At 39.2% G+C, this 144,179-nt stretch overlaps 1 protein-coding gene across 3 annotated transcripts; it reads left to right on the top strand.

Moving 5' to 3' along the window:
- Positions 1-43,952: 43,952 nt before the first annotated feature.
- TMEM260 (transmembrane protein 260) lies at positions 43,953-105,034 on the top strand. Of its 3 annotated transcripts, XM_054567513.1 has the most exons (16): positions 43,953-44,214; positions 49,526-49,557; positions 50,294-50,445; positions 66,926-67,103; positions 68,261-68,374; positions 76,719-76,898; positions 78,421-78,461; positions 81,242-81,325; positions 82,467-82,581; positions 84,118-84,287; positions 86,419-86,590; positions 90,240-90,388; positions 95,751-95,927; positions 97,278-97,331; positions 98,869-98,959; positions 102,853-105,034. In XM_054567513.1, the coding sequence occupies exons 1-16, from the start codon at positions 44,055-44,057 to the stop codon at positions 103,105-103,107; spliced, it is 2,124 nt and encodes a 707-aa protein (XP_054423488.1). In that variant the 5' UTR covers positions 43,953-44,054; the 3' UTR covers positions 103,108-105,034. The 3 variants fall into 3 exon arrangements, with proteins under 3 accessions (XP_054423488.1, XP_054423489.1, XP_054423490.1); XM_054567514.1 differs by lacking the exon at positions 81,242-81,325; XM_054567515.1 differs by lacking the exons at positions 43,953-44,214; positions 49,526-49,557; positions 50,294-50,445 and adding an exon at positions 66,645-66,711.
- The last annotated feature ends 39,145 nt before the right edge of the window (positions 105,035-144,179 follow it).

Here is a 144,179-nt window from a genome sequence, read left to right as displayed (position 1 = left end):
AGAGAAAAAGAAAAAAAAATACCAAAGTAACTTAATGCTCAAGGGAAATGGCACTGAATAGTAACATGGATATAAAAAAAAATGCTTTGCAGAAAGACATCTTGTGTCTAGGAGATGGTGTTGAATTATTTTCCTAATACTGAACTGGCATGTTCCTGACAGCCCTAGTATAGCTGTTGAATTGTGTATGTAGTTTCAGGAGAGAAAGAAATGGTGAGAGAAAGGAATTGTGATTTATGTTGTCAGTTTTTCACACGTCTGAAAGTGTGCTGTGAACCAGCTGAGGGTTTCAATTCACTTAGTACAAGAGAAATGGCAGCTGGGTTGCATTGATTAAAAAAAAAAAAAAAGTCTTATGAACTAATAGGATTAATGTTAGCACCAGCTAGCTATTGCTGAGAACCAGAAGGTCAGTTTGACGTTTGCCATGTTTATTATTAAACATCAGGATACCAGAATGGGTTCCTATTACGGAGACCTGCTAATAGGAGAAAGGGGAATTTGAAACTGACAGATCATTTACCCCTTTGGAATTTATTTAGGCTTTTCTTCATGTGTGTGCTTTATTTCCTTAGCTATCAAATTTTTTGTTGTTGTTGTTGTTTCCTAGAATTTTGTGCAAAGGGGAACCTATTAGATGTACCTCAGTGTATCAACAAACGTCTAAGTTCTAGGTCTCTGAGAAAATCTGTCTCAGCTTTCCCCTTTAAAAAGATTTGTGCAACTTCATCAGTAATGACCATAAGGGGCCATAAAAAGCAGATGTATCTATTAAAATTAGCTTTGACTGCATATAAATAGCATGACCAAAAAAACTCTCAAATAAACAAAAATCAAGCAAAGGCTTAAACATGATAGAAGTGTCCTTTTTCACCAAAAAAAAAAAAAGTCAAGGGAAGGCAACTGAGGACTAGGAAAGCAGACCCATGATCATCAAGGACGAGGCATCCTCTTGCTGGGCTCCTGGCCATGATTTGGGTGTTAACTCATGTGCCATAATGGCTACTCAAGTGACAAGCCATCGTGTCACATTCCAAGCAGAAGGAAGAATCAAAGAAGAGTATACCTCCTCCCATAGGGGAAAAAATGAACCTAGACAGGGTTCTTACTTACACCTATCAAAAAATTAACTGGATCACAGGCCTAACAGAAAATAGAGAACTATGAAAGACAACATAAAAGAAAAAAAAACTTACATAACTTTGGGTATGATGATGCCTTTTTAGACACAACACTGTCATCCATGAAAGAAATAATAAGCTAGACTTTATTAAAGCTTTGTGAAAGACAATGTCAAGAGAATGAGAAGATAAGCTACAAAGTGGGAGAAAATATTTGCAAAGGACAGCTCTAAGAATCCAAAGTATACAAAGAACTCTTAAAACTCAATAAGAAAACAATCTGATTTTAAAATGCGCCAAAGACATTAACAGACATGTCATCAAAGAAGATATACTGATGACAAATAAGCATATGAAAAGATGCTTAATGTATGTCACCAGGAAATGTATATCACAACAATGAGACACCACTACACATCTATTAGAATGGCCAAAGCCCAGAGCACTGACAACACCAAGTGCTACCAAGGATGTGGAGCAAGAAGAACTCTCGTTTATTGCGGTGGGAATGTAAAATGATAAAGCCACTTTGGAAGAGTTTTTATGAAACTAAACATACTCTTAGCATATGGTCCAGCAGTTTCTTTGCTAGAATTTTGTTTATAGAGTACTAAACGCCGCTCTCACCGCTGTCATCTCCCCCACCAGATGTGAGATGTTTTGTCTTTTTCCAGGAGGCAAGTTTAGAATCCTCTGGCAGGTTTTATCTTATTGTGTTTTCTAGGAGAGTCCAAAACCATCCCATACCCTTCTACCCCATCTCCAGAAAATTTCTAGACCAAAGATCAATTAATCCTTATTATTCAACACTAAAAAAGAAAGGAATGCAAATTAAGTATTTTAGAACTGAAGTCACAATAATAGATAATATTTAGAATTTAGGAGGGTTACCATTTCTTTCTGCCATTTGGGAGTGTATTTTTCCCCCCTTTCTCCCTCTCCTCCCCTTCCTTCCTTCCTTCTTTCCTTCCATCCATTCATCATCACAAAAGAGAGTCATAATTGCTGCATAATTGCTGGCAAATGCAAAAGCTCTAAGCCTCCGGATCTTTGGTTGCTGATGCAGAATACCCCTGCTTGGGGCAGCAGGAGACAGCTGTCTACTGCAGGCTGTGGCATCCAGACCGCCGACAATGCCTCTGTCCCCGTCCCAGCGCCAGCCACAGGTGCTGCAGGAAAGCTCCTCCTTCCTGCTTTCCCTGAGGTTTTTCTCTTTGTGTTGTGCTCCTGACAGCGTCCCCTGAGCTCACTTGCATTGATTCCTGAAATCATCAATACATAAGCTTTTTTCTGTTTTGCTTGCAAATATTAAGCATGGGTAACTTCTGAAAAGTTAAGTGGAAGCAGTGAGTTAACAGGCTATTGGATATATTTGCTCTTTACTCTTGGTTGAGGGAAAGAGCATTCTAAGCAATAATTTTAAATCTTTTTCAATAAGTACCTTGAAGCAAGAAAAAGGAGTTTTTACAAAAAGCAAACTTGGTGGAGTGCATTAGGCAATTATTGAAAATTATTTAGGCTTAAATGACTAAAATAATTTATTCTATAAAATCATATGAAGTACTGGAAAAGATTCTGCATGGTCAATTTGTTTTCTCATATAGCAGCTGAAGAGGTAAGCAAAATGTTGAGTTCTAAAAGGCTCAACTTAGTGAATTAATACAGATTTGGGGTGGCATTAAATATTTGAAGGTGATGAGTCATTGCCGCAAATGGTTTGGTAAATGGGATTACGTAATTTTTAGTGATTTGAAAACCTAATAAAACAAAAACATTGCATTTTGCACAAATGATGAGCTCCTGCCCTACCACTTCTGCCAAAAAAAAAAAAAAAAAAAAAAAAAGAACATTTTCCAGTATTTATAGAGACCACTAGAGCACGGTGGTTAAACCAGACCCTGGAGCCAGACTGCTTGAGTTTGAACTGCAAGGTACAGCAACTAAATATTCTGTGCCTTGGTGTCCTCATCTGGAGAACAGGGGAGATGGATGAGTTATTCATGTGAGTGCTTAGAGCAGGGCCCGGCACACAGGACGTGCTGCATGCCCGCTATTTCTATCTGTAACACATGCATTCTTGGCTCGTTGGGTAGCGCTGCCTTTGGGGCTGCAAGCTCTGGAGGAACTGCATCCGTCAGCACGCTGGATGGCTTGGGCTGCGCAGAGGAACACTCACACCCCATGATCCTCACCGTTCTTGGAGTGCGGGGGACATGATGCTAGTCATGCTGAGGGAGGGGGAGTGTCTTCTCATCTCACTGCCGCTGCTCAGGGTGCTCCTATCAGTGGGAAGGGGTCCAGTGGTCACCTGTTCCTGTCCTCAGGACTTCACTCAACAAAGATTTATCGAGCACCTGCCATGTGCCAGCCTCTGGTGAGGTGCTGGTGACACTGAGATGGACAGGCACCACTTGCCTGGAGGTCACATGAGACACAGTGAGAGGTAAATAGAGACATGGTACAAAAATGCCATGAAGTGCCACAGGATGCATCAGCTGGACTTTGGAGGGAATAAAGAAAGATTTTATCCAGAAGGGACATTCATTAAACATTGAAGTCCGATGGGATTCTCAAGGTAGACAATGGATGCGGATGAAGAAACCAAGCACCAAAGTGCCCAGTTTGGGGAATAGCAAGTCACACACTCTATGGATCCTACCCAAGTTTGGGGTCAGCCTTCTGGCAAGGCTGTGACGAACCCATATGGGCTCTTTCAAGTTAGAAGGGCAGAGTTTTCTTGGTGAGTGGAGCTCAGGCTGGACCAGCCCCTACTTCTCCTGGGCTGGCCGCCCTATGCTTTGGTCCTGCACTCTGGCTCCCTTAGCTCTTGGTTACATGCATTGTTGTTTTTCTACTCAAGGTCAGGGACGACATGTGACTCCTCCCTTTCTGTCCTCTGGGATAGCATCTCAAATTCTGATGAAGTCTGAGAACCTGAATCAAAGGGGGAGCATGTTTAAAAATGCAGCTCTCCAGGCACACCCAGCTCTGCCGAATCAAAGTACTGGGGTGAGTGCTAAGAATCTTCATTTTACATAAGATAGGGCTGGGGCAGAAATATAGGTTTTAAAACATGTTCCCCAGATGACTCTGATGTGTATTACAATAGAGAAACCTTTGCTCTAAAGAGCCTGGCATATTATAGATAATCTTTCACTTATTAAGCTGCTTTTTTTTTTTTTTTTTTTTTTTTTTTTTGAGTAAGTGGGGTATGTGGTATCAGACAGAGAAGGGGAATGGAAAGTCCCTGAAGTATGACAATGGGCAGCTACTTCCATCAAAAGGAGCACTGAGGTCTTGGCCTGGGGGAGGGGCTGATACAAAGATGGAGGCCCTTCTGAGTCTTTTGCACTCCGATGCAGCCTCTCGGTGGAATCTTTGACTCAGAGCCCTCTTCTGCCCCTGTTCCCATCTTTGCCTTGTCCTTGTTCTCCAAAAGGCAACTCTTTCCTAAGTGCTTCTCCTGGGCAACACATTTACCCTTGTGGCTCTAGTGAGTTCAGAACACGCAGTGCTACAAGCTCAGGGTTTGCTGTGGTTCGCCACACCCTGGTTTCTCATGCTTCTCCCCGCTCCTCTTTTTAAAAAGGGAAAAGTATTTCTTCAGACCTCTGTAGACCAGCAGAGGAAGCAGCCAAAATTTTCAACAGGTGATAACTGATGAATGTATCAAAAATTCCAGCCCTGGCTGATATGGCTCAGTGGATTGAGCTTTGCAAACCTAAAAGTCACCCGTTTGATTCCCAGCCAGGGCACATGCATGAGTTGTGGGCCAGGTCCCCAGTTAGGGGTGTGAGCGAGGCAACCAATTTATGTTTCTCTCCCTCTCTTGCTTTCTCTAAAAATAAATAAAATTAAAAAAATAGATCCATATGAATATAGTGCAAATTCAGGTAAGAGCTATATAATCACAGTCCTTCCAAAGCCATGGCTTTTGGCCTTGGCTGTACACTGGAATCACCTGGAGAACTTTTAAGAGTATTCTTGCCTGATTCCATGTCCAGAGATGCTGGGATACTGGTCTGGGGTTCAGTCTGGGCACTAGGGAGTTTTTAAAATCTCCTGCAGAAATCCTCATATGCTGCCAGGGTTGAATGGCTGATTTAGACTGACCTAGAGACACCATCTTCTGAGAAATTCTAATGGTAACCTTTAAGCATCCTGGTCAGTCAGTCCATGGAAGGGTAGTTGGGGGCAGGAGGGCATCAAACCATATCACCAGGGCCCAGAGCTGAATTAAAGGATGGCCCAGCCAAACAGGTGCTCAAAACCCTGCTATAGCATCTCTAGAACTGGAAGGAGAGGGAGAAAATTATACTTACTAGAACAGTTTTCAGGGAGAGAACTTTAACAGGTTGGAAAGAGTTCTTTGATAAATTACTTGAAGTTAAAAATGATCAAAGCCCCAAATGGCATGCTAGGAGGGGCACTCGACGGTTTCCAAACTGTCTTTGCAGAAGAATGAACACTGCTAACTACATGAGCTTTGTTTTGCTGGGTAGGAATTAGAGATTTGAGGCCAGAGCTGGATTGGTGACACTAGCAGACGGTGTTCCCCAACCTCCCCAGCCTTTTCTACATATCGAACATAAACATAAAGAATATCAGTATCAGTTTGAAAAGGATCCAAGTTAAGTCCTCCTGTCTCGGCCTGGACCTGCCCATCTGCTCCTCTGCCTCCATGTCAAACAGCTTCTGGCCCCGGTCCCGCCTCCTGCACAGAGCCGTCCAGCCCAGACTGCCGTTGGTAAGGAAGGGGGAATCTCCGAAGCATGCCTTTTCTCAGCATTTTTATTACAACTATTCCAAAACCTCTAGCCAAGTTAGATTAGAACTTTAAATTGTGTGGCTAGTAAATATTTTTGCTGACATGTTTCCTATTTTTAAAAATACTGATGCTGATACTTAATAAGCACTTTCAAAAATTTACTTTTTTTTAGTCAATTCTTAACCTTTCTTAAGAGATACATTAAGTGAAAGGATAGGTTACCTGAAAAGGGAACTTGAGCAGCATCTGTTGGGAAATTAATTGGATGACAAGGCAATAAACAGCTGGAATTCCTAGTGAAGAGCCCAAGTTCTCCTAACTGCCGGCTGAGGTAGGCCTGGAACCTGGATGTAAGCACACAGCAAGCACATTTTCAATGTCATAACCCAGTTTGATTAGGGTGCTGCCAGAGTTCTCTCTCCCCTCTAGAAGTTTATCATTGTAATGGAGAGAGAAGGCACATTTTCCCATTCAGCACTAAGCAGTTACATAGCAAACTGTATCTCAGTGTAGATTACAGAATATGTACCTATATTTTAACTCAGCTATCTCATTGGCAAAATGGGATTATTACTCAGAGCAGTGTTGCTAAGTGAAATAACTATACACCAATTCTGGATTTCTCAAAGAGCGATTGCCAAAGGTCCTCAAAATTCCACATTGCCCTCCGAAATGAGTGCCCCAGAACAACACCTGAGATCGTTTAAATGACCAAATGCAAGCCCCTCCCCCCTTGGTATCAAGCCACATTCATTTGTTTTCAGTTGAAAAAGCTGCTAATGGCTCTTACCATGCCTTTCCCAGTTGAAGCACAGGACCAAAACATTTGCAGCCCGAGGATTCCCTCCCACTGACTGTAGATCAAACACAAACAGAAACAGTGGGAGGCCGGGCCATCTCTAACTGAGAGAATCGATATCAATGAAACAGACAAAATCCCAAAATCTCAAAATAATGAAAACAAAGATATCCAAGTAATAAAATCTGCTAGAATCACAAAGACTACACAACTCGGAACTCAGCTGCTCGAAGAAAGTGTCCATTAACAAGGGATTAACACAAGGGAAGTATACAACCAGTCAATAGGAAATGAAAACATTTCACACAGCCTGGTTGCATTTGAGCCCACCGTAGGATTATGGATGCGGGTGTGTTGAGACACTGTGGTTCTGACTACAGAAAGAGTCTCCAGGACCCATCAGCCAGATGCCATCTTAAAGAAACACCCCAAACTGCTTTTTGTTGGATCGCAAATTTGGAGCCGACAAGCCAGAAGATGAAGCCAAGCACTGATTTTAACTGCTCTTTGTTAGTCTTGTTCATTGTAATTTCCAAATTAAAATTAGAAAGCCTTGGAATAAAAGTCTAGATCACTGTAGTATCTTTTAAAATATGCTTTTTAATCAAAATTCCCAAATGTCAGAGCTTTAAGGTGGGGAGAGGAGAGGCAAAAAATGAAACAAAAACAAAACAAAAAACTTCAAAACTGTGGAATAAAATTTTATTAGCTTATCATAAAACAAGTAAAATGCCATTTCCATGCCTTATGTGAAGACAATGTGGGCATATTTCATTATGAAATATACTTTGGATGAAATTGGAAGCAAATATAAAAATTAACATAGCTGACCAGTGGGCATAAATTAACACAATAATTACATTCTTAAAATGGCAGTGGTATTCCTAGTTAATAGCCAAGCAGCCCAAAGAGCTGAATTAAAAGCATGATATTTATATGATACAACTTTAGTAAAAATTTTTTTTGCTTATTTTATTTGAGGGTGAAGTTATAACTATCTATTTGATCGGCATATCTGTAACCAAGTGCAATGATTTTGGATAAAGGATTGGGTTGGCCAAAAAATTCATTTAGTTTTTTCTGTAAAATAAAAGACTTTTTTTTCATTTTCACCAATAATTGTATTAATTTGGATATTTTGAGTATGTCTGCTATCTCCCACTATTGGATTCTAGTGGATAGAGACCAGGGGTACCACTAAACATCTTCTAATGCATAATACAGCCCCACAGCAAAGAATTATTTGCCCAAAATGTCAGTAGTACCAAGAAACTTCACAAACCACTTTTGACACATTCGATCAGTCACAGCACCTTTTCCATACACTGCACAAATATTTTTATTTTTTATTTTTGCATTTCAGTCATGTTATCTTTCTAGAAATAATATAGCATAATATGCCGAAAATATTGCATATTTTCTTCCATCTTCTATTTTTAAATGTGGCACAAAAATTCACCAATTGTGATAAGTTTTTTAAAATGCACGCTGGTATGACAGCTATCACAATACAATCTAACAAAATTGTTTTGAATGAAGTAAAGACAACTAAGCACCACTAGCGCTACTGGACACACCATACAGAAAGAAAACCTAAGTAAACTTTTTGGCCAACCCAATAGCTCTAGTGTATTTGTTAATCATTAGCAACTCCCAAGAGGATAACTAATTTAAGAAGCTGCCTGGCCCCAAGAGCACACCAAGCTCTGGTGTGAACAAAATGCCTAGCCCTGGAAATGTGAGCTGCACCCCTGGTAACTTATTACAAAGAAAAGCAGCAGAAAAGAAGAGAAAAGGCAATGGTCAAACTTTGAATCCCTCATAGATGCTGAACCTAAATGGGTTCAGACCATTTTAATAGAAATTTTTACCAATGATCACCAGTAGCTCCTATTTCAAACATGACAGATCAAGACACAAACGTTTGATCTGCCAAGGGACAGAGCATTTAAAAATGGGACTGCCTCAGAAACTGACTAATTCATAGGGTTTCCCTATGAGGGCCTCATCACTATCCTAGAAGAAAGTCACATTTATGATGGCTTTCCCCATTCCTTCCAGAGTTCAGCAATCTCATCAGCTCTGAAAAAATATTCCTCATTTCAACTACTAGCATCCCATGTTTTCTAAAAAAAAAAAAAAACAAAACCGAAAAACCCCAACAAAACACTATTTCAGCAAAAAAAAAAAAAAAAAGAAAAGAAAGAAAGAAAGAAAAAAAGAAAAAGAAACTTAGTTCCAATAACTTGCTACTTAAGTGCAATGGCTTTGAGTTAGGTTTTTGGGACTAAAAACATATTAGCAAAGGCTTAGATAAAGGAAGAGACAAGAATACTTGTGGAATTGCTTTCTATATGTAGCTGTTGGGGAAATTTTTTCATGTAGTTGATCTCTAAACCTTCTAAAAACATTTAGCAAAGTAGCAAGGCTTAGCACCCTGCTTTTTTTTTTTTTTTTTTTTAAATTTCCCTAAGCAGAGACTATTTAAATGTTGTTCAACTGAAGAGCAGCCTATTGTGCTGCATTCACCATCATCCACGGGGAATTACTACAAAAGTGCTTACGTAGGGGATACCAATACTGCTCTGTTTGGAGGGATTTCAACTTGGTGCCCTAAGTTAACAAGCCTCAGTACCTACTATGTGCAAGCCACTGGGGAATATGATAAATAAGAGTGTTCTTAGGACGCTACAAAGCATGTAAGACATGAGAATTGATTTTGAAATGACATCACCCTAGAGTCCAATCCCATTGCAGCTACTTGCCTAAACATTTTCCCCTTATCTTTGCCAAAGGACTCCTGCTTTGGTTTTTTTGTTCAAATAAGAAATACTGTTTCCTGGTCTTCCCTGCAGATAGAGGCAGCCATGAGATATGTTCTGGCCAATGAGATCTTGGATATGATTCTGGGGAAACTTTTAATTAAGAAAGGTAGCCTTAGCTGGCAGGGGTTTTGCCTCTGCCTTCTCCTCTTCTGCTAGAGGTTTAGCAGCCATGCGGCAATGATGAATCCAAGAAAAAAACAACACAGTCTGAATGGCAGAATGAAAAAAGAAATAGCCTGGGTCTCTGGGATCTTTGAGACCATATAGTAACCCTAGACTGCCTCCCTAAGATGTCTTGTTGCACGAGCCAAATAAACTCCAGCTTGCTTAAGCCATCAGTTGTCAGCTATTCTATTATTTGTATCCAAAGTCACTTCTGAAGGATAAAGCAATGTCCCTGAGCTTCATTTTCCTCATCTGCAAAACAAGGATCTAAACTTCACCAACTCTGAAGATTTGCTCTAAAGCCTAGTTAATGTATGTATAATTCCTTGCCTGATACCTGACTCAGAGTAGTATTTGGAAGTTATTATTATTTATTAATAAGATTGAAATGAGTATTTCTTTGTTTTTGGGAAAACTTGAAGGAGCAGAGCCAAGCTTTTCCTGAGATGGGGACTATCAAATGGGCAAAGTGCTGAGGTCAGTTTGGGAAGAAATCAGCTAACTGAGCTCAGCTATATTAGGACCCTTACCCTAAGTAGGATGGTCAATAAATAGTCAATATCCAAAAACTGTGTCTGTCTGATCTTCAGAAGATTTTTCTGGCTTATTGCTAATGCATACTAGCTCTTTCTAATACTTGGACAGCAAGCTGTTGCTTTGTTTATAATGAAACCAAACCGTTGCCTACATTTCATTCCTGAGCAGCAAACTGCAAAATTAGCATATAGTAGGACATTTCAGTTAAAAAACAAAGAAATATTTTTGGACACCACTAGCTTTTGCCTCCAATGATAGCACTTCATTTTGTTCCCCCTGAGTATGTGAAATAGTCCTAATTCTGATTTATGTAGTCTGATATATCTGATCTCCTGGCTTCAATTTTGTGGACAAGATGATCAGTTGCTTTTTTTTTTTTTTTTTTAATTGTTAAGTACTTTTAGTTGAAGTTTGTTGATATTTTGGTCCAGCACAATAGTTGGGGCTTAAAAATATGTCCTGTGTGATGATTTAGAGCAACCCTGGCAACATCACAGCAGCAAAACTCTGGCAGTACTGTCCTTTCATTGCTTTGCCATAACTCAGCTCAGTAACATAACAGTGAAACTTTTTCTGAACTTTAGCTAAGCAAATTTGGAATGCTAGTCAATGAAGCCTAGTTGACTGTTTGACTATGGTCGAGGCCTATTTGAGGAGTGATAACTCGAATAGCCAAAATGAATCTCTTTGTCAGTTAAGTAAGAGTTTTCCATAGTATGAAGATCTCAGGAAACAATTCCCAGGTATTTTCAGTTTCTCTGTTTTCAAGAGGAAGGTCTACGCCAGTGCTGTCCAACAGAAGCATGATGTGAATGACAAATGTGAGCCAGATATACAACCAAGTGTTTTAGTAGCCACATTAAAAGAAAAAGGTAAAGATGCAGATAAGTATAATATACATAAAATTAATTTTAAGTAAAAAATATACCCAAGTATTATCATTACAACATGTAAAAATGATATTTTTACTTTTTTGTATTACATCCTTAAAATCAGGTATGTATTTTATACTTCAGGGCATCCCAGAATAGACTAGCCACAGTTCAGGTGTTCAATAGCCAAATGTGGCCAGTGGCTAATGTATTAGATATCTGTGTTGTAAGGCCTAAAATTTCATGTGCTGTATCAGCATCTTGGAGGTTCATGGGGTTCCTCAAGTCCTAACTCTTAGTTCCCCCATTCTTGCTAGATATGCCCCATCCACCCAGTGGGAAAGGCTCCCGACACAGATAAGTTCCTTAGCAGTCAGATCAGCTGCTCTCCAGCTGGTCCTCAACCCAATGGGTTTCGCCTCTCTGCAAGCCTGTGGAATTATTAAACATGCCCGGTCACATCTTCCTCTGGGAAACAGAGGTCATCTCACTCGTTACTACAAAGCCAGCCTCCCACAGCCCCTACTGCTTCTCCCTTTTTCCTGTTTCAACATGCAACGCCTTCCCAAGTACGCCGCCTCAGTAGCTCTGCATGGCAGAGAGTCTTCCTCCCCCAGGCTGTGAGTGTTCGGGACTAATAAACTCTGGTCTATCCCATCTGTTCTGGCCACTGTGTATATTCAGTTCTCCCCAGAAACCTAGGGCAGCACTCTCTCTCACACATCCAACAAGGTGAAGAGATGAGCAAAACAGCGTGAGTCTGTGTACTATGTGAATTTTATAGTCAATTTTTTAAGAAAATAGATGGAAGAATTTGGACTCATCTCTAAGCTTTCTGACATTTACACTGTCTGAAAAAGTTTAGTTGTGCCTTTATCTGTAGTATATTTTCTAATTTTGGTCATATACCCCATGGTGCTGATCTTTTAGCTCAGCTTTAGCTGGTTCTGTTATCTTCTGGTCTTCAGCATTCATGCTGAAGGTAACCAATAAAGCCATCATTATTAGACAATAACATGAACTCACTTCCAAGATAAAGGCCGATGACAGGGCAAACCACTCATTTAGTCTGGAAAGGATGACATATACACGACAAATATGCTGCTGCTGCTCTTCCTGCATCTGCAGCAAGCTCACTAAGCCAGCTGTTCACTTGGAATCCTCTCAGCATTGGAGATGAAATTCAATTTTCATCTCTGGTCTAAAAACTGAGCCTTCCTCATGATCCACAACCTACATACAGCAATCAGTGGGCTGCCTCCCCTTCCCCGACATTACCACTTCCAAAACATTCTGTGACTATGTATCCTTTCTTTTTCATGTGCATTGTGCAAGCTCTCATCCAGATCTTCAGTGTATCTAAGGGAGTCCCTCAGATTCATGTTCCTGTGGGTCTCCCTGTTTCCAGGCCACCTAGCTTCCTTCCATCCTCCACTCTGTTGCTCAGGTGGTCCAAAACTCACAGCTCATTTATGACTTTGTCTTAAACACCTCCAACTGGTCACCATTGCTACCGTGCAATATCCAGACCCCTCAGCCTGATAAACGAGGACCTTATCAATGAGACCCCAATCTGTCTTTTCAACCTTCAGCTAGTTTCTCATTTATTCCCATTCCAATCATTTCCCATAATACTACTCCACTTCAGCACTCGCTAAGGCCAGTGTCCAGAAAGTTATCAGTTTAAATAATGAGGAAGAAGGAGTGAATATTTATCGAATGTCTACTTCACATGTGTTTTGCTGGGTTCCTTATATAAATGCAATGTTAGCTATCATTTTTTAAAATTATGTTTTATATATTATGTTGTTGCAGTTGTCTCAATTTTCCCTCTTCACTCCCCTCCACTCAGCAGCCCCTACTCCCTCAGGGAATCCCCGTACTCTTGTTTGTGTCCATGGCTCATTATGTATAAGTTATGTTGGCTACTCCATTTCCTATACTGTGCTTTACATCCCCATGGCTATTCTGTAACTACCTATTTGTACTTGTTAATCCCTTCACCTCTTCACCCATTCTCCCACACCCCCCTCCCATCTGGCAATCATCAAAATGTTCTCTATATCCATAATTCTGTCTCTGTTCTTGTTTGCTTAGTTTTTTAGATTCAATTGTTAATAGATATGTATTTATTACCATTTAATTGTTCATAGTTTTGGCCTTTTTCTCCTTAAATAATTCCCTTTAACGTTTCATATAATAATGGTTTGGTGATTGGAAATCTACTTGAGAAAATAATGAAAGAAAACTTCCCTAATTTGGTGAAGTAAATAGACATGCAAGTCCAGAAAGCACAGAGAATCCCAAAGAAGATGGATGCAAAGAGGCCCCTCTCCAAGACACATCATAATTAAAATGCCAAAGGTTAAAAATAAGAGAATCTTAAAAGCAGCAGGAGAAAAGCAGGAGTTCCCATAAGACTGTCAATTCATTTCTCAAAAGCACTTGCAGGCTAGGAGACATTAGCAAGAAATATTCAAAGTCATGAAAACTAGGGACCTACAGCCAAGATTGGTCTACCCAGCAAAGCTACCATTTCTAATCGAAGCGCAGATAAAGAGCTTCCGAGACAAGAAAAAAAACTAAAGGACTTCATCTTCACACAATGTTAGCTATCATTTTTAAAAGAACCATTTGCTAGGCATTGTACTAATTGTCTCTTTTTTTTTTTTTTTTTTTCAGTTTATCTTCGTGACAATGTTATAAGCATTTAGGTAGTTATCTCCATTTTACAGAGGAGGAAATAGAAGCTCAGAGAGGCTAAGTAACTTGGCCTAGGTCACACAGCTAGTTATTCTGATTCCACCTAGAACTAGAGGCTGGAGCTGCCAGACTCCAGTACACATATATGCTCTTTTCCGTGCACAACAATGGCTCTCAACAGGCAAAGCTCTCCATGGGAAAGATTGCCATTTCCTGTTAATTTTCATATGCCCTGTTCTAGTCGAGATCCTTACTCATAGTAGGCGCTCAGTAAATAAATAAGAATAGAGAAAAGACTGGAGAAAAATAGGTACGGTGTGTTAATACGTTGCAAAGAAACAAGAGGGAAATAAGAAGAAACAAGTGGGTGTCCTTTATAATTCAGAGAGACACCATGTTGCACCATTTCTGGTTGGCTGCATTTAATGGTGCCTGATTTACATGGTCAGAAATAAAGTCAACTGCAGCGATCATCATTTTGTAAGCCTGGTTGGACTCTTCTTACCTGCTGATTTCCATTAAATGCCGTTTAGAAAAATAATTGTCTGGCTCTACTCTCGTGGCATTAAATATAAATCATCGGTTTGGCAGCTAAAATATAACATTCAAGGACTACAGAGAGACAAGCAATTTTTTTTTAAAAAAAAGATGCTTTAACTGAAGACAGGAGATACGAGGTTGTTTCTCATTGCAATCTGCAACACGTGCGCCACTCGCTCTGCTGGAGGCGCTGCACTGTCCATGTCACAGAGCCATCAGTCATGGATTACGGCTGCAAGGGGTGCCTGGTTTAATCTCATTTTTGAATGAATTAATATTATTAGTTTCAACAAATTAATGGTATTAAATGTGCAAGGTTAGTATGAATAATGTCCACATCCACCTATTACTAAATGTGCCTCATTCTTGTGTAAGAAAGCTTATTGAATCAATTCAGTGGAATCCTCTTTTCTACATTGTAAAACACCTTCTTAGCAGTCTTAAAAATATGGGTTGCTACACCTATGAACAGGTGTTTAATGATATAAATTTGAACTTCAGTCCATGCTGAAAATGGCTACAAAACTGAGTCCATCACCAGAGAAAGATATGACATTGTCGTGGTTTCTTATCTATCCTACAAATGTAATCATAAGTATGAGCATACTGCACCCAAGAAAGCCTATGTTCTACAAAAGCTTTGAACCTCTCCACCTGCCCTTCCCTCTAGCAATAAAAAAGTCAGTGCTAACATATACCTAGTTCCTTGGCATTAAAAATAAAGAAAAAAAGGGCCATCATATTCTGTGTATCTTTTAATTTGAAACCACTTTTTTTCCTAACCTAAATCTAAGTTAAATGTTGTTAAAGCCCTGTGTCAGCGAACTAAACTTCGTGTCTGTGGTTGAATTTGGGGGGGAGATGATGATCAAATGTGAATGAGTCCAAATGATTGTTTTTATAATGATATTTTTAGTTGTTAATTTAAGAGATCTATAATATTGAGTGCTGTGAACCTATGCATTTTAAAATGTGAATACTGTGGCACACACTGTGGCATATGGCCATATCGCCTTTATTCCCTAAAAAAAAAAAAAAAAAAAAAATCTACATTTGAAGAAAAATAAAAATGCTTTCTAAAAAACTGACACACAAACAAGATTTTGTTCAGGTAATAGGCAGAGATTTCTTGATTTCGAGAAAGGTAGATTCTTCCCCCCAGATTTATGGTGATCCTATTATCCTCTGGGGAGTAGCAGCCCAATTTTGGCCAATGAGATGTAAGAAGGAGGGTTAAACTTTTGAAAACCAGTGTCAGGCACAACTTCTAGTACTCAATAACTACTTACTGCATTAATGAGATCTATTCAATCTATGTGTTCTTAGTGGGCATTTAATGGGAAGATATTCTGTATACCTATACCTGTACTAACTCTTGCACACTTTTTTCCTAAAATGTACGTACACATACTCAGGTGACCATATCATTCCCCTCCTGGATTTCTATTATTTTCTCATATAAAATTTCTACTTCTTTCCACTTTATTAAAGCCTTTTGCCAACATGCAATAGAAGTGCTGCCCAATAGTCATATAATGCAAGCCACATACATAGTTTTAAATTTACTAGAAACTATTTAAAAAGTAAAAAGAAAAATATGAAATTAATGTCAATGTTATGTTTAATCCAGTATGTCCATAGATTCTTATAATTTTTCATTATATGCAGGAAATTGATGACTTCCTAATTTGAGAGTAAAGAATCTCCTGAGGAATATGTCCTATCCCTTGAATGATATTTTTAACATCCTATTCTCATATTTTCAAATGGGATCAGTAAAGAAAACGGATTTCAGAATGAATTTTTCTAAGAGGGAAAGCTGAGCAATGCATTAAGCTAAATTTTCTATGCATACATGGAAATGTCATGAATGGGGTAATACGCCATGTTTTCATCATTAGAGAGTAACTTGTGCCATAGTTTGCATTAGTCATTGCCCAGTGAAAACAGCATGATCTAGGCAGACAGAAATTCCAGCCCCAGGTTTGGTACCAGCTAGAACTGTAATCTTGAGCAAGTCCCTTCACCCCTAATTCTTAATATTTGAAAGGAGCTGTTAAGTCCAACTAATTTCCTTACCAGTTTACTGACGAAGACATGCACAGGGTCTCCCAAAAAGTCTTGGTTCTGGGGCTGCTCCCCTAGTGTGGACCACCCATGGCAACTGAAAGGAGGCCTCACTCTTGGAATTTTTCATAGGCTTCATGTGAAATATGGTTAAAGGTGAAAATTTCAAAGTGGTATCAAAAAAACTTTGAGAAAAGAGTGGGAGAGTGTGGTACCCTTTACCTTCTCCCAACTCTAGGCATAGGACTCAGGAGAAGGTGCCCGAAGTGTCAGACCCAGTAGATAGATGCAAAGGACTGCCCTTTAAAAGCTCTTTTCCTCAGAGTGTAATGGAAAGCTACTGCCTCCTGGGATATTCCCCTTAGAAGCAGGGCTTTCAGAAACTTCCCAGAATTCCTAGATCCTAGCAGAGCGATCACTACCTGTACGTTTTGATTCATATGGACCTTTAGTGGAGAGGCCAATTTAAGTTCCATCTGGACCTTTCCCTGAAATACAATTTAGTTCAGTTCTGTTCAGTTCAATGTAATTTGCCTCTGAGTGAACCTTCTCAGGAGAATCCCAACCCCAGGGCTTCCACTCTCCAGACCTATGACCTTGGGCAACTCACATCCCTTATGATCTATTCTAGCACTTCCCAGCAATGCTGTCTCAAATTTCTAGGCTGTAACCGCTCCATCTTCTGTGGCTAGAGAGCTAACCAATTAACTACTCTATAAAGCAATGATTCCACAGGTTAAGCAGAGACAACTGTTCATCTCCTTAGCGCGCGCACATGCGCGCATCCTAAGGCTTCTTTCAAACTGAGGTTTTGCAATTCTAAACACCTTTTGGGTTTCTCCCTGAAGACCCTGAGTGTTCCTTTCCTACCAGGATATTTCCTATCACACCTACCACCCCCACGTAGGCAGTAACCCCCGCAGTGTTTTCAGCCCTAACCAGTATTTAAGTGTTTAATTTTTTTCACGTTCTATTTGTTTTGCCCATGACACTAATTTATGGTTAGGTTATAATGATAGCTACTGCAATCATTTAAATTGCTGAGGATCTTATTTTGGGGAGGGAAAAACCCCTAAATTTTTGTTTATTTTTATCATTTTTTTTAAAAAAGAATTCTCCCAGAATTTTCTCTCCCCAACCTTCCTTCATTCTAGGTATTTTAGGAATAACTAGCAGTGAACATGTCTGTGTAAAATTGCCCTGAGCTATTCTTTAAGTTAATTATCACTTCTTTTGGTTCTGTGAATGGCTGTTCAATGACACTGTCAGCAAGTGGAATGAACCAAATTACTTTAATTATGGAGTAATTTGCACAGAGTGATGGTAATTAAATCTTGATCAGTTTAAGTGAGTGAATTAATTGCTCCAACTTGGAATGCACACCACAGCAAGAGGAGTTTTGTAGTTTAATTAACACCATCCGCTCAAGTCTTATTGTATCTAAAATGTAGACAATTAATGAGTTTGATATTATTCTCACCTTCACAAGAACTAGGACAGAAAACATGCTGAGAAAGGTAGTATACTAGGGGATGATCGAAAACTTAATATTCTTGTCATTTGTGTGGATATATTTGTTGCAATCTCTACTTCGCCTTCTGGAGAAATGTGCAAATAAAATATTTCCATGTAATTAGCTTCTGGCCCCATTTCATTTTCAAATTCCCTGATCTGTACAACAGTATACATTTCTAAATGTGTTCATGTTTTTAATTTCTACAGCCTTAATTTTATTGTGAATCTTTCCATCTTTTTTTTTTTTTGTTTAGTTTGGAGGAATCCTGCCCTGGTGAGGGGGTGCTTGGGGTCTTCATAAAATCTGATCATTTATCAATCATTGTTTATTAGATAGATGTCCATGCTTGTTCTATTATCCATTCTGCAGTACTGGAGAGTAAATTGTTTTTAAAGTCCTTTCCTGCCAAGAAATAGATCAGTGATGTTCTGCCTTGTTAGAATCTCCTAACAAACTTTTTAACAATTCCCAATGGCCAGGCCCCACTCCAAAATCTGGAGAGGGTGGGACCCAGGCATATGTTTTTAAAGCTCCATAAGTGATTCTAATGTGCATCACAGGTTGTAAACCACTGACTTAGGGAGTCTATACATCCATCCCATTAACTCTGAGAAAGACGGTATTATCTCAAGTTTTCAAGTAGAGACAGTCTAGCTGGTTCAAGTGGGCAGCAGAGTCTGAGGATTGAGATCTTCACCTTTTCCACAGACCCTCTGCTTGTTCTGTCCCTTAAGGGCCAATTCTTCATAAGTGTTTCACAACCATGCTCTAGAATACAGCAAGTTGGTAAGTCCCAGTTTACAAGCCAGAGAAGCAAAAAGGCAAAGGAAATGAACATGGTTTCTTTAGTAATCTTGGACATTGTCTTAATAAGCTCCAAATAAGAAAAAGATAGATTGTTCTAAGCTCCAGGATGTGTAAATATGTGTGCATTTGGTTTCAGGGTCATTAAAGAGTCGATGTGTAGTGATGAAAATAGAATTAGTCAGGAGTATGACATTTGCTCATTCATCTCTGATGTGGGTGATAAGTTTCTCAAGCCTACTGGTATCGTAACGCATTTGCAAAGCCAGAATTTTAACATGGTCTTCTGATTTCAGTGTTTGCAGATGTTGAGCATCTATACCACAAGCTGTAGCACAGTTAGCTCAAGACAGTGGGAACTTGATCTAAGAAAATATGTAGCTTCTTGGACATGTCCACATGAGTTGACATACGAATTGTTTGGAAAAAGCCAAGGGAATGCATATGGAGGGGAGAAATATGTTAAAGCCAATGGATCAAAATTATTAACCTACTTCTAGCCCCCCTCCCCCCCAAAAAAGGTAAATTTAGCAAGGAAATGAACAGGAGAATGTTCGTGGAGCAGCAGAGTAAAACGGAATTGGGAGGGGCTCATTATAGGACTGGGGCTTTTGCTGGGTCTTTCTAAGGAGGGTTTAAGAAAGTGCAGGCCCTTTCTGGATTGGGTGCCATCAAGCAGGGATGACTCGGTACTTGGGTATTAAATAATTTCATCTAGCAGAAGGAAGATTAAATCAGGGCTAGCACTGTCAATAGTAAAGTCTTCCATGCTGGCAGGGAAATAGGCATATTTAGTCATTTTAAAAAAAATTTAGAGTATGCTCATGTGTTTGTTCCAGACCTGGTTGTAGAGAGAAGGTGTCTGACATCATCGTTCTGTGAACACAGTTTTTGTTCAGCGCAAGCACCACAGGCCAGCTGCCTGGGAGGCTCTTTTACTTTCTCAGGGGATCGGGCCCTCGATGACCATTTTAAGAAGCTAAGGCTTATATGTTAGAGAGTTTTAAAAGGTGGAATAACGTAATACAAAGTCTCTTTGAAAAGATGCCCCAAGTGTCTATGTGGAGAATGGTTTTGAATGTGGGAAGACTGGATACAGATGGTCCAATCAGAGCAGAGGAAAGAAAATGCCCTGGGCATGGGACAGGAAAGGGCTGCTGCATGGTACCCTGTGGGCAGAAAGGAGGCACTGGTGCCACATAGCAATTCGAGGAGAAGCCATACAGTTACCTGGACAAACCAAGGATGTCTCTCTATCTCCATTGTTTCATCAGGGAAAAAAATACTTTCAAACTTTAAAAGAGTTTCCATTTTCTTGAAAAACTAAAACCCGGTGTGTTACAAAGTTCCTTTTGGGCAAATAATTTCTTAGGCACCTGAAACTTGTTTCAGCTCTGGGAATGCCCCTACAGTGGCCTTTTCTCACTTAGGATGGAAAGAGTTTGCAATGCAGGCGTAAACAAAAGTAGGTTTATAACTGTGAGCACATGAAGTAGTTTATTCTTGTGTTACTATAGTCACAACCTGTATTTTTCCACATGAACTGTAAACCTACTTTTGCCCACCCCTGTAGGGTATTCATCCTGATATAATTCCAAGCAAATAGCCCAAGCAGAGGGACAGGTGATCCCAGGTTTTCCTGGGAAATGGACACCATCTGCTGGCCCCAGGCCTTGAGTCCTGCATCAGCTGCCAGGAGCCAGGGCAGCAGGTAAAAAAGGACAAGTGGGTGAAAGAGGGTCAGGTTACCTGGCTCAGACCTAGTTGCCAGCACTTTTATCCCATTGTGCCTCAGAGGAAAGATTAAATGGACCGTCCTAGCGAAATAAGAAATTAGTAGATAGAGTACAGACCTGGAAATTGGAAAGAAAGGGAGAAAATTTTGTTTGGTGCCAGGCAGAAGATTGTCAGTAACTGAGCACAAAGCAGAAGGGACCATCTTGTTTTTTAGAAAGAGTGTGAAGTATGCAGTTGTCCTGCCTTTTTAAATCCACAGAACTGTCATTTACTGATGCAATAAGAGATGCATAGAGAATATTCATGTGATAGAGGGAAAAGTGAAGCAAACGTTGAACTCAGTAACAATAAATCATAGTATTACAACTGTTAATGGCCATTAAGAAATTTTAGCCATTTCAGGGGAAGGGTATGAAGAAAGCTTCGCTTTTACCCTTTTGTTTGTTCTTTGGGAGATTGCCCCAAGTCACTTAATTTTAATCTATAACAGCACATTTTTATAAGTAGCTTTGAGCAGAGTGCTTCTTAACATTTACTTCTCCTCCATTTAATAAATGTTTTGAGAAACAGACATTGGTTTGAGAGCAACATTTCACAAATTCAGAGATCTAATTTACCCAGTACTTCTACAGGCCTGTTTTGCAGATTAATCTCTTCTAAAACCACTTTTTTAAGTCAAATGAAACCCTCAGAGAGTGAGGATTTTACTAGTTTGTGACCTTATGTTTTAGCGGAGAAAAAGTGGCTTTGCAACCCATAAAATGTGTTAATGTAGGGATAGAAATCTGTATACTTCCACTTCCACTAGTTCCAATCAACAGAATGGATTAGGCTCTAAATCTGACATTAGTATTAAAACAAATATTTTTAAACATCTGTATCCACTACTGGTACATTATGCATGGAGCTTTATTGCTTGGTATTAAGATATATCCTGATCCCAAATGCATTTAGTAGAAACCATGGCTGCGTGGACTTGGGTAGCGAATACGTTATCACATCACTTTTTCACTTAGTAGCCGAGGAAAGACTAGTGGCCATTTAATAACTGTCTTTTCTCGCAGATTAGTGATACAGCAGATTAAAAAGAGGGCACCTTGTGACTCTGCGTGCGCCCCCGCCTCTGAAGCCTGGCTGCAGTGCTGCAGGGCACCTGGCGGGGGCAGGCATGGCAAACCTCGGATTTCAGAGCTGAACTAGCGCAAAGAGCGCGTCCGGGTCTCCAAAACCCATAAACCAGTTCAATCAGCAACGATCGGGAAGTGGCATTATGCACAGCTAAATGCAGTTAATGTGAATTATTTTCCAAAGATACAATTTTACATCTTTCAAACTGTATTTTAACTTTCCTTCCAACAGCCTATATTTTCCCAGCACCTATTACTCAGTGGCACTTTTTTTTAACACGTTATTTTGGCTCCTGCCATTGGTTTTCATCCTGACAAAGCCCCCAGGGTATACAGGTGTGTGGTACATTGTTCTTCCTTTCAATTCACATGAAAGATCCTTAAAGGTTAAATGGTGGCATGTTAAAATAATACAAAGTCAACAAGCTAAGCCATAACATTGCTGAAGTGTCAAATAAGTGGAGCAGATCATGTAAGTACTCTCAGCGTGTGATAGGCAGGAAATCATAATTGGGGTGGAACAGTCGGTGGAAGCTTCAGGAGGAAATGAGTTCATGGAAGAGGGATGGGACAGTAGTGTGCTGGTGGAAACCACCTCTCCGGCTCGTGGAGCCTGATTTTGCAATTTTTATAAGTATTCTCACCCTTAGCTAATTTAAAGCTACCAACCTAACATCATTGAACGTGAAGTGGTAAACAGATGTTCATAATTGGTTCTTGTGAGCCAGCCACTCTAACACTGCTGAATGGAAGATTTACTCCTGGTGAAGATTCATTAAGTTCAACAAGTATTTAAAAAAAAAAAAAGAAAGAAAGAAAGGTGTGGTATGGGGTCCGCCTAAGCAGTAAAATAGCATTTTGCCTTCTTTTCCCTCTTCAATCCCAAATTCAAGCACAGTCATAATTATAAATCAAATACCTTTGAAACTACATAAAGGACCTTTCATACTTAAGGTGACAATGCTGGTGTAGCAACAGCAATACCTTCGAGGTGCTTTTCCCGAGGTGGCGATAGTCTCACCCTGATCTATTTATCCATTTTTTCTCTGGTCTGCTATGAGCAAGGTACACATTTCCAAAATGATGGAACCAGATTAGAAGTACAGGTTATGCCCCCAGAACAGATCAAAGTTATATATAAGCACAGAGGTAGACTGGATTTAAAACTCGGTAGGATGTAGCTGATTTATCTCTTGGCTATATGTTTGAAGTGTTTGGTGGGGGCCCCAAGTCTTGATCTTGTCACTTGAGAAATGTTATCGCTGGTAAATCTGACTTTAATTCACCAAGACTGCTAAAACAGATGCTTTGGAAACTAGTAAAACAGTAACAAATCTCCTGTGTAAGATCCGAGCTCTTAGGGGGACATTCAGCAGCAGCTGCTTTAGACATCTGTGGGTATCCAAACAAAATTAACATGAAAAATATTTCTAGTAATTTAGAAAGTGCAGATACATAGCTGAGGGGAAGAAAAGGCAATTTGTCCATTCATTCAACTATAAGATTAAAATAGACCCTATTTTCCTTGTTTCAAGCCTTACCTCCTTTCAGTTTCTTTTCCCCTTTGTTTTCTCTTCCCTATCCCTTTTTGCTACCTCCCCCTTCCCATGAACCTTGATTAACAGACAGCTCCCCCAAGCTTACAAAAACAGCTCTTGAAAAAACTGTTCTGACAGTTTCTGGAATGAATTTACTCCAATGATCTCCAGCAAAAGTAATGAAAACCTAGAGCCATCTCCAACTGTTTGTTGCAATGCAAATTTTGCAGCAGTTAGAGATAAAGAAAACTAAAACCTGAGCCAGACCACAAGGTCAACATCCCTCTCTACTCAACCTAGAAGCTCCCAATACTACCGCATCTTCTTGGAGAGTTTCCAGATCTTTAGGTCCAGATTTGCATCAGCTGAGTAAAGCCTTTCACCTCACATCTATTAGAAACATCTGAACTATTTCTTTCCTCCCTGACAACAAATATTTATTGAGCACCTCTTCTGGCCCAATCTCAGGGCTTTGTGTATAGCAGTGAACAGTACAAAGAAAAGACCTCCCTCCCCCAACAAAGGTCTAATTCCAACTATCCATGAAGCCATGGGAAGACTCATTTTGGATGGGACACAGGCTTATATGAGTCATAAAAGCAAAGATTAAATGTAGAGTTCTAGGATTCTGGACCCACTGCTCATTCCCCAATTATTTATGCCCATAATCCCCATTTCTGATGTTTCATTTTCATCCTAAATTAGAATAAACTGACCTTTCACTAAACACTATAATTTCCAGAACCTCCAAAGTATGACTCTTTGAATGATGTTAAATGGAAAATTAAAAATATAAATCTTAATTTGACAGAAGAGGTCAAACATTTGAGACAGACTTTGAGAGTAAATATAAAGCACCCAGCTGATAGCGTTATGTAAGAATTAGTAGGCAAGAAAGGGCTACTGCTAGGATAGTGTTTTCTTGTCTAGAATTGCCGGTGATAATAAAAGGCGGACTACGTTCAGTTGATTTTGTTTGCAGACCCTCTCCAGAGAATGCACTGCCATTTTGCCTACACCTCAGGCTGACCAATCTAATGAACCCAATTCCCTTGTACACCACTACTTCTTTCAAACATTTGCTTAGATTCATCTCATTGACAGTCTTTCTGACCAGCTCATATCAAGCTAACTCCCAGTATCTTGTTTCTTCCATAACTTCCTTTAGTTATTAAAGGTACTCTTCATTAATCCTATTTAAAAGGCAGGGGAGAGAAGAGAGATTCTTCAGGTGAATAGAGAGGAGAGAAACAGAGAGCTTCAGATAAACAGCCTGCAAAACACAGCCTCAGCCCTTAAAGAATACTGAAAATGCACTCTAGAGACCGCAGGAAGCCGCCTTTTATAGAGGAATTCCCCGCCCAGGTTCCCAATTGGCCCAATTCTATGCAAATTAGGATTTCTGATTTGTGAAGTTTTAATTGGTCAGGATCGTGCAGTTCTGATTGGTCAGTAGTGTGCGTTCTGATTTGTTATTATAGAGCAGTTCTGATTGGTTGGTATCAATGCAAATGAGGATATAATTTTATAGTTCTGATTGGACAGGGCAGGTCTCAGTCCACTGGTTGAAAAACAAAACCAAGCCTTTCCTGCAGTGGTTGATTCAGCTGGTGTAAACAAGTGCGCCATAGCACCTGATGCCAAGAGTTTAGTCTGAGGTTCTTCCCACTATACAGAGGACCATGAGAAGCCTCTCAGCAAATGACCACTCTACTCCTACCATTCATAAAATTTGGGCGCTCAGTTGACCATGGGGAGTCCATCTCAGAAGATACATTTCTTCTTGGAGTTCACATCAAATGAACCTTTCCTTTTGGAGTTCACATCCTGTATCTCCTCAAAAAGAATATAAATGAGGGCAGGACTGGGTCTGGCATCCATCAGCTCCCAAATGACAATCAGGTGCATGGCAATTGTTCATCAGCTGATACAGAACAGGGTGTGGATGGCTATGTGCCAACCAGTACCAGCAAAGGACCGTCTCCGCTCGTGCTCCAGGTCAGGCTGAAGCTGTACTGTCTGCAGAGACTCAGCTATGTCTGACAACCCAATGCAGCTGGCCCACCAAGAGGAGGAGGGAAGGGGAGAGACCAAGCCTGGGACCCTGACTTGGCAGCACCATTTCAGGAATTAGGGCAGAATGTTGCTGAAGTACAAGGTGGGGAGTTACACCTGGGGTAGAGGGAGAAAAGGAGGTAAAAGCTTAGTGAGTCTTAGGAGCCCAAGCACTAGGCCAATGGACTTTGCCATGTTATTTATTTACTAGTCACACCTTTGAGGTTGGATGACCTAACATACGATGTGACAGAACCAGGAAGGTAGCTGACTACATTTGTTCAGGCACACATTTGGGGCACCCCCCCAACCCCCGTCACCACTACTTCCCCAGGAAACTTCACTCTCCAAGAGCTAAATATCAGGCTGAGCTTTTCTGGCGGCTATTTTATTCATGTGACACCATTTGATTTTACTGTTGGTGAAACCGCAGAAACTGTGGGTGACAATAAAATAGACCATCAGTTAAGGACAAGGTAAATAACCATGAATCACAAAAAAACAAAGCAGTCCAAGTTCAAATATCTGGAGGGATGGCATTCGTGCAGAGCCAATGTCCCCTGAGGCAGATCAGTGCCTAGGAAGAAACTGATTAGCACTGAGAGCTGGCAGATTGCTATCCCAGCAGGGGTGAAAAAAGGGAAGATGCCTTGGGGGTGTGCAGAGGGTGTGGGAAGCCTCTCACCCCCTTCTGTCCTTCCCCACCACCCCTGGGGGAGACTGATTAGCTGGGGCCTATTACCAGGCCCCAAAGAAGTAATGCTACTTAGCTACACTTAGACTAGTGGTTCTCAACCAAGGCTGAACTGGGAAGCACCTGGGGGCTTTAAAAATGACCCCCTCACCTCCTCAGATTATCATTTAATTGATCTGGGGTGTGGCCTGGGAAAAGGGAATTAGGATGTTGAAAATCTCCCTCAGGTGATTCTAATCAGTGGCTGCCAAAATGGAAAACACCTGGGTTAGAGTAGGCCCAGGAGGAGAGTTGATTGTACCTAATATTTTGAACTTATTATTTCGTGAGCAGCTACTACCGCGAGGCACTGTGCTGAGTGCTTTATATGAATCCTTTCAAATCCTTGAAATCAATTTGCATGTAGGTGTGCTCCTTCCAAGTTGAGAAGTGAGTCAACTCCGGTAAGCCTTCAAGCTAAATTGCGCGGTCAGCGTCTACCCAGTCGGCCTGCCCCCAAACGCAGTCCTTCAGCGCTCTAGCCGGCCTCTCTGGGAGCACAGCACTATGATTTCACACACTGAACCGACAGGTAGAGAGGGATGAGATTATCTTCCCACTCTCCATGGCAGGCCGTAAAGGCTCTCTGACATCTTTTCTGCCAATATCGTGGAATTGTCTTCGAACCTAAGTCTTCTTCCTCACAGCTGTGCTGCCATTACCTCCAAAAAGGGTTTTCCCCTGTTGCTGTTAGTACTCTGTCTTTCTTTTTTTTATACAGAACCTGCATCTTAAGCGATCCCACGTGATACATTCATACAGTAAAGTTTGGAAGCAGTGGTCATGAACAGCATTATTGGCATTAATTCTGTCTCATTTTGTGGCTTTGGGATCATCTGTTTTATCCTCTTTTTCCTAGGAATTTCTTCCACACGCACAATTTCTCTCTCTTTCTCTCCCTCTCCCTCTCTCTCTCCCTCCCTCCTAGAGCATAGTTAGAATTCTCCCTTCCATTCTTAAGGCACAGGGAAGCAAGATGAGCAGAGAACCTGGATCTTGTTCATAACTAAGTCTTTTGTCAGTTTTCTCATATGGCCCCAGGTGCCCTGGCACAGCTGCTGATATTTAGTTACGTTCTGCACCAGCAATCCTAGCATTTGGGAAGTGAAATTCATTTTTATCTCTCTAGCTTATGAAAGCCTGGGGCAAAGGAGGTGAAGAAAGGGGAGCTTGGAGGAAATCGGTATTGGAAGTATCAGGTGTAGCAGTGAGGTCAGACCATTTTCGCTTCAGATTCTGGCATTTTATTTAGGCCTTGACAATCTATCCCTTTAAATGGAGATGGGAGGATTTCTTTAATAAGGCCACAAACAAAGGTTTGTAGTTTTAAAGGGTTTGGCATTTGACTCACAAGTCCTTATATTAAGTTACACCCGAAAAAAGGGTTATGTTCTGCTGTTTGGAATAATTACTCTTGAAAAATGTTCAGTGAATTCCTCTCGAGCATGATCTTCAGACGCGCATGATATTGTTTCATTTAATAAGGGAACTACAGCCTCATCTAAGCTTACATAAATGTGTGATTTTCATTTAGTCAAGTAATAAAGTGAAAATCACTTTTTACATCTCCTGTTTTACAAACCTGTTCTGCTCCTTATTTAGCATTAAAAACAAAGCCCAACCTTTGTTAATGGGCAGATTCTAAAACAAAATCTACTCAAACAGAGAATAAATTTGCAAATACTGGGGAACTCTTTGGCATTGAAGGATGTGGGTGACTTTGAAACAAACTGTTATTCTTGTAAAGTTGCAGAATTACGGTATATAATGTTTGCATTGGGGAAAATTAATTATGAGCCTAAGTCATGGGTCAGAAATATAATTAAACTGATTAGTGTCATAGGCTAAAAATAAAAAGGAAGGCCTGTGACAGCTTCCCACATCCTCCCCACTCCCCAGAAAGGCTCTTAAAGGAACATTTAAAACACAAGCCTTTGTTCCCTCAATCTATGGTGCTCAGGTCAGGTGGACCCTGCGGCGTGGCTGAAATATTTCAAACAGTCACGCACAAATGTGTCATTTGACCTGCTGTTCCTCCAAAGAGGTATGAAAAATGTGTTTCTTGCTGAGATAACTTGAAATCAAATAAACATAATCTCTTTAATTCTTTCTAAATAGTTCTATATTTTAAGTCTAAACACAATAGAATGCAAAGCTTCTGGCTTTTTTTCTTAAAGTTTTTTTTTTTTATTTTTTAATGTGTGTTGTTGAATTTTTTTTCTTCCAGTTTGTGCTAGTTTGATTTTAAGAGTATAATCTACATTTTGAACCAAGTGAATATGTTTCCTTCAGTTTAGACACACACAAAAGATGTCAGGTGTTGTTACTTGGTTAAACATATGTGTGCCTGTATATGAGTGTTATTTTTAACCAAAGACAGATTTTTTTAAATTTATATTAACCATCACTTGATAGAACAGAGAAATCTTCACCAAGGTTTGCAACCAATTGAACGATATTTCTTTATGAAAAAAAAAAAAGGTTCTGGTCTATTGTTTTTATTTATCTGTAATAATGGTATTCACTCAAGTTTGTAATAACACTGTCATGGCTGAAAGGAGTTTGTTTTAGGTATTACATCTATTATCTGCTTCTTCTCCCTTCTTTAAATGGAATTTCCAAGGGGAAAGTCTGAATGTAGCTTGGATTTAAGAAGTAAAGAAAAACCAAAAGCTTTCACAAAATCTCACTGGACTGGAATTTTAGATTGTTTTGAGACTTTTAATAATTCTCCTTTGTTTGCCCTTGGCATTGAACATTTGAATAATACAGAATTTGTCTTATTCTTGGAGAATTATAAGGCTTAGAGTCATCATATAATATTCTATTAATTTCTTTTGCTATTTTGAGGCAAGACTACCTAACCTTTTGCCCAAACAAGGAATAGTTATCTACTGCTGCGGGGCAGTGAGTCGATTTAGCAGTTTGGAAGTGTTTGCTTTGCCTCATCACCACTAGAGTGTGCTCTAGTGCCATAAGATTCAGAATTTCTTTATATGGTTAGCAAATTAGATGAAGGAAATACCTAGAAAAGCATCTTTCTGTCTAATTATGTGTCCCGTTAAGTGTCTTGGTAAGAGTGGGTTTGATTCACGGCTTTACCTTCAATATTAACACTTGATAATATTTTGGATGAGTTTCATTTTCGTAGCTGAATTAGCTCCACTTAGCTCTAATGGGGTGCTAAGCGATATTCCCACCCCTCCACTCATAAGCTATGTTTTCAGGCAATAACTCTTTTACTGTGTCTGTAAAATGAGTGACACTGTGGCCCTAATGCATGACTGTAGTGGGGTGACTTAGGAAGAAGGAACTTCTTGCATACCTATTGGCCTTGTCACACTCAAGTCCCTGACAGAAGGCCCCTCCCCCAGTCTTGGATGTCAGGGATAGTGATGGGGAAGCCGTGACCAGAGCACAGCCCCTGTGTCTGCCCTGGAGGCTGGTCATGCGGAGGACAGCACTGAGCTCCTCAGTGCGATTCTAGCACATGTTAGCAGCACCTCCTCCCCTCTCAGCCCTCTATTAAAACAGAGCACCGTCTTTCATCTTTACTGCTCTCCAGAAGAAAGCGGGTCACTGAGACTCTCTCCAGGCCCTGTGGCTCCTGAGTTCCCCGGGACCTCCAGTGATCCAGGGTCCATTTGCTCTTGGGCTTTTAAACAGCTACAGACAGAATGTAACTTCCTTCTCCGGGCATGAGTCATGGTTGCTCCAGCAAAGTCTGCAATGAAGTCCTTGAAGCTGGAACCACTTGTCTCCCTAGATCTCTAAAACTCTCTGTCTGCTTAGGGTTCAGAGACCATAACCTCTGGAGCTCACGATCTCTTTCTGACCAGAAGGTACCCTAAGACCACTTGCACAGAGCATGTAGCTGGCGGGAGGCACCATGGAGGCCCAGCTGAGGTCCAGCTCGGGGGGACACCCTGGAGCAGATGGGCCCTAGAGCGACCACAGCCCTGAGAGCCATCTCAGTGGCCCAGCGCACTAGGCTTCCTTTGCCCCTGCATGGACCTGAAGCACCCCCCGCCCCAGTAGGTGTATAGCCACCTGCGTGGGACTCGGTGCTCCTCTGTTCCTGTGAACCTCAGTTAGACCCGGAGTAGACAGCATTCTAGCCCCCATTGTCAGCTGGGCGGTGATGGCGAATGCTCTTCAGCTGAAGGTTTTCCTTGCACACTGGTCATGAAGAGGCGGCTTGGGAGATTTCAGGCCCCCCCCCCCCCCGCATACACACAATAAATCACCTAGCCCCTTCTGAAGCCACCTCATATAACAGCAGACTCTATTTTATTTTTTTAATTATATATTTTTTCCATTACCATTTATCTACCTTATACCCACCCCACCCTCCCCAACAGCAGACTCTAAATAAAAGCAGTGCATTTGCTAGGTAAGTATAGCTTTAAGCCAAGTGATGTAATAGGTGGCCCCTCCAGCTTCCAAGTAGAGCCCCACCCATATGGACATCTGAGAGCCATGGTTCATCTGCAGCTCCCCTTCCAGGAACTCAGGGGAGCCAGCCCCTGCTGGACTCTCTGCGCCCTGGGGTAAATGAGCACCATCTGTCCTACTCCTGGTTCTGAGATTCTATCAGGATGAGGCGCCCCCAGAATGTCAGGTCCTCAGAGGCTTCTGAGAACACCATAAAGATGTTTGTGATAGCAAAGCCCCCACACTGACCCTGGCTCTCCTCTTGCTCTCTTGAATTTCCTGCAGCCTCTGTGCTTGTGTGATTTCCAGATGCTCTTTGAGAAAAAAAAAAAAAAATGCAAACACCACTATCTGCTTCTCACTCGGGCAGAAGTGTGATCCTGTAGAAAGAGCACAGGTCCCAAGTTATTTAGCTTGTCAGTTGTATAATGGAGGTTTACTCTAATTTTCTGGGCCTCAGTTTCCTTTTTTGTTAAAGAGAGGTGATATGAGAACTAGGCTCCATGTGGCATCCTGCTACCCTAAAAGGGAAAATCAGTGCTATTCACTTGGGCAGAGAATTCATTAAGCTGGGTGCACTTACTGATCGGTCATCTGCAGATGCTTGACTCAGTCTCATTCATCAAAACTGCCTTCAAAAAGGAACTAATGTATTGTTCCATCCTGGGTTTATATTAGTTACCAAACAAGCTGTAATTTAAATTACAGCTTATTTACCAAACAAGCTGTAATTTAAAAGCAACAGAGGTTTGACAGAGTAGGAAAGGAAAAAAAAATCTGAGATTGACACAAAAATAAATGTTTACTTACTACAGTATTGAGTTTGCACCACTAAATATGTTATATAATATGTTAGCTTTTTCAAATCATTGCAGTTATTTAACTGGCACTTATTAAGTATATTATGGGAGAAGTTAGAGATATAAAAATTGTATATACAAGGCCCAGAATGTATCCAGCCATGTAATAAAAATAGAGACACTGAGTGAAGAACATACAAGATACAAGAAACATCATACATAGGGCAGTGACACCTCAGTCCTCTTCAAAGTAGGCACCTTGGGACCTCACACGGTTCTCCCAGTGTCTCTTCCACTGTTCAAAACACTCTGCAAAATCCTTTGTTGGAATCACCATCAGCTGCCCCATAATGTTCCCTTGAATCTCATCGATGGTCTGAAATCTCTTCCCTTTCAAAGGTGATTTTAGTTTTGGGAAAAGCCAGAAGTTGCAGGGTGCCAAATCTGGGCTGTAGAGGGGCTGAGTCACCTGGGTGATTTGATGTTTTGCCAAAAAACTCTGCCTGAGATGTGATGCATGAGTGGGCACATTGTTGTGATGAAGCTGCCAATCACCAGTTGCCCATAGCTGCGGGCTTCTGATTCATCCAAATAGTTTCTGTGGAGGAATGTTCAAGCTTAATGTGAAATTTGATGCAGATTCATTGCTTTACTCATTCAGTCATTTTGAAATTGACAGCCACACAGTACACAGGCTCACCCAATGGCATCTACCACCCCTATTGACTAGTACAGTGAAGTCTCATTGTTCATGCATGCATACTCCAGTTCACTTGCCTTCCAGGTAACATCAATGTCATGCAAACCATTCTTGTTATATTAACAATGGCTGGACTTTTTCTGGACAATCTATCTATCTATCATTCTCTCTCTCTCTCTCTATATATATATTTCCTACTTCTGAGCCACTCATATCCCACCTGGGAAATAGAATCTATACTTAGGCATTGTAAAGGGAGATTGTTACATAAAATTTATTGAGCATAACTATGGTTACTCAGTTTATAGTGATGAACAGTATTTGATAATCTCATGCCAGCAGATAAAGTTGGGAGTATTTCCCCCTGAAGCATTTTACCCATCCAACATAGTGACAGGAATATAGAATACTATGGAAAGAGCATTGGCCTAGAGCCCAGTTCCAGGGCTGCCATCAACCAGCTGTGTGACTCCAGTGAGACACTTAACCTCCCTGGTGTCTGCTTCCTTATCTGTAAAATGAAGGGCTTAAAGGGCTATAAATTTAGATCAGAGGGCCCCAGACCAAGCTAATCAGCAGGATCACCTGGGAAGCTTTGAACATGTGCGCAAATATTCAGGATCTACCTGGAATTACTAATTAGACTCTCCAAGGGTGGGCCTAGGAATCCACAATTTAAAAAGCTCTGCCAAATGTTTCTGATGATCAGCCAGGTTTAGGAAATACCACATTAGAAAATGGCCACACTTGGCCTTTCTCTAAGACACATCTTTTCTCACCCTACTTAAAGAAATCTCTCAAATCTACCCCCTGGTCTCTTGCATCACCTTTCTGCTCCTTGCTGAAGGATTTCACAACATGCTCCTTTGCATCTGTGGCCTTAGAAACACACCTCTGCTTCTCCTATGCCCTCATGTCCCCTCTCCACTGGGAGCCCTGCGCTGTTCTGACTGCTTCAGTTCCTGCCCCCACAGCTCACGAATCTGCCCAAGTGAAGCCACCTCTCAGGATGAACCCAGTTCTCCCACTCACCACCACCCACACATCCACACACTCGGGCTATGGGGCCAACACGAGGCCAAGACAAAGGCACTTCCAAAGCTAACTCAAGGACTCAGTGAAAAATCAAGGGGTGCAGACGAGATAGCTGCCCATCGATGTTAATGTGTGGGCCCGAGATGAAGTGCATAGGTCTGACTGCCTGCACTACCACTGCGTGGCTGTGTGACCTGGGCAAGATACCTTACTTCTCCAGAGCTCATTTTCCTCACCTGTAAAATGGGAATTAAAATGTTTTCTAGCTCATAGGTTGCTGAGGATGTGCAATAAGATCACATGTAACATTTTTTGAGTGTTTATTTGTGCAGCAGGCAGTGTTTTGAGTGAGGTACAGGAATTAACACCTTTCACTCTTGGAGGCAGGTCTCCAGCCCAGCCACCACTCTATAACTCGTGTAACTTCCTTGATGAAGTGCCTGGCATACAGTAGGAGTTCCTTAAATATCCATTTAAAGCAAATCTATGTGTTTATCCTGATTCTGACTCAGTTTTTATTTAGGGTCCAAAATCTGGGCTCTTACTTTATATTGGGACTCTTCCTTTATCTTATAGTCCAATTACAGCTGTATTCTGCATCATTCTCTAAGACTCCACCTTATGACCTTGTCTAATTGGCCAGTTCCCCCAGGACTCAGCCATTCCTGAGAGTTCCCTCTTGCAAGGCCTTCCTTCCATACCTGTGTCTTTAACACGGCATACTCTCTCTGTTCTTCTTCCATCACCATGAGAAGAATATGACTGTGCTAGCCTGGTGGAAGACAAGAGACAGGTGGAGAATTACATCCTCCCAATCAAGGCAGTCCTAGACCAGCTAGCAGCCAGCCCTTCTACAGACATGTGAGCAAGGTCAGCCAAGGTCAGGATAGTCACCATGACAATTTCCCCACATGCATGAGCCCTAATAAACCCTTACTGTTATATGCCATTGAGGTTTTGCAGTGTATTATTGCACAGCATTATTGAAGCAATAGATGACAGGTGCTTAAATATTAAGTGATATCATATGAACAGGATAACAAAAGCCAGAGTCTGGGATATCCTAGGGAATAAAGTATCCAGTTTCTTGTCTTGTCCTGTAGGATTCCCCACATTCTGAAGGGAGAAGTGTTATCAATTAAAGGAGACTTAGAAGACATATGAGCCAAAGGCAACATCTGGGTCTTATATGAACCTTAATTCAAACAAACCTGCTATAAAGAAAATTGTGAGACAACCAGAAAAGTTTATCACTACTAGAAGAACAGTTGAAGTTTTAAAGAAGTTATCTCTAATTTTCAGGTGTTATAATGGTAATATACTTATTTTTTTAAAAAGATACCATCTCTCTGAGATACATACTGAAATGTTTATGGATGAAATAGTATCTGGGATTTTCTTTAAAATAACCCAGTAAATCGAAAAGTAAGGGAGGGAAATTGATGAAACCAGATTAGCAATATATTATTAAGTGTTAAAGCTGAGTGATGAGTTCTAATGTTTTTTTATATTGTACTATTCTTTCTAGTTCTGTGTATGCTTGAAAATTTCCATATTAAAGAGGAAGGAAAGAAGGAAGGAAATGAACAAACTTCCAGGGACAAGTGATAAGTCATAAATAAGATCAGACTAGAGACTTGCCACACAGTGTTATGGTGAAAACCTCAAACTGGGCTATTAAGTTAGGACCTAATTTGAAGCTGTATGTTCTTCAGTGTTAAGGTGGAAGCAACCATGACATAGTCTCAGAATATAATGGGGAAAATATAATAGCAGAAAATAAGCATGCAAACAACCTCAAGATCAATAAAGGCCCAACAGCATGAAAAAAGAATCAATAGATCTAACAAATTGGAAAATCCACTGCTTGGGAAATAAATAAATAGAAATATTAAGAAGAAAATAGCAATTGTGAAGGAAAAATGAAGTTATGAGGGGGAAAAAAACCCCTTGTAATTATTAAGTAAGAATAGGACAGTGAAGAATGAGAAGCAATTAGACATCATGGAGGTGAAAAATTTAGTTGATTATATACATCATTAAAAATTCATTACCCTGGCTAACTCATAGCCTCTTTATAACTGAAGAGATGACTAGTAAATTACAAGAAAGAACTAAGGAAATACCTCAAAATGTACCTCTGAGAGATAAGAAGGAGAAAATATGTAATAGATGTAGAAACAAGGAAACACCCAAATGGAGTTTCAGAAGAAAAGGAAAGATAACATGATAGAGAAGGAATATTGGAAAAGATAATATTTTTCCAAAACTAAAACACCTAAATCTTCACATGTAAAAGAACAATGAGTGACTAGAAGAATGAAGTTAGAAAGATCTATGCCCAGATACATCACAAAAAATTTAAAAACAATGAAGACAAAACAAACAAAAACCCTCCAAAAGCTGCCGGAGAGAAAAAGCAAAATAGCTAAAGGAATGACAATCTGATTGATAACAGATTTCTCACCAATAGATGCCAGGAAAAAATAAATAGAGACATAAATGTGCTGAGGGGGAAAGTGATGAATCTAAAATTCTACCCAGCTAAATCATCATTCAGAAAAGGGGTGAAAGAAAAGTTCAGACATACAGTGATTCAGGAATTACTAAAGGCAGCAATATTTTTGCCAATATATTTCCTAGAGCAAGGAAAATAAAGGAAAGAATAAACAAATGGGACTACATCGAATTAAAAAGCTTCTGCATGGCTAAAGAAGCCATCATCAAAATGAAAAGGGAACCAACCGTATGTGAAAACGTATTGACCAATGATACCACGGACAAGCATTTGATCTCCAAAATATATAAAGAACTCACATGACTCCACACCAGGAAGACAAACAACGCAATTAAAAAACGAGCAAAGGACCTGAACAGACATTACTCCAAGGAGGACATACAGAGGGGTCCAGAGACGTATGAAAGGATGCTCAGCATCATCAGCCATCAGAGAGATGCAAATTAAAACCACAGTGAGATACCACTTCACACTGGTCAGAATGGCCATTATAGACAAATCAACAAACAACAGGTGTTGGTGAGGTTGTGGAGAAAAGGGAACCTAGTACACCGTTGGTGGGAATGCAGACTGGTGCAGCTGCTGTGGAAAACAGTATGGAATTTCCTCAAAAAACTAAAAATGGAACTGCCTTTTGATCCAGTGATTCCACTGCTTGGATTATACCCTAAGAATCCTGAATCACCAATTCAAAAGACCTATGCACCTCAGTATTTATAGCAGCACAATTTACAATAGCCACGTGCTGGGAACAGCCGAAGTGTCCATCAGTAAATGAGTGGATCAAAAAACTGTGGTAGGTTTACACAATGGAATACTATGCAGCAGAAAGAAAGAATTCCTACCTTTCACAATGGCAGGGATGGAAGTGGAAAGCATTATGCTAAGTGAAATAAGCCAGGGGGTGTAAGACAAATACCAAAAGATCTCACCTATAAGAGGAACCTCATGAACAAAACACAAGTGAGCCAAATAGAACCAGGGGCATGGAAACAAGGAGCAGACCAGAGGGGACGGGAGAGGGAGATAAGAGGGGAAAGAAGGGGAAGGGCCCTGTCAACGAACCTGTATAAAAGGCCCAGGGACAAGGACAACAGAGCGGGGATTGACTGTGGGAGCGGGGGAGGGGGGGGCAGGGGCAGGGCAGTGGAGAGCAACTAAGAAAAACTGGGACAACTGTAACAGAACAACAATAAAATAATAATAATAAAAAATAAACTATTAAGGGATCTATTTGATGGGGGGGAATGAGTCCAGAAAGAAATGGCAAAACGAAGGAAGTAATTGCTTTTTCAGGCAATTCTTAGAGGTACCAACATGTTCCACCCACCCAAGTATTGGCTGAAAAAACACCTGCATTTAAATAAAAAAATATTATAATGCATTTAATTCTGTTTTTCTTCATCAGTCTCCATTACCAGTACTCTGGTTAGGACCAAAGTCAGCTCTCACACAGACTACTACTGCAATTTCCTCCTAGTACTTTTCCTGCCTCTGCACATTCTTACTTGCCTACCTTCTCCACTCTGCAGCTAGAGTGACCTCTAAAGCGTAAATCATACACACCTTTGAATTAATACAATTTTATATGGATAAAATTATATTTGCAAGTTAAAATAGAAGGGCTACATAAGTGAATTTTATAAATGTACTCCAAACAGGAGACAACTTTTTTAGGATAAGCATTTACATTGCTCCTCTATGCTTCAGGCTCTTCCTATACATTGTAACCTCTAACTCAAAATTTTGTGCTTTTTTTTTTATTCTCAGTTGTTCCTTTCCAAATATTTTCCTATTCTTTATCAAAGGAATACAATGTACATGGGAAAATATATAACCATACAGAACAGCCCTGACTGGTGCGGCTCAGTGGGTTGCGTGTCATCCCGCAAACAGAAAGGTTCCTGATTTGATTCCTGGTCAGGATACATGCCTGGGTTTCCGGCCAGGCCCCTGGTTGGCGGTGTGTGAGAGGCAACCAATCAATGTTTCTCTCACACATTGATGTTTCTCTCCCTCTCTTTCTCCCTCCCTTTTCCTCTCTCTAAAAATAAATAAATAAAATCTTTTTAAAAACATAGTACGGAACAACTCACAAAGAAAGTATGCCTCCCATCCCGCTCCTCCCCTCACCCAGTCTCCCTTCTCAAAGGCAATTTTAATTTTTTCTAGTTTTAGTTCTTCTCATAATTATCACCCTAAATAACAGGCCTCTATAACGATCTCTTAATTTATCAATGTAAGACATTGAGTTCATTGCTGTGATCCTCACCTCCACTGCTGATTTTCTAGTTGTTATTTTAGCTTTTCTAATTCTTTACTTCTGTGCCTTTACATAATATTCCTTTTCATATGATATCTGTGAATTTTTCTTAAAAAATGAGCTTGTTAAAACTTTTTAGACTACTGACAGACTCTCCAGACTATGACACCTAGTTTGTTTTCCAAATGTCTAGAGCATAATTCACAAAATCTATGTTCAAAATTTAAATTGGAGGGGATTTAATAATCTATTGCATTGGATAGCCAGAAGTGATTTCGAAAGAAAATTTATTTTCACCCTGAAATTTATTTTCCTTGGGTATAAAACACCTCCATACAATCCCTTATGTTATGTGGAACTAAAAAGATGCAGGAAAATTTATCAATTATCTCATGCCAACTCAGGGGAATATTCTGGTTAGCATTCATTACAAAAATGTCCAATAGCTATTAAATAACCACTCTGTGATCTGCCTTCCCTCCTGTCTACTTTTTTTAGTGAAATACTTCTGTAAGATATTGTATAGATAGAAGAAGGCACAAAACATTTATACATAGTTTGAATACCCAAGTCAAGAACAGCAACACTAACAACACCCTAAAGCTCATGTTTCCCTCCCTGGTCCCAGCCCCCACTCAGGCCCAGAGGGAACTACCATTATCCCAATATCTGTGATGATTTTCTGGTTTTCTTTATAGCTTTTAACCCTATGGATATATCTTTAAACAATATAGTTCAGTTTCACTATCTTTCCACTTTAAATACTAGAGTCATTCTATATGTATCATATTATCATTTGCTTCCTGTTTGGTTTTTTTTTTAATCCTCACTCAAGGATACATTTTATTGACTTTAGAGAGAAAGGAAAGTATAGAAAGGGAGAAAAACTGATCGGTTGCCTCCTGTACATGCCGCAATCAGGGATCAAACACACAACCTAGGTATGTGCCCTGACAAGAAATCAAACCCGAAACATTTTGGTGAATGGGACAACACTCCAGTCAACTGAACCAACTGAGGCAGGGCTATCACCATTTTTGTGTATGAGAGTCACCTATATTGTTCCATGGTCTCTAGCTATAGTTTGTTCATTGTCTTTGTTGTATTTCATTGTGTAGATATACCAGGAATGATATATTCTCTATTCCATTGTTGATGAGTGTTTGTGGTTGTTTCTATTTTGACACTGTTGTGAACAATACTGCTATGAACATTTTGTATCCATCTTCTGGCTTCTCTAGGTACAAACTTGGAGGGGAATTGCTAGGTTACAGGCTCTGGGCATCTTCATCCTCACTAGAAAAATATGTTTCCAAAGTGGTTTTACCACTTTACACTCCTGCTAACATTTCCATTGTCCCACACAGTTGCCAAGATTACATGGAGACTTTCGTTTTTACTAACTTGGTAGATATGTAGTATCCTACTGTGGTTTTAATTTGCATTTCTCTGATTACTAATAAAGTTGAACACATTTTCATATGTTTACTGACAACTTAGGTCAAATTATATGAATATTTTCCAGATTTTTGATACATAGAGCTAAATTGCTCTCTAAAATGTTATGCGAAATTCCTTTATCACCAATACTCTGTAGACATTAAATATTTTTGAGCGTTAGAAAGATGAAAATGGCTTTTCTTTATGTCAAATTCCTTTGGTTACTGGTACCTTTGAGTGTTTAACATTGCTTTTATAAGGCACTTAACAGGGATGTTTGCATCTTCTTGCATTGTAGGTGGTTTATTGGGTAGTATTCCAGATATCTGATTTTTAATCTAAAATTTCAGAGTTATGAGTAAGATTAATGCACATATGACTTTATTTCAAGTGGGGCTTTCAGGGAGATAATGACTTCTAAACAACCGATATCTTTTAAGTCAAATTTCGGCAGATTAATGTCTCTGAAACTCATCCGAATGCTCAGAAAGAATAACAGAAGGGGCCCTGTCCGGCGTGGCTCGGTTGGTTGGACATGATCCTGCAAAGCGAAAGGTTGCCGGTTGGAGTCCTGGTAGGGGGACACGCGTGCGTTGTGAGTGTGGTCCAGTCAGGGCGCGTGTAAGAGGCAACCAATCAATATTTCTCTCCCTCTCTTCCCGTCTCCCTAAAATAAATTAATGAAATCTTTTTTTAAAAAAAAAAAAAAAGAACAACACAAAAGGGAGTGACTCCTGCTCAGTACAACTAAACACCCTGGACATTACAGATAAGACAAACATAAAGGAAAGGTGGAGAGAAGGAGGACCAGACAGAAGCCTTAAAACCTGAATAGCGATATGATGGTGAGTTCCCTGGGGATGCTGTTTTTTTGCCTCAGTAGGTGCTAAAGAAGCTGGCAACCCTTTCTGGTGGCATGCCCTGGGGACGTCAGACTTGCTTAACCAGCCCCCACAATGACACAAGAGGATTCCTCGTAATAAATATCTCCGACTAGTTCTGTCTCTGGTTAAATCCTGAGTGATATACATATTTTCCCATTTTATACTATGTATTACAGTAGCTATTTCTAACCCACTGTGGAATAAAGCAGAGCATACATAATAGGTAAATATTCCTTGTATATGTGTCACTTAAAATCTCCCCCTACTCTAACTCTCATAGTTTCTACCTTAGTCCTTTCTCTTCTTTCCTCCTTGGGTACATACCCTCCAGCCTCCTGTACATATTTATTTAACCACTATTTCTCCCCAGACACTGCCTTGAATTAAGAAAAAAAACAACAACAACAAATCCAACCTCACTTGATACTTTAATATCTGGAATTCCCATAGTATATCTCTTCTTCCCTCTACTGCCAAAATTTCTTTTAAATGTGTTCTATTTTTCTCTTCTTTCATTTCCTCACTTTTTTTTCACTTGAGGGTTTTTTAAAAATTGATTTTAGAGAGAAAAAGGAAGTAGAGGAGAGAGAGATTTGTTGATCCACCCATTCACACATTCATTGGTTGATCTTTGCATGTGCCCTGACCAGGGATTGAACCCGCAACCTTGGCCTATGGGGATGATGCTCTAAATAACTGAGCTACTAACCAAAGTAATTTCTTCATTTCTTAACCCACTATTACCTGGCTTCCATACCTACTACTCTACTGAAACTGATCTCTTGATCGTTCAAGGTTAAGATACCTCCAGATCCCCAAATGTAACTATAGCAGGGCCTGCTAGTTACCTCCCAATATCCATTCTCTCCTTCTTCATTTGTAACAGAACTCTGGAAATTCATCTAATTAAAAGGTACATTTCTTAGCTGTCTTTGCCCCTAGAGGTGGCCTACTCAAATGTGGCCAGTGAGATGTGGCAGAATTGTGGAATGACATTTCCAGAGTGCTTGTTAAAAGGGATAGGGCATGCTCTTCTCTTCCCACCTTTTTCTTCTTCAGATAAAGAGGGATTGTCTGGAGCATTAGCAGCCATCTTGGATTCAGGACACGTCCTTGAGGATTCAAGCTGACTGGGATGGTACAGAAAGACATAAGGATCTCAGTTTTGTCCTGAATGACATCAAGGGGTTGTCAAAACAGTGTTGGCCTGACTTCCTCCAGACAATTTTACATAAGAGAATAAACACTTGCATGTTTACACCACGGTAGCAGGGTCTCTGTTACTAGTAGCTAAATATGATCTCTAATGGAAATACCAGTGATCTACTATTGTTCTTACTCATTCATTACATAAATATGTAAGTAGTATTTTGTTCCAGGTACCACTTTAGGCACAGGTATACAGTGGAAATAAAGATAGACACAGTCTTCCAGGTTTGAAATGCTGTTTAGACATAGAAATGGAGAACTCACAAGGCAATTGTGTTTTTTAAAAAAAGTTGTAGCTTAAAGAAGAGGTTGTGGTATGTAGTTTTGAGATTTATCAGCCTGTAGTTACTATTCACAGTTTCAGTAAAGCAGTTGTGGGAAAGAAGGCAGAAAGAGAGATAATAATTCTACAATTCAGCCCTGGTACACTGGAGGTCTGGCAGAAGCAGAGGCAGGGTGGAGGGCTCAGGGGTAAAGGAAAGCCAAAGGAACATGTTGTCATTGAAGCAGGAGGAGGCAGGGTCCGGAGAGGAGCTGAGAGTCAGCATGCGTACTGAGAGGTAGAGTTAGCCACGGAGAACTGGCCATTATCCATCCTCAAAGGAAATTACCTGTGAAACTAATGAAGCCTAAATTTCACAGGCAATCACTAGTACAGGCTCCTTCTGATGCCTGTGCCCTAATTTGGTATCTGTATTTTATATTCTTTTGCTTATGTGACCCTCCAAATGGTATAAACTCAAGCCCCATAATACCTAGCTGGGTCATCCCTCTTCATCGTCCTTCACCTCTCCATGACAACCTGACCACATATATTTCATTGACATTATTTCTTCCTTAGCTTCCATGACACATCCCTCTCTTCCACTGTCCCCTTCTCCCACCATTCCCTAAACGCAGATATTGTCTAACATTTGGCCTCGACCTTGTTCTCTCTCCAGTAAAACTCAGTGAACTTATTCATATCATCCTTACATGAACAATTCCCAAATTCATACTTTCATCACTGATCTCTACCCCCCGAACATAGGCAAAGAATTATGCCTTTTTGAAAGTAATTGCCATGATAAGCATTTATCTTTTTATAAAGCTCATGAGCAAGAAGAAGATGAGATGGATAAAAAAGGAAAGAAATGTATGCTTGGCTCAGCCAGTATTATTCATTGGCTTATTTTTGTAGAAAAGAAACAGAACGCAGCCTGTCTTAGTAATCTACTGCTGAATAACAAATTACCCCAAAATTTAGTGGACTAAAACAACAGCAGTGATTATTTCCTAGTTTCCATAGGACAGCAATCTGTGGGATCCTCACAGGCTGCAATCAATGCCTGAAAGGAGTTATCATCACTCAAGGCTCATACGGGACGGGAACCATTCCCTATCTCCTTCAAATGGCATTGCAGATTTAGTTCCTCACAGGGCGGTGGACTGAGGGCTCTAGTCCGTTGCTGGCTGTGGGCTGGAGATGGCCCTCAGTTCCTTGCCATGTCACCTCTCCCTACAGCAGCTCACTGCATGGCTTCATCAGAGTGAGCAAGTGAGAAGTCAAGAGCAGTAGTGACCACAAGAGAACGTGAAAGCAAGACCAAAGCCAGTCTAAAGTGACAGCCGCTGCTGGTGCCTTCTTGTACTGATAGAAGGGTGTCAATAGGTCCAGCCCACATCCAGGGGGAGATACGCAAGGGACTGAATACCAGGAGTCAGGGGTCATTTGAAGGCACTTCGGGAACAGCCTATCACGCAGCTCCTGCCTGCCAGGAACACACAATACAGGTGAGAAAGCATCGTGTAAGTACCTGAGAAAGACTAAGGTGTGCTGGCGCAAGGACTGCCAAGCAGTGCAGACATGCGTTACTTTACAGCTGAGACACTGTGTTCCTGTCAGTTTGCTTAGAACAAGTTTTAGATGGTCACCGACCTTCAGTGTATTTTGAGATGCATGTCACAGGGGCTGCCCTCCTCCCCACCCACTCCAGAATAATTGCTATAATAATATAAAATGTGAGCTTAAAAATCTGAGTGGGCTATGTGGCCGTGCAATAGTCCCCGTTCTTTTTGGCATTGCTGCTAGTTGGAAAGTATAGTGTCTGTTTCACTTTCCACTTTGTGATCAAAATAACCCTTCATTAAAGTAGGAGACAACACTATAAGGATATGAATTATATCTATTAATGCAAAAACAAATTTCTTAGCTCATCTGCCAACATTTCCTCATGCCATATGAAAAAAAAAATGACCATTCGGCTTACTTTAATCTCTCTACAAATTACTCAGCGATTTAATAATTAGCACAAGGGCTTATAATTACTTACAGTAAACACACGCGATCGAAGTAGATATCGACTTATTTGCGCATACTGTATGCACACTTCCCCTGCTTTGACACAGCTCGGGCTCTGGCCTCCTAATCTTGGTCCTGTGCGTAGTTCCACCCCGCACCACGTGGGGCAGAAGCAGCCTTTCCTCACTCGTGGTTTTAGCCCCGCTTCTGTCTCTGTCAGACCCTCTACCAAGTCACTGAGAAAGGGGGGAATGGCCATGAGACGGCAGCGCGGTGCCCAGGGTTGCTTTCTTAAGAGAAAGTTACCCCTATTATTAGCTTTCTTAAAACAAAGTATAATTATGTAAACCTTAGCACCTGAGAAAACTCCCAGGGCCTGGCTCCGGCGAGGCCAGGCATTTTCTGCTCCTCCTGCGCCGGTGGAGAAAGGTGCGGTCCGGCCTGTGGCGGACCGACCCGGAAGTCGCACCGCCGCAGGGACTGCGTTCTCCTCACACTTAGCCCGGGGAGCTGCGTGCCGCCTGGAGTCCTAGGCTCACCGGGTCCTCCCTCCTGAGTTCCCCTTCCTGAGCCGCACTGGTCGATGGGGCTCCACAGCGACGGCAGGGGCCCGGCCCCGGGGCGGGCAGCCCGAGTGGGGCCGCGGAGCTCCGGGGGCCTGTGCGGCGCTGTCGCCGTGTTCGCCGCTGTGGCCGCCGTGTACACCCTTACGCTGCCCCCCTCGGTGCCGGGGGGAGACTCGGGTAAAGTACTCTCAGGGTCGGCCCTCCTGTGCCTTTCCCCGGGTTCACACTCTTCGCGCCAGGTCTGATCCGCTTGCGCCCTCCATCCACTCGCCGGTGCCCAGGGTTCTGCGTTCCAGAACCAACTCTGATTTCTTTAGTTCTCAGGCTTTTGAGACGGGGCTTGTTAGTTTCGTCTGATGGGATTTACCGACCTCTCCCCTTCCCCAGATCATTTTTCTGGACCTGCATTTTGCTTTCCAGTCCCTTTTAGTCCACATGTATTTTACTGCGTGCTTGTTGTGTTCCAGACAGAAGGAGCTAACAGTACTAGTGGACAAGGATCATGGAGAGTATGCGTATGCTAGTGCTGGTGGAGAGATACACAAACTACTGAATAAACAGCTGCCTATTAAGTGGTGATTAAGGTGATTAAGGTTGACAGAGGGAAATGTGATTAAGAAGGGGGTAGCTAGTGCCTTTATTCCTTTATTTATTTTTTGTTTTGGTGCATTTATTGGGGTGACTGGTTAAAATCACATCTGTTTCAGGTGTACAATTCCATAATACATCATCTATAACACATCCCAAGTCAAGTCTCCTTCCATCCCCATTTAAACCCCCTTTCCCCTCTTCTACGACCCCGCAACCCCCTTTCCCTCTGATAATCACCATACTGCTGTCCCGTCTATGAGGTTTTGTTGTTTAATCCCCTCACCTATTTCACCCAGCCCGGCAGTCCCCCTCCCCTCTGACAGCTGTCAGTCTGTTCTCTGTTGATGAGTCTGTTTCTGTGTTGTTAGCTTATTTTGTTTATTAGATTCCCCATATGAGTGAAATCATATGGTATTTACCTTTCTCTGTCTGGCTTATTTCACTTAGCATAATGCTCTCCGCATCCATCCATACTGTTGCAAAGGGTAAAATTTTATTATTTTTATAGCCGAGTAGTAGTCCATTGTGTAAATGTACCACAGCTTTTTTATCTAGTGGCTCCTTCTGAATGGCTAGTCAGGAAAGGCCTCTGGAGAGGTGATGTTTTCATGAATATTGAGAAGGAACCATCCTTGCAGAATATTTTGGGGAGAATACTTAAAATAGTGGAAGTCAGGTTGAGGTTTAAAGTAAGCTACTTCTATTAAAAAAAAAATCATGACTCACAGGCCATTTAAATCACATGCATTGTTTTGTATTGGGTATGAGAAACAAGGTCCAGGTTATTTTTTTGCTGTCAACTTGAGTGACCATCCAATAATGCCTAATAATGGCCAGTAATTTTGTCAGAGCCCTAACTTCAGATAGTAAACCCATATATTGAAAAAGCTGAGGGCACCACTTACCTTTGCTGCATAACAAGCTACTCCCAAGTTCAGTGGCCTAAGACAATGAATGTTTATTATCTCGTATTTTCCGTAGATCAGGAATCCTGGTGCTCTTTAGTTGGGTGCTATTTCTCAGGACAAGGCTGCTGGCAGGGTTTGGGTCGGGGCTGCAGTCCTCTCCAGGCTCAGCCTGGGGAGGATTCGCTTCTAAGCTCCATCCAGGTCTTTCCCAGGTGCGTCTGGGTGAGCTAACGTCTGGAGGGAGAGACGGCCCCTTGTCATTTGGTAACGGAACCTTGGAAGTGATATACCACTGCCCTGTTTTAGTCATGGAAGTTAGTAACTCCAGTCCACGCCCATCCAGTGAGAATACCAGGCGGTATCATTAGGAGTCATCCTCAAGGCTGCCTACCACGTTTCAGGGCCCTTTAAGTTCCATTTTCATGTCATTACCTTTATTCTTTCAGGTCCTATTGAACACATAGGAGGATTGTTTCACTAGTATAGTGGGGACGGAGTTACCATGTTTCCAAGGTTTTATAGTTTGAGAGTATTGACATTGGAGAGTATTAGTCAGGGGTTGGGTAGTTCTGTTCCTTTCCAAAAAGAAAACCCCTGACACTTACCCCGGTTGGTTGAGCCTGAAGTACGGAGGTGGGCTGAATGATAATTAACGCTGAGCACTCGCTAGGTGCCAGGCACAGTTGTAAGTGCTTTACAGGGATTGTTATTTTAACCCTTACAGCTGTTACCCTGTAACGTAGGTACTGTCAATATCTTTTTGTAGAGGACAAAACTAAAGCCTAAGCTGTGTCCAGAATCACCTATCTAGAAAGTCAGGGCAGTCAAGAAAAGAACCCAAAATGATTGACTTTAAAACACACTCTTAATCTCTACTGTCTGTGAAAGAATTTCACAAAATTGTTAAGTCCATCATCTCATATATAGTGATATTTAAAGTCTGTTTAAAATCTATGATTGTTTCCTTGTCTTTATTAATACTGTTTTAATTTCCTCCAAAAGAATAAAATTGTTTACTTGAGTTATTAGACTTTTGAGGTGCTGTGATTTCTTTAGTTTGGCTCTAAATAGTGGTTGCTGCTAATATTTTTATTCATTTTTAGGAACAATAAATAAACATCCAACTATTCCCAGTAAAATATGTATGACTATATCTTTGATACTTTTGTGTTCGTTGAATTGACTGTTTTTCAGTGTTTGTGTTTATGAAATATATTTTCTATCAATAAACAGAACCCATCTCAAAACCAATATAAAGCATGTATTCTTTTAACTGATAAGTCTTAAACTGCACTCCATAAATCCATCACATTGTGTGGTCTTGCCAATGTTTTGCACTCCTTGATAAGTTGATTTATGGGCAGCAATGCTCATAGTCCTTTGGAGGAGAGGGTGGGAATCTAGCCTTCACTTCAATTTGTTATTCTTGGGGAAAACAAATTCACATTAGGATACTGGCTTTAACAGACTTGGTATATGACAATATAGTTACTATAAAAAGTATAATATAAAGGAACCTTTTTTTTTAATGTTAAGCATCTGCTAACAACTCTGAGCTTGCCATCCATTTGTGTCCCAGACAAAAAAAGGTGTGGTTCTCAAACTCAAATGTACTTCAAAATTGCCTGGGAAACTTTGGCCCTGATGCCAGAGGGTCTTAGTGTAGGTGGGTTTGGGCTGTAGTCAAGAAATCTTTGTTTTTATAAAGCGCCCAGATAATTCTGATTGCAGATGGTATAGGACTTAAATTTCAGGAAATCGTAGTGTAAAAGGTTGGGAGAAGGCAAGGACCCAGGAGGATCTTTGTTGTTTTTAGATTTTTACTATTCATTTACCCTCTTTTTTGTATTATATTCAATTTTAAGGGTAATATTTCCATTTAACTCTACCAAAGATGCAGTTATAGGCTATGAATAGTAGTAATATCTTCTATGTACAGATTTTAGTTTAATTGATAAGAGTTGATGGAAGTTTGTCACATTCCAGATTTATCCTTATACTAACAACTGCAGCACTTGCTAATGATAAAAAGAAGTTAGAGAAAAATGGGCTATATTTGTTAATGTTAAATGTAATTCTGGATTCATTTTAAATGGAGGAGAATGACTAGTGACCTTGAAATTTTGAACTTCACTCTACTTCATCACACCTATAGAAATTTAAGAACAAGAAACTGATTAAAACAGTTTTGGACTAAAGCCATAAGAACGATCTCATTCTAGAGTAAAACTGTATACTTGACAGTAGTTACAAAGGGAATAGTCATTCTAGACATTTTTAGACAAACAGTTTCTTTAAAAAGTATGTAAGATACAAAAAGTACTTCTGGTTTCTAAGGTCTTCTTGACTATCTCCAGAAAACCTAAAAGATGTCCTTAAGTAATTGACTTAAGCAAGCAGAATCCCTTTGGGTGCCTTTATGGGGGTTCCATGATGCAAGCAGCCATTCACCTAAGAGGGGTGTCTGAGTAGCAAGGATGACAATGTGATATGTCTTTCTGTCAACCTCTATGTTTGGAGCTTGGATTAGTCTGTGGCCAGAGCAGGGTGAGGTGGTGATGCCTTGACAGGTTCCTGAAATGGGTAGGATAGTATTCTCAAATAACTTAGTGGGAAAGACAGCAATGGAAGCAGCTAGCCAGAATGTGAGCCAATCTAAGTGCTAAATAGAGAGGTTCAAGCAGGTTCTATGAAGGAAGAAGTGATCGATTCTAGCGGGTGAATTGGCTGGGGTGGGGGTATATGTAAAGGAAATGCGTCATCGGGAAGGTGGCAATTGAACTAGGCCTTGAAGGATTTAGGAGGGAATGCTGGGTGAGAAAATGAGTGATAAGAGGCACAAAACAGGACCATTCCAGAGGAACAGTGAATAATCAGGTTTGACCAAGGTGAGCATGGGTTTCATGGCTATAAGCCTTGTGAAGGGAGCTTGAAGCCATAGTGGGCTTGCATGTCATGCTGAGGAATCTGAACTTCATTGAGTAAGCAGAGAGCAGCCATTGAGAAGTTTCAGATGAGAGACATGATCTAGGCTTTTTAGGGGGTTAGAGTAGTGAGTATTGGGGGGCATTAATAAGTGATTTCAGTATGAAGATGAATTGAAATAGAGGATTTGTCGATACTATTGCTGTAGTACAGGCCAGAAAAGGTAAAGGTCTACATTGTGGCTAGGGTAGTCAGTAAGAATTAAGAGTATTGCTATGCATTTAGGAATAGCAAATGGACATAATACATTTCCTAATAGATAATGTTCATAAATCATCAACAATATTGATTTCTTAAATTGTACGTACTACAGTGTATAGGGATGAGTCAAAAATAGTCCCTGTGCTCTGCATACTTATTAACAAAACAGGCATTGAATTAACACATTATAATTTTAGGAATATAAAGGACTATGTAAATAGTATAATAACTTAATGGTTTGAAAAAATATATCATGGTAGTTGGAGCTTACCAAAGTAACCAGGAGCAAATACACACTTGGAAATTGCTTAAAGGTATCCAACATAATTAATGTAGAGAAGGTGTTAAAAGGTCAGTAGTAGGGCAGCATGGCACACTTTTGGGAGTGTCCAAACCTCAGATGTCTGCACATTCTACATTTCGTAAGGTTACATCTTTCTAGACAGTTTTGTACTACCTTGTTGAGAGAGAACAGCATATTACACTAATGCTCTGTAAGAGTTTTTAAAAATATATTTGCAAGTGTATACAACTTTCAGGAGGAGAAATGAGCATTTTTGTAAAAATAATATTCACCTATATTTTTGCTGACCAGTTATTAAAAGCTACCAAAGATAGTTTGTTCAAGAAGACCTAAGGTAGAAAATATTCTTAGACTATTCATGCTGTTAAATCTCTGCAGATTTACCGTTTTATCCAGTCAAATTAATGCAAAACCCCAATGCAAGCATTCGGATTTTGAAAACTTTGGAGGAGTGTCATTTTCTAATAGTAATTATTGGTTTTACATTATTTTTTCACAGGGGAACTGATCACAGCCGCACATGAGCTTGGAGTAAGTATTAGTTTTATTGTTTAATCAATGCTCTCATTAACAGTTTTAGGAATTAAGAAAGTTTAATTAAGCATGGAATAAAGTAGATTAATTTATTTTTAAACCCCAGTTTTTAGTAACTTATAAGTACAGTACGTGACAATTTACTTTAAGTTTTAAATCCAATTAAACTAAATTATAAAGCAAAGCCTTTCCTATATATACAGTAGCTGGCTTATTATCACCCCAAATTTTGTATAAGCTGTGGAGAATAAAATAAATCGGGTTAACAGTTTTAATAAGTTTATTATTTAATAAACTTTATTATGGTGCATGATCCCTTTAGGCAAGACCTTAGGACTGTCAGCATGGTGGTAATCCGATAGCAGTGTGGCCTTTCAACTTGCTAACCAGTACGGTATTTCAGAACCTGCTTTTTTTCAACAGCCTTTTAAATGACCCTAATGTACTGTGAACCCAGAGAACAAACTGCTTAAGAATTGACAATGAAATATGTCACCCTTTCTCTAGGTGACACACCATGTGATAGACGCTGCTGCCAAATCCACTAAAGAAAATATTTATTTGTATTGGCACAAAAGGATTACAATAGAAAAACCACTATCCAAACAGTTAGTCATTGGCTCTTAATCTTTACACTTGCCTGAGGAAAGGACTACTTTTCAATTAAAGCCCAGTGTGACCTTTCCTTTACTAATAGATGAAAATCTTCTAACTGTTGTGGATTTTTCCATAGGTTGCCCATCCTCCTGGCTATCCTTTGTTCACACTGGTGGCTAAATTGGCAATTATACTGTTCCCTTTTGGTTCCATTGCCTACCGAGTCAATCTTCTGTGTGGCTTATTTGGAGCAGTAGCTGCATCGTTACTTTTTTTCACCGTTTTCAGGTAAAGTAGTTGATTAGTTAAAATCCATTTTAACTAATTGGAGATGTAGTTTTCTTACAACCTAAATACATACATTAAAAATGATTTTTCTTGTTTGGTTTTCCAATATCACTCAGGTGACTGCACTTTCTTAATTTACAGTAATTTCATATGCACTTGACCCCTTAAATGATTACACAATTCGTTCCGCTTCATACAGTGGAGAGAAGGTGTCACCAGTTCATTATCACAATTCTCTGGTTAGGCAGAACTAATAAGGTTTGTCATTTTATGAAGATGCAGATGGGCCAGTTTAATTCAACAATACGAAGTTCATCTTTGGGTAAATGGTAAATATCCTTTAATTACACACAGTATTGTTGATGGGCAGCTGCCTATCAGGTTCAGAGCTAATAGTTAGTTGTACTGTATTTAAATATGCACATGTGGTATACTTTTTGAAATGAGGCCGTCAACTAAGGAAATCAATTTGAGATGTGGTTTTAGTAAGGTTTCACTTTCTTCCCTTATAGCTGTAGGGAAAATAGGCAAATTAGACCCCTCTTATTTCATTGATAGAAGTCTTTCTTAGCTTTGAAGACTACCCTGCTTTTAAAAAAATGGGTCAGTTTAGGATATTGATAAACTCATTTGTCTTTGCTTTTTCTGTTTCCTTTATTCTTAACTCAGTCTAACATGCCTAAAAGGATTAGAGTGAAAAATACAAAATATATTTCCTACAAATGGAAAACCAAAAATTAAAAACACTTCTTTCAAAAACGATTGCAGGTTTGATTATAAAACAAATAATTGTATGTAAATACAGTATAATTTGAATAGACATGATATCAAATGCCATTTTAGAGACCAGTGTTTTATTTGTATTAGTCATAATATTGCCCATAGGCTAAATTCTTTTCTAAATTCTCTTGTGATTATTTACAATAAGGTAAAAAACATAATTATGATTCTATACTTTTAAATCTATTTGTGGAGAGCTTTTAGATTCAGGTGTTAAAATTGTTGGTTGATGATTAAATTATTATCTATATTATTTAATTTGTTTCTATTTTAGTCTTATAGGTTTTCAGTGATAGCCAAATTTTTAAGCATGAAATGTTAAAATTACATCTGCTTGGACTGATTTGTGTTATGAATATTTTCTTTTTCTAAATGATTAGAATAATCTTTATACGAATTGTTTGAGTCTTTTGTAATTAAGAATCTGTCATTATATTTGTTGATAGGAAAACTTTTATTTTTAAATATTTAGGTTGAAATTTAGAATTATCTGTTCTGTACTGGATGTGTGAGTTACTAATTTTTGCAAGACATTTAATACAAAGACATTTAAAGAAAATACTTGTATTTAGATAGTTCATCTATATTTTAGAAGATCATTCCTGTAACACACATATTTAAATGCTGTGTGGATATAAATGTCATCTATGCAAATAAAGGGATTTGTTTCCTAGTACTTTTCCATGTTTTTCAGAATATTAATTGCTGATGCCATTCCACATGAAAACCACTGTAAAAAATCATATGTAAAAATCTTTATTTTTTTATAGAATCCGAATACCTTTGGACAATAGTTTCCCTTTGAATTTTCCATATTTTAAAATAGGTTTTATTAATTATTATTCTTGATTATCATGGGTCTTAGAGTAGCACACTAGTCTACAATCCTTTTAATACACAGTCTTAATGATAAATTTATAAACTTGCTGATACATGTTCTAAATCAAAAACTCTTAATGAGTAAACTGGATATTTGAGTTGTTTTAGTAATATAATACTTTGGAAAAGTTGCTTTATTTCAGAAAAGGAATCTAAAAATAGTATCTCCGACATACATTTTAATATGAAAATACTTCATTATTTTGAATACAAATAATTGACAAGGTACACGTCCTTTGGGAACAACCTAGTTCAAGTGGCAAATCTGTTTTGTCAAACAATAGACACCCTTCAGGAAAGAGCAAGCCATCTCTATGGTAATAGGACTAACAGTAGCCTATTGATTGAGTGGAAGAAGACATTATACAATGTCAGCTGGCTTGTTACAATTTCATTTGTTGTATGACCTGAACTTAACCTTTAAAACCTTTCTTCTGTGAATATAAACCCAGCAGCAGGACACAGTTTTTGTGCAGCCATTACGGTGACGGCTTTTTTCCAGGCCCAGCATACCGGAAATGTGTGCCTTTCCAGGTTGGCTCCCGTGTCCGAATTTGTTTAGGAGACATTTTACTACTTTATTCCTTTACACAGCAAATCATCATTCAGTTTTGTTGTTGAATATTGAAGGGTTTTGATCCAGGACACCGTTTTATTCTTTCTTTCCCCCATCACTTAAGAAAACATTACTGTACATGTGGGATTAATGCTGACTGGTGTGCAGTAAATTAATTCTTTTAACAGGTTTAGGGTTTTTTTCAGGTAATTGTTCACATAGCATTCACTATATTTAGCTCTTGGGGTGGACATAAAGGCCTTCTGTACCTTTTAAACAAAGATTGTATTTCAAAAGCAAATTTCTGTTTAAATGTGTTGATGTAAAAAGCTCCATTTTTTTTCAGTAAACATGACTTAGATCGAAAGAATGATTTATTTGTTCTTTCCAATTACCATGTAATTTTTGCTTCTCTTACATCTTTCTCTTGCTTTTAAAAGCAGTCAGATGTCATTAACACTGCATTTTTTGGTCGTTCTTTTCTAATGGTTGTCAAGAACTCATTTATATTTGCTTTGCCCTAATGTGGAAAGCATATGAGTAAAACAGCACATTGAAAGCTATCTGTATCACTGTAGCTTATTGAATTAAAAACAGTAAGATTGTGGCAGTTGTTTCTGTATTTATGCATTGTCCCCTTCAGGGGTATTTTTAAGCATGCATTATATTAAGGGAGTTTAATCAAATACATTTAATTTATGTGAAATAGTACTCATTTTATTAATGTGTACATCTGTGCATTTAAGCCTATGTAATACAGTTAGTACTTTACAGGAGCTGAGATTTTCTCTTTGAAGGCCATTAAAGTAAATGATTTTTGAATTTGATAGTATGATATTTAAAATGATAGATTTGAAATTCATAAATCCCATTAATACAAGCTAAAAAAAGTTATAATGGAAATAACTAATATGAATACCACTTAGCATTGCCTTGCACTTGAATTTCAAACTTATTTTCTAAGAAACATCAAAGTAGGTCTTATATACTGAGTAAGGAAAGAATACTGAAATCACTATCACTACTAAACATCAATGTGCTTACATTTAATATGTTCTAGTATCATTATAAGAGAATGGTAATTCTCTTGATATTTGATAGCATTGTATAAAATTTCTTTACCTCAGGGAAGATTTAAATTGTTTTGATCTCTGATGAGGGCATACTTTATCATTTTTTTTGGTTGTTACAAGGCAGAGAATATAATCTCAACAGGCTTGAGGGTCAGCATGTTTTTTTCAAGCTCTCAGAGGCCAAATGGAACTATAGAAGGATTCATTCAGCAGTATTTGTTGAGTACCCACGTGAGTTGGAGGTAAACTTGTTTTAGTTTTTATAATCAAAATTTAGTGCTTATTTTAAAAACAAAGTCACTAACCATTAAATAAGCCATTTTTCAAATTTTTTCTTAAAGGGACTGTTTCAGGAAATTTGTGTTAAAAAAACTAACACCACTAACATTCAGTAAAAAATCAGATCTCTTAATGTCAAGTATATATATGAATATTAATATTAATTGAAAATATATTGAAACTATGCCTGTTTTCTCCAAAGAACCTGCAACTAACTTCAGTAATATTTAAATGTCGTCTGGAGGATTATTTTGTGCCAGTAGTTTATTTATGAAGTATTTAATTTTTTATAAGTTATATATTTCTAAACATTATGCTTCTGCTAAAAGTTAATTTGATTAAACTTTTGGAAAGGGAACACTTGATTCTGAGCACTATATCTGCTAGTCTTTTAACTTCAGCTAAGATTCCATTCAATAAAGAACAGAAAAATGCCATACCTTAGAGAATGTAGGATCTCCTGTTTAAGGAACATTTGGATTTTTCAACTCAAAGAGTACTTTAGATTATTACCATAGAGAAAAATATGGCTCTGCCTAATTTCAGAAGGAATAAATAGTTGCCAAGTTTTTGCAGTTGAAGAAGAATGGAAAGTACTGAAGCCTTAATTTCCATTCAGAGAATATCTATCTTAATATGTGGTTAATTGACCCTATATTTCTCTCATACTTGTATTAAAATTGCATTGACTCAGACTGGTTAAGCATATTAAAGAGTTTGGTTCATTTGCATTTTCTTATAAGTAGAGGGGCATATTAGGCTCAAATAGCAGCACTTAATTTTGAAGGGAAAAAAGCAGGGCAAAACTCTTTTTTTTTTTTTTTTTTAAGACTGTAGACTCTTTTCTGACAGCTAGTCAGAGTTAGAATTAGTTCAAGGAAATGTTAATAATGCACTGCCTGGCCTAATCCCTTTGATATCACCAGGTATCCTCCTGTTCATGGGTTAATTGCTTTAAAAGCCAAGGCAATATTCTGAGCGGTGGGCCGCTTCACCTTTTCACAGCTGTTACCATTGAGTGACAACTAAATCCCATGTGTAAGATGAGGAAGAGCTCAATCTCCAATTGGGAGAAAATTTATGTAAACCACAATCCCTTCAGAATGTGCGGAAGTCATAGACTTTCTTGATTTACTCTGCTTTTCCCAGAAAGCTCTATTGTTCACTTTCCTAAGTCCCATCAACCCTTTGTAGCAGAATATCACAGCGGCAGCAGATAGCTTGAAATATATAAATGCTATCATAGCTCTGATTAATAGCAGTGCTTATGAGTCAAGTCTGATAACAGTGCAGCTCTCCACTCAATTTCAGATACTGCTAATGGAATCTGTCTTCTCCAATTGTAATATGAGAAGGCCTAATTTGCCATGGAGCTTGGAGCTGTCACCAGTAGGGGATTGTGGGGTCAGATGGGAGCTGCCAGGTTTTTGCCCTGCAGCTTGTATCTCTCACTTTGAATAGAGCAGCCCCCTGCCTGCCAGTTAGCTGATAGGCCGCCGTGGGGTTTATGCCACTCTATACAATGGGAAAGGGCTACATAGGCTGACTTTATAATTGTGCAGCCAGCTCATATTTCCACAGCTACTGTGCTGCATAATTTCTAATAAGTGGTTTTAACAAATGTCAGATTATGAAAAGTTTCCTCAATTACAAAAACTTATAAAACATTTAAATTGCTAAATCTGTTTCCTGCCGAGCTTTTGCCACTGGAACTAGTCATCAGTCATTATGGCTATAATAATAAATGCATATATTTCTTAAAACTACAAATAAAATTATAGATCATAACTCTTACAGAAATAGAAAACAGGCTTAATGACACTAAGATATACTTCATAACTTTACATAACAAGACCACTTAGTACTAATTTTTTACTGTTCATTAATTTGGTTAGAGTTGCTCATGAAAGTAGTTTAATACCCTCATTTTGTTGATTTTTGTTATTTCAATCTTAAATTTACTTCATATGCTTTAGGATCTTAACATTTCTTAAATTATGCAGCATTTTTCTAATTTTGAGTTAAAGAGGACTTAATGTGATGCCTTGGCCAGTGCCTTTGAGAATAATATGCTGGAATATGCTTTCAACCAATTTTGATTTTGCTGCTGAATACAAAATACACTATCAAATTGAGTAATATTGAGGTCTTACGTGTTTTTAAGCATTTCAAACAATATTGACGAAAATCTGTAATTTGGGAGTTATTTTAAACTAGGCTGTGCTTAAGAAGATAATGCCTCCCGTTGTGCAAGTTATTTGGCATACTAAGAAAACTTAGTAAAATGTAAAGTAAATAATGGTCATTTCTCTAAAGCCCAGTTCAGTGTTTTTCTTTAGATATTCAGGTATAAATTGATAGGATATAATAAAATGAATTGTTCTAAACTATGAATAGCTTTCTCATTGATTGCTTAATGCATAAATCTTACCTGTAATGGAAATTGTGTGATTACATTTTATTTATGGAAGCTATTCATAATCTTATTCCCTCCATTTCAGCGGTACTTTTTTCCTTTTTTTTTTTTTTTTTTTGAAAGCTTTTAAGTACCCCACCCTATTTTATTTAGTGGTTTAAAATCAGGAATATTACTTCATACTTTTCCTTTTAGTGTACTGGTGATTGATATTTATATAGCTGAAAATTCAGGGTAGAACAATTCTTTTCCTTTTGATTGAATCTCATGAAATAGAACAAACCTTGGTAGGATTTTATCTGGAGTGAAAGTAAATTTTTATAAAATGTGGGAAAAAAGGACTTATTTGCAAATTTATTAAAGGTGGAAACGTTTTACTTTTTTTACCTGTGGTGGCAGTGGCTTCAGAGATAGATAGATCTGTAATATATCATGTCCTAAGTTATTGATTTATGTTCATTAGATATAAACCGAAAATGAAAAGAAAATTTAGATTCCACTGCTCTCTAAATGGCCACCGACTATAATTTGCGTACAGCATAACTGACACATATTAGATGCTCAGTTGCTATTTGTTGAGTGTTGAGTTAATCGCCTCTGAAAGAGAAAGGTTCAGCAGTGCACCTTTCTTTTCAGTAGGTTAGCTTCCCAGTTTGACCATTCTCCAGGTACACTGGAGAATAAATATATAATTGGTAATTATGTGAATGAGCTAGAAGGTAACATTTATATAATTTTCATGATCAAGGCCCAGAAAGATAAGAACTTGGGAGGATGGAGACGGTAGGTTTGCGATTAATTATATCTTGCTTCACCACACTGTAATCCATTGCATTTTTTTTTCAGTCATCAATTAGAGTTGACACTAAGAGTAATTTATTTAACAATAGAGCCCAGGTGCTGCACTGTGGCCTTTGTACTGGACTCCACTTACTTCAAGGAGTTTTCCATGTTGAAGGAAGGTAGTGTACTCTCCATGCTGGGTTCTTTGCATGCAAGAAACACTGAAGACAAATACATTCATCGATTTTATGAAGCACATCAAATGTGTATTCTGAAAGAATTTCAGATTTCTGTTATTTGCCTTTTGATGGAGGTTTATACAAACATGTGACTACACATGAAAATCAAATACCATGTAGTGGAAAGAAAAATATACCTTATCATCAACAGCAAACCTGTGTCAATGGTGTAAACTATAACCCTGTGATTTATCTGTTGTGTCAACAGATGAATAGTATTCTATCAGTGAGAAAACTACTATGCATGCAGTACCTTTATAAGGAATCTTATCTAGGCCCCATGGATTTTGTGGACCAAAGAGAAGGCAGTTAACCATAGAATTCTGAACTTGACATTTGTTAGGATGCTCTTAATAGCATCACATATTCCTTACCCTGTCCACCCGCCAGTGTAGAATCTCTACATTTACATTATCTGGGTGAATTTTAAATAGTTGATCACCCTTCCCATACTAGCTATCATACTCTTGGTGCATCTTTCCTCATTGGCTAACCATATCGTGTAGAATATGAACTACAAGATTTTAGTATCAATCCAAGTAAAAAGCAATTAGGTAGATGTATTTACTGTAAATATACTACAAAATATATTTATATTTTAAAAATAAAAACAAATAAAATATGTAATATAAAATATGTTTATATAAAATAGAAGATACTTTAATAAATTTTGGATTGCTGTTTTGAATCATCATATCATTGATTTACTCTGTTAGTATGAGACCTTGAAAGCTGAGCATACCTTGGTGACAACGTAAAACTTTGATTTTGATTGTTAGTGTTGATGTGTGACTATCTTTTACAAATCATTAGTTGTGTTATTAAAATAATCATAGTAATGGTAATTGATGTGTGATCTTCATGTAGCCTCATTAGATGTTATCTCTGTAAATCAGGTTAGGTTCTAAAAAGTTGTATTTTATTTGAAGAAATGTGTCCTTTGACCTTCTTCTATGAAGTTCTATGAGAATTAGATTGAGAATAGAAACTTTTTTCATCTTATATCTAATTTATAATAAGTGTTCTTAAATTAACATGGAAGATAGTTTAAACTATTTGGCAATTTAGTAGTGAGTTCTGGTGAAAAGACTTCATGCTATTCACCATCTCATTTGAATTTTTCTTCTCTTTCTCCAGTTTACTATTAGTTTTGTTGAAGTAGTTTCATCAGTAGTTTTCTACTGAAGTAGTTTCAGTAGAAAAATGTGTGTCTTTTAATTTTAAGATGTCACTCTACACATTAAGTGTAAATAAATACACATTAATTCCTTGGTTGCTTTTTAAAAATAATAAGCATATTTATTTAAAACAATAAAATGAAAATTGAAAGTAGGACTCCTGGATTACCAAGTGAAAACACATGGTGTTTTCCGATTATGTCATTTTTAATTTAGAAAAAGCCATCAGACTTTAGTCTCTGGGTAAATGACAATTATTTGTCTTTTTTGTAGGATACATATGTATAGTCCATCTGTACATTTGACTTATGGTTGGTACCAAACAGCTTATTTTGTGGGCTCAGAACAGCAATTTCATTTAAAACTCATGTTTAAGTAATAATGTGAGACTGGACATTTCTTCCATGTAGTTCTACAAGAAAGATTACTTAGCCAGAAATTTGTACTACCAGTTCATTTAATAGTATGATACACAGTCCAATTTATGAATAGTGTTTCACTATACCTACACAATTTAATTCTTTCAAAAATGTTATAAATATATGTTGTAGCCCTTTCAGGAAAATAAAAATTCTGTAGAGTGTGTGTTCTGGTTAGAATTATTCCCCAAAAGAGTTCGATTATAGCTAATTTGTTTTATCATTCACCCCAGGGCACCCTTCATTGAAAGGGATCATAATTGGCTCATAAGATAGCAAAGCCCCTAGCAATCAAAGTAGACAGTCGATTAATTGGAGGCTCTAGAAATTCTGTAGGTTCATTAGATTTATACCTTTTTAAAAAACTCATAGATAATAAAAGTTTACTCTATCATCCCGTTTGCTCAAAAAGTTTTAAGACTAGATTTGTCTCAAGACATTTTCATCAAAGTGAATTTTGCAGCATCAATTAGGTAAGTCTTCTGTACATTTAATGTCTTTTTTCTATCTCAAATTCACAGTGGTTTACTGATAGGGAAGATTCATTGATATTTGGTTCGATAAGATATAAGATGGAAATTCTGAGGTATTTTGTTTGAAATATAAAACTTTGAGAAAATATAAGGACTTCCTTTACACATTAGTATGTGAAAGGCAATATGAGTAACTGTGAACCTTTTGTATTTTATTTATTACTCCCTTTGAAATATTTATGTTACAGACACAGAGTAAATCACATAATATGAAAAATGCTTTTTAAGTAAATTTATTATTTCTGTATTCTTGCTGAAAGAATATTTAAAAGCTTGAATGGAAGTACAGAATGTTGAAATGATTATTCCTTAGCATCTGTAGGATATATCCAAATGGCCATCACTTTTTTTAAAAATTAATGTAAAAAATCAAAATAAGTCCCTAAATATTCCCCTAATTTATTTGTTTCTAATTTTATTTGTTATTTTTATAACAGTAAAGCATAGCAGTGATAAAGGTCGTGGCTTTTAAATGAAACAAAATTTACCCCAATACCAAAACATCTTTCCTATCCTTTTTTTTTTGGAATAAAAAAAATTAATTTTTAAATAATGGCAGAAGTAACTTTATAAAACATCATTAGGGAAGTGGTTTGACTTAGGTTGAAGTAATTAGAAGTCATTGCTATTTAGAGAGCAGCAAAAACTGAAGATAAAGTATGACTGAAATAAATTTATACGTGGGGAAACATTTCATTTTCAAAAATCAAATATCTTTCCTAGGGACACATACATAGTAAAGTGAGATATACTTTTAATTTTAAGAATGCACTAGTATGCTGACATAGCTATCCACTGGAATCAATGGCCCCAAAGTAATTCTCTTGGCTTTGCAATACATTACTTAGAGAATTTTAAGCTCCTTATATCTGGTTTCCTTACTATGCTTTGATTAGGTTACAGTTAAACATTTCTATTCTTCAAGATTGTATTTATTTAGAAATATAGAAAAATCTGTCTATTCTGTTCCCACTTAATACATTTAATGAGCATCTGGAAAAGGGGCAACTACCCTAGTCTTAGCAAAAGTACAAAGTACTTTTTGGAAAGGTAATGCTTATGCTGAGCTGTAAACAATCGGTGGAAATTGCCCAAGTGAAGGGAAAACAGTTCTGGATACTGAGAACCTCACATGCAAAGAAACCCAGAGAGGGAGAGAAACGGTTTTTAAGTACGGGGACTTCGAAGTCATTTAGTGTTGCTGAAACACAAAGTCTGAGCTGTATTATATCAAAAAATGAAGCTACGGGTGGGCTAAGATCTTATCATAAAAGGTTTTGTCTATTGTGATGAGGAGCTTGTAGGCGGTTTTATAATAAAAAAGGAGTCATTGAAGGGTTGGAGGCAGAAAAGTACAAGATCAGGTGTGTTTCGGATCCGTTACTCTGGAGGCAGTGTACGAAGCTGCTGCATCGATGTGAGCCTGGGGTGATGATGACAGCTGACACAGGGCAGTGGTGGTGTGGATGGCGAAAAGAGGATGAGTTTTTCAAATGCTTGTGAAGCAAAATTGGCAGGTTGTGATATGTTCAACAGGGAGAGAGGGAGGGGATCTTTAGTGGTAACTCCCAGGTCTCGTCTCTTAGGCAACTAGGTATATAATGAAAATCACTAAGAGAACATATGAGCCGGGGGCATTTCAGGAAAGGGGATGAGAAATTAGTTTTGCACATGTTGACGTTCAAGTTCTCTGGGATATCCAGAGTTGGAGTGGCTCTGTGGTCGCGTGTATAGCAGCCAGTCAGAGATGTGTAAGTCCTGAATTAAGGGAGAGGCAGTGCCGGAGACAGACTTGGTTTCTTCAGTTTGTAGCCGGCAGTTGACATCAGGAGAGTAGACAAAGCCACTCAGGCAGAATAAGTAGAATGAGAAGAACAGTTGCCTGAGAGTGAAATCTTGGGAAACAGTGGCTTTAAAGGAGTTGGTGCAAGGAAGAGGAATCATTCGGAGAAAACACAGAAGGCAGATCCAGAGCCATAGAAGGAAAACCAGAGGGATGAGAGGTCCCAGATGTCAACACAGTAGAGCTTGGCTGAGGGAGTGATTGACACAGCAGAGAGGTCCCAAAACCCTACTGTATGTGGCAGTTAGATGGCCGCTGGGGACCTCAGCAAGAGCAATGTCAGTAGAGTGCTAGGGTGAGAACAGAGGGCAGAGGCTGCAGGTGTGAACCGTGAGAGGCGAACACTGTGCCTAGCCATGACCCTGAAACTTCCCTTTGTGAAAGCATCCTGACATGTGCTTGCTCTGTAGTCATTTAGCCCTGTCTCAATACAGTGGAAAGAAGCCTGCTCAGGTAATGCAATATGCCTTGAACAATATAATGGGACTGCCTACCTACAGAGTCCGTGAATGAATTGAAGGCCTTCTCCAAAGTCTTCAGACAGTCCTCATTCTTACCATTGCGGACATTCTTGACTTGTCAGCAAGGCACAGACTTGGCTTGCTGTGCACTGACATGGGGCGTCACATCTCCTTGTTAGAATGCACGTGATGTCGCGGCACTGGGCCACACGCCTGTCTGCCTGCATTGCACGCACCCTGCAGATTTATTCATGTGTGGTTTACTGCTTGTCTTTCAGGACCAATACTTAGTTTTCATGAAAATTTTAAGATTTTGAGAACAGTTTTATTAATCTGTTTTCCAAGATGGGTTACTTTCAACAGTAGAGCTGCTGCATCCTTCAGGTTGATGTCCCCTTCCCCAACCACTTTTCACCCCCTGCGTGACTTCAGCTTTCAGTCCACTCATTTCCTTGAATGCCCCTACACTCGTCTTCCATTTAAATGAGACCAAGAACCCTTTGCTCAAATCTTGTTGTCTCCTCCATCTGCCCCCTGTGGCTTTACTTTCTTCTCTATCCAATGTAGGCCCCATGGTTCATGACTCTGGCTCCCTTTCCCTCGTCGTTCCGACGTATCTACCTAGTGAAGCCCCTAACCCTGGCTCGGGCTGCTGCTGGCTTTTCCACAACCATGCAGACTGTGCAGTGCAATGCAATACAGTGGATGATGCTGCCACTCCACAGCCACAGGCCCTGCAGTCTCCAGCCTCTGCTGAGCACTGAGCGCTGCCATCAGGTCCTTGTTGTGTGTCCCTCTGTAGCTTGTGGAGTTTTCCCTCAACGGATGTCTCAGAGTATCTCTACTTTTCCTAATCCACTAGTCTGTACATGTTACATGGTCAGCAAATGACGGATTCTGAATCTTAGCATAGAGCAAACCTTTAAAGGCAGTGTGTTCAGATATGTGCATTTTAAGGGACATTCACAGTTTGATTTATAAAATATACTAAAAACTTTGTACATTTTAAGTGGATGAATTATATAGCATATGAGTTATATCAATAAGGTTCTTTTTTTACAAACTGAAACATTCACATCTAGAATTGAAAAAAAAAAAAGGGAAAAGAAAGGGAAGTTGGAGAGCCCAGGGAATTTCTAGGAGGGCTGGATTACTAGGCTGTGAACCTGAAACATCCATAGTCCTAGGCAAGTATGTTCTAGTGAAACCACCGCGGGCTGGCATCTCTGGACACCAGACACCACAGCTTACCTGGATTCTGAACATTGCCCTGAAAGGTCTGCCAGTGTTTTCTATGGAAATAGAAAACATGGTGGTAGAAATGCCACCAGCCATGTCTGAATGTAACGATCCCCATCCCTGCTTCTTTGCCTCACCAGGTTCCAATTGAAAGAATAGAATGAGTGCTTCTGACAGGCCAAGCCCAGGTCACACACCCATCCGTGCCCTAGCTTCTAGCTGCCAGGGGCCTGGAGAGGTATTTGTATTTTCAGCATGTATACTAAGAGGGTGCTCTGCCTTGTAAGCTGAATAGGCCTCAAGCGTAGAAAGGGACTTTAGATGTTGAGCAGAAAGCTTAACAACTAAACAAAAGATTACCCTTTCATCTTTACTTTATATTAGGACTACAGTCCAAATTCCTTTAAGACTTAGTTTGATTTCTAAGTGAACTCATTTAGATGCTAAAAAGATCAAGATTATAGGTTTGATTTCCATTAATGGTTTTATAATCAGTTACCTCTCTTCTGTAACCTTACTCAGCAGTCTTAACAAATCATTTCTCTGATACCAGGGAAAATCAGTTGTAAGAATCTGTGAATTATTCTTTGCCAAACCACCCTGACCTTAGCGTGGGAGGCGGGCGGAGACTCCGATTATAGGCCTTGCCAGTGTAGGGTTAGTCTTCAGTGAAGTGCTAATGTGTGTAGCAAACAGTGTAAGGTGACTGAATAAGTCTTATCACTGAAGTTGATCATTTTACCTTACTCTTTTCAATTTTTAAAACCGTATGAAATAGTTGAAAAGGCAGTTAATTCCAATAATTAATGCCAACAATTCAAACACTTCAGGATGTCTTCCTGAGCGTAATAACGTGTTAACAATCATTGTAGATTAATGAGTCTTGAGTTTTCTTCCTGAGAATTCATACGTATCAGGACTGTCATCTCTTTTCAACTCTCTTTAGTTAAGTGATGGTTTTAAATTTGGACTAATTGCCCTTTCCTGGTTTAGGTGGGGGAAGGGAAAAGTTAAAACCAGTCTTGAGAAATATTGAATACAATTCAAGCCGATAGTGTGTTGTTTTGATAAAAGAGAAATAAAAACAATCCTAATAGTTGACAAAACTCTTATTCTAGTCTGTTCTTCTGTCCAGGGGATACATATTTAACCAAATAAAAGTACATTATGTCATTAATATAGGATAAATTATTTGACATTAAAACTAAAATAACCATCTTTTACCCCATAATGCAATGACACTAAATAGCTAAACTAACAGTTTGAATACTGGTTCTGTCACTTAATTGCCATAGCACCTTGGAAAAATCACTTTACCTCTCTGGGACTCAGTTTCTTCACTTGAAAAGAAATAAATAGCACCTATATATGGAATACAGTTAAAAATTAAATTCATTTATATATGGTAAGCATTTAGAATAATACCTGGTACATGACAGGCAAAAAACTCAATAAATAGCAAATTATCTGAGGAATTTGTTGATTTTTTCTTTTAACTTTTTTATTTTGGCATAATTTTAGATTTATAGAGAAGTGGCCCAACCTCTGTTATAACCTTCACCCAGGTTCCCCAAGTGTTAATATTCTACCACATTTTCTTTATCCTTGGTTTGATGTGTTTTTTTAAGCTGCGGTCATGGTACTCTTTTACCCTTAACTGTACTTCAGGGTATGTTCCTTAAAAACAAGAACATGTTTTTGCAGATCCACAGTGCAGTTCTTAAAATCAGGAAATTATCATTAATACAACATCATTGTCTAATCTATAGACTTGATTCAGATTTTACCAGCAGTCCCAACAACGTGCTTTATAGAAGAAGAAAATCCCAGACTGTGCCTTTTATCCTATTGTTATATCTGTTTATTCTTAATCTGGAACAGTTCCTCAGGGGTTTTTGGTCTTTTAAGACCTTGAAATTTTTTGGTACATATAAGCCAGTTATTTTGTAAAATGTCCTTCAATTTAAGTTTGTTCCTTCATGTTTAGACTCAGGTAATGCATTTTTTGGCAGGAATATCATAGATATACTATTGTGTTCTTTTCTTTGAAAAGATTGGGAAGCATATGATTATTTGTCCCATTACTGGGCTGTTAACTTTGATCATATGAATAAGAAAGTGTCTGCCACTGCAGGGTTAAGATTTTTCCTTTTGTAATTAGTCTATTTATGGGGGGATACCTTTAGAGTCTGCACATATTTCTGGTACTGCAAAACTTTACCCACCGGTATAGTATCCATTGATTATTATTATGGTTATCAAATGGTGATTTCTAATTTCACTGTTTCTTATACAGTTATTAGGTAGCATCAAATGGACTTTCTCTTTTCCCCCATTTATTTATGGCACTATGCATTCATAAATTCTTACCTATTCATTAGGTTACAATCTATTATTTGTAATTATTTTGATGCTCAAATTATCGCCATTTTGGCAGGTGGGAGCCCCTGTTACCAATCATCGATTGGTATAGGAGAGGCAACCGATCGATGTTTGTCTCACACATCAGTGTTTCTCTCCCTCTCTTTCTCTCTCCCTTCCCTTCTCTCAAAAAATAAATAAATACAATCTTAAAATAAAATACTTGAGTCAAAGGTCTTAGGAATACAAATTAAAAAGAATTTGGAAGGAAGAAATGACTTTAGTTTCTTGAATCAGCTTAACTGGTAGAGTGGACTCTAATGAAATAAGAAACTGATGATTTTTATAAAGGAAAGAAAACAAATTGCAAAGAGAAACTCAAAAGCAAATTTGGCGATAATAAAATTTTTATTTATACTTTCTTATAAGGGTTGATTAAGAACAATAGAATTACTCCATAACTTTTTTACAAAACAATACAGTTAAAAAGTAATGATGTGGGGCCATATAATATCATAATTATTGGATACATTAATACTTGATGAATTTTTTTAACACTTGTTAGACATAGATATTTGTAATAGCTTCTATTTTCATAGCTTTAGATTTATAATGTAATAGGAAGTTGTTTGGATTTGATATGCACTAGTATATTCAACCATATTACCAGTCTCAAATCCTATCTCTGAATTGAAATCTAGATTCCTGATTGATTTGAAATGTACGGCCCTTGTTGGCATTTGGGAAGGTGAGAATATTGTTTCCAAGTGTAGTATTTGATTCTTTTTGTATTATTAAAATTCCCATACTGATTTGTGTCTTTAAAATATATGTTGTTTTTAACTTCAACTCTGTGTAAAGAAGAAATCAAAAGAAACTAAGAACTAAGCTAAGAATTTAGCTAACAAGATCTTAAAACCACCAAATATTGTGACCAAAACATACTTTGCCATACATTGGGAGATGAGTGTAGAAAGTACCTAGATCCAAACATTCCCAAGAAGTGAGATGAGAGTTCCTGAACAGATATTTGTCCTTTCGTTAATTTTTCCAATTAAACACATTTCAGTCTTAACCAGATTATCATTCTTTGTGGATATAGCAAGAAAAATGACACAGGTTTGTTATCTCTCTAGCTATTACCTCTTCAGGCTTTCTGAACTGGCTTGAATCCTAGAGGTTACATCTGAGAACTAAACCTCATTTCATCCACAGGATGCCAAACAGGTTTGTTCATTTGTTTGTTAATAGGTTAATATATGGACTTCCTAATTAAAATCTGTTGAAAAATACTATTACATGAAGGAATGAATTAACCATGTAATGTGCTGGGATAGTGCTGGGTGACTGTCTGAATTTCTGCTGCTACAGTTTATAAAAAGGAAAATAAAGTCAGTTCTTTTTGTTGGGAAAGAAGATTTCATGTTATCTGTATTTGCAGGCTTTCTGGCTCATATGCCGGAGGAATCCTTGCTGCGGGGGTGTTTTCATTTTCTCGTCTAACATGGCAGTGGTCCATTGCAGCAGAGGTTTTTAGCTTAAACAATCTGTTTGTGGGGCTGCTTATGGCTCTTACTGTACACTTTGAGGAGGCAACAACTGCAAAAGAAAGATCAAAGGTAACTGTTTTGATCAAAGTGAAATCACTTTTTGTTTTAATTTTTACGTAGATGCTGAATTTCTTTTTAACTTTGGTTTAGATAACTGTTTATTCTGATTACTGTCAAGGTAATTTATGTATGTTAAGAAAGAAAACATTCTCAGGTCTTTTACTGTGAGCCATGAGGGCCTTTATAAAACACAGGATTTTCCCCCAACTTGGAGTTGAAAAGTTTTTTGGAGAATGAGGGGATTCTGAAATCTCCTTTGAGTCTTGTGGGAAAGACAGGCTCATTGGGTAGTTCCTCCACCGTGTGTGTGTGATTATAAGATGCCAGGCTCTAGCTTGACCACTTTAAATTGTATATACCATTATAGTACGTTGACGTATTCCCTAATTGCAAAAAACAAAAAAAGATCACATTTGTACTTTTTTAAAGGGAGATACCAGATGTAAAAATGAAGCAGTTCAGAAAAGATAACAATAAATTCAAGGAAGACTCTATCATCATGATAATTTGAAACATGAAGGAAGCCTGTCTTCTAAGAGCTTACAGTCTACATTGTGCCAAATCATCTTAATATAGGCAGTGTTGTGTCATTAGAGGATATAGAACCAAAAAACCATTGTGGTTTATCTGGAGTTTCCGTAAACAGATCTGTGATGCTATTAGAGGTTGATTTTTTTTGTTTGCTTAAATAAACTTTTTTCTGATTGTGAAAATAACAAATGTTCAAAAAAAAGTAAAAACACTACTCATCGATAACCAGATTCTAAATAAATAGTGTTATATTTCATTTATCTAATTTAATAGAAAAAGTAAAGCAAAGAACTGCTGAATTTTAGTTACAGATTTTACTCAAAGAAGAATTATACAATATCCTATTACTGTTAGGACTTATCTAGTTATCAGACAGGACTTTCTGAAATTTAGTTTGAAGACAGTCATTTAAGGTCAAACTGCAATGATTTGATGAGAATGAAAAATACTAATAAAAAATAATGGTGATAAATATTAGTGACCAGTAAAACATGACTCCTTGGATCTAAACGATTGATTTTTAACCTAGCCTGTGGTATGCCTGGTTTTACTATAAAGAATGGCCTTTTACTATTGTCTTACTTAGAGTTTTAGGTGTACATTTAACTTGGTTTTTCTCTTTTATTTATTTTCAGATAGCTAAAATTGGTGCCTTCTGCTGTGGCCTTAGCTTATGTAATCAGCACACAATAGTACTCTATGTTTTATGCATAGTACCATGGATTCTCTTTCGACTTTTAAAAGCGAAGGTAGGTTTTAGAATTTTGTAAAATTGAAAATTCATAATATTTTATTTAGGCCCAGGATAACATATATGGCATCATGGGGCTTTAATTTTTTTTCAGTTTTATATATTACATATTATCTTAGTCCCTAACAATATTTAAAAAGTAGGATTTACAACAATTATGCAGTATTGAACATAGTGGCATCTGGCCTATTTCATAATTTTCTTGCAGACTCTGAATAGCCCCTTGATGAAAATAGGCTAAAAGTAAAATTTCTTAATTGTTTTATTATACATTCTAAGACAAAGGATAGTGTATTAATGACAGTTCATTCTTTCATCCAGCTGTTTGTTGAGTGCCTGCTCTGTACCAGATGCTGCTCTAGGTGCTAGAGATTCAGCTGTCAACAAAACAGCCCCATCGCTACTATTGTGAAATAAATAATAAGTCTCTGGTAAATAACAGTTCCATTTTCTCAGATTTCCTTAGAATTAAAATGATTATTTTAATTTTTTTTTTGAAAGGAAAAATGACTACTGATTTAAATGGTGGTATAAAACAATATAGAAAAATTACTTTGCTGGGGAGTAGGAGATGTAGGTAAAGAGAAGACAGGTAGCTGAGTTAGACACAAGTGTTTTGAAAGATAGAAGCTCTTTATTCTGTCCGTCTTTCTACCAGAGGTCAAAACAGTCTATGTACAAAGCCAGTGCTGGAGTAATTTTACTTACTTTGTTATTTATTTGTTAATTTTACCTCAGGCACATTGATCATTTTATTATTTGTCACATATACCCAGCTACCATCAGAATTATATTAGAAAAACACATATAATAAAGTTATTATATAGAAATACAGAAATAATTCTATCAAAGTTTTAGGTAATTGTATTTATTGTATTTTAATATATTTTATATGTTAGCTTCTTGGCAACAAAGCAAAAAGAGTAATATGGAGTTATAAAATTTTATTACGTGATAGAAATAAATTAAAAGGAAACATAATTGACAGGAAAGATGCACTTCTTAGAACTGAATGTTGTTAAGTCAGTCATGTAAGACCTTATGTAATAAATAGTTAACAGCATAATAGACACTTTCTTTATAATGGCCTTATAGAGTATGCAGCAAGTTCTTTTATGGTATTTTATTATATAAGCTCTTGATAAATAAATGAAGATATAACCTTAAAAGATATAACTCAGTGAAGACTTCAGGAGGCCCAGGTATTTTTCTTGTGAATTGATGGATCCACAGATAGGGATGCACTGACATCCTGATACCAGTCATCGTAGCCAGGCTTCACTTCATTGTTTTCAGCTTTACTGAGATATAATTGACATTTAACATTATATAACTTTAAAGTGCACAATGTGATCATTTAGTGTATGTATATATTGCAACATGATTACAACAGCTTCATTACCTCACAGTTATGATGATGTGTGTGTGTTGAGAACTTCTGAGATCTACTCTCTTAGCATCTCTCAAATATACAGTACAGTATTATAACTGCAGTCACCACGCTGTGCATTCTGTCCTCAGAACTTACTCGTCTTATAATTGGAAACCTGTACCCTTTGACTCCTTTCACCCATTTCCCTCACTCCGTAACCCCCACCTCTGGCAACTACCAATTACTCTGTTTCTAGGAGTTCAGTTGTTTAGATTCCGTATGTAAGTGAGCTCATACAGCATTGGTCTTTCTCTCTCTGACTTATTGCACTGAGCATGATGCCCTCAGGGTCCGTCCATGTTGTCGCAAATGGCAAGATTTCCTTTTTTATGGGTGAACAGTATTCGATTTTGTACATGTATTTATTCTTCAGTGGACACTGAGGTTGTTTTCATGTCTTGGCTATTATAAGCAATGATGCAATGAACATGAGCATGCAGAGACAGTGATTTCATTTCCTTTGGATAAACATGTATACCCAGAAGTGGAGTTGATGGATCACATGGTAGTTGTGTATTTAATTTTTTTAGGAACCACCATACTGTTTTTCAAAGCATCAATTTACCTTCCCACCAACAGTGCCTAAGGGTTTCTCTTCTCCATTTCCTCATCAACACTTGTTATTTCTTGTCTTTTTAATAATAACCACTATAATAGGTGTGAGGTGATAGCTCATTGTGGTTTTGATTTGCATTTCCCTGATGATTAGTAGTGTTGAGCACCTTTTCATATATCTGTTGGCAATTTGAATATCTTCTTTGGGAAAATGCCTTTTCAGGTCCTTTACCCATTTTTTTTTTAAGTCAGACTATTTGTTTTTATTTCTTTGTTTGTTTGCTATGGAGTTTGATGCGCTCCTTAGATATTTAGGATAGTAACCCCCTTAGCAGATGTGTGGTTTGCAAATGTTTTCTCTTATTCCACAGGTTGCCTTTTCATTTTGTTAATACTTTCCATATCTCTGCATAACCTTTTTACTGTGATGTAGTTCCACTTATTTATTTTCACATTTATAGCTTGTACTTTTGGTGTCCTAGCCAGCAAATCATTACCAGGACTGAAGTCAAAGAGCTTTTTTCCTACATTTTCTTCTAGGAGTTTTATGGTTACAGATCTTACACTTAAGATTTTAATCCATTTTTGAGGAAATTTTTCTGAGTGGTATAAGATAAGGGTCCAATTTCATTCTTTTGCATGTGAATATCTAGTTTTCATTGGTCTTTGCATTAGTTTTTATGCAGTTACTGAACTGTTTTATAATATAGTTTGTAAATAGGAAGTGTGATGCCTCCAGCTTTGTTTTTTTCCCCTCAAGAGTGCTTTGGCTATTTAGGATCTTTTGTGGCTCCACACATATTTTAGGATTCTTTTTAATATTTCTGTAAAAAAATTGCCATTAGAATCACGATAGGGATTGCATTGAATCTGTAGATGGCTTTGGGTAGTATGGACATTTAACAATGTTAATTGTTTCAATCCATGAATATAGGATATCTTTCCATGTATTTGGATCTTCAATTTCTTTCATCAGTGTTTTAAAGTTTTCAGTGTACAGATCTGTCATATCCTTGGTTCATTTTATTCCTAAGTGTTTTATTAGTTTTGATGCTATTATAAATGGGGTCATTTTGGGGGTTTTTTTGTTGCGGGGTAGTTCATTGTTAGTATGTAGAAATGCATCTAAATTTGCATGTTGATTTTGTATTCTGCAACTTCACTGAATTCATTCATTAGTGTTAAGGTTTTTTTTGTGGAGTCTTTAGGATTTTCTGTATATAAGATCATGTTATCTGCAAACAGAGACCATTTTAATTCTTCCTTTCCGATTTGTATGTTTATTTCTTTTTCTTGCCTAATTCATCTGGCCAGGACTTCCAATACTATGTTGAATAGGAATGATGAGAGTAAGCACCCTTATGTTTTTCCCGATATTAGATGAAAAACTTTCAACCTCTCGTTACTGAGCACGATGTTAGCTTTGGACTTGTCATATATGGCTTATATTATGTTAAGGTATGCGCTAGACCAATTAAATGAGAATCTTTTAAGGGTGGCCTTGCAGATGGGCAGAACTGCTAGCTGGAATCTCAGCTCAGGCATGCAGGCATGCAGCTTCCCAAGATCTGGGCGCTGGTTGCCTTGTAAGCCCAGCTCGCCTTCTCTACCTGCCTGGGCCTCAGTGGTTCCCATGAGGTGAGACTAGAGTGGGCTTCCTGGAAAGCGTTCTGCAATGCAGGAGGAGGTGGGTGTCCATGGGCTCTTTTTCCCACTGGGAAAGCCATGGCCCCAGGGGTGCCCCTTCGTGTGGCGCTATGCTGGCCTGGGGAAGGGGTGATGCCGTCACTATAATACCGTCCTTCTCAGTCTCTGTGTTCCAGGGACATGCTTCAGTGTCACCCTGGATTCCGGTATTTTCACAATGGTGTTTTGTCTATGGATAGTTGGTGGTTGGACTTTTCGTGTGGAGGGTTGTAGTCAGGAATGATCTTTGTTGCCAACTGAATGGTGTCACTCTTAGCCAGGCTTCTGACACTGGAGAAGGTACATTCAGATGTCAGAGAAGCGCATTCCCTGGCAAGAACCTAACAACCAAGTATTTTGTGTTAGTTAATTGAGAGGAGAGCCCATATGCTTTGTGTAAAACATGCAGGACTCAGAGTTGACAGGTTAGGAGGCTGGTTTGAGAGCCTGTTGGCCCTGTACTGAGGTCAGCTACTGATGAAGATGAAATTTTCGGAAGTATGACTCTTCAAAGGACCTTTTATTTCTAATATTTAAATAGCAGAGGCTAGAAAAGAAGGTCCACCAATCATGTGACAGGGTCGTTGGATTTGAGGCAGAGGCAGAGGTCCTGAGTCAGTTGGTTGCAATTCTGGCTGCTCACTTAAAGTATCTGGGAAGCTTTAAAAAAGTAAGTGTATATGAATATGTGTACATATATCAATGTATGTATATATGTGTGTATATATTTATGTGTGTGTATATATGTATGTGAGATGCCATCCTAAAATAATAGGTGTGGCCTTGCAGATGGGTAGAACTGCTGACTTAGTTGATCCAGGGTGAGGCCCAGACATTGATATTTTTTTTTCCCTTTTATTTTTTTAAATTTATATATCATGTTTATTCTATTGCAGTTGTTTCAATTTTCCCCCCTTTACCCCCCTTCACTCACCCCACCCCCATCTCCTGCTCCCACAGTCAGTTCCCACTCTGTTGTCCATGTCCGTGGGTCATTCATGCATGTTCTTTGTCTAGTCCCTTCCCCTTCTTTCCACCATTGTCCTCTTTCCCCATCCCCTCTGGTCACTTCCAGTCTGCTCCATGTTTCCGTGCCTGTGGTTTATTTTGTTCGTTAGTTTATTTTGTTGAATAGAGTCCACTTATAGGTGAGATCATATGGTATTTGTCTTTCATCAACTGGCTTATTTCACTTAGCTTAATATTCTTCAGTTCCATCCATGTTGTCGCAAAAGGTAGGAGTTCCATCTCTCGCTTTCTTTCTTTCTTAAATGCAGATTGATTTTATTTATCTTTTTAAATGTCAAAGTTAATTATAAAATGTTAACAAAAATTTAAAACCATTATATAGTCCCAGCAATTAAACCAACATGACACCAGCATAGAAATAATCAATTAGATCAATGAAATATAATGAGCATTCTAGAGAAAAACGTATATATCTGTCTAAAAATATAATATATGATTAAGTTGATATTTCAAATCAATGGGGAAAATAAGGCTTATTCAACAAATAAGGTGCATGGACCACTATTACTTGAAATAAAACAAATATAGAGCCCTCTTTCACACATTATACAAGAAATATTCAAGTGAGTTAAAAATCAATATGTAGAATCTAAGGAGTTTTAGAAGAAAATAGAACTAATATTTTTCATGACCTGAAGTAAAATATTCAACCCCAGAAGCTATAAAGTAAATATTGACAATATGACTACATTAAATATTTAAGACTATATAATAATATACATATTAAAAAAAGTTAAAGGACAAGGAATAGAATAGGAAAGTATTTGCAACACATAAGGACAGCCTAAAGGAAAAGTCTTAAGAGACATTTAATCAACTGAGCTCCAAAGAATTGAAAAAGGAAGCATAGCTCAATCCAAGATAACAAGAAAATAATTGTTCAAGTTGATAAATACTATGTTATAATGTCTGTGGAAGACATTATAAAAAACCCTAAAAAACCTAAAAACCCTAAACCCTAAAAAAGGGTTAATAGGGTTGTTTTTTTTTTAGGGAAAAAAGTTCTACAAGCCTTTAATTGATAAATGGATAAAGAACACCAAAAAGTTATTTAAAGCCTTTTTAAAAATAATAGAAATAGCCAAGAAATATACAAAAACAGGTTTAGTTTCAACAAATAGTAAAGGAACAATGAAAATAACATCATTGTCACAATCAGATTAATGAGTATTAAAAAAAAATTGGTAATATCAAGTATTGGCAACTCTGAAAGAAACTAATTATTCATAGAAACTTTTTCTTCATCTTAAAGCAGTCCCCTGAGCATATTTTGCAGTGCTGGTTTGGTGGAGGTGTATTCTTTTAGTCTTCTTTTGTCTGGGAAACTCCTTATTTCACCTTTCATTTTAATTGAGAGCCTTGCTGGGTAGAGCAGTCTTGGTTGCAGACCTTTGCTTTTCATGACTTGGAATATTTCTTGCCATTCCCTTCTGGCTTGCAGGGTTTCTGTTGAGAAGTCAGCTGCTAGCCATACCAGGGCTCCCTTATATGTTACTACCTGTTTCTCCCTTGCTTGCTTTAGAATTCTCTGTTTGTCTTTCATATTTGCCATTTACTGAGGATGTGTCTTGGAGTGGGCCTCATTGGGTTCCTCTTGAATGAGACCCTCTGTGCTTCCTGGACTTGTGTGACTTTTTCTCTCCTCCAATTAGGGAAGTTTCCATCATTACTTTTTCAAACAGGCTCTCTATCCCTTCCTCATCTTCTTCTCCTTCTGGTATCCCTATTATCTGGATATTATTATGTTTCAGGTTGTCCTGCATATCCCTAAATGCCTTTTCATTCTTTTTGAGTCTTTTTTCATTTTCTTGCTCTTTCTGGGAGCTTTTTTCTACCTTGTCCTCCAGCTCGCTGATTCGGTCCTCAGCTTCATCTAGCCTGCTTTGGATTCCTTCTACTGTGTTCTTCAATTCAGAAATTGTATTCTTCATTTCCTCTTGTCTCTTATTGATAGTTTCTATGTCCTTTTTCATGCTGATATAGTTTGCAATAAGTTCCTCGTGGTTTCCCTGTAGTTTCTGGTAATTCTCTCTGAGATCACTGAGCTCATTGAGCTTCCTTAGAACCATTGTTTGGAACTCAATATCTGATAGTTTACTTGCCTCTATTTCATTTAATTCTCTTTGTGGGAATTCCTCCTTTCCCTTTGAGTGAAGTGTATTTCCTTGTCTCCCCATTATTTGTGAGACTCTTCTCTTTTGTTTCTGATTCTTACGTTGGTCTGTCTTGATTTCCTGACTTTGTGGTGTGAACTTCCATGGTAGGAGACCACTGTTTTTTCTTTCTGGATCTGCCTCTGATGATGTCAGATGTTGTCCCTGTCTGACCTTAGGCAGTCTGTTCGAGACTTCCAGGATCTACTGTTTGTGGCTGTCTCCTTCAGCTGTTAATCTCTGATATTTTTAAAAAGCTCTCCAAGTGACTCTAGTATATGTATAACTGGGACTTGGAAGCATTCTCCTGGACTCTGTGAATTGTCTATTTCCTACACAAAAGGAAAATTCTGCAACAATTGTATCTTCCCATTCTACATTGAACTTTATAATATGTAGAAACTGACAAAATACAAACATTTACTTTCTTTAAAACTACTTTTAAGAATAGCAAAGTCATATTGTTCAGTTAGTTATTTCTTACGCTCTTTTGATGCCATCATTTTTGTGCATCTCATTACCACTTTAGAAATATGAAATGAAATCAGTACAATAATAAAAACACTCCATAATCAAAAATTAAGAATATTTATTTGAAAATGCTAATATAAGTCAACTGTTTATTCTGTGTGTGGTGAATGTAAATCTTGGTTCTTGTATTTATTGTTACATATGAATTTCCCTTTTTTTTAAAGGAAAAATTGGTAATTTCCAATGATTGTATCTGTAAGAGACCCCCTTTCCCAATTACTAAAGCAACCGCTATTTGAACTTTCTAGTAGTACACCAGAATTCTTTTGGGCTTAACCTTCAAAAGAATTTGTCAATATTATCCTTTGTTTTAGAAATGTGCAAAGAGAAATGTGTTCTCATAGAGGCACCATTGTTATATAGAACAACAAATTTCCTTTAGTACTCTATTCTATATGTAAATTGAGAATAAAGAGCATTTGGGAAAACTAGGTTATTTAAAAGCTAGCCTCATTTGTGCCAAATATTTCCATGAACTGTCCAAAACTCTCATAGAAAGAATTATATTATCAGTGTATAATCATAATAGAGTTAAAGTCTACTCCTGATGAGGTGATGAAATAAATTGGTATTAGGACAGTATTTTGGGCGTATTCAAAATCAGCCGAACAACTTAATCACTTCCAAGCGGGTTATCTTGGTTGTGCAATGCTGCATGTCATGACATGGTTTTAAATGTAAAGGATGCAATAAACATGGTACTTAAGAGTCTTTGCTAATAATATTTGCTTCACTCAGATTTCACCTGCCATGCAAAGGCATTCAGGCTGATGCAATTTTCTAGTAATCCACAGTAATCAGAAGGTTTAACGTAGTATTCTATGGTGACTTAATATAGATTGAGAGGTCAGCTCTGAGTAAACACATTTGATAGTTTCCTTGATGTGTTCTTGAAGTTCCAGGATGAATCAACTAGAATAAACATTGTTTATTCTATACACTATGCTCTGATGCAGGAACTCTCCCTGGGATCTTTGTTGAAGTTGAGTCTGTACTTCTCCGCTGGTTTACTGCCCTATATCTATCTTCCTGTCTCATCCTACCTCAATCAAGCCCGCTGGACCTGGGGAGACCAGACAACGCTGCTAGGATTTTTGACTCATTTTCTCAGAGAAGAATATGGAACATTCAATCTGGTAAATTTGTATTTAAAGCCCTTTTAAGGAATAAGTGCCAAAACTTCCATGTTTTGCCTAGACCTCTATTAAAAAAAAGAAAAAGACAATGTTTATCAATGACGGATGTTGAATTTTCATTTTAATTATTTATGTAACAAACTTGCCCATTGAAATGTGGCCGTTAACATATGCAAGAAAAAAAAATGGAATCATGTAACCTGACATCATACTGTTGTATATTTTGAATGTGTTTTTAAGATAACAAGCATTAAAAAGACTCTGCTGCCCTCCCTTGAAGCATTTCCACAGTGTTGGGTATCACTTTGAGCTCTTGGCCTGTGATTTAAAATATTTAGAAACGATTAAAGAAAAGACCCTCTCAAAATCTTCATTTACCTTGACCAAAACTGTCTTCTTACATATTTGATGAATAGTGTTCATGTTAGTGTTTAGTGTAATACCTATGTGTAAATACTTTATAAAATATAATTTCACTAAATGTGTGAAATTTCTAAAGTTTAGAAGTTCAAAGAGACTTGTTTTCCCTAAAACATAAATTAGGAGAAAACACTAAAAGTAAAGTTTATCTGAAAATAAAAGGATAAACAGATGGTTTTTTATTTTAATGCAGACAGTTGTGCCAGATTTTCCTTCATTGTTTGTGCTTTTTGTGTCTTATTTAAGAAGGCAAATCTCAGAAGAATACATATTAAATGACACCATTTATACAAAATTCTAAGCCATGCAAAAACTAAACAATCTATTGCTCAAGGATACATATTAAAGTACTAAAACTGTATGTGTTTAGAAAGTAGGGGAATAATTAGCACAAAGTCCATGGTAATAGTCACCACTGGGGGATGAAAAAGGCAAGGCTGGGTGTGGTGCCTGGTGGTTTCCGTGCAGTTCTGTTTCTTAAATGAACGGTGGGTCTATACATTATTTTTAAAACTATGAAAAACTATAGTCTTTTTAAAACTATATATATTATATATGTTGTTTGTAAGTCAGATATTTCATAATAAAGTAGGTTAATAAAAGAATAATTATATTTTACTTATGAGTTTGACACTTTAAATTTATATTCTTGTTTACTTATATTGGTCATTCCATTAAAGTATTACATGAGGACCATTCCAGGTTTGAAATTTGTATAGTTGACACATAATTGTGAAATTATAGACTAACAGGTGATAATGAGCTCTAATCAAAGTGCCCAAAAAAGAACTTAGAGAGATTCTAACAAAAGTGTGAAGTCTATCAATTCCTAAAGGTGTTAACTGTTTCTACTGGAATAATTTAAATGATTTTCAGCCAACTATTATCTCTGAAATTCCTCCTAAAAGATGTTCATGTTTAGTTTTGATTGACTTTGCTTTCAAAATTCAGTAAGTCTCTGAAGTAAAGACTTTGAATGAAGAGAAATATTGCATTGTATATTTAAAGCATGTATCTTTTAAATCAAGATAGTTAAATACAATAGCATAACAGAGCTTATGTTTAATGCTTATGCAAATAAACTTTTCTCCTTTGTGTTTAGGCTAAATCTGAAATAGGATCCAGTATGTCTAAAATTTTACTGTGAGTATGAAATATTTGAAACTATTTTTAAATTAATTATCTGTTTGTTTCTTTAAATGGTTTTGAGGATTTCTAAGTTTCTCTCTTTGTAAAGCAGTATGTCTGGGAGTAGTTTTCACCCAATACAGTTAACAGCTGCTGCATATTGTCAGATATTCTACCATTTCCTTCAATAAGAGAAAACTTAAAATGAGCAATAAATGCAGCAGTGAATGAGACTATTAGAAGACTACATAGAACCTATAAAACTACAATGTTTCCACTTGGACTTGTTAGAAAATTAACCAATGCAGTGTTGCTTTATAAAAAATTTATGCCTTATTCTAGTTTTATATATCTTCTGTCTTCCACAGACATTATAACATAGTATTTATCAACTTGAACAATTATTTTCTTGTTATCTTGGATTGAGCTATGCTTTCTTTTTCAATTCTTTGGAGCTCAGTTGATTAAATGTCTCTTAAGACTTTTCCTTTAGGCTGTCCTTAAGCTCTTCTTTTGACTTGCGTATTTTTAACATTCAACCTTATTAAAAGCCAGCCCAAGAAAACATATTTCATCTATACTATCTAGTAGCATTTTTTCTGAAAATGGGTTAATATTTGCTTTAAATCCTATACAGATTAAGACAACTTGAAAAATATCCATACTAATCCTGTAATGTTTTTATAGTAATTTTCAATACAAAATTAGGGAAGAATAGTTTTCTACAACACTAAAGTGATCTCTAATTATTATTAGGGAGTCTCAGGACTGTTTGAAAACCATTTTAAAAATATGGGGAGAATATTTCAACTCCATATATGAATTAGTTCACAGGTTCTCTCAATTTCTATCTTGTTTACTTGCTAGCTTGCTTTCTTCCATCTTTCCTTCTTTTCTTTTTAAATGACCTCTTCCCCTGCTTTCCATAAAAAGAATACAAATCATTACGAAAAGTTTAGAGAATATAGTTAAGCAAAAATTTTAAAAAATGAAACTTACTGTAATTCCAACATGCAGAGATAACCACTATTATTCATACATTAATGTTTGTATATATTCTTTCAATATTTTTAATACTTTTTTGTTTTTAAAAATGGGATCATAATATACTAGGATGGACAAAAGTAGGTTTACAATTTTTGTATGGAAAAATAATAAATAATAATACAAGTGTAAAACCTTGTTCTGCGTATTCACTATATCTTTAAAATATTTTCCTGCCACCAATTATTCTTATATAACCTTTGGTGGTTCTCACAGTTGATTTGAAATACTTCTCTCTGTGTCTGACTGAGACTTTTTTTCCTTTCTCCTGCTTTGCTCCACGTGGAAAGACTCTCTGCCTGCTTTCCTCCCTCCCTTTCAGGGTGGTTTTCACACTCAGGATCGTTGGTATATTTTGCTTTCACAAATCCCCCATGAACTCCAAAGAGCTCTCGAGAGCAATCCTAGAACACACATCTAACTTTTATAAGTTGCACATATAAGTGCTCTATTGGGTAATTAAAGTTCTCCATTACATTGAAATAATAGCAGTTTGGTTATATACCCAGAAAAAAGACATGACAAAAATGATGACCACTCACTATTTGTTCACACCAAATTGTAATGTAAAAATGGAGGCATAATCCTTGCATTCTCTGACCAAGTGAGAGAATTTCTAGTGTTTAATTGTTTCAGGTGGACAAGAGTGCTGAGAAAGGGAACTCATAATTAACTTACTAGAAAATCCTTCAAAATGATGGAACCTAATCATCTACCCTTTGCCAGTCAAGCAAATTAAATTCTTTCCCCATGCATATCTCTAAATTGCAATCCTGTACAAGGCAATTATTGAATCTAACCCTAGGCAGTGACCATGTTTAAGCAACAGATCTCCAAGAATTAATTTTGAGACTGACTTCATTCCTTTTGAAGAATGGCTTGAAATGGGCCCCATTCTGGAATCAATTTTTCAAGTGTATTTGAAAATGAGTAAGGATATCTTCCTGTAGTAGATGAGTCTCCATTAGTAAAATACACATTGTGTGCTCTCCGTAATTATGGCATTACATTTTCTCCAGTAAAATTGCCAGTAGGGGGAAGAAAGTTCTTTGAGATGGTGTATAGAATCATTTCTTCAAAAAAAAAATGAAGACTGCTAGGGCTATTTTAGAACTCAGATACCACTTGAAACATGCTTATTAGTTAATTAGTTTATAGAGCTTCTAATAGTAGAAGTTAGTTTAAGGAAAGAAAGATACATTTCTCAGATTCCTTGAACATTTTTTTAAACAAATAATATTGAAAACAAGAAAACTTTTAGAGAGGAAGGTAACCCAGAAAAGAATGGTTGGAGATCATTTCTCTTGTCCTTTATTAATTCATGATTGAATCTCAGAAAAATGATTTGAATTAATTTTGTTTTCCATTACTAATTACTGAAGTCCATGAAGTTCACAAACCCATTACAGGTGATTTCTTCTCAAACCAATCAGGAATACAGATTGGTTTACAATATTAATACAGTACCCCAGTATCACAAACACTGAAGAATTATTTGTTCTCACGCTATCCTAAATTATATAAATTGGTGACCAAATGTTACAACTGGAAAACATCTGAAATCTTTCTAACTCTTTCTTATGGTACTTTTTCCCCTGAACTTGAAAGAAGACAAAATAATTTTCAAATATGACTTCAGCCCTTATAGTTACTTAGTGTATAATCTTTGTATAATGTCATACAAAGAACATTTTATTTGAAATTAAGCAAATTTGTTTTCTGCAAACAAAAAATTGGATTGTCTTTTACAGCTCTCAAGTAACAAATATGAGGACTGAACTCTCATTCAACATTCAAGCCCTTGCTGTTTGGGCTAATATATGTTTAGTAAGAAAGTAAGTAATATAATTTTTATATTATTTTCCCCATGTTTATTAAATAAATATTTTCAATATGTCATTGTAGAACATTACCACTAGTACTTTATATTCCAAATAAATGACTCTAACCATTTCTGTGAAAGCAAATATGTATTACTTTCTTGCTATTTTTTTTTCTGATTATAAATTAGTGATTTTGAAAGACTGATCCATGTATTACAGTCTAACTAGGCAAGTCATTTAAGGTCTTAAACTTTGGCTTGATCCCTTACTCTGCCCATAGCCAATTATTATTACTGCTTTGTAAAATAAGCAAACAATTATTTGAATTTCGTTGAAGATAAAAGTAACCTCCAATGATAAAAAGAAAATCTAAAAAAAATAGCACTATTAACCTTCATTAATTTCTTGTTCATTTACTTTCTAGACTCTCAAATGTATTTTTATACAAATGTATATGTATATACATTTATAGTTTTGTTTCCTTAATACTTAACATTATATTGTATGCATTTCCCTAACTATAAAAAATATTTAAAATCATATATATGTCTGTATAATAGCCCATCTTATAACCTAGGAAATATAAACATTCTCCTATCTGAGGGACCTTTAGGTAGCTTCCACTTTTTTCATGATTATAAGTGATACTAAAGCATTTTTATAGATTAATCTTTATCCACATTTCTGGTTATTGCTTAAAGATTTATTCCTACATGTCAAGTTACTGGGTCAATGAATGTGAATGTTTTTAAGGCTCTTGATATATATTATCAAATTTACTTTTTTCAAATATTGTACCAACGCACATTCTTACACAACCTTATTCTTACCAATATTGAGAATTGTTTTATTGTTTTGATGCATAAAATTATCGTTTTTTTTTTATTTAACAAGATTAATCATTTGTATTTCTTCTGTAAATTTTAACTTTATCTTTTGCTGCATACTTTCTGTTCTCTATAATACATAGTACAATGTTGTTTATTACTGTGCTTGGGTAATCTATTCCAATTCTGAAAAACTGAGATCCTTTTTTATTCCTACTTAAACATGGAAAGTTTCAAATATTTTCCTATAGTTTAAAACTATTCGTAATATTATTATTGTTATTCATGTACATAAATAACTTTGGACATATTTTAATTTTTTATAGGGACAGACAGAACCCATCGTTAGTATGGCTTTTTACTGGAATGTTTTGCATTTATTCGTTGTTCTTTGCTTGGAGGGCAAATTTAGATATTTCAAAACCACTTTTCATGGGTGTGGTAAGTTTTATTTAGACATATTCTTTGACTAGAAAGTTTGTGAAGAATGTACTAATTTGATTTTTGTCTCTCATGAGTCCTGTAGAAAGGAAGATTATCTCAAAAATAGTTAAAATTACATATACATTATTATAAATCAAAAGTTATGCCCTGGCTGGGGTGGCTCAGTGGACTGAGTGCTGGCCTGCAAACTGAAAAGCCCTCTGTACAGTTCCCAGTCAGGGCACATGCCGGGTTGCAGGCCAGGTCTCCAGCTGGGGGTGTTTGAAAGGCAACCAATCAAGGTATCTCTCACACACTGATGTTTCTTTCCTCTTTCTCCCTTTCTTCCCCTCGCTCTAAAAGTAAATAAATAAAATCTTTAAAAAAAAAGGTTAAATTAAATCAATAAGGCAATGGCCTCTTTTTAGGAGGGAAAAAAGGTATTGTTTAGTTAACACAATAATTAAATAGAAAAATAAATGTAAGGTAGATTTAAGTTAGTCATTTTAAGTGTATACTTATAAGATAGATACAGGTACTATTGTATTTCAACTGAGACTTTTTTAAAGAGCAAAGAAATATGAATTGTAATTAGAGGCTCTTATCAATACATTTTATTTATTATTTCTTTATTTATTACCTCACCAGTTCAGGCCCGTGCAAAAGAGCAACCACATTTCTGCTTTTCCCTGACTGCCATTTCTGAGATTCTCCTTACAATAGAAACTCTTTAAACATAGGTAGCTCTTTTCTAACAGCTGATACAATTTTTTTTGTATGTTCAGTTGGCCTGGTAAAAAAAATAGCCTATGTAATCATCTGAATTCTGAATCATTTGAGAAACAAGGTAGACCAGTACAATGAGTGGGAAAAGCACCTTTATTACTGATAATGCAGAGAATGGAGAATGTGGTTTATATCTGTGAGCAAGGGGGCTTCCTCATCCTGCATCCAGAACAGGCAGACCTACCCACTAGTCACAGGTAGTGCTGCACAGGGCAAGCCTTTCCCACCCCTCCCTACCCCATCCCACTGGTGCCATAGCAACCCATCTGCCACAGGACAAGTGCTTCCTGTGGGCAGCTCATTCCCAAGTGAAAGACAGAGGAAAGAGGAGGGCTATGCAGGCCCAGTCCCAGCTCCCAAACTGCCCAGTAAGCTCAGCCCCTACAGTCCTACAGGAAGACGTAAGAGAGAGGCAGAGAGAGGCCAGGAGTGTTAAACTAATGGAACTTCTGCACATGGAAGGGAACATCAGGAGTAAGGATCCATTTTTGGATCCACATATTGCAGGAGTTCAACTTGAAGTCCATAGTATTGAAAAGAATGTATAGATCCTAAAAGGGAGATTCATGTGTCAAACTGGGAAGAAGGAATGTTTGAAAATCGAAAACTAAAGTAACATAAAGCTGCATTGGGGAAGTCTGTTAACAAGACCTGAGTGACAACAGGCATAAGCAATGAGGTGTATGCAATATATTTTAAATATATAAGTACCAGATTGATTGCAAATTAGTCAATGGGGGTTGTCCTGTTTGTGTGCCCCTTTGACAGGTGGAACGGTTCTGGATGCAGAGCAATGCAGTGGTGGCCATCCTCGCTGGCATCGGGCTGGCGACTCTTGTCTCGGAGAGTAACCGAGTGCTGAACACCCAGGGGCTCCAGTGTTTGGAGTGGCTTTCAGCGGCTCTTTTTGTAATTTACCAAATATATTCCAATTACAGGTAAGAAGTGGTTATTTTATGAAAGTTAGCACTCAAGCCAGAGACTTTGGATATTTAGATTCTAGGACTCTATTTCATCTTTGGCTTTCACTGGTTTTCTAAGTGAGACAGCATGGTCGGAATGCCGTGGTTCTTCAGCTTTTGAACTGGACTCTCCGCCTGAGTGTTGTGTAGTCCAGGGCATTGCAAACAAAGATTCAGGTGATGCATGTAACTATTTGTATATTTTCCTCTAACCCTAGAGGTAGCTTGTAGAATCTGCAGTATATGTAAAACTCCATGATGTAAAAGACCACTTAGATGGTGAGTAAAGATACTTGGGGCTTCTTGTATGCCCGGAAGTAAATCACTCTCTGCTTCAAAGATTTCATCCTCTGAGTAGAACTTGGCCCTTATCTAGTTCATTCTGTAGTAGTGAATATTAATTATTTTGAAATAAAGTTCTAAAAGTTTATTAACCCTTAGGCATTATTAGTATTCTATATATTTTTCAAAGTCTTTTAAATAACCATTCTAATGAAAATCTCAGTCTAACATAAAACATGTCCAAGTTTTAGATGAGAGTTGGTTTCCAGCAGTATTGAGGAAATATTACAGAAGAAGAAGAGTCCATTGGAATTTTGTTATAGTAAGATTTGATTGGTATTTATAAGGTTAAATTTCCTCTTTCAACTTAACTTTGGAAACCTATATTCTTTATACTACCTGGGCAGAGCCATTGTAGGAATGCTGTGTCCCCAGAAGGCCTGGTGGGGTCCCCAGGCCCAGCTCCACAGCTAGCCCAAGAAGGGTTTGCCACGCCCACAGTGTGTGTTTAGCTAACCTTTTTTTATCCCACTCTTCACCTGGCTTGGGTCTTTAGGGCAATCCATGTTCAAGACCAGGGACGCCAGGACAGGCTGAGTGGTTTTATTTTATTTTGATTCTTTCATTTGCCCTGGTGAGTGAAATAGAGCATTGCTTGGGGTGAAATATGAGGCATCACCCTGCAAAGTAGGGATTCCCATGAGGAAACAGGTGCATCCGTTACAAAGGCAAGGATAATATTTTGTTCCTGGAAGCATTTATTTACTTTGTGATAACTAACCTGGTGATTCAAATTTAGGCTGTGTTTCTCAGTACCATTAGATGTAATGGACCTGAAAAGAACAGGAAGGACATGGCTTGTTGAGTTTTTTCTTACACTTTTACTCTTGTGGTGGTCTTCTTTTTTTTAAGGGAAGTACTCAGAATGCATGCTAGTTTTTCTTGAAAGTAGAATGTCCACTTTATCATTGCAGGAAGTTGTACTGCTTTTGTTATGATGCCTGGAAAGAAGTAGCAAATCAACCCTCTCTTCCTTGCCTCCCTTCTCACTGGTCTCATTCCCTAATCATTTTTTGGTCTGTGAGGGAGAGAGGAACATAGGGAACCTGTGGTTCAGGGAAGGAAGTGGTGCAAAGGCTGCAAAGAGTTAGACAAATGTCATCCCATTTTCCAGAAACTGGCAGATTTCTTTTTTTTAAGATTGTATTTATTTACTTTTAGAGAGAGGGGAAGGGAGGGAGAAAGAAAGGGAGAGAAACATCAATGTTCAAGAACTACCTCAATCGACTGGTTGCCTCTCACATGCCCCCACATGGGGACCTGGCCTGCAACCCAGGCTTGCGCCCTGCCTGGGAATTAAACTGGCAGCCTTTCCGTTCACAGGCCAGTGCTCAGTCCACTGAGCCACACCAGCCAGGCCTCTTTTTGCATTTCTGAATGTTCCTAAATGGAATTAACATGAAATTACCTTAAATTCCAAGTGGAATCAGAAACTGTACTTCTTTTTAGTGAAATAGGATACGCTTTTAGGAAAATAAAGGTCTTGATCACTAATTCTCTTTTGATGAAAATAATTATAAATTCCAGAAGTGAAACAATACGTTGATTTTTTTTTTCAATTGCACAATTAGCTCCTTTTTTCCCCACATGATAGTGTTCACTTTTCAAATATAAGCATATTCTTAAAAAATATAAATTTGAATATTTTGAAGCACTAAATACAGATTGTGTGATTGGAAAGGAATGGGGAAGAAAATGGGCCCTGTCTTATTAAAACTGAAGCAAAGTGTCGCTATTTTAATGTGTTTTTGATCCTTTTATTTAGCATTTGTGACCAAAAGACCAACTATGTGATTGATAAATTCGCAAAGAACCTTCTAGCCTCTATGCCTCCTGATGCAATTATCTTACTCAGAGGAGATTTGCCAGGAAATTCTCTCCGATATATGCATTATTGTGAGGGACTGAGGCCAGATATTTCATTAGTGGATCAGGAAGTAAGTATATGAAAAATATACTAATATTTAGAATATAATAATTATAATCATTTAAAAATATGTTTTAAAAAACCATTTTTTAATAGTGTATGGGTACAGTTACCACAATCACTCCTTGGTAGAATATATATTACATTCTTTGTTTAGTTTAACTAATGATATAAGTCTCATGAGTTGTCTCTTCGTTATTTGACCTGATTGTTTTAAGAATGTGTTTCATGTTAGATTCAGATAATACCCTAGGTCTCTAGTTTGCATGACAAATCATGAAAATATTTTAAAATTGTTCTCTTACATTCAAATTAACATTGCCCACTGTTCCAGGGATTAAAATAAATTAGGTTGAATATAAAATAAGTCATACTGCAGGTAAGTAAACATTTCACTCAAAACAGAAATTATTAGACACAATTCTGCTATAGAATTTTTGTAAACTTTTTTGTTTTATAAAAAACATATGGTTGGAGAGGACTTGTGAAAATGTTGAGGTCTACTAAAACTATTTTCTGGAACTGAAGAAATGTATTTAAATTATAACTTTTATTATTTAAATCATAAATACTTAAAAAAGAACAAATATGTCTCTGATTTTTTTTTTTTAAATTTATTGTACTTTTTCCATTACCATTTAACTCCCATATACTCTCCTCCCCCTTGCAATCATCACACTGTTGTCTGTGTCCATGAGCCTTTTTCCTTTTTTGCTCAATCCCTCTACCCCTTCACCTCCCCACCCCAAGAGTTGTCACTCTGCTCTCCATCTATGAGTCTGTCCCCATTTTCCCTGTTATTTCAGTTAGATTTTTTATTAGATTCCACACATGAGTGAAATCATATGGTATTTGTCTTTCTCTGACTGGCTTATTTCACTTAGTATATTCTCCAGCTACATCCATGCTGTTGCAAGGATGAAACTTTCTTCTTTTTTACGGCCAAGTACTATTCCATTGTGTGAATGCCCCATAGTTGTTTTATCCACTCTTCTATGGATGGATTCTTGGGCTGCTTCCATATCTTGGTGATTGTAAATAACACTGCAATGAACATGGGGGTGCTTATGTTCTTTCGAATTAGTGTTTTGGGATTCTTTGGATATATTCCCCGAAGTAGGATTGCTGGGTCAAAAGACAGTTCCATTTTAATTTTTTGAGATATCTCCATACTGCTTTCTACAGTGGTTGCACCAGTCTGCATTCCCACCAACAGTACAAAAGCCTTCCCTTTTCTCCCATCCTTCCTAGCACTTGAGGTTCGTTGATTTATTAATGGTAGCCATTCCGACAGGTGTGAGGTGATATTTCATTATGGTTTTAATTTGCATTTCTCTGATGATTAGTGACATTGAGCATCTTTTCATAGGTCTATTAGCCATATGTATGTATTGTTTGGAGAAATGTCCATTCAGGTCCTTTGCCCATTTTTTAATTGGATTGTTTGTTTTTTTTGATGTTCAGCTGTTTTTAGAGCAGTCATCAGGAAAAGAGAACTTCTTAATCTTAAAAAAATACTATGATTAATTTGGTTGAATAAATTGTTAGGCACAATGCTTATTTAATAGATTTTGTTGAATTAATAAACAACTAAAACTTTTGGGATAAAACTTTATAAACAAATATGCAAATATAGGAAAATTTATAAATGGTTCATTTTTATAAGCAGTTTACATTTATGTCTAGTGCACTGATTAATTTGATCTTCGGGCTAGCTTCTGACAAGAGCTAGGTTATTTGTTGATAATATGGTATCACAGTATGGTTTTGCATACTGTTTGGATGGCAGCTACTATAATTAAGAGGCATGGATTTCAGTGTTTGGGGGGTTTTTGTATTTTTTTATTGTATTTTTTCCATTACCATTTATCCATCCTGTACCCTCTGCCGCCTCTACCCTACCTCTCCACTAGATTTCAATGTTAATTAGACCTAAATTCAAGTCCTTATCCTCTCACTTCCTGAATACGTGACATGGAGCTAAGGAGTTTTCCTCTCAGAGCCTATGTTTTCTTATTTATAAAATGGAAATGATCATCATATAAACATAGAATACTTTTTGAATGCAAGAAACAAAATACCTGATTAAGAGTAGCTTAAACTGTGGAGTTTTTTAATCTCACATGACGAGGATTCTGGAGGTGGTTGGTTTTAGGATGCTATAAGCAGTTCAATGATTTTAGTGCCTGTGGCAGCTTCTCTGCAGGTATCTTGAACTGATAGATGCCCTCTTCCAACCAACACAGCATGAAACCAAACCACGTACTTCTTCTGGGGCCTTTCCCTCCATTGGGATTAACGTGTACCCCAGAAGCCCCTAGCAGACCTCCACTCAGGCCCCACTTACCAGTACTAGGTTATATAGTCACTCCTAACCTATTCACTAGCAAAGGGGAATGACTACATCCGAGCATATTGCTGCCCCGGTTACCTGATCAAAATCAGAATTGTGTTAGTGAGAAGGAAGGCATTAGCCTCTGAGTGGGCAATCAACAGTATCCAATATAATTATTCTCACATGATAAGGTTATTATGAGAATTAATTGAGAAATGATGTCATAGTGTACTATGGGTATTTAATTAATATTAATATCCCCAAGAACTGAAACTATTGGGCAATAAAATCGCATTCAATAAGTATTGTGAATATTCACAATATACACTAGCATTAAAATTTGTCATTTCTTATTGAATGACTTGTATGAAGTAAGTAAAACATAAGCATGATTGCTCAAACGATGATATGCAAACTTTACAAAGCTTTGGAAGTGTAAGCAGGAGTCTTTAAAAAAAGAGAATTTGTACAAATAAAAGTATAGGTAAGAATATATTAACTATAGAACTAAGAAAAATGACTTTTTCTGATATTATTATTTATTTTAAATATCAGGACATGTAATTAATTTGGAGATACTAATAAATCCAGATAATTTAGCCCAAAGGTTTTTATCTTTGAAGCCTAGGTTATCATATGATCGAGCTTCTCCAGATCAGGGATTATATCTTCTTCATTATAGGTGAGCATTACTGTTTTTTGAATGAATGAAAGAATGGAGTAATGACACATGTTTATTCTGCCTAGGTTGTCTAGTCTGACCATCAAAGACATTTCAACTTCAGCAAACATAATTTGAGAACTATTCTATGCCAGGCAATGTGCTAGGTGCAGAGGCACAAAGATGAGAAGATGCAGTCCCTTCCCTCTAGGAGTTCATAGTCTAGCAAGGAATAGGCTAAGAGCTGTAGTAGAGGTAGGTACAAGTGCTACAGGAGCATATCATTCTGCTGTGGAAACTGGGGAGGGCATCGCAGAGGAAGTGATATTTAAGCTGGCTTTGAAAGTTGAGTACATATTCTCTAGGTCTAAGAATGGGGGAAGGTCATTCTGGATAGTCTGTCAAATGCATGGAGGCAAAATGGAACTAGATGCTGACCTTCCCAATGACAGTCATAACTTAAGACTTGAAATCTAAGGTTTAAGTCATTGTGAGAGTGGTCAGTGCCACGTACCTTGGTTGTACTTGTATATATTTTTCAATTATGGTTATGTTTGATGAGCATATCAGAATTTTAGAACTTTGTTGTTGCACTTGCTGAATTTGATTTTTCTTTAAAAAAGTATAATAAAAGCATGACATCATGTGTTATTTTTCTGGCAGATGATGACTTATGAATGGTACTTACCCAAGATGGCAAAGCATTTACCAGGTGTCAACTTTCCTGGGAACCGGTGGAATCCTGTGGAAGGAATATTACCTAGTGGAATGGTCACATTTAACCTTTATCATTTTCTTGAAACAAATAAACAGTAAGCATTCTTTTCGTATAATAGCTTTTTTAAAATCTTAAGCTGTTCTAAAATTGTTTATGTAGCAGCTGTGCTTCATCCAAAAGACCAATTTTCTGCACCTATTTCCCTGTCACCAGTGAGATTATCTTTGTAATTAAATTGAATATCTGTGCATAAATGAGGCTGGGCAGAAATAAATGTTATTGTTTTGGGTAAAGGGAAAATAAAGACAGATTAGCAAGAATAGCAAATAAGATCTTAGTACAATTCAGAGAAATTGGAGATGCGCCTGCCTACTTGAAATTATTGCAGGTGGGTTGCAAGCAATTATAGTTTCCCCCTGATCAACACCATGGCCCCCTTTTAAGTGTAAAGGAAATGTTTTCCAGGAGTAATCACTATATAAAAATAGCTTAAGGATTTTTTTTTTTTAACAAAGGATAAGGCATTTTTATAAATAAGAAAAACACCTACAGTTATACTGGCTGAGATAACATATGAGAGTTGTTAATTCTATACTTGAGAACATAAAATTATTTATAGTTATTAAGATCAAGAATAACTCTTTCAGTAGTATAATGTTGAACATGTCTCCTGTCCATGAAATGCTTCAGGTTGTCCAGAGTGTGAAGAAGATAAACTTATTTCATAATTTCTATTCTCTTCTAAAGGAGAGTTCAGAAATTTTTTGTAAATTGCAAAGTTAAATGATCCCTTATTAAGAACATAATAATATCCTTTTGATGTTCAGAGTCTGAAGTTTACTGTGGCTCATGAAGTAATATGAAGGCGATGGGTATAAATGTGCTGTGAGAGTAACATTAAATTGTCCTATATTGGAATAAAATGCTAAGAACCATTAATATTCCCAAATAGGCATTTGTGTGTGTGAGAATTGTGTATGTGAGAATAATTCAACCTCACAAAAATTTATTGACTCCACCATGTTCCAGCATATATGAGGCCTTGGTAATATAATGAGACGCAGTTCCAAATTTAAGTAGACCACAGTCCAGTGGTATATATACATAGATATGAATACAACTGGCCCTAACATGATGAGATAAGCTCTATACTAGTTAAGCTTTGTAAAGTGTGAGACACAGTAAATGATCAGTACACGTCTACTGATTGGATGATTTAACTGATGGCATTAGCCAAGTGCCCTGGGATCATGGTTGAGAAAGCAATTAATTCTGCCTTGGGGCATTCTCTCAACATTTATTTAATAAATATTGGGTGTCCCACATGTCCAAACAACTATACTAGCCACAGCTGCATGGACATGATCCCTGCTATTAGTCTTTTAAAATATGGTTTCAGGTGGTATCTTAACTGTGAAACAGATAAATTATAGTATCATCTGGTAAGTGTGATAATGTTAGTATGTACAAAATGTTGGAGACCTAAAGGCTAAGTAGGAATATGTCAAGTGGGTGGGAGAAGGCTGATTTAAGGGAATTGCATGTGCAGAGTCATGGAAAGGACCTGCTGAGCTCCAGAGAAACATTCTGGCCCGTAAATTTTTGTTAATACTTTTGACTAACGAAGACCACAGAATAAATATTGTTTATTGGTATCAGTTTTTTAACAAATATTTTTATTGTTGTTCAATTACAGTTGTCCCCATTTTCCCCCCCATTACTCTCCCCTGACCCACCCATCTGCACCTCCCACAGTCAGTCCTCCTCCCCCATTGTCTTCGTCCAGGGGTCCTTCATACATGTTCCTTGACTTGACCCTTCCCCTTCTTTCCCCTGTTGCCCCTCTCTCTCTTTCTCTCTGGTCACTGTCAGTTGGTTCTTTATTTCCATATCTCCCGTTCTATATTGCTCGCTTGTTTGTTTTGTTGATTAGGTTCCACTTATAGGTGAGATCATATGGTATTTGTCTTTCACCCCCTGGCTTATTTCATTTAGCATAATACCCTCCAGTTCCATCCATGCTGTCTCGAAGGGTAGGAGTTCCTTCTTTCTTTCTGCTGCATGATATTCCATTGTGTAAATGTACCACAGTTTTTTGAACCACGCATTTACTGACGGGCACTGAGGCTGTTTCTAGCACTTGCTTATTGTAAATAGCGCTGCTATGAACATTAGGATGCATAGGTTCTTTTGAATGGTGTTTCAGGATTCTTGGGGTATAGTCTCAGCAGTGGAATTGCTGGGTCAAAAGGCAGTTCCATCTTTAGTATTTTGAGGAAATTCCGTACTGTCTTCCACAATGGCTGCACCAGTCTACATTCCCACCAACAGTGCACTAGGGTTCTCTTTTCTCCACAACCTCACTGGCAGTTGTTTGTTGATTTGTTTATGATGGCCATTCTGACCAGTGTGAAGTAGATGGTATCAGTTTTTAAAATAAAGTTTTTAGTTCAAAATGTAGTATGTATTTATTACAGAATAATAATTATTTTTTAAACTAGAAAAAGTATGATCCTATCACTCAAATAACAAGTATATCAAAAATGCATATTTTTTACAAAGTTGAAATTGCAATATGGAAGAAACCTATTTTTGCATCAAATATTATAAAACTATTGTCTTAATCTTTTTTACAAATGCTTTAAAATGTTTTCAGTAGGTACATGTACTATAATTTAATAATAATAAGGGAATCAAATTATTAGTAGATACTTAATGGTATCTTAATTTTATCCATAATAAGATTGTAGGCTACAACAAATGCCTTTGTGTATATAGTTTCTTATCAAGAGGTGGGAATTTGAATTATTGAAGTAAATTCTCAGAAGTGAAATTATTAAGTCAGAAGACATGAACAGTTGAAAGGCACCTGACACAGACTTTTTTCCCCTAAAGCATTGGACTATTGACATTAAATGAAAGCTCTCTAAATTGGTACATTTTAAAAATAAATATTTATTTAACACCTTTTAGTTTGTTTTTAACATGCAGAAATTTAACTTACCCCCTCTTTTTTTTTTTTTTTGGTGTACAGGTCTATGAATTTTAACACATGCATACATTTGTGTAACCCTGACAACAATCAGGACACAGAGCAGATCCACGACTGCCCCCGGCCCCAGACTCCCATGTCCTGCTCCTATGTAGTCATACTGTCCCTGAAGCCCTAACCCTTGCAACCACTGGTCTGCCCTCCATTATTATAGTTTCACCTTTTTCCAGAATGTCATATAAATGAACTCATGTAACCTTTTGATACTGGCATTTTTCCCTTAGCATAATGCCTTGAGATCCATATAAATTTTTTGTTTGTACCAATAGTTTATTCCTTGTCATTGTTGAGTAGTATTCCATTGTGAGGCTCTATTACCATTTATTTATCCTTCATCTCTTAAAGACATTTGGGTTGTTCCCAGTTTGGGGCATTTGTGAATACAGCTGCTATAAACATTTATGTATAGGTTTGTGTGACTATATTTTCATACCTTAGAGTAGGATTATTGGATTGTTTGTTTTCTTACCATTGACCTTTAAGAGTTCTTTAAATATTCTAGATACAAATCCATTGTCAAATATATGATTTATAATATTTTCTCCCAGTATGTAGCTTGCCATTTTATTATTTTCAAAATGTATTTTGCAGATAAAAGGGTTTTTTTTAATTTAGATGAAATTCAATTATCATTTTTTTCTTGTATGGATCATACTTTTTGCTATCTTATTTTAGATACTCTTTGCCTAATGCCAGGTTACAAAGATTTCCTCATGTTTTCTTCTATGAATTTTATAGTTTTATGTTTTAGATTTCAGACCAGTGATTCATTTTGAATTAATTTTTGTAATGGGAAAGGGGTTAGGACAAGAGGTTTCTTTTGTATATGAATGTCAAATTGTCCTAGTATTATTTGTTGAAAGCATTATCCTTTCTTCACTGAATTGCTTTTGTACCTTTTTCTGTACTTATATAAAAAAATCTTTCTGGGTTTTTTCATTGCTTTAAATTTGATTAGTGTTTTCATATTGTATCTTTTTTTTGTCCTTTTGCTTTTAACCACCTATGTCATATTTAAAGTGGGTTTCTTATAGATATTATATCCTTGGGATCTTGTTTTATTATCCATTCTGACAATGTCTACTTTTCATTGGTATATTTAGATCATTTACATTTAATATAAATATTAATATTTAGATGTATGTCTCTCATTTATTATTTGCTTTTTGTTTGTTCCCTCTATTTTTTATTCCACTGTTTCCCCTTTCCTGCCTTCTTTTAGATAATTTGATTTTTTTAAATATTCCATTTTTAATTATTTATTGGGATTTTTACTATGTCACTCGGTAAATTATTTTTAGTGGTTGCTCTTGGGATTACAGTATACATATTTAACTTTTCACAGTCTATTTAAGATTAATATTTTAGTACTTCAAGTGGAATGTAGAGAACTTACTGCCTTATGTCTCTTTAACTGTCTGACTTTTGATCATGTTGTCACATGTATCATATCAGATGTGATCATTTTATTTTCAACTGTCATGCATATATTTTTAAAACTTAAGATAAAAAATAATCTAAAATATTAATCTAGATATTTACCAGATCTGTTGCTCCCCCTTCAATCCTGATATTCCAGGTTTTCCTCTCGTATCATTTCCCTTCCATCTGAATATATTCCCGTAGTATTTCTTTCAGAGCAAGATTATTAGCAGTGGATATTCTTAGTTTTCCTTTATCTAAAAATGTATTTCACCTTCCTTTTTGGTGGACATTCCTAGATATGGAATAAAGGCTTGATAATTCTTTTCTCTTCCCCCAGCACTTTATAAATGTTATTATTTAGGGCTGGCTATGTAGCTCAGCGGTTACTTTGAAATAAGCGTGTGCTTAAAAATGTTATTTTACATACTTTTGACCTGCATGGTTTCTGTTGAGAAATTCGAAGTCATTTAAATCATTGTTTCTGTGTAAGAAATGTGTTGTTTTTCTTTGGCTGCTTTCAAGATTATTTGTCTTTAGATTTCAGGGGTTGGATTACAGTGTTTATGGGCATGGATTTCTTTGAGTTTAACTTGTTTGGGGTTCACTGAGTTTCTTGAATCTGTAAGGTGTATCTTTCCCCAAAATAACATTTTTCCTTCTCTAAATTTTTTTCTCTTCGTTTGGGATTCTGATGGCATGAATGTTATTGTCCCACAGGTGATTTCTTATAATGTTACAAACAGATAGGTTTTTATCATTTATGTCTGTTTACTTCTCCCTAGCCCCCTAAACAGTTTTTTCATATTAACTTCTAACAGTCTATTTGGGATAGATTTAAATAAACCAAAATGTTTGCAAATGGCTCATTGGTAACTAAGGTTTCAAGAGTCAAAAGTGACCAAGCATGAATTATATTTATTTAACATTTAGAATTTTAAGGTGAAAATACATCATATGTATTTTTTTCTGTTTTCAATAGAAAAGAAACATTCGTTTGCATAGGAATTCATGAAGGCGACCCGACCTGGAAAAAGAGGTATTCACTTTGGCCATGGGGTTCTTGTGACAAATTAGTTTCTTCAGAGATTGTATTCAACCCTGAGGAATGGATTAAACTTACAAGAAACATCTATAACTGGACAGAAGAATATGGACGGTATGAATAGCAATTATATTTTTCATCAGAGTGTAGCAATTAGTGTGCCTAAAAAACACTAAATTTTGAGATGCCTTTAAATTTTTTGTATATTTTTATTAGTTATTAACATTGTCATTTGCAGCCCACAGAGTATCACAATAGAGAAGAAGACCATGCATTTCCCGTCCTCATGTTTGAAGAACAGTGGGGCGATAGAAGGGGAAGGGAAGGCTGTGGTTGAGTGGACACATAGTTAGATTCACGGGACTCCTACTTGCGAGTCTTGTGGTGCATATTGTCCACCGGCCTCTATCTCATACTATTAAGGTGGAAGAGATTCATTAACAGCAGCAGAGCTTTAAAAGTCACTCTGTTGCCTGTGATAGTCTCCACATCATACACTTGTCATATTTTTCTTTCTTTATGAGTGGTAGATAACTTCTCTATAGGGAAGACGGGGACTTGAGTAACTTTTTCTTCACAGTTGCTTATCATCAGCCTGGTTATGTTGTTTTAGACATGATTAGTCTTCCTTGAAACAATTTTCTCCCATATGGAAAATGAATACTGTCCCAAGAAAGGTGCCTCCATTGCCTGTGTTTAAAAATATGAATTACTTAAAGATTAGACAATTATTTCTTATAATGCAAGGACAACAGGCAAGATCATATGACAAATGCTATGAAGGGTTTTTTTCTTTAATCAGATTGAGCAAATGGACCACATTGCTATGCACCGAGCAGAGATGGATAAGTAGGTCTACATCAAAGCACTCTGAGACCATTGTCAGAGGTTAGAAAATAACCTATTCTGTAAACAGCCGAAGACAGTACAAGTATACAACATAACTCCTTCTCTTTGTTCAGTCAAAATAGATACATAAGAGAAATTTTAGTTAAGAGAAAGAAAAAAATAGTAAAGCGTTTAGCCAGCATCCTTTGAGCAGAATCTAGCTCCAGCCATGATTTAGCAAAGCCGAGAGTCCCCTCTCTTCAGGCGCATCCCCTTGCTTCCCAGCTCGTTGGCTCTTAGCTGTGTCCTCGGAGTGATGAGGCCTCAGCCCAGCCCCTTTGCCTGTCTGACCGTTCTTAGAAGGGCTGGCTCCGGAAATGCCCCCCCTCTTCCCACCAATCCTTTGTTTGCTCCCCTGAGGCACTGGGGCTCATTATGCAGATTAAGAACACATTTACCAAAACTTCAAATACTAACAATCCAACTTTTCTAGGAAAGTTTTTATTTCAATCTCTGTTAGTACTTCAACATCCAGTCTACTTTATTTACCTTGTAAGATTATAAAACAAAGATTACGCATCCATTGCAATAAATGCAGCTGGCAAAAAAAATGTTACTGTTTTCTTACAACTACAGGTTTGATCCATCTTCTTGGGAATCTGTGGCCAATGAGGAGATGTGGCAAGCAAGGTGACTAATCTTTACTTTTGTGTTTGTGGTCTGTTTCTAGCAGGGCAGAGAAGCAGCCTGTGGCATTTTCATTTAGGGAGTAGGGGTGGATGGTGATAATGAAAAGCATTTATGGGTGATCATTTTGTCTGAGGCAGTGTTCTAATCATTATGATGAATAATCTCATCTCATCCTCACAACAACCTATCAAGGAGTTAGTATTATCTCCACTTTACAAAAGACCACACTGGAGGTAGAGAGGCTACTTGTCCAAGGCCACACAGCTACGAGGATGGAGTCTGACTCTGGAACGCTCGTATCTCCTATCCTCTCCTGCCTCAACTAAAGCAAAGCGAGTGTAATTGAGGAGAAATTGATAATTACCCTGTCTCCATGTGTAATGTGCTAGTTGATTCCTTAAGTACTTACTGAATACTTCCTAGAGGCCAGGCATTGTGCCAGGCATTGAAACTATACATATGAATACAACAAAGTTCCTGTTCTTGAGCTGCTCACGGACTAATGGAGCAACAGATATGTTAAAGGAGATTTGAATGGTAATGTGCCAGATGCTATATTTTTCTGTTGTTCCTGTATGTAACACTTCGTGATGATGCTATTGACTCTTTAGGTTCCTGTCATTTAAAAATACTCAAAGCATCTAATGCTAACAGACTTTGCCTTAAATATTCATGTAAAAGTTATAAATGATACAGATGGGGGGGTACCATGTACATAAGACATACTTCTTGTGGCAAAGGAAGGATGCCCGCTCTGGGCCAAGGACTGTGCATTGCACTGAGACTTGACTTCTGGTATATAAAGGGTTTACTCTTAAGTATAAAGAAGCTTTTTAAAAAACTTGTCAAGAAATATAGCTCCAAAATAACAATTATAAAAATAGGCATACTATAATTTATGCAGTAGTGTTTTTGAAAATGTTAGAAAATGGCATATTTCAACTTAGCCTAGTTATAGAGACAAAAACTTGCTTTGAAGAACTGAACAAAGATATACCATATGTTTGCACAGTTCGTCACTGTGATTGAATGCGGGAAAGCTGGGGGAGCAATCACATAAAAGAAGAAAGCGGGTTGTTATTTGGGCAGGTATTGGTGTAATTGGTATGCTGAATACAATTTGGATTCGTTCATGTGGTCAAAGCGGGCGGCCACCTCTGAGGAGCCGGTCACTCACAGTGTGAGCCACTGCCATGGGCACCTTCAGGGATGTGCTGACAAACTCAGCAGGTCTTCCCATTCCCAGCTGCTCTTGCATAATAATAATGCACATCTGGAGGGAAAATGATGTATAATAGTGATAATGAACATAAGCATTTTTTTCTAAAAGATTTGGCAATCAGTGTGAAAGCAGTGTCTTGGCAGTAGGGGGAAAAAGGGGTTACGCTTGGTTCAGAGTAGATATCTATGAATATTAGAGAAGTAAAAATAATGCAATAAAGGGTTTTGTGTGTTCCTTATCAATGGAAAAGTCTGGCAGATTTAACTTTGAACTTGAAATTGACAACATAATTTTAAGGAAGTCTCCCCCTTCCAGGATGAAAACACCATTCTTCATCTTTAACCTGGCAGAAACTGTGAATATGCCTACAAACGTGAAAGCTCAACTCTACAATCACGCATATGACGTATGTTATACTTTCACATTTATAAACATATTGGGTGGGAGAGTGGGGGTGATTAGGATGGAAAGAGGGTGTACCACAGTAGTTTTTATTTGTTTCCAGTTTTATTTGGCATTACAAAGCAGTGTAAGTGGAAAAATACTCATATGAATCACAAATAATGTCTAAAGTAAATGGCTGTAGTTGGCCAAATAATGGTCCCCCTAGAGATGTCCATGTCCCAATCTCCAGAACTTGTGAATATAGGACCTTTCATGGCAGGGGGTGCTTTGCAGGTGTGGTTAAGGATCTTGAGATGGGGAGACTATCCTGCATCATATGCAGGTGGGCCCATGTAATCACAGGGTCCTTATGAAGGAGGAGGAGGATTAGAGTCAGAGGAGAGGAGATGTGACAATGCAAGCAGAGGTCAGAGAGAAAGATTCGAAGATGCTGTGCAGTTGGCCTGGAAGATGGGGGAGGGGACCCCAGGTTAGGGTGCACAGGTAGCCTCTGGAAACTGGGGAGAGCAGAAACACAGCTTCTAGATCCTTCAGAAGGAACATAGCCCTGCCGGTGTTACGAAACCCTCGATTTTATGACTTTTGACCTCCAAAAATATAAAATAATAAATTTATATTGTTTTATGCCACTGTGTTTGTGGTGATTGGTTACAACAGTAATGGGAAACTAATGTAATGGCCTTATTTAAAAAAATTTCTGACAGGTTGCCATCTATTGCAAAAGTTATGACCCTTGCTATGCTTAAAATGATAGGGCCATGGTTTGTTGAGATTTTACAAGAAAGATAAAAGGGCTTAGAGAGTATCTTTGTCTCAGGAGGCCAAACCTTAAGACCCAGCCACACTAAGGCTCTTGCGCAGTCCGTTCTCCCTGATGGGAAATGGGAGTACAGGCAGAGGTTTGCATTCAAACTCTTAGCACTGGGCTCTTCAGATGCCTTCAGAGCTAGTCCCAGAGCCTGCTACATGGGAAACAGGCACCCTGGCCCAGGCCAGCGAGAACAGAGCCCTGGAGCTGGGTGTGGGGGCGCCCAAGGCATTCCTGCTGTCTCTAGGCCGCTGTGGGCCTACTCGGCCAGGGGGTCTGTGTGCTGCGGAGTCAAGCTGGCATGGTGTTCAACCAGTGGACTAATTTTAATTCTGACTTTTGTGATCATTGGTTCACTGTTTATGCACTTAGTCACCACTCACAGACTATTTATTGAGCAGCCAGTCTGTAGCAAATACTATGGTGGAAACGATCGAGCATTGTCCCTGCTCTCGAGGAGATAGCAGGCTAGAGAGGGAGCCAGAAGCTAAAGCCCTTAGTTAAGTTCACTCATGTGAGTGATCTGAGACATTTACAGAGGTACTATGGGAGCAGAGAGCACAGCCTCATGCAGGGACAGTGGTGAGGAAGGGCCAGAAGGCTTCAGAGGAGATGCCACGGGAGTTTGATCTTGAAGATCAGAAGGAGCTAGTCAGACAGAGAGTAGTGTGAGAGTCGGGGAGAGAGGACATCCCATAAGGAGGAAGCCACAGGGACAAGGCCCAACTCGAGGTGCCTTCCCACTGAAGGACAGCAAGGGACAGATGATAGAAGGCAGCATGCTAGAGTTCTGGCTGGCAGTCGGGAGGTCCAGGCTCAAGGCTTGCTCCGCCATTAATTGTCAACTATAAGTCAATTAACCTTTCCAGCCCTTAATGTTCCTTTAAAAAAAAAAAAATGGGCTTTAAACTTTATAGATTTTCTCTCATATCCTGTTCATCTATGGTACCCTGTGATTCTGTGAAAAACAAGTAGTATTTAGTTGGGAGAAATCTGACACTTCCTAATATTTCATATTCTCATCAGCAGTCTGTTCCAAAGTCAGTTGTTAGGCCACTACTGAAGCTAATTTGTAGGTTTATTGTCTCTTTGGGCCTGTAAGCTTTCCTCTTTTCAGTGAACAGAAATCTGCAGCAGTCCATAGGTATCTCCTGAGCGTGTGTGTCCAGATGGGTGACATTGTTTGAAAGATAAATGAGGCCAAATACTTGATGGGTCAACACAAATCCACCCCGCAGTACTGGTTGTTCAAAAACATTCTTGCTAGGTGTAAAATGTATTTTTGTTATTATTTACATTATCCTGCATAATAGCTTATACAGAACATTAAGCTGAGGGGACATTAAGTTCAGGTATAGTGGGGGAGCACAGAGAACCCCTATTATGTTTAGGAATACATTAGATAAATTTTAAAGACCTCCCCAATAAACAGAATACAGTCCACCAAGACTATCGTCGACAGTAACACATACACAGAAGGGAATATCATTCCACGTGAGGGGAAATGGTTGCCTTCTTAAGATGTGACCATCCAGAATAAGTTGATGCATCAGTAGCAAAGTGTTCTAGAAAAGGGTGCAGGGTTATTCTGATGTCTGGAGACTATAGCAGGAGGGTCATGAGAGAGCCTCTCATTCTCTTGAGCCACTACAGAAATGCTCATTGAGATGCTGGCCTGGGCTTTGAACTCCAAAACCTCAGTTTTGATTTTGAAAACTTGGGGAAGTAAAGAACGAGAACAGCTCCTGAGCGCCTGCTCTGTGCCAGGCAGCGTGCCATACACTTTCCACACATCCCTCGTTGAGGGAGGACCAGGAAGACAAGCAACAGGTAGAGAAAAAAAAGACCGTAAGGAAAGAGGAAGAATATTTTACCAAGCAACTGAAAGGGTGGAGGGCTAACTTCTTAGCTTTAGTGTATTTGAAAATGTGTTCATGAAAGTACAAGATGACTTTCCTGTTTTGTAGATTGAAGGAAACTTAGAAAATTGCTTTAAAAGGCAGCTTAAAGACTAAAGATTATTAAATATCAAAAAGGCATGTCAAACATGGATTGTGCAACTTTTCACATGGATGCTGTTTAAAAAATAAGCTAGAGATGCATTTGTCTGCTTTGGAGTAGGTGTTGGGGAAAGAGATAATATATTGGGTCCCTTTGAATGGAATGATATGAACAACACAGTTCTAATTAAAAAGCACGGTCCCTGGAGAAAGCACTTTTGCTGGTTCCATGCTCTCGTGGAGTTGGCTGGTAAGTTCTAGTTGCTGTGGCTCCGACTTCAACTTGGCAGTCCCCAAGAAGACTGTGAAGTTCCGAAATAACCAAGTGTAGTCTCCCATTTTGCAGATAGATATGTGCTTTGGTTAAATTTTCATGTTTTTCAACCAGAAAACTGTATCAAAAATTCTAAGTTTGTCCAATTAATACTATCTCTGATGTTGAGAAACAAAATTCCTAATTTCTGTGAGCAAAGTTTTCACTATCAAAATGGTAATTACAGAATACTGTGAAGATTTTCAATATCTCGTTTTAAGGATATCTCTTAAATTCCATTACGCCCAGCCCATTCGACACAGGGTTCAAGTTGTTTTAATGTTGTTATTGTTACTACTGTTGTTTTAATATAGGGAGAAATTCATGTAAAAGTAAGGGACAAAATTTAAATTCCTTCAAGTTCTTTTTCCATGTAATTTTCTAAAGAAAGCTATTTTTTTCTCCAACAGCTAAATTTAGAGTTTCCGCCTTCTGCCTATTGCGTAAATAGCTTTCCATGAATTAGAACTAAATCCCTTTTCCCAGAACATCTTTCTGGAGGAAGAGCATTTTGTCCTGACACAGTATGTCTTAGGTTCCCTCTGCAACATCTGAAAAACCCCAGAAGCAGTTTTAGATGAAGCACATTTGCCTCCTGCTACTGTAATAATTACAGTAACATCCTTGCATTTTCTGCGTGACCTAGCAATGATTAGACATTTTCTAAAGGCTGCTTGGGTTTCTTTTTTTTTTCCTTGTATTTTTAATTTGTGTTTTCTGATTTTTTTTTAATCAATGGATAACAATACAATACCATTTTTGCTGTCTTCCAGCTTTATAAGGAGATTGTCTATTTACAAAAGGAACACCCAGTGAATTGGCACAAGAACTACGCCATCGCCTGTGAACGGATGCTGCACCTTCGGGACCGGGGCACAGACCCCGAGGCCCTGCTCTCTGAAACCATCAGACATTTACATCTCTACACTCAGAAAGTGCACAGTGACCCCCAGCTGGCTGATATTTCAGTGGCTCTAAAGCACCTCAGAAAAGAACTGCAAAGTCTGAGAAATATGAAAAATGTCTGAGACAGCAAAACGTGGAAAACCTGCTTGTCATCCTGCTTCCAAATTTTCGAGGTCCAAAACTTTTTCCTTGAAGAAAGGAAACTGTATTAAAAACTTGAAGACAGAGTCACTTCCTAGATAGAAGTAACACAGTGCAGCAGTACCTTCTCATGAGGGTTTAGTGACTGAGGTGTGCTATTTATACAAAATCTGTTTATCCCATGTCCCCACATTAGCATTTCAGTGAGAATCTTTTGAACATTTCCTCCTACTTTCAGCTAATAATTTTGCTTGATTAGATGTTAAAAAGAGAGTGGACTCTATTCATATACTTAAAATATCGACTGTGAATCTTTTTAAGGGCCCTGCTTATCGGGATCAGTTTTGTAGGTTAAATTCTTCAAACATTAATACCAGACCAAAGACATTTTCTGTTTCCAGAAGTGAACTTTTTTTAAAAGAGTGAATCTTGTTATAATACAAGTTAGAAAACCTTTTTTTATTTAAGCTGTGGTTGTTACATAATCTTGTGCTTCAAGCTAAATACCAACTGGATGATATTTTGAAAAAAAAAATGGGTTTTTATTGTCTTAGGTAATTCTCTGAAAGCACTGAAAAATAAAGCTAATTCGTTTGCTTTTTTTTCAGTTGCATAAACTGATTGGCAAGTAAAAGGATTTTGTCATTCTTTAATTAATTTTATATTTATGTTTTGCTTCTATTTGGGCTCATAAATCTGGGCCCAATAATTAGTATGCGCCTGCTGCCAAAAAAAAAAAAAAAAAGGGGTCAGGGATTTGAGGGGGAGAATGGGGAAGTCGTTCTATAAATTCATTTCTGTTACAAGCATCTTTTATACATATTACTAAAGAGAACATAGTAAGAAATGCAAATAATAGTTCTTTATTTTATTATGACAGTTAATTAATAGCAACCTGTTTTAATGAATAAAGTCACTCAGAGTCCTTCAGCACTTCCTAAGTAGAGGCCCGAATCTGTAGGGATTCTTTTCCCCCCAATTGTATAGCTCCTAGACTCCGAGCGCTATATAGGCCCCTGTATAGAAATGCTCACTAATGAAGAGGGAGGGCTAGAAGCTTGTCTGCATTCAAAGATCACTGGTGAGTCATTCAGCAAGAAAAGGCCCCTTACCAGGAATAGTCACAGTTCCGTGGCATTGTACTAGCAAAAGGGTCTGATCAAAGGTCTCCTGTGGAGCTTGCATGGTTCCCTTTCATACTACGACCATAATTAAAACCACTAATTCTCTTTTAAAATGCTGCAGGATGCCATGTAGGCATCTGTCTGGAGTGTCCTTTGTGATGTCATAAGCTGTTAAGGACCAGGGCCGAGGGCTTTTGAGTGAAATGCCAGTCATGAAGGTGCTTCAAGACAAGGGTGCCTCTAAAAGCTTGACAGGGCCTTGACTGCACAATTCGAGCTGAATTTGCCCCTTGTCAGCTGCCAGTAAATAAATCTCAAAGGGGGAAAAGCTGAAGTTTCATTACCTGATCCATGGGGCTTTGTTGGTTTTGGCACCACACAGGGGAAGCTCTTGCCCCTCCATTCTCTGGGTTTGAAGATGTCCATTGGAGCCTGCAGTGCCTGGACAGGGTTCAGAGCGGAACCTTTTGAAGAGTGTCAATAGTTGTAACAGTTCAGCTGTTAGGAAGACAAATAAATGGAGGAGCTCATTAATCCGCTTTTGGCTCTCAGTGCCTTTTGCCCTTTTATCACAGCCTTATTAGGCTCCTACTCATCTTGAACCAGAAAAAAATGAATTGAAGTTGTTGAGTACTAATTGGCAAAGACTTTTAATCATGGGCCAAGAACTTTCACTGACTTGAAAGTAACTTCTCCACAGGGAGGAACCGAAAACCTGGTTCACCTTAAAACAAAAACCTGTTGGAGTTCGGTGTGGTGTAAAAATTTAAGGAAGCATTGATAAACTGTCTAAGTTGGTCCATTTGAAAGAAATTATGTATGGTTGTGATTTCCACTTTTCTTTAAAAAAAGTACAATAAAAATCATGTAAACATTCCTTAGCAATGCATTGTCTTTATTGGTTCAGAAAAGAGATTGCGTCCCTCAGATGATCGTGTTTGTTTCTGAACATCTACCTGCATATGGATGTAAGTCTTTATCTGAGCATCTGCACACCCATGTGGGTGTGCTACTTATTAAAGTAGCTTTATTAAAGGCTACTTATTAAAAGTAGCATTTCCTACTTATAGCCTTAAGAGTGGCCAATGAAGACATCTTTTTGAGAATATCGGCTTTTTAAATTGGTCCACGTACAGTGGAGCTATATATGAGACTATGCTTTTTGTATCAACTGTTGTCAAATGGTGCACAGATTGTTCTGTATTTGTCCAACAACGGCTTTGGACCACTCTGCCTTTGAGAAAGCAATGATATGATGGTCCAAAGTAGATAGGATCATAATTATTTAAATTCCTGAAAACCATCAGTAAATTAAAAAAAACATAGGAAACTTGAGCTGGGATTTGGGGATGTTGGGCTTCATTCCCAGATCAACTACTTTGAAGAATCCTTTCCTTTCTATTGTGTGAGGTTTAAAAGGTTGCTTTCTTTTTTTTCCTCTTACTTTTCCTTGGCTAGTGAACAAACACCATGACATCTGACAGAAGGGTTTCCTTTAGTCCAGCCCCCTGACATGGAAGAGAATGTGAAGAGGTGACTTCTCATGCGGGATTTGGCCAGCATTTTCCTAGCAGTGTCCCTGGAGTGCCAGGGGTTGGCAGGACGACAGGAACCCCACAAGGCCAACTTCTGCCTGGACTTTGGCCTGAGGAACAAGCAGGAGCCGGCAGCACTGTCTGCCTGCCCGCATGCTGCCGTGCCCCGCTGCCCGGCCCGAGGCTGGCACACCCCAGGGCAAGCGGGGAAGGGGGTGGTGTGGCTCCGTGTTCTCTGACAAACCTCCCAGCCCTGTTCCCGCTGATGGGAGGTTCGCTGGATTCTGACTTTCCTCTTGTCTTTGTTTTGTTAAAGGACCCATTTTTTTAAAAAAAATTCTTTCATTCTATTACTCAAAATGCAGCCAAAATAGAAGGGAATCAAGTACTAGTGTACTGTTTTGAATTCCTCAAATAGAAATTATGGAATGTTATTTTTGTCCATATTCTTAATATTTGCTGGTAATAGAATAATGACGTTTAGCCTTTATGATATTTAAATAAAGCCTCTTTTGAAGGCCAAATTTATTGTTGATACCCTAGTGATTTCTTTAAGGCATTGCGCTAGGACATAAAGAGTAGTTGTTTTAATTTATATTTTAAAAGTTAAATAATGTGAATCTTTAATCATAGTTCCTACCAATATCCCTCAGAATTTAACAGTGTTAGTACTTTTAATTTTAAGGATAAAGGTTAATAGCGAAAGGTTGGGAAAAAAATGGATCCTGTTACAGCAAATCCTTCTACTCTGTTTTAATTCTGGTATGTTTTATAAATGCACAAAGTGGGGTATTACTTAAAATTCTGTTCTAACTGGTTCGAAGTCCCATGGTAAGTAAAGGAAATAATAAGAGATTCGTACTGCTTTGTTCAACCTCATGTTTTGTTGTGGATGCATAATCACTGTAAGGCTTATACTCACAAACAAGTAAGTAATGTTTCTGAGGATGCTGGGAATATCTAAAGGCCAGGATCTTGGCACAGCATTACAGAGCAAACAGGGAGCTAAAGCTGTAAGCAGCAATCATATTCGATGAAGACGTCATTGTCAGTACCTTCTAAAGGTCTGTTTGATTTGGATCAGCATGGATGGTATAAAAAATAGCCTCAGGAAGAGCACGATGCACTTACCTGGATATAGGAAAGTAAACCAATAGGAACATATCTTGAGAAAGGGATTTTTTTCTGGGAAAAAAAATCCAATTGCTTTTCAACAATGTAATATATGTGGTGGAAATTGTATGTACTGGAAAGATTAGCTTGTGTCATATTGGAAAAAAAGAAAGGGGGGTATGGGTGCCAAGACTGTAACCATGAAACCCACAATTATTGACCTTTATGTATGGAGTTGGCTGGGTCTTTTCCACAAGTCCCAAGTGTTATTGGTGAGGCTTAATTTTCAGTGGTATAAATATGAGTATTGTGATGCTTTTAGAAAAGTCAAGTTGATAAGGTTGAGGAAGTTTCAAGGCAGAAATCAAAGACACAGGCGAATAATTGGGCCATGTTCCCATCCCAAGGACCCAACTTCACAGAGCATCCACGTGATCTCAAGTGTTTTTGTACATAGTTGCCATTTGATGGGGATAATGTTAAATAAAGGTTTAATGAAAGATAAATAGAAATAAGCCAAATCTAAGATTTAACTTTTATAATTGTTTAGAAATTTTTATAAATCTGTATAAATAGTATTGGAAGGGAAGTATGACAGATGGAGTACACTCTTTATATTTTAAGTTTATTAAATTATAAACTAATATATGGAGCTTATATCTTTTTTTAATATACATACAAACCATAATTATCTTCTACTTGGAAGTATTGCCGGAAAAGGATTTATTTTATAATGTGACCTCTTAAAGAAGATATTTTTGAGATTTTTCTCATCTAAATGAAATTCCCAATGGTTGAACCATTGGAAATGTCCCTAATCCTTGTGGTTGTTGCTTTTATGCAAAAGTGTGAATGATTAAAGTGAAAAAGGGAACACTTCTTGGGAAATCAGACCCAGCATTGTTCTTTTTTAAAATTTTTTAAAAATTTTATTCATTTATTTTTCAGAGAATGGGTAAAGGAGGGAGAAAGACAAGGAAAGAAACATCAATGTGATTGAATCAGTTGCCTCTCACATGCTCTTAACCTGGAACCCAGCCTGCAACCCGGGCATGTGCTCTGATTGGGAATCGAACTGGTGACTTTTTGGTTCACAGGCTTGCATTCAGTCCACTGAGCCACACCATCCAGGACAGACTGTTTTCTCATCCTTAGATTATGGTGTGATGGGACCTAGACCCTTGGGTATCATCTACGACACATGAAATCCTGGTAACACCTGGCATGCCATTGAGGATTTGAGGACAGGGTAAAGGATGTGAGGACTGCATCTTCCCTCAAAATAAGATTTGAAAGTGGAAGGAAGCATTATATCATTGTTGTATTATTAATAGTGCTTTTAAAAAGTCAAAGTCTCATTTAAAATACTCTAGCAAAAACTACAGAAACTTTGAAAGGAGTTGCTTATAAAGAGAAGATGAACCATTTCTCAAAACATTAGTGTTCCTTTGATTGAAGAATGAAAAACCAAAGTTTATTTATGCAGAGCTTAAAACAGGCAAGTTCGCTGATGAAGAGTACTTATACTTAGTGGTTGTTTTTATTTAGAGGATCATAATGGTTCACTAAAATTATAGCATATTCCTTCAGTATGTGGACTAGTATGTACACAGTTTTTATAATTTTTTTTTTTTTAGTAATCCAAATTTTAACCGCCAAATTATGCAGCCACCTGCACTCACTTGGTGGCAGGTCCTTGAAGTACAAGATTGTGCCTAGCTATGGTGATTGTCAAATTTGGTCATTAAATCAATTTAGTGCAAATTGAACAGGTTTTCTTAAAAAAATATAATGCATCTGAGGCCACAAGGATAATTATTGTTTCATGCAACACTTTTCATTTATATGTGGTTGTATGTATAATGCATATACTATGTACATATAGTTATACATACATGTGTGACATATGTTGGCCTAGGAGAACCTAAACCAACTTTACTGAATGTTAATGCCCCAAAGGTTAGTAAGGGATCATCTAGTATAGCTAGCATGACTAATCTAGTTTAATGAAGGAAGAAACTGAGCCCTTCACTGAGGAAGCGACTTGATGAATGTCACACAGCCAGGCAGTGGCAGAGCACGTCCTTGGCTCTGTCTGTATACTTTCCCCCTTCCATCACGGTTAAATGAAACCAGCTACATTCTACTGTCAACCTTATTACATTAAAGTCTCCAAATAATGCTGCCATATTAAAATTATGATAAACTTTTCTAGAGGTAAATGGTGTGTGAAATCAGAAACGATGTCATAGGAAATTGTTTAAAAGCCACACACTGAACTTCTTTCTTCCCTCCTCCAAACCCCTGCAATGTGATTTTTTTTCCCTTTGTTTTCAACAGGGCCAGTTGTATCTCTAGCTTTCGACAGAATTTTCCTGCTCATCCTGGACTTAGGTGTATATATCCAAATTAAAAGATTTTAGTGTGATAAGAAATAGTCACTTTGAAATCTAGGAACTTAGTAGCATAAATCACATTCCAGCTGAATCAGCTACCAAAAGCTTCATTTGGAAAAATGCCGCACTTCCTGAAATTAATATAATAGTGTATGTCAACGATAATTGAAAAACAAATAAATAATTGTTGCACTTGATGTATTCTTCCCACTCCTGAACAGGGTTCAAAGCATTATAGCATTTCTGTTTCGCAGAAGGGAATATGTCCCAGCTCCACTGGAATGTTCACTGAGCTGGAATTTGACTTTTCCTCCTAGAATCCAAGACCATCTAAACTTGCAGGGGTGTCCGACCTTTTGGCATCTCTGGGCCACACTGGAAGAAGAAGAATTGGCTTGGGCCACACATTAAATACAGTGCAATACATAATCACAAAAAAATCTCATCATGTTTTAAGTAAATTTATGATTTTGTGCTGGGCCACATCATAGCCATCCTGAGTGACACATGGCCCAGGGGCCGCACGCTGGACACCCCCAATAGTGCAGAGCTGCTGTTCATGATGGTTCTGTTTGGTTCAGCCACTCTGTTAAAAACTTTTACCAGTGTCCAGAAGGACAGAGGCCTCTGACCTAAATATCTGGTTTCCTGATTATGAACCTTACAAATTCAGTATTTAGGTGATAATGGCTTCTAAATTTGGCTCTTGAGTTATAAGTATGATTTTTAAAAATATATAACAATAACAATTTGTTATTGTAACAACTAACCCCACTCAATATCTGCTGAATGGCTTCAATGGCCTAAAATCACCTAAATTTCCTGAATGTACTGTCAGAGTTAGAAGTAATTTGGCCCTTACCTTTGGTGTCACTCATGAGACGGTGACTCCTGATACAAGCCATGCTGCCTGCATTGTGTGCATTTGTTGAAGATGACCTGTCTCACAGGGTTAGCATTTGTGTGACAATGCTTTTCTCCTTTTACATGTCCCCGTGTGAACAATGAAGTCATTGACCTACAGAGCCTAAACTTGTTGACTACCATGGGCTAATTTGTCAAGGTAAATGTGTAGACCTGTATAATAATCATACCAAACTAGAACTTTGTTTTAAAGCAATACCATGAGATTCCATAATTGTGCTTACCCTGCCGTGTGAAACACGTGACTGCTTACCATTTTGAAGAGAGATAGATTCTATGGTCCTTTTTCATTATAGTGCTGGTAGAGGAAAGAAATACCTTCACAAGCACCTTCAGTTCTTCTGAAAGCTCCCACACAGCGCGTGGGCCCCTGCAGGACACGCCGGAGCCTGCGGGGGGCGGCCGCAGCCCTCACTGCCTGCGTGAGGGGGCACGGTCAAGGCTGTGCGCCTGGGGGACTCACTGTGTCCCTTAAAGAGCCAAGAGCGGAGACCTAGTCCTTTCCGCACCCCCACCCCTTTCCCATTCCCAGGTTACAGGCTCTTTTAGAAAGCACAGGCCTTCCCTTTCTAGATCCCACCAGAAGTACCGCATAATGGGTAGTGCTAGACTCCCAGCTCTGCCACTTACTAGCTGGGTAACTTGAGGCAAGTATCTTTGGGCCTTACTTTCTTTTTCTGTAGATTAGGGATGTAAGGAACGGACTTACGTTATTGTGTGTCCATCTGTAAGGATGACATGAGTTGATACATATTAAGAGCATCGAACAATGAATGCTTGGTACATAACAACTGCTCATGCTGCTGGCTGTTTCCATTAGTATGCCAGTGAAACCAGTTCTCATCTGCTTTCCACACCTGAGCAAAAGAAATTTTCAGAGCCACCTGCTGCTTTGCTTCTCTCTTGTATGTTTAAAAAAGTCCTCACTAAATATGCATCTGTGAGAACATATAATTCAATTTAAATTACAATGGTAATTACAATTATGTTATTTAAATTATGTGGAAACCTGGCAATTATAAGAAAGTAACAAGAAGCACTGAGCAAATGAAGAAATCAATCCCCCCAATCAGGTAAACACGTCAGCCTACAGGTGCTCGAGGGCACACACACCCATAACATCCACTTCACGGACCGGGACGTTAGCAAGACTGCCCGCCCATCCCCTTCCTGCCGGGCTCCCCACTGTGCGGCCCAGCTGGGAGGAGGCTTCATCATCACCATTTCCCACCCCTCCCCAAACTCACTTTTTGCCTTCTATACATTTGATCTGACTGTTATCTTTTCTTAAACAGTATAGATTCCATTGATCCCAGAGACCTCTTAAAAAATAGTCTCCTCCCAACACAGCTTCTCTGGGCACTTCGAGAAATGACATAGGGTGGAAAGCTTGGAGTCCTGAACTCAGGGCTGCTGCTGGGCTTCCAAACCCATGCTGGGGCACAGGGTCATCAATTTCCGAGTAGGGATCAGTAGAGTGTCCATCAATATGTTTTATAAATTTACTTGCTTATTTCTTTTATTCATTTAAGCAATAAACATTTCTTGAGCTCCTACAATGAGCCAGGCCCAGGTACTATGTTTTCAGAGGGAGAGGGGAACCAGCAGACAAGGGCCTGACCCCTAAGGAGCTTCCAGATTCTAGAGGAGGAGGAAGCCAAAATGCAAGTCTTAAACATCTGCCCAAGGACTTTGTTTCTCTGTACCACTGTGGTTTACCCCATGCAGGAAACCAAACCTGCTGTCTTGCTATTACAGACGCTGACTGAGAAGGTTTGCTACCACCCTCTCAATGCAAATTAACAAGTTTCCCACCCATGGAGATGTCTGCATCTCATTCTTTGGTTATCTAGAGCCCCCTGAATCCACAGAGGGCTGCGCTGGGCCACAGAACAGCCACTTTACCCACCCTTCCATTTTGGTCCTCCTCTCCCCTCACCCCTTCTGCCCACCAACATCTCTAACCCTCTGGCTTGACCTGCTGATCTTGACAGCACTGGAAAAACAAGGACGACAACACTTCTCATTGTCTACGCGTAGCAAAGAGTGTCCTCACTTCTTCCATTGCCACCGACAGTAGCAGAGAAAGGAGGGTACACGTAAGAAAAGCATGTCAAGTGCTCTTAGGCTGGGTACCTAAATCTCAGTTCCCAGAGGTGTCCTGACTCATTGAGTCCCTCAGCACACACCCTTGCTTAATGGCATTGCTGGAAAAGCAGGTCCCCAGAAAGCATTGAGAAGGAATCAATGCTTCTGTAGTCTTCTTGCCAAAAGTGTATAACCTCTGCTTAGCCTCGAGAGCACATCACACACACCCAAACTGAGGGACACTACGAAATACCTGACCGGTGCTCTTCCGTGGAAAGTGTCAAAGTCTTGAAAGACATGGAAAGATGGAGTGTCCCAGGCTGAAGAAGACTGAGGACACAGGACAACCAAATGCCCCATGGGACCCTGGATGTGGGATCCTGGGTTTGGATCTTGGAACAGAAGGAAGCTACTGGTGGAAACGTGGTGAACTCTGGATTAAAGTTTATAGTGTAGCTAAAAGTATTGTATTACTATTAGTTTCTTGGTTTTGATCATTGTATTGTAGTCATGCAAGATATTTAATTAGGGGAAGTTGGGAGAAGGGTATATAGGAGTTCAGCTATTATTACAACTTTTCTGTAATTCTAAAATTACTTCAAAATGACAGGGTTTCTTTATTTTAAAAAATTTAAAAGCAAAGCGCTCCTTTTTCTCTTGCTCTTTGTCATTCTTTGTTGACTGCCTTAAGCCTCGAGATGAGCAATAGATACAACAGGGGTCTTTATTACTTGGGCGCACCGATGATCAAAGAGACAAGTTGCTTAAGGCCAAAGGCCACAGGCCTGCCCCCAGTGCTGCGTTAGGGTAGGCGGTCCACTTCGGCCCTGAGCCTGAACCCCTCCCAGTGACTGTCCAGTGGGATGTGGGTGACCATGGGCATCTCCAGGGAGCCCAAGGCTCTGTTTCCAGAGTCTCGGGGAGGCTCGGGAGAGGTCTCTGGGATTAAATGCCCTGCAAAGCCACTGGACTCACACCCAGTTGCAAGACAGCAGGATCTATCTCAGATTATTCCTGTGGTCCGGGTTTCTCTCTTCAAGCAGTCACTACAGGACAAGAGGGAAGGAAGGCAAAGCACCCATAAAACCCTAATTCTTTCCAAAGATGATTCACATTTTTGTAGCTTCATTAGCATTTGTAGATAGAAATACATTTTAAGTGGCATTATGCTAAGTAATTATTCTTACAGGATGTAAAATTAAACACATTTTCCTCAGCTTGAAATTATTCCTGCCACGTACTGGGTTTGGTGACAGCTTGAGAAATTGGACCGTAGGTTGCAAGAAGGAGAAAAGCAATCTATGTATTTTTTTTTTAAACCCAAAAAACATACAAACAAAAAAATACCAATCCGAAATACTTCACCAAAGGTAAGTCCTTGTAGCAAAATAATTTTGGCTGAATGGAATATTAAACCTGCTACTATGAATTTCATGCTTTGCATTCCTAAAGCAGATGCAGAGTGATGATGCCAAAAATTAATTGGAAATAATGCGGCTTGCCTTGTGTACTCTATCCAGTAGAGGGCACAGCAGATAAGCGTTGTGTGCGTTGGTGACTTAGGGACCGATAAGGCTTGTTTGTAATTGCTTCTGTAAAGATATGTAACAACATGCTTGGATGCTTATTTACATTTAGGAATGTGGTTCAGAATAGGAGGTTTAGATTTATAACTTTGGTTTTGTCTGTCAATACATGGGAGACTTTTGGTTATTGGGAGCATTATATTTACCAATGCACAATGTTAAATTGCTGGATTTAATTGTTACAGTACAGTGAATTATTCCATTATTTCTTACTTTTTTTATCCTAAGGAAAATTCAAACTTTCCAGGCTTTAGGGCAGGATAAAATGGCTCTGAGCATGTCGTCTCAAGAGCACATTATTTTCTTATTGGATTGTATTAACTTTACAGATGGAAATTTGAAGAATTAGAAGGCTTAGAGATGGGAAATTTCGAGAAGAAAAGAATAATGTCTTAAGATTTCTGGAGGGGTTAACTGGTAAGTCATTTTGAAAGCTGCCGATGCTAATTCTCATAACATGAGATGTAGCAGACCCTAAAATGATCAGGGACAAGGACAGAAACGCTAAGAAAGAAGAGAATCTTGTGTCACACTTGGAATTGCCAAAGGATTATAGAGGCTCCTCTCCCCCACTCCTCTGGCACAGATTTCTCTTGTGTAAACTCCTAATAGGGAAACTTTCCGCAGTCTAGGTAAAGGGTGTTTGGCAGTTCCACTCAGTTTATAAAACAAACACAGTCTCCTGCCTCAGATGCACATATTTGGATTCTAAAGGACAGAAACATGACCGATATAAACATTCATCCATAAGCACTGTAATTTGCAGCTGAAGGGAGGGCTGTGGAAATAAACCACAACATCATAAAGCCTAACAGACAATACTCGAAAGAAAAAGTCACAGGCCCACCTCCTGCCAGGGAACCAGCTGTTTCCTGAGTGTTAAGCAGCCAGGAGTGGGCAGCCACGGGCTGTCCTGTCCACGCTGTGTGACCAGACCCTCAGCCAGGCACAAGCCAGGTGGGTCTGGGATCCTGGTTGTCCCGCTCCTGTCCCACCCCTGCCCCCACCACAGACTCTTCCCTCTGGGGCTCTGCCCCACCATTTTGGAGCCTTCCACACAATCCCCGGATCGGAGACACCCTACGGGGAAAATGAGCTGGGGAAGACGCCCACCACAGAGCTGGCCTCTGAGGGCGTGGGGGGAAGGCATGTTGGCGTCGGGGTGACAGAAGCCTCCCTTTGTGCCCCTTTTAGCCTTCAATTTTGTACCATGAGCAAGAACTACCTAATCAAAAATTGTGGAGAAATGGAACCTGGACCAATAGACAAAGAGTGACCTACCTACTCCTAGACCTGTTCTTGTCAACCTCTCCCTGCATGTGCCTGTGTCTTCTCCCTCCAGCTTTTCACAATGGAATGCCGACCCTTCCTCCCAGGGGGCCTGCTCTGCGGAAGATCTTGTTATCATTCCTCCTTTGAAATGTTAGTTTGTCATTTACGTCTCACTGTTTCTTTACAACGGCACGCCCCCCTGGAGTGTGTGGTGGGTGAGCCGTGGATGGTGGTGAAGGACACCTGTGGGCGGGAGGCTCTGCGAGAGGCGGCAGGGAGAAAACACGGAGAGGCCCTTTGTCATCAGAAGGGTGGTGGCAGGAGAATTCGACCTACAGGCATTTCAGTTTAAGGGTCGAGTTTTAGGAGATGAAATATAATGATGAGTTCAAGTTTAATGTGAAAGTTAAGGTCTCCAAAGCTCTGCCTCTCACCCAACCCTCAAAACCCTATTGGTAGTATTGTCACAAAAGGTTGTGCGTGCACCCAAGATGGCAGAAGCCCTGATGTAGCTCCTGCACAGCTGCAGCTGCCAATAAGAAGTACCCATCTTGCCTCTCACCTTGGACAGCGTTAGATAGTTGAGGTGACTAAGAAAGGTCCAGGAGTCAAGAAGTTCCAATTAAGAGCTTTTATTTGAGGCAGGGCACTGTGATCGGACGGGCTGAGCCCAGGCAGACACTGCAATAGCAAGGGAAAGGGCAGAAGGGTTTTTCAGGGTGTGTAGCGGATGCCCGGGAAGGGAGAGTCACCCTGCTGACCTGTCCCAGGTGTCCAGGGCATAGGTGCAAGACAATGTCCTCTGATCAGGGATGGCTGATTTGGGGACAGAAAGTCCAGGAGATTTATGGGTCTTGTTTCTGGGAAAAGCTTGAAGGAGGAGGGAGAAACAGTGAGGATTCAACCGGTTCCCAGCAGGAGGCTGCGGCTATGCCTCAGTTGCTTCCCATAACAGGGAATCTCGTGGTCAGGTGTTTAGCCAGGGATACATACCTTCTTTGTTCCAACATAGGCGGTGGCTTACATCCTCCATGTCCCACTACATTCTAACAGATAGTTGATTCTCTTGCCTTAATATCTTTACAATCAGAAGCTGTATTTAATATTGCAAGTAACTATTCTTATGGTATATCAGGCAGAGTCCTGTTGCAATGAACAGAATTTATTCTAGTTTCAGCAGGAAGAGACTTATTACAAAGCATAAAACAGCTCATAGAATTACTGGGAGGGCTGAAGAGACAAGCTCTAAGCTATGCTTTCCAGGATGCCCCCAACACTGCCCTGCAGAAAACCCAGTCACCAACAGAGCTGCAACCTCCTTTTGTACAACCGGGAAGCTCTGCGCTGGAATGGGAAGCTGCTGTACCCGTCCCAAACTCCAGAACCATGACACCACTGCCACCCTCAGGAAGCCACCGTGGTCAGGAAGTCCCTGCCTCTGCTCCAGCTGGAACCACCTACATGCCCGCTGGAATCCACACCAGCAAATGGCTGACCTGCTGCTGCTCTCAACACATACGAAGCTAGTGATCAGACACAGCGAAATTAAATGTGCACCATGACCGTGCCTGCCAGCAAAAAACCCAGAGACGGGGCTGTGTCTCACGGCCACCTTCCCAATCCCGCATGAGTGCCCCTGCGTGGCTGAGCCGTTTTCACACCTGGAACCCCAGTCTGTATTTCCCAGCCTCTGCAGTATAGAAGGCGGGTGGATTAAATGGTGAACATCAGTCCACTATCTGCCACACTTCAAATTACAGAGATGAAACTGTGCTTTAAAAAAAAACAAACCCACTGTACACAAGAGCCAATGGTTTCTCCTGAACCAAAGTAAGTATGCATTAAGAATTGGACCAATTAGTAATGCAGAATTGTCCCAACAAGAATTTACAGGAGCTGAGGTTGACACAAAAATTGGGGGAGCATTATTTTATTTCCTCCACCCTAGCAATATAGGAACTTGCAAAAGTCAATGCATTGTGTCTGTTTATGTGATATCTACAGCATGTTAATCAATACATGATTAGAACATGGCGCAGAAGGGCAAGAGGGAACTGATTTTAGCCACTAAGAACATGGAAGCTTGTGGGAACTCCCCTGCTATGAAGGCTAGAACTGAGAAAGGAAACTATTGCATCATTAGTGGAATGGGCTAAGGTACACAGTGGTTCTGGCCAGGACCTGGGCCTGCATGCATGAGCAATGGAATCAGCGTGCTTCCACAAAGATCAGGAGGCCTGGCAATAGGAAATAAACAAAACAAACCAGAGCATCTTCCACTTTTCTATTGTCTTTTGAGGAGCCATTTTTGGACCCTTGGGCCTGAGTGGAGTGTATCCTTGGGATCCTGCAGGAAGGCAGAGCAGGATGTGCCACACAAGTGTCAGACCTGGGACAGAGTTGTTCACGCTGAAGAGCAGCTTCAAAAAAGAATCTCTGGAAATTCAAAATCAAATGACCCCAGAGACTACAATACACACATTGCTGCAAGGCTTTCAGAAGCTGGAAGACCACTTATGAAGAAAAACATAACCTGTAACTGAATAAGAGAGGCCACAGGTTGCAGAAGATATAGGAGGTGGGTAGGGGCAGAAAGGCATGGCGGAGATTGTCCTGTGGGGAACCCTCACAAAGCCTCCTGCAGTCTCCAGTGGAAAGGCAGAAGTCCACCTGAAAACCTGAGCATGAAACAGAAGTGAGTCCGATGGCCACGCAGAGTGGCCAGTACCCGGCTCAGTCGCACCACCTCGAGGGGAAGCAGAGTCAACTGCTCTACAGCTTTGAGTGACCTTCAGGATAGATGGGAACTATTTCAATCTTTTCATTTATTCAACCAGTAACTCTAACAGATTTTTTAAAAGTATCTACTGAACTCTATGTCAGAAATAAGAAAAATAGAGGTGTGATATTTTAGGGGGGTTATTATTTCATGAGGGCCAAATCAAAGTAAAGAAGCACTTCCGTCATAATGTAGTAACCGCTATAACAAGGGAAACACAGAGGAAACATACCCAGACTCAAAGTGGGGAAACATCACAAAAAGCTGAGGGTGGGGAGCAGTGGGGGAGAGACCAAGCTGAGGTGGGAGGGTGGAGCCGGGAGAACTGGCCAGACAGGCAGGGGAGGAGGCAGGGCAGGAGGAGAAAGTGTTTCAGGCAGAGGGAGTTGCAATGCAAAGCCCTCGAGTGGAGAGAGTACAGCACGTTTGAGGAATTTATGGGAATTCTGGTGGTCGAAAGGCAGAATTTGAAGTGAAAGTGGCCAGAAATGCAACTGCAAAGCAAGCAGGGACCAGCTCAACAAGGACTTTCAGAGCCACATCAAAGAGTTTGGGTTATTACACCTGAAACTAATATAACGTTGTATGCCAATGGTAATTGAAAAATAAACTTTAAAAAAAATTTAAAAAAGAATTTGGGTTGCATCTTGAAGGCAATGGGAAACTGTTGGAAGTGTCTGAAAGTGGGGCGTGATGCCATGTGACCAGGGCAACCACAACGTAGAGAATGGACTAAGAGTAGGAGCAAGACAGGAAGAAGGGAAACCAATTGGAGGTGGTCGCCGTCACATAGAGGTGGTGCTGTGGTCTGAGCTGGAAAGGAAGAATGGGCATATCTGAGTGAACTTCAAGCCTTGAAAATGCTCTTGACACCACTGAGCAATCTGGTAAGCATGTTCTCTGCTCTCCAGGGCAACCATCATGAGCTTTCTTCTCAAATCCCAACTCCAGCTCCTGTTCCTCCACCTCTTAGCTATCTCCTATTTCGTTGAGAAACTGGAAGCCATGAGAAAGGATTTCTCTCTTTCTCGCCATCAGACCAAACTGCTCCTGTACAATGCTCCCCTTCTCCACTCCTGAACCCTCCCCCCAATACTAGCCAACCCTGAACTCCTGTGCCGGCCACCTTCTCAAGGGCTCTGCTCCTTCAGGTCTCTTTGTGTCTTCATTGTTGGTGTCTCATTCCTCTCCCTTTCCCTTCCATGATCTGACTTTGCTCCTCCAAGATCCCCTGGTTCTGTTCTATTCCTCCACACTTCAGGCACACGAGCCCCAAACACTCCAAGCTCTTGCCTGCCCGCAGGGCCTGTGCCAAAACTGCTCCATCTCCCTGAAAAAGATTTAGTATTTGTACTTGCTTGAATACTGCCTCCCCAAAATTCATGTCTACCCAGAACCTCAGGATGTGACCTTATTTGAAAATAGAGTCTTTGTAGATGTAATTAATTAAGATGAGTTCATGCTAGAATAAGATGGGCCCTAAACCCAATGACTTGTGTCCTTATAAGAAGAGAAGACTCAGAAGACATAAGCAGAGAGGAAGATGCAGTGTTTGCCCTCCAAACGGTAGCCGAGTGTTAAGCGAATAGTGAGAGGCCCGTGCCATTCTACAGCCTGCTATCGCGATAGGGCTATCTCAGCTTTGAGGTGACTTAACAGTTTCCCATTCTCAGACTCTCCCTGGATTCTCTGACCAGACCACCTCCCTGGATACTGAACAGTGACTCCCATGCTAAGGTACGGCTGCATCAACACCTTCGAGACCCTCTTTGTTCCTGCCCATGGCAGCCAAGGGGTGAACTATACTTTTAGGCCCTGTTAACTTAGGCTTGATCTTTGACTTGATCTTCAACTTATCCCTAATTTGGAGGCATGAAGATATTTCATCTTCTTTCATCCATCCAAAGTGTTTGCAGGTACCATGTACAGGAGGAATTTTGGGTGACTGGGAAGGGAATCCGTGTGATCCCTTTGGAACCTCTGGTGCCCTCAGAGGCTGGTGGTGATAGGAAGTCCCCATCACAGGGTCACCTCTCAACACCATTCTGTGTGTTCTGGGCGGAATTTAATAAACACCAGAAAAGAGGAGACCTGAGCATCGTGATACTGTTTCCTTCGCTACATCATTCACATGCCATTGGCCTTCCTCTCTTACTTCAGCGCAGGGGTGCCGGAGGCGCACAGCATTGCCCTGCTGCTCCCAGTTCCTTCACGCCCTGGCCCATGCTAGCTGCACGACACATGGCCTTCCTCCCTCTCGTCCGCTGGCCGAAGCAGGACACTGCCTGACTCCCAAAGTTCCCTGGGCTCCACGTAGCAACACTTCCTTCAGTAAGCACTGCTTTCTGGCCACAGCCCTATTTCTTTGCCTCCAGAGGTTGGCAGAAAACTTCCCACATGGCTTTCTATTTACACGTTTAGAACAAAATGTGTAATTTTAATGTAAACTGAGATGTGTCTGGGGGAGGTCAGTAAGCCACACCAAGCCTTCAAACATTCCTCACTGAGCCTGTTACCCAACACGCCTTTACATTTCACTGCCAAACCTGTTTGCTTCCTTGAGATGTTGGCATGTTCCCCTTATTCTTACGATGGAGCTGAGCCTGCCCACCCCAGCCTTATGGATTTGTGTCCCAAGGCACCCTCTTCCAGGGACACGAGCCCCGGGTGAGGCGCTGTCCTGTGGCATGTGGTCAGGGGCCTGAGCTCTGAGCCCAGGGGGCTTGCGAGTCCATCTTCCCTTCTCATTTGCCTCCTGGGAGTGGTGGGGAGGGGTCTTAGGCCAGTTACCTAAACTTTCTGAGTGGTGGTTTCGTCATCTGTAAAATATGAGCAATGACATTTACTCCACAGAGGTGTGAAGAATTACACAATGTAATAAATGCAACTACCCATCGCTGTTACATGCACACCCCAGAGCCTGGCAGTAGCTCTCCTCTAACTCTCTTCCCTTCCTTCTCTTGTCCTTAGCTGGCCTGCTTCCCTTTTTGGCTGAAGCTCTGATTCAGGCTCAGTCTGGGCGCCATCGTGAGCTTCTCTCACTTTCAGGCCAGAGTGGCCCTAGCGACAGCTTGACTTTTCCCGGGGTCATGGAGCCAGGCCACTCTGCTCCCAAAGCCCAGAACGTGAATACCAACCATGCCGTCTTCTAGTCAAGCAGTGTTACCCAAATCCCTGAGCTTCCCTGGGTCTCACTTGCTACCCTGTAGAATGGATACACTACTTAACGGGAATTCATACATTGGTAACACACTTGGCGGTTGGCCCTCCAACATCCATTTTATCCTTGCTCCCTCAGGTAGTGATGGCGTTACCGTCTGAAGAAACACAGGAGCTTCCAGAAGTCATCTTATAACTATGAGGATAATTCTGACACTATAGTCTAATCAGCAAAACCAAATGAAGCTGAATACTTTAGTAAAATATTTATAATGGTTGTCTGATTTGTCTCTCCAATAGACTGTGGGCTTCTCTAAGATAGGAAATTTGATAGATCTGGCACATAGTAGGCCTGCAAGCCATGTTTACTTTAATGAATAGGAGTTTGCCAGTGAATGAATAAAGAACGCAGTATTCTAAGCAAAGTACAATAGTACATGTAGACTCAAAAACTGGCATAGCTTCTTCAAAAACAATGAGAAGTACAAAAATGCACTTCTGAAGAGAAGAGATGCATGAAGAGACTGTATAAAGAAAACTTGTGAAGCAGAAGCTGGAAAGAACAGTGCTGCTCTGGCAGTGCAGGTCTTTCATGTCATGCTAAAGACTACCTTTTTGAGAGCAATTTTAGGTTTTCAGAAAAAAAAATACAGAGTTCCTCATACTGCCTCCTTTCCTCACTCTCCCCCCAAAGCACACTATTCCCCCTACTATTAACAACTTGCATTAGTGTGGTGCATTTGTTAGAATTGATGAACTGATACATTAATATTAACTAAAGTCCAGAGTTTACACTAGGTTCAATCTTTACGTAGTATGCTGTATGGGTTTTGATAAATGCATGATGTCATGCACCCACCCTTATTGTATCACATAAAATAGCTTCACTTCCCTCAAAATCCTTTGTGCTCCACCTATTATTCATCCTTGCCCCCTGAAATCCCTGACAATCACTGATCTTTCTACTGTTTCCATAGTTTTGCCTTTCCCAACATGTCATATAGTTGAAATCATACAGTAGGTAGCCTTTTCAGACTGGCTTCTTTCACTTAGCAATGTGCATTTAAGAACCATCCCTCCATGCCTTCTCGTGACTTGGTAGTTTATTTGTCTTCATTGCAGAATAATATTCCATTGTATGGGTGTACCTCTGTTTATCTATTTACCTATTGAAGGATATTTTGATTGTTTGCAAGTTTTCAGCAATTATAAATAAGGCTGAGTTTGCATGGACATAAATTTTTAAATCATTTGTGTTAAAATACCAAAGAGCTCAATTGCTGGATCATATGGTAAGGCTATGATTAGCTTTGTAAGAAATTGCCAAACTGTCTTCCAAAGCAGCTGTATCTTTTTTACATTCTTGTCAGTGTTGAATGATAATTTCTGTTGCTACACATCCTTATCGGTATTTGGTATTATCAGTGTTCTGAACTTGGGCCATTCTGATAGGTGTGTAAAAGTATCTTGTTTTAATTTGCATTTCGCTAATGACAAAAGATGTTAACCATCTTTTCACATGCTTATTTTCCACCTATATATCTTCTCTGGTAGAGTATCTGTTCAGATCTTCCACCCATTTTTTAATTGGGCTGTTTGTTTTCTTATTATTCAATTTTAAGAGTTCTTTGTGTATTTTGGATACAAATCCTTTATCAGATATGTGTTTTGCAAATATTTTCTCCCATTCAGTGGATTGTTTCTTCATTCTCTTAACAGTATCTTTTCCAGGGCAGAACTTTTTAATTCTAAGAAAGTTCAACTTACCCATTTTTTCATAGATTGTGCTTTTGGTATTATATCTCAAGTCATCTCCCAACCCAAGGTTACGTAGATTTTCTCCTATGTTATCTTCTAAAAGTTTCACAGTTTTGTGTTTTACTTTTGGGTCAATGATCCATTTTTTAGTTAATTTTTATGAAAGTGTAAAGCTGTGTCTAGATTCATTTTTTGCATGTGAATGTCCAGTTGTTCCAGCACCATTTGTTGAAAAGACTATTTTTTCTCCATTGAATTACTTATACTCCTTTGTTAAAGATCAGTTTACTATAGTTATATGAGTCTGTTTTTTGGGGGAGGGGGCATCTATTCTGTTTCATTGATCTATTAATCTGTTCTTCCACACCATCTCAGTTAACTGTAGATTTATTTTAAGTCTTGAAGGTAGGTAGTATCAGTCCTGCAACTTCATTCTTCTCCAATACTGCGTTGGCTCTTCTGGGTCTTTTGCCTTTCCATATAAACTTTCTAATCAATGTGTTTATACTCACAAAACAACTTGGGATTTTGATTGAGATTACATTGAATCTATAGATTGAGTTGGGAGGAACTGACATCTTAACTATATTAAGTCTTCCTATCCATAGTCATTAATATCTATTTTTAAGATCTTTTTTGATTTTTTTATTATACTTTAAAAAAACAGTATTTTTTATATGGAGTATCTATTATACAGAGTATTTTCCTCATATAGATCTTGTACATATTTGTTATTAGACAGAGTATTTTCCTCATATAGACATTGTATGTATTATGTTAAATATATACCTAGATATTTCACTTTTGTATGCTAATGAAAATTGTTAATGTTATGTTATAGGCAATAGGAAGTCAAAGAAGTTGCTAAGCTGAGGAGTAATATTGCATATATATTTTTAAGAAGATTGTACTAACAATGTAGAAGTTGGCTTAGATTTGAGTAAAACTGGAAGTAGGAAGACCAGTTAGAAGAATGTATTTTTAATAGTACAAATGGAAGTAAAGAGCTAAAATGAGGAAGTGGCAGAAGGTATGAGAAATGGTAAGTCTAACCCAAAAATAACACATTAGTAAGGATGTTCTTTTTCTGAGAAACCCAAGTAGACAGACATTCCAACGGCCTTGTGACTATTTACCTACGCTTGACACCCCGAGAAAGTGGCCCTTAAAGACCAGAATGGCAGTGTTAGCTCTGTTCCAGCATTCCTTCATACCCCCAGCCTCCTTTCTTTCCTGCCTAACATAACCCCAATTTTGCTCAAGTATCCTCCTTCCCCAGCTGGCCAAGTACTACAGGGGAAGCCAGCTCCAGCCCCAGCTCCAGGGCTGGCCTGACTGGTCTATGGGTGACCCTAGCCCCCTTGCTAAGACTGGATCAGGAATGGGCATGTGGGCCAATTACTTCCTCCACCCCAAGTAAGAGCCACAGGAGGAAATGGTGTCCTGCCTTGCTCTGCAGGTTGCCAGGTTTTTGTGACTCTCAGATCTGCTGCTGCCCTGTTGCTATAAGCCTGAGGATGGAGCCAGCAGTGAAGGCAGGGAAAGCATTGTTGAGCTGGGGAACCAAAAGGAACCACACTCCTTTATTGCTTAAGGCAATATGAGGTGGGATTTCTGAGACTTACCTCTCAAAGCATCCTATCTGTTACACCTGTCCTTAGTCAGCAACTAAGCTAAAGTTTGCCTGCTATCCACCCACCCCTCTGAGGATGCTAAGTTCTTTCTAAATGTCAGGACAGATCACACCTCAGGGGTAAGACTGTCTGCTTGTTCACTGCTCTAACCCACACATCTAGAACCTGACATTTAGTAGGCACTTAACTGTCCAATGTACCCATGAATGATTGAAATACCAAAGAGCTAAAATCTGAATTGCATTTGTCTAGCAATTCCTCATCCTTTGCTGTTTTCTTTCATTAAAATTTACCATTGAGCCCTAACTGGTGTAGCTCAGTGGATTGAGTGCTGGCCTTCGAACCAAAAGGTTGCCAGTTCGATTCCCTGTCGGGTTACATACCTGGGTTGCAGGCTGGGTCCCCAGTTGGGGGCGTGTGAGAAGCAATCAATTGATGTTTCTTTCCCTCTCTTTCTCCCTCCCTCCCCCTCTCTCTAAAAATAAATAAATACAATCTTTAAAAAAATTTACCATTGAGTTATGATTGATATATGAGGAGGGGCCCCCAAAAAACAGATTTATCTTCAGGAAGTGGGTCCCTTGTAGTACAGGCTCCTCCCCCACCCCTGCTAGGTGAGTGTTCTAGGAACTCATCTATATCAGTGCACCAGCTGGCATTGTTGTGAGAAGCTGCATTTGGCTTCAGTGAAATTTTTTTGAAGACTCTTTCAGCGCATTTGCCCATTTTATAATGGGTGATTTATGAGCACACCTGCCCACACTGCGCTGAGTATTCAGCAGTTTTTGACCAAAAAAATGGCATGACCCCCATGACCTATTCTCCCTGTTCACCAGATGTTACCCAGAGTGACTTTTTTTTAGTTTGTTTCCCTGAATGAAAAAAGTCCTCAAAGGGAAATGTTTTGCCAATGTGGAAGAGATAAAACAAAAAGAGTAAGAAGCATTAAAAATTAAAGAGTTCAAAAACTCTTTTGAGCATGGAAAAACATCTTGATAGGGATAGGTGTATTGCATCAAATAGACAGTACTTTGAAGGTGACTGAAGTTTAAACATATAAGAGTAAATACACAATTTTTTATAAATAAATTCCAGGGTGCCCTGACTGGTGTGCCTCAGTGGCTTAAGCACCAGCCTGTGAAATGAAATGTCACTGGTTCAATTCCCGGTCAGGGCACATGCCTGGGTTACAGGCCAGGTACCCAGTTGGGGGCATTCGAGAAGCAACTAATTGATGTTTCTCTTACACATCAATGTTTCTCTCCCTCTCTCTCTCTTTCTCCCTCCCTTCCTATCTCTCTAAAAATAAAGAAATAAAATCTTTTAATAAATAAATAAATTCCAGGTTTTGGGGATCCTCCCTTGTATGCCTTTGACAAGTACCAAAGATTATAGCAAGAAATAGCTGTATCAGAATAGCCTCTGCATTTGCTATATAAAATAATTGTCAAGCACACTGTATGATGTTTTCAGAGTACCTATACAAAGTCTCTAAAAAGAAACTTTAATGCTGGAAAGAAAAATATGTTTTTGGAGAATTATTCTGCTTCCTTCTAGTAGCGTATATGGACTAGTTTGGTGTCCTTTTTGCCATGGCTGCCAGGAAGCTCAGAAGCTAAACTGATGCTAAATCACAGTAACTATTACATTTCACAGTCAGTGCTTGCTTCTTCCCTCTTTCCATGGCTTTGCTTTTCTAATTTTAGTTGAATGAACTTATTGTGTTTGCCTTTATAGTAACTTACTTCAAATCCTTTTCAGAAGGAGGTGCATATATAAAAAAAAAATAACAGCTCAATTCTAAAAAGACATGCAGAGCCCGAGTTGGCACCACTTGCTCTTTGTAATAGCCTGGGAGGGCCCCCAAAGTAGCCTGGTGCTTTATCTTTATAAACACATGTCAGCCAGAGTAGCGGTGCTCACCGGAGATCTCCGGAGACAAGGGCAAAAATCACCCGTCATTTTCTGCTGAATGGGTGTCTGGAGGACCATTCAGGCTCCTAGTGGCTGGATTTGGTGGGGCGGATTAACATGGAGAGCCCTTGGAAAATCAGCATCGCCCCTGCCTGCACCAGCTATTGTTCCAGAGGTGAGTGTTCTGTCTAGTTTTGAAGATAGAATCTCCCTCCTGCCTGGCCCCCAACTCCACCAGCTTTGCACACAGACTCCTGTGTCCTTTCTCCTGACTCTGGGCCACAGGCCTCTCCAGCCAGCCCTCTGTGCCAACTGACAGAGGGTGCTCTTGTACAGCGGATCTGACTCCCTCCCCACAAAGAGTTCCGATGCCTTCCAGCTCTATCCAGGCTGCCTCTACCCGCTGGGAGCCCTGGAACCCTCACGTGGGGCAAATTGCTTTGTTTTTCCCCCAAAGGCTGGCCTTGGCCATGCTGCAAAACCACTGCTTCGCCGGCCTCATTCACCTTCAAGGTTGTTCATTCCCTCTCTGAGCCTCAGTGTTCCCACAGGTGGAACATAATGAGGCTAAATATGGGGGTGGGGTGAGCAGAGTTTGGTTTGCTGATATCATGTGTGTGTCGGGGGAGGGGTGAAAGGAGGGAGGAGAAGAGAAGACATTGCCCTTTCGGAGCTCTGCAATAATAGATTTCATGATTTAATTGGAAATTTAGTAAATCTGCTAAAACATTTAGTGGTTTAAATTTTTCCTGTTCTGCAAAGAAACAAAGGCTTCTGGTTCACTCTGTGTCTTTCAACAACTTTAATTTCATTTGTAGATTACGGATGGAAGTAGCATTTCCACTCGATTGCATACTGGGCATTAAGAAGACAAAAACCTTCATTGTTTGCAGCCCTCAGAGTTTTTTTTTCAGACATTAAGCTGTAGGTGGTATTCTTTATACCTGACATCAGAGCACTTTTGTCAGGCGTTTAGTTGACAGGATTTACTGCAGCCCATCCTAGGTGTGTGAAGCAGTGAAAACAAGAAAATACTGCGTTCAGGTGGGCAGAGAGAAGCGCACAGGCCCATCGGGCCGATCGGGTAACTGCTGCTTTTCAAACTGTGTAATTAAAGGCCTTTAGAGTTCTTCGAAGGGAATTAATTAGTAGAGAAAGGCTGTTTTGTTTACAGTCTTAATCATCAACATAATCAAAAGCCAGCCTTGATATTGGTGGCGAATTGGACTGAGTTCTCCAGAAGCCAAGAATGCTTCATGCAGAGATTTTCTTGTTTTTGGAGGTTTGTTCCATCTGTGCATTAACTTACCATTGAGTGGAGGGAAGAGGACAGAGGAGGAAGAGGTGCATTGTGGGTGGGGTAGGGGGAGGCACTCTCAGTATTGTCAAAACACGCGCAGCCGCATGTGCAATTCCCACCACTAAAAGCCACCTGTACATGGTGCGTTGGCAGGTTGGGATTAGTGTTTAGGTTTACCTGTCTGGATGGCTTGTCCATGAATCACTGTGTTTCAGGCCCAGACTACTGCACCAGAAAAAATCATCTGGTAATGTGTCACAGTGTATTGACCTGGTGGCATCAGAAATACCTGGAGTGCTTCATAATAAATGAGGATGTCTGGGTCTCACCCAGACCTATTAGACCAGGACCTCCTAGGATGGGACTCAGGGATGTGTCAACTCACTATCCAGGTGCTTCTGATAGGCAACCAGGCTTAATTTGCAGAACTACTCATCTAAACCACTTGGTAACTTTTTGATGAAAGGACATGAGCAGGAAGTAGGGAGAAAAGGCTTGGGTTAGCCTTGGTCCAGAAAGGCCAGTCACAGGATAGTAGGCCCAAGACCTTCAAGTACAGATTAAAGCTGCTAGAAGGCAGGGTCACTCTTTGCAAAGTAGAAACAAATCTTCACCTTGAAGGATCAATGATAAACCTCACCTGAGCAATAGGGGCCATTCTCCAAACCAAGAGAGGCTGCAGAACAGCTCCCTTTCCCCCAAAGAATCCTATTTCATGGTGCAAGGAAATGTTCAAAAGGATCAGCAGAGTTAGGGCAGGGTGATGAGAGGGTCACATGACTATCATTTGTGAGAAGTAGGTCTCAGTAAAATCTGGGTTTTATAGGCCCAATTTCATTGGATGATCTTGGAGATACAATTCCAGGTCGTGTCTTGCCTTGGTCATGACCAGAGCTCAGAGGCTTCCTCAGCTGTCCCAAGTTGTGTCTGTCCCTGGCTGCCTCAATGATCCAGACCCACCTTTTTCTCTGGATTTTATGGAATATTTAGTCTTGGCCCATCAGTTTCATTTTCAATGACAAGTTTCTACCGTAAATGTAATATAAGTACTCTATGTTGTTAAAAAGAGATTTTTTTTAAATAAGGAGAGGTGTTCAAAGTGGAGAGAGGAAGCTCTCCCTTTAGTCTCACCCTTCAAAGATAATCCCTCTTAATGGGGTCAACCACCTCATCTTCAAGACACTAGGGTTCAGAAAGGCAAAGTCAGAGCTTCTGTGGCAGAGCAAAGACAGGGTCCCCACCTCTGGGCACAATGCTTTCTCCACCTATGACTCTGAAGGAGGCCTTAGCACTCCAGTTGTCTGAAACTTTTTTTAAAGATTTTACTTATTTGCTTTTAGAGAGAGGAGAAAGGAGGGAGAAAGGGAGGGAGAAAGTGAGGGAGAGAAGCATCAATGCGTGAGAGATTGCACTCCCCCAACTGGGACCTGGCCTGCAACTCAGCCATGTGCCCTAACTGGGAATTGAACCAGAGACCTTTTGGTTTGCAGGCTGGCACCCAATCCACTGAGCCACACCAGCCAGGGCACAGTTGTCAGAAATGTTGATGCCACCAATGAGGAAGAGATGCTACCGAGAAGGAAATGAAGGAGATGACTAACTCATTTCTCGTGCATTATTAAAGGTGACTGGCACAGTTCTCTGGAAGCCTGAAGCCACACCTCAACACTGAATTCTTCCAGATTATAGGGAAGACCCTTTGGCTGATTCCTCCCTCTGACCCTCTGACCCTCTGACCTTTATACCCATCAATTTCTCATCCCAAGGTTCCCAGGAGTTACTCATTCTCAATAAGGAAAGCAGAACTGAGCATGCTCTATGGCTGTCAGGTGGCTGGGGTGTCATAAGGAGAGCAAATAGGGTAAGTTACAGTCTCTGAGCAGAGCCCACTGTGCTATTCTGAGTACTTCTAAAGGCCTTCACGCTTTTTTCCAACATTCCTGTAAATGCAAGCCTGCCTGTGGTTGGCACATCTTTCTGCAGCATACAATTAGGTGAGGGACGGGAAGTAGAGAGTGTAGAATTAAATACCCTTGATTCCCTACTAATGGGAGGCATCCAGGTGCAGTTGGGTTCCAGGGAAAAGCTTTCAACAACAAAGTGGAGGTTTATGCTTCAGGATGCATTTTGTTTTGTTCAGTAGACCCAGTGAACAGTCGTGCTCAGCCCTGCTCTCTGTATTTGCAGAGTCATAATACAACAACAACGCTTCATTATATTAACTGCCATGTATTAAGCGTCAAGTATGTGCCCAGCACCAGGCTGGGTGCTTCACACAATTTATCTAATCTGCTCCGGCAGAGCGCACTGTTGTCATCTCCATTTACAGATGAAGAAACTGAGACTCAGTGAAGGTGCACACGGTGCCAATCGAGGTCAATTTGATTGCAAAGCCTGACAGTTTATAAATGTGTATGCAACCCTGGTTTCAGATCTTAGCCTATACCTCCTACACCTTATACAAAAATATGGAGAAAGACAAGGGCAGCTAAAGTGAGGACTGGTTTCCCGCCCTGCACCCCAGTCAGTGGTTGCTGAGCAAGGCTGTCCACCTTTCATGTTGGGTGGAACTCTGGGGACACCATGTTACCTACCGTATGACAACTGCCATCTCAACTGGGGCTAGAAATTTGTTACTCTACCTTGCTGATTTATTTATTCTATGTTTAATCTCCTTTTCCCCTAGAAAAATGATCTCCACCTCTTTGGAAACCCTTTGCCTTAGTTCTGTTGACCATGGTAATGGAAACTGTCCACCGCAGCTGATAATGCAGTAAAGGCTCTGTCTGGTCCAGGGTCGGGGGAAGCACTGGGGGCTCTAGCAGTGGGGAAGACCCAGCCAGCTTGGGAGCCATATTCAGGACAGCCAAGAGCCCAGAGGGGTTTTTTTCCCCCCTTTCTACCTCTTTAAAATTCATGTCAGTAAAGCCAGGTTCTTGGTATGCCCCTCTGAGAAAACTCTCGCTTTTTTAGCTTAGTTTGAATCTCCTGTGCATTTGCCATACCCTGGTTGGAAGAGACCTTCATTTTAATTCTCTTCTCTTCTCTGAGCCCTTCCTTCTCTCCCTCCGTTCCAAATGTTTTAGCATCTGCTAATCCCAGTTGGGAACCTTAGCAGATAAAAGTCTTGTTCTGTGTAGATTGCTTCCAGAACAAATACGGGTGGTAGATAATTTAGCATTTGGTTCCAGGAGGGCTTAGGGTGGGGGCTGCAGGGGACAGCACCTCTCTCTCCTGAGACATCCAGTAAAAGCAAAGGCAGAGTAATTCCAAGCTCAGACGGAATGCATGTAGATCAGGTTCATTTCCAGAATGGCTGCTGCCTGCATTTAGGTGATATTAGAAGCCACCATGACAGCAAAGTAGTTTTATGCATAGCAGCTTAGCGAACACTCTGAGAAGTAGTTTAGTGAAGCTATCGGGTTGAAAAATACCAACTCACAAAGTTTTAATGAAACTAAATGTGGATCAACATATCATAAAGAGCATCCAGGAGGACTTAAAAGATCCATGGGTGGAAATTAGAATGGATCATTGGGATTTATTTGGCAAAGCCCATCTATTTTGACCTTTTTTTCCCCATTTAATATTAAGGCTACTGAAAGTGTGTTTTGTTTGGCTAAGGCTGGAGGACAGCAGCTACTGGGGCTTTTACATGGATGCTGCCACTGAAGTTCATCGGCATTAATTGACTGATAAGGGTCCAGGCATCAAATAGCAGAGAGAAAGGCCATCGGAGATTTCCTTGCTTTATTTCTCCCTGCACTTCATTTACATCTTAAGCCATATTGGTGATCCAGATTTGAATAAAGCCACAGCTTAAGCAGTGATTAGATCTCAATAGCTTGGATTTTCTATAAAATTGCTGCATTTTTACTAGATGTATTTAGAAATACTGGTGAAAACTGACACCTTGGGTAACTTTATCATTTAAAATGGAGCTTCGGGTGAATTAAAAAAAAAAAACAACACAGCTGAAACGGGGGTATTAGTCACCAGGCCTTTGACTCAAGCAGTGTCAGGGGTAAGAGTTAGACAAAAGGCAAGCACAGCATGACTTGGGCAAGAAAAGAATGCAGATAAGTCAACCCACCACCTTCCCCTCAGCCCACTCTCCCCCAAAATGTTAATCGAAGCAGTGATCCCATAACCTAAAGAAAAAGAAGGAAGCCAAAAGGAATATATAATGCAACAAGGAGCTCTTTTTATTCTGAGATTTTTTTTTTAATCATGAAGCAATATTTTTAACTCTAAGGTTAACCTGCTAATCCTTAAGCTGGTGATATGACAGTGTCAAATGTGATGGGATTTTGTGATTCTCATTATTGTTATGTATTGTTCTTTCCCTGGTCTCCCATATTAATATTTATAAATGCCCTTTTTATAGAACCAAGAGGACCAAAACCCATTATTAAATTTTTAAAATGGACAAACCTCACATCCAATATAGTTGATTACAATTTAGAACAAAAAGGATTTCGGTAGTAATCCACTTCTTGTTTCCCTGTTGTTGTTGATGGGGCGGTGGGGGGCAGAGGGGGACAGCAGAGCTCCTGACATATTTTTTTTTTAACTACTGTTTGCACAAAGTAACACCCAAGTGACAGCGAATAACAGAGTATTGATTCTGCTCCACGAGAAGGAGGTGAAAGTCACCATGAGCAGGTAAGAGGGCATAATGGAGAAAAGGTGTGCATTTAAAATGCTAAGTCACCCGCCAAGAGCAAGGGCAAAATGAAAGAATCGATTAAAATTTTAAAAAGCGGGAGGTTGTTCATTCGGTTGTTTTCAAGTGCCTCATTTTACTTGACAAGTGGCCTCTGAAGGGTTCAGTAGGCATCCATGTGTGTGAAAGAGGAAGTCTCCGTAATACAGAGAGGCCAATCAATCATTCCACTGCCAAACCAGAGACAGGAATCAAAATTGACAACTAATCTGCCCAGTCTGTTCTCCTTTCGGCTCCACGGGATGCAATCAAACATCTTTAGAGTCAAACAGGAAGAAAAAGTCTCTCTACCCAGCTCAGGGACATTACTACATTCCCAGTTCTAGGCAGCAAGGAAGAGTCTTCAGCCCCAGAAAAGAATATTCATGTAAGAAAGATATTGTATGGCCAACTGGCCTCACTATACCCTCTGTCTCCAGAAGGACCTAAAAAACTGGGTATAATTAATAAGGGTGTGTAGGACTAACTGGCTGTGCTTGGGGGGTTGGGGGAGGGTGCCTACCTGGTCTGGTTTCACAGAACAATCTAGGAGGAAAAACGGTGACATCTCTGCTCCTGAGACCAAGAACCTGCAGCAGTTACAACAAATCGTTAGGAACGTCTCAGCTCTTATCCTTTCGGAGCAGTGTTCTCATGTGGGATGTTTTAATTCTTGTTTAAAAGTATTTTCTTTCTCACTCAGTGTCAAAAGCTTCAGAATCAGACCTAAGTGTGAGTTCTGGCTCTTCCCCTCAAGCTGTGCGATCTTGGGCAAGTCACTTAACCAAATTTCCTTGATTATAAAATGTGGAAACTAACCCCTACTTTATGCTGTTGTGGTGAGAATTAAATGAGCTCACTGCATGATGTCCGGGGTGTCAGGCACATGGTGAGCCTGCAAGTGCCCAGAGCAGCACTAGACTATATATCGAAGACCTGAGATTTGAATCTCTGGATAATTTTTACTTCTGTCCTCTTCTGGTTTTGGCATTGAGGCCATGCATATGGGTCTTTGTAACTATAGGTTTGCACATGCAAAAAATAAACTGAGTGGGGTCTGCAAGGGCCCAGGTTGCCTGAAGAATTCCAAGCTACGTTTGGCCTTCTGGAATAGAATATCAGGGCATTTGTTTTTGAACACATCTAAGGTATTTTCCAGCACCAATAAGGAAAGAGGAGCCAGAACTGATGCATAGTGGTTCTGACAGTTATTCTATTATAGCGCAGAGTTATGGCCTCAGAGGTGTGTGTTAGCTCCCAGCTGAGGAGTATTGTATGTTCAAAACAGCAAAGTGTAACTCAATTCCCATGAAACCCAAGTTTGGTGAAGCAATGAGAAAGCTATTCATCATGACCGATCTTTATAGAATCTGGCCTGTCCTCTGGGGAAACATGTCTTATGTTTCAAGCATATAGCCTGGGTTTGCAATGTAGAGCTGGTTCAGAAACCACGCTAAGGATGCAGACTTTTCAGCTCGCTCAAACACTGGTCATCCTTCCTCTCCCTGAAGTCCCTAATGCCCTCCTGTCTTTCAGAGCCTTGATTTGAACTCCTCTTTGAGGGAGTCCTCCTGAGCACAGTTAGAGAGATTTGCCAGGGCGCGTGCGTTTCTCCTCCTTGTACCGGGGACCCCCCACTTCTTTCCACACTGTCCTCAGGTAATTGGTGACTGGAGTAGGCCTGCGGGACTTCCCTCTCCACTATCACTTGCTGCTCCCAAACTGTTCACCTCCCACTTATCAAAATTTACCTGCCTTCTGCTCCATTTTCTCAGAAGGGCCCTGAGGGAGAAACCTGGCACTCAAGTAGACAGCTCAATAAAAGCTTGATCAGAATTCAATTTACGTATTCAGTGATTGACATTAGCCTAATGGAAGAGTGACATCTCCCTCAGATAACATTTCTTTTGGGCCAGACAGCGTTGGTGCCCTCTCCCACAAGGACGGGGGCCACCTTTGAGCGCAGCTGTTACTGTGGCCACACCTGCACCCCGCTGTGGCATTTTTCTCGACTTTCCCCCGCTTTCTGCCCAGGGCTTCGCTCCTCCCACTGCCTGTGGGACCCAGCACAGCCCTGTTCACGCACCCACCCATGAGCCTGCGCGGGGGAGGGAGTCGGCACTGCCCAGGTCAGACGTAGACCCGCGGAGACAAGAGCCAGTGGGTGAAGCTCCCCTTGCCCTTGTCTTTCACGTGATTCCTCAGAAACTGCCCCAGGGGACCGACCCCACTTGCCCGCGGGGGTGACCAGCAGCGCACCCCTGGATTGGCTTTCCCTGCTTCCTTAGTTGCTCCACTCCAGACCCCTAAGTTCCCTTCTCAAAATAAACTACCTGCCCACAGGCCCGACCTCAGATGCTCCTCTTGGGGAGAAGCCAAGGTAAGACATCTTTTCCAACAGAGGACTTTTTAAAAAGTTCCGCTAACCTAAGACAGCACGGCCCCGCAGGGGGAGTTGCTGTGCTGTGGGATCTACGGGGGCGGGGGCAGAGCTCTTCATCTGAGCTCCCACAGCTGCCAAAGCATAATCTCCAGTGGCTTTGTCATATTAGGTTGTCATGACCTGCTTAGCTGTTTGTCTCCCTCTTGTACTGAATTCGGGGGCACTGTCTCTCTGCAGCTGTGCGCCTAGCACCGCGACGGGCACGCAGCAGGTACTAAGCATATTTTTGATGGACGCATGAATGAATGAGTGAGTGAATACAAGAGAACCACGGCTGCCCCATAGCACATGTCCTAGCTCACTACTTACCTAAACCCCTTCTACAGCCCCCACAATACAAACAAAGTGCAATATAAAAATTAAAAAATTGTAAGGGAAGTAAAGAAGAAAAACTCTAATGGATAATGCCCCTCACATACAAAAACCACTTCGGTCACTGCACAAACCCTTTCCATGGCACCACAGTCGAGCCCCTCATCCTGGCTACTGAGTAGACGGTCCCCTTGTAGTCCCTTTCTTCTGCCTTCCCAGGTTGGTCCTTTAGGTATCTTTTGGATCTGCATGGACGTTCCTTCAAGGAATGCTCTAGGATCAGGCCTCTTCTATAAAGTTTCAGAACCATTCAGAACGAAGCGACACACATATTTTACCTGGACTCCTCTTATACAAGACCAAGTCATCGTGGGAAACTGGCACCAAGAAGAGAAATTCATTTTAAAAGGTGTCCCAGGGTGCTGACAAGCTCTTTTCAAATTCCCCATCTTCTGTCTAAAACACCATGTGCAACTGTAAGATTTTTCTCTGAAATCCACATTTCCATCTAGGGTGATGCTGAGCCCAGCAGGCCGGAAGGCAGGACTTCAGTGGGAGACGGCAGCTGCAGTGGCTCAGCACCCACCCCCGCTTCAGGAGGGAGACTCAGCACATCTGTGTCGTCCCCGCAGCTGGAAGACAGATTCTCTCACTGACTTAAGTGGAGTCTTAAAGACTTAGTGACTGTAAGGCATTTGGAACAATTGCAAGTTGGTACATCACTTTATTTTAAATTCAGGTTCCCACTTCGTTAAATGAGACATTGTGCTTTTAGCAACGTCTCTGCCACAAGGGGAGTAGTTTCAGAGAACTAAAGTAGGTTTAATCTTGCCTTGTTAACAGCCAGAGTTTATCATTAGGATGCTTTCGGTGGCAAGATGCAAAAACTTCAAATCAAACCAATTTGAGCAACTTGCTATCTCACATGACAGAAAGTGTATGGTGAGCTCCAGAGCAGGTTGATTCAGCAGCTCAAAGATGTCACCGAGGACCCAGGGGGTCTCTCTGCTGCCATCTTACATGTTAGCTTCATCTTTGGGCTGGGAGCAAGACAAGGTCCCAGGCCTCACACTCAGACCCCAAAATCCAGAGGAAAAACGGAGGCTACCTTTTTCTTCTCGAGAAGAAAACATTTCTCCAAAACCCTCCATTAGCCTTTATCTCACATCTCATTCTAGAATAGTACATTGCTTAAACTATGTTCCTGTAAGAACCAATCCCTAATCTCAGTGGTCTCCCACAGCAAAGGTGTAATTCTAGCTCTATGCAAAGTCTGCGATGAGTTCAGAAACTTTCTAAGGTGGAGGACTCTGTGAGCAGGCTGGGTAATCTTGCAGGCACCTGCATCTCCAAACCTTCTTCCACACCACTGTGGCAGAGAAAGAGAGGCGTGGAAGGTCTTGCACAACAATCTGATGCGAAATTCCGTAACCATGATCCTCATTGCTTTCATTTTTGGCTATTAATCACATGGCCCCTATCCAATTGCAAGTGGATGGAGAAGTGTGATCTTTTATGTCCTATGGAAGTATGGCAGAACCGGATATGGAAAACCCTGGAAAGTCTCCACCATTGTGCTCAATCCTGACCAATTGCTGGCCAGGCCAGTGGGAGGAGAGCAGTGGAATAAGGTTAGGCCGACTAAGGTGGGTGGGTATTGGGGAGTCAACCATAAAACCGCTCCAGGCACTTTGAAAATTAGAAGGCAACAAATACAAATCTTTGTGATTCTTGGAAGATCACACAAAAAGAGCATTTCATTCTGGATTGCTTGTGTATTGGTTATTCAGTCTCTGATTTGACAAACCAAGAAAAGGAGAATGACAATTCCAGTCACTTGGGTTCGAATCTCACTTAAACATACCTGAAAAGTTCCTTCTGTCTGAACAATTTGAATTTGGAGATACAGATGGATATTTTATTTTATTTTTTTACAACATCAGGATTCATTAGCACATCACAATGGAATATTTGGAGGTCCATAAAATCTTTTTGACCCTACAGAACGTCTCCATTAAATTAAAAATATTCTAATAACAATGTATGGTGTCAGGTGGGTGCAAGATTTATTGGGATGACCACTTAGTAAGTTATATAATGTCTAATCACTGGGGTGTACACGTGAAACTAGTATAATAATGTATGTCAGTTGCAATTGAAAAATAAAAAATTATATTAAAAACTTAGATCCCTTGCAATCACACTCAGTCCTGGATACGAAGATGAAGCTGGTGGGCAATTTTGGAAGCTCTTTTCCCTGCAAAACCAAACACAGGACCCACCGAAAGGGTTCTTCATGTCCTCTCAGTTACTCAAAACGGGACTCGAACTCTTCTCTACGAGGTCGCCTCAGCCATATTTTTAAAAGCTTCTTTCAGTCCTCTAGCCCATCCAGTGACCCCAACTGCATCAAAAGTCCCCAGGGGCTTTTAAAACCATGAACAAACAGAAAAAAGTGGTCAACAACTACCAATAGAAGCAGCTTAAGTCTGGGGATTTGGCTTGAGTAGCTGTAGTACAAGGCTCAGGAATCTGCATTTATAAAAAAGCCTCCCAGGTAACCAGGATGTGCTGCCAGGCTCCGCACGTAGCCGTAGCCGTCGTCAGAGGTAAAGAAAGGGCCCCGGCGGACAGTTTTTTCTTCACCCGATGGTGAGTTTATTTAACAAATGATGGTCTTCATCAGGTCATTAGAGCAAGACAGTGATGTTTATTCAGCCTCATAGAACAATAAATCCACTTGACGGTCACTTCGTGTTATAGGTTATTTTGTTTTTTGATACTTCTCTGATAAACTGAACGAGGATGTCTGTAAAGAATGAGGCTGTCTCTGCGGGAAGCATAGAAGCTTCTTTCTGATTTGACTCTTGGGAGAATACATTTTAATGTAACTGAGCCCCCCTTGAATATATCCTTCTCTCGTTATAAGTAGAAGTGTTTGCTACCATTCATTGCTTGCCCTTTACCATAGCAAACATTTGATCATAGAAACCTTGCTTCCACTCTCTGTACCTCAGTTTACTCATCTGTGAAATGGAGATAGCAATAGCATCTCTCACAAAGGGTGTTAAAAATTAAACAGGGCAGAACAGAGAACCTAGAAAGAGACCCACACAAATATGCCCAACTGAATTTTGACAAAGGTGTAAAAAAAGAATTCAACAGAGGAAAATAGGCTTTCCCCGGTTGCTGATGCTAGAGTAGTTGGATATCCACATATATCCATGGGGGAGAATATGAGGGGGAAGAAAGACCTCAGTTTCACATCTTATACAAAAATAAACTCAAAGTGGCTCATAATCTTAAATAGAATATGGGAAACTATACAATTTTTAGAAACAAACATAAGAGAAAATCTTTAGGATCTGGCTAGGCAAGGAGTTCTTTGACTTGGCACTAAAAGCATGATCCATAAATGAAGAAAAAAATAAATAAATTGTACTTCATTAAAATTAAAAGATTTATCTGCAAAAGACCCTGTTAAAACAATGAAAAAACAAACTACATAGTGGAAGAAATTATTGCAAATCATATATCTGAAAAAGGACTAGTATCTAGAATACATATATAAAACTCAAAAACTCAAAACAACAGTAAAAAATGAACAACAAAATCCAGTAGAAAATGGGCAAAATACACAAAGAGATATTTCATCCAAAAAGGTATAAAAATGATAAATAAGCACACTAAGAGATATTTGATATCATTACGGAAATGTAAAATAAAACTACAATGAATTATCAGCACATACCTATCAGAAAGTTAAAGAGAGGTGACACCACCAAATGCTGGTGAGTATATGAAGAAACCGAATTGCTCATACATCTCTGGTGGGAACGTCAAACAATCTGACAATTGATTAAGAAACTAAGCATGCAACTGTCGTACAACCCAATAGTTATACCCCTGGGCATTTATCCCAGTCAAATTAATTATGTTCACACACAAACCTGTACATCAATGTTTATAGAAGCTTTAGTCATAAGAGCCAAAAACTGGAAATGAGGCAGGTATCCTTCAATAGGTTGTGGTGCATCCATACCAGAGAATACTACTCACCAATAAGGAGGAAGGAACTACTGCTGCATGAAACAATCTGAACGAATCTCCAGACACTTATACTAAGTGGGACAAAACAAAAAAGATTATATGCTGCATAATTCTATTTATGTAACATTCTTGAAATGAAAAATTTATAGGAATGGAAAACAGACTAGTGGTTGCCAAGAGTTAAGAAGGGGTGAGGGGCGAGGGAAGTAGGTGTGTCCATAAAAGGACAACATCAGGGATCCTGGGGTGATGGAGACAGTGTGTTTCTTGACAGCAACCTGTCAATATCCTGGTTCTGATGTTGTTCTATACTGCTGGAAGATGTTACTTTGGGAGAAACTGGGTAAAGGATACAGACTTTCCCCTCTTATTTTGTACAATTGCATGTGAATGGACATTTATCTCAAACTAAAAATTGAATGAAAAATTAAATGAGTTAATATTGATGACAGACACATAGTAAACCTTTAATACGTTTTAACTATTATTGATTGCACTTTCCTGCAATCGCTTAATACCACTCCTGTTTTGTCCTTCTGTGCCTTCTGAAATGCCATGAGGCCATGTGGGGCAGCAGAAAGGCAGTGCTTGCTGGAGTCACACTCAAGTTCTCATCGTAGCCGACACTGATTGAATCAGCAATCTTTCTAGAACTTTATTTTGTTCATCGGGGAAATGAGGATAATAATATTCCCCTCTGTCCTCAGCACAGGGTTTGGGGGTTTGCTTGTGTGCTTGTTTAAGAGTCAAATATAGACTTTTGGAATATTTGTTCTAGCTCTGTGAAATAAGCCATTGGTATCTTGATAGGAATTGCATTGAATCTATAGATTGTTTTGGGTGGTATGGGCATTTTAATGATGTTAAGTCTTCCTATCCATGAACACAATATATGCTTCCCCATATTTGTATCTTCTTAAATTTATATGGAAGCACAAAAGACCCAAAATAGCCACAGCAATCTTGAGGAAAAAGAACAAAGTTGGAGGAGTCATATTACCAGACATCAAGCTATATTACATGGCTATAGTAATCAAAACAGCATGGTACTAGCATTGAAACAGATACATAGATCAATGGAACAGGATAGAGAGCCCTGAAATAAACCCATGACTTTATAGTCAATTAATATTTGACAAAGGAGGCAAAAACAGTGGGGTAAAGATAATTTATTCAATAAATGGTGTTGGGAAAACTGGAGAGACATGTGCAAAAGAATGAAGCGAGACCACCTTCTTATACCATACACAAAAATAAACTCAAAATGGATCAAAGACTTACATGTTAAGACTCCAAACTATAAAAATCCTAGAAGAAAGCATAGGCAATATAATCTCAGACATTTCACTTAACAGTATTTTTTCTGATATATCTATCTCATTGGGCAAGGGAAACAAAAGAAGAAATAAACAAATGAGACTACCTCAAACTAAAGTGTCTTAGCACAGCAAAGGAAATCATCGCCAAAATGAAAAGACAACCCACTGAATAGGAGACCATATTTGGCAGTGACATATCTGATAAGGGATTAATATCCAAAATTTATAAAGAACTTATAAAACTCAACACCAAAAAACCCCCCAGCAATTCAATTAAAAAATGGGCAAAGGACCTGAATAGACACTTCTCCACAAAGGACATACAGATGGCCAATAAACATGTGAAAAGATGTCCATTGTCACTAATCATCAGAGAAGTGCAAATTAAAACCACAATGATATATCACCTCACACCTGTCAGAATGGCTACCATCGATAAATCAATAAACAACAAGTGTTGGTAAAGATGGGGAAAAATGGAAATCCTAGTGCACTGGTGGTGGGAATGCAGATTGGTGCAGCCACTGTAGAAAAATAGTATGGTGTTACCTCAAAAAATTAAAAATGGAATTGCCTCATGACCCAATGTTTCCACTTCAGGGAATATATCTGAAGAAATCCAAAACACTAACTCAAAAGAATATATGCACCCCTATGTTTATTGCAACATTGTTTACAATAATAGCTAAGATTTGGAAGCAACCCAGTGTCCACGAGTAAATGAGTGGATTAAAAAGCAGTGGTACATTTACACAATGGAATACTACTTGGCCATAGAAAAGAAGGCAATCTCACTTCCCTTCTCGACAGCATGGATGGACCTGGAGAATATTATGCTAAGTGAAATAAGCCAGTCAGAGCAAAATAAGTACCATATGATTTTACTCATATGAGAAATATAATGAACAAAATAAACTAACAAAAGAAATAGAAACAGACTCATAGATACAGAGTACAGACTGAGAGCTGTCAGAGGGGAGGGGGGTTGGGGGCTGAGTGAAAAAAAGTAAAAGGATTAAGCCAAAAAAAAAAAAAAAAAAGCCTCACAGACACAGAAAAGACTGTGGTAATTCTCAGAGAAAAAGGAAGGTGGGGGAGGTAGAAGAAGATGTAGGGGGATAAATGGTGAGGGAAGGAGACTTGACTGGGGTGGTGAACACACAATGCAACACAGGTGATGTGCATAAAATTGTACACCTGAAACCTCTATAATTTTATTAACCAACATCATTCCAATAAATTAAATTTAAAAAGAATCAAATAGATGGTGTGCAGGGTGGGGAAGATTTAAAAACTGTTTAGAGCTATAGAAATGCTATCCATTCAACATACATTTATTAAATACCTCTTACTCATTTACTACTGCTATTACTAATAAATATGACCATTTACTCGCTTGAAACCCTTGTTGGAATTTGGCATGCAAATTTCCTGAGTGTTGCTCATTTGCATTGGAAAAAGGGAAAGAGGTGGGAGGGCTTTTGAAGCCTTTTGAAAATTGAGCTCAGGGGGTGATGAATTCTTATCACTGGGCCCAAGGTATAATTGATTTTCTAAGCAATAGCTCACAGGTGCTACATTTAACACCCTGAGTAGGAGGAGGATGGAAAGGTTTCCCTGAGGTGCAGCCTGTGCTTAAAATATCTGTGTCAGCCCCTTCACCCCGGGGAAGGCTGAGAGGCCTGGGGGGCTCCGGCACTCCACCTTTCCACCAATTGTCTGAATGTGCTGATGGAGGCACCTGCTCCTTACTTCTTATCCCACTCGGAGAATTGGGCCTTGGTTTTCTTATTTTCAGTGGCCAGATGCCAAAAGCACCTCTTTTCAGACCTGGATCACAAGGTTAGGGAAGAACACAGGGAAAGCCCACCACGAAATACATATTAATATTATAACAACCCTTTCAGAATTCACTGTTGCTATGTCAACAAAGCAGCTGGGGAAATTGGGTCTTGGGGAAATTGGGAAATGAGGCCGGCTTTGGCAACATGGCAAATGTTTTCTTCTCTCAGAACAATTGCTCTGTGACACGGGCCAGCCTTTTTCTACTTGCCCTTTCTTCTGCTTATTTATATAAAAATTGAGAAGCAAAACAATAGCCATTAAGGCTGGCGCTTTAGGAGCGCCTGTGCAGTGGAAGTAACAACAGAAGCAAATTATTCCCCACCCTGCTCCCCGGCCGCCCCCTTTTACCTGTTTACGTCAGTTTCTCAGTCCCAACCTGGGTTCTCCTGAAAACGAATTCCATAGGCAGCCCTGCGACTTTAAATAAATTACTGACTTCATCTCAGTCTGTTACCCTCGCAGTGAATTTGCAGGATCAATGACATAATTTTTAGGGCCCAAAACAAGATGAAAATGCAGGGCCCCTTACTCAATAATTAAGAATTTCAAGATGGCGACAGCAGAGCCTTCGACCAAGCGCGATGCCTGTGAAAGCACGCAGCCTGGGCCAACGGCCAGGTCTCACGGCTGCGAATCCTGCCCTGTATATGAACTTATGACTCTAGGTTTACCAATGAGAGAAGCCGAGCCATACTCTTTCCACAAAAATATCATTTAGTGAGCAGTTACTGTGGTCTTGTGGAAAACAAGAGAAAGTTAAAAAACTGAGGGGCCCAAGAGAAGCCTCTGGGACTCTGTTCACTCATCTCTGGCCTCCTCAGGGCAGCAGGTTCATCCTCTTCCTTCAAACCTACCCTGATGATAAAGCAGAGCCAGACAGCTCCTGAGTTTTCTGTCTCATGGCTCCAGCCACCAGAGAGACGTGTGGTCGGATGGACACTGGGTCTCCTAAATGCCAAAGCTTAAGGAAGGACCTCCCTGGCTCAAATTCTCAAATTAGATCAACTGTAAACCAACGAATCCTGGATGGGGGGCCCAGGTGAATTTCAGAATGCTGGTGGGTCCCGGCACATAATCCCCTAGCTGCCCTGCATGTTGTAAGAACAGAGATGGCAGATTGCACGTCACTGCTGCTGTAGGTATATTGGTAGCAGCTGCCTAAATGGGAGTGGAGAGGTGTCGGGGGCATTCCGGACTGTCGTGAGGGCAGGCACCATGCTGTCATGAGGTGCCTGTGTTGGCCATCCTCGGCCTCGACTCTGTGAGCTCCAAGTTTTCTCACAGTCCTAACGTTCTATGAGTATGTCCTCTCTGTGCTCATCCTCATCATCAAAATGAACTTTAGGAAGACTTCATGTGTAGGGATAATTTATTTCTCTCACTAGCTGAGGTGAAATATGATTAAATCTTTTTAAAATAAGTGGATGTATTTGAGATACACAACAGAAATGCTCTGGCTCAAGCAATTCTGAAGCAGGTTCTTATTTAAATTGAATAGTCAGTTAGGTCTTTAACAAGTCTGAGTTTTGATATAGAGTGCTTTGCTTAAGACGGAGAGACTAAGGGCTCCGACTTGGAAAGGCAACTGCTGAGGAAGGCGAGGCCTCTGCAGCTTTAGAAATTGTACCAGAGGCCTCGATCTGTCCCACTCTCACCTCAATGACAGGGGAGAAGTTTCCTTCATCTGTACATACTTGGGTGGTTTGTCCCCTTTAAGGATGCCTACGTGATTATTCTAGCACGAGTCCAGTTGTAGAGCCCGTTTTCATTTGGGTAGTGAAGGGGGGAAAAACAGTA

Source organism: Pteronotus mesoamericanus, unplaced genomic scaffold (genome assembly GCF_021234165.1).
Source record: "Pteronotus mesoamericanus isolate MK-2021 breed Mesoamerican mustached bat unplaced genomic scaffold, CSHL_Meso_final contig_182, whole genome shotgun sequence".
NCBI lineage: Eukaryota > Metazoa > Chordata > Mammalia > Chiroptera > Mormoopidae > Pteronotus > Pteronotus mesoamericanus.
This window is presented reverse-complemented; position numbering and strand designations above follow the sequence as displayed.

Coding starts and splice junctions, on each gene's coding strand:
- TMEM260 (XM_054567513.1), top strand. CDS start 44,055: ATGGGGCTCCACAGCGACGGCAGGGGCCCGGCCCCGGGGCGGGCAGCC. Junction 50,446..66,925: donor CTTTTTTTCACCGTTTTCAG/GTAAAGTAGTTG, acceptor CTGTATTTGCAG/GCTTTCTGGCTCATATGCCG. Junction 81,326..82,466: donor AATATATGTTTAGTAAGAAA/GTAAGTAATATA, acceptor AATTTTTTATAG/GGACAGACAGAACCCATCGT.